We start from the raw sequence: 127,500 nt of genomic DNA on the forward strand, positions 1-127,500 counted from the left end.
CCCCCACGAGTTCTGGGGGCAGTCGTGGAGACAGTTTGGAAGAGTTCCCGTACCCCTGGGCAGTCGTGGAGAGAGTTGGAGGAGTTTCCCGTACCCTGAGATTTGGAGGAGTTTCCCATGCCCTGGCCAGTTGTTCTTATGCAGTGGAGGTCTCAACTCCGAATCAGTCTGGCGGAAGAATATATTAATCTTTAACACGTAGGCTTTCGCGACCAATATTATTCATAATCAACGTTTTGGGTGTTAGATCGCGTTATTTATAAATGTGTCGTAACCCTCCACCACCCGACACGGCCAATCAGTAAAAAAGTGTCACGTTGACAAAGACAAATAGTTCACTGGTTTAGCCCACCGGTGTGTTAAAGCGTGAAACCACAACATTTACAATTTTTTTTTTTAAATGTTGTGGTTTCACGCTTCAACACACCGGTGGGCTAAAGTAGTGAACTATTTGTCTTTTGTCAACGTGACACTTTTTTACTGATTGGCCGTGTCGAGTGGTGGAGGGTTACGACACATTTATAAATAACGCGATCTAAACTCAAACACGTTGATTATGAATATATTAATCTTGCTACTCTGGGTCTTCTCGGCTACTGTGATGCCTCTATGCTTGCGAAACGTGGAGCCTTTTAAATGAACGCCTGCTCCGGTTTGAAACATTCAGGCGGGCCTGCCTACGATCCATCCCTCGGTTTATGTGTGAGGAGCTCACGAATCTTTGAGAGATCTGGAAACACAGTCCCCATCGTCAGTGGACTCCTCTGGCAGGCGAGGCTGCGTCGGTTGAGTCACGTGGCTCGCATGCCAGAGGTCGCAAACGGGTTTTGATTCCTTACCCGTACCCGTACCCGGCCGCACCAGGGTCGCAAACGGGTACCCGTACCCGGCCGGGTACGGGTAGCCGGGTATCGGGTAGGGTACGGGTATCGGGTACCCGGTTGCGACCTCTGGCGCTAGCCCAAGAAGCTTCTAAACTCGCTAAACGACCAGTTAAGGCCCAGTGAGCTGTACAGATGTTTTTTTTCAGACGACAATTTGTGCTGCCTTCGGCTCTCTTATTCGCTAGCTCCTGCAGAGGGCTTCTGAGCCACTTGGTGTCTCGCATCTTCGTCCTCACCGATGTCCTCCTATCCCCCCCCCCTCCCTCACTCAATGTGTGCAGATACTACGGACTCTCATAATCAACGTTTTTGGGCTTAGATCGCGTTATTTATAAATGTGTCGTAACCCTCCAACACCCGACACGACCAATCAGTAAAAAAGTGTCACGTTGACAAAAGACAAAATAGTTCACTGCTTTAGCCCACCGGTGTGTTGAAGCGTGAAACCACAACATTTACAAGTTTTTGAGTAGTACGACGTTTCGCTGGCAATTGCATCCAGCATCATCGGGCAATTCGCCAAAAACGTTGATTATGAATAATATTGGTCGCGAAAGCCTACGTGTTAAACTGACTACTGACTCTGTTGTATGTAGGGTGTGTAGCAGTGCCGGATTATATTATCCTAGAAGCTAAAGTAGCCACATATGCTACGGGCCCCGCACTTTCAAGGGCCCCGCGCTAAATGCTTTCAAGCTATCAATTCCGGTTCAGTGATTTTGCACTCGCTCTATGACTATAGTACTATACCGCCTTCGACTTTTATGAACGACTGGGTGTTTAAGGTTAGCGATTTGTCGTTATTATCCGGCTGTATAGCAAATGAAAAAAACAATTACTTTACTGTGCAAGTAAAAGAAGTGTGTTTTGATCGCAACACAAGCGGTCGTCATCAGGCAAAGGAGTTACCCTCTAAAGGCAAACTGTTTATAAGGGTTTGGAGATGGGCGTAGCCCAAGTGCACCAACAACAGCAGAAGCATGGGCGGTGCACGAGTACCATTGCAGCAACAATGCCAATGCAGCAACAATGCCAATGCAGCAACAATGCCAATGCAGCAGCAATGCCTATGCAGCAACAATGCCAATGCAGCAGCAATGCCAATGCAGCAACAATGCCAATGCAGCAGCAATGCCAATGCAGCAACAATGCCTATGCAGCAACAACGCCAATGCAGCAACAATGCCAATGCAGCAACAATGCCAATGCAGCAGCAATTCCAATGCAGCAGCAATGCCAATGCAGCAGCAATGCCAATGCAGCAACAATGCCAATGCAGCAGCAATGCCAATGCAGCAACAATGCCAATGCAGCAGCAATGCCAATGCAGCAGCAATGCCAATGCAGCAACAATGCCAATGCAGCAGCAATGCCAATGCAGCAACAATGCCAATGCAGCAGCAATGCCAATGCAGCAGCAATGCCAATGCAGCAACAATGCCTATGCAGCAACAACGCCAATGCAGCAACAATGCCAATGCAGCAACAATGCCAATGCAGCAGCAATGCCAATGCAGCAGCAATGCCAATGCAGCAACAATGCCAATGCAGCAGCAATGCCAATGCAGCAACAATGCCAATGCAGCAACAATGCCAATGCAGCAGCAATGCCAATGCAGCAACAATGCCAATGCAGCAGCAATGCCAATGCAGCAACAATGCCTATGCAGCAACAACGCCAATGCAGCAACAATGCCAATGCAGCAACAATGCCAATGCAGCAGCAATGCCAATGCAGCAACAATGCCAATGCAGCAACAATGCCAATGCAGCAACAATGACAATGCAGCAACAATGCCAATGCAGCAACAATGCCTATGCAGCAGCAATGCCAATGCAGCAGCAATGCCAATGCAGCAACAATGCCAAACGCTGGGGATGCGGGGGAGGGAAATTAACTCGGAAAAATAGACGAGTACCCGGCAGATATGATAGACAACAACCATAAAGCAGTTATGGTTTTACCTGGTTAATAACATCCTGTGAGACATCTCCTTTACCAGTGGCAAAATAGAGTCATAGGTTTTAACCCTTTCAACTGGTACAAAAACTGACACCTTTATACAAGGCATCATGTTTGCAATAACCGCAACACAAGCAGTCAAAATGCAAACAAAAAGAAACAACTCTGATCATGATAATGATATGCACTGTCCTTGAAGTTGTACGCCTTTTGGCGTCATCTGGTCCAACACCAATGGAGACTAGGCTCTAAGAAAAGCTGTCTCGGGTGTGGACCAATCAACTTCAAGGACAGTGCATATCATTATCATTATCAGAGTTGTTTCTTTTTGTTTACATTTTGACTGCTTGTGTTGTGGTTATTGCAAACATGATGCCTTGTATAAAGGTGTCAGTTTTTGTACCAGTTGAAAGGGTAAACACATATTACTATAATAACATCCTCCCAATTATTGCTCAATTTCTATCCATCTTCTCGGTTGAAGTTATATGACTCTGTTGCGTCAACTGTTCACCGCCACATGCGGAGTTTGGGGGGGAGGTCCACTTTCTAAAACTTTCTGAAAGGCTCCCTTATGATTGAGTTGACGGACAAACGAAACGCCGCGCTTTTATAATAGAAGCCACCTGGCCACGAACGGTTCCAGCTCAGCGAAATGCATCGCAGGCAAATACTCTTAAAAACGCACGTTGATTCGAAACGGAGACCCGTGACTCAGCCCATCAGCCCTCCCTGCGGACGGACTCGTCCCCGCCATAGGAACGTGTAGCACGCGTATTGTATGAAGGTAAGAGCACGCGGCTGCCCGCTCGAGACGCCGGATATTGGACCGCGTCGGAACGCCGAGGGGACCCGACCCGAATCTCGGACTTTGGATGGTAGTCCGGGACCCCAAATGCGGTAGAGTCCCACCCCCTCACCCCCTCACGACCCCCACCCCCTCACGACCCCCACCCCCTCACGACCCCCACCCCCTCACGACCCCCACCCCCTCACGACCCCCACCCCCTCACGACCCCCACCCCCTCACGACCCCCACCCCCCACAATCCCGTCACCGAGGTTGAGCCCCCGTGACTCAGCGACCCACCACTCACCCGTGTTGTGACACGCTCACCCACGTGACACGCTCACACGTGTGTGTGTGACACATCACCCGTGTTGTGACACACTCACACATGTGACAGCTCACCCGCGTGTGTGTGACACACTCACCCACGTGACACGCTCACCCACGTGTGTGTGATACGCTCACCCACGTGACACGCTCACCCACGTGTGTGACACGCTCACCCACGTGTGTGTGACACGCTCACCTGTGTGAATGTTCACCTGTGTGTGAGAGAGCTCACACGAGTGACAGTTCACACAGGAGTGAGTGCTCACGAGCGAGCGAGCGAGCGAGAGAGAGAGCGCTGACACGCGTGAGCCACACCTCACCTGTAGCCATGTCTGCTCCGAGTGAAGTGCCACCAGTCGGCAGCCTCGCTAAATAAAGACCCCCCCAGCCGGCCACCTCCCCCCCCCACCTCCCCCCCTACTCCTGATCCCCTCCTGATTGTCACGGGGAATCGATCCCAGGAGAATCGATTCCATTGCTGGAGATGAATATGACGAGTGCCAAACTCCGACGGTCAACCGCAACCTTGGAATCAGAATCACCGGCCATGTGGTTGGTGTGTGTGAGGGGGGGGGGTTTGATTGTCTGCATGCAAGCCACCCACGTTTACAGAGCACATCAAATTTGATTAATTCTGAGGTCAAATGACTGAATGTTCTAATTTTGAGTGCAAATAAAAGTGTGGGCGTGCGCGCATTAAAAAAACTTGTTTTTTACCCGTTTTATTTTTCAATTAAACATTCGTCTGCTGATGAGAAACTGAAATGTCGAAACCGGTTTCTGCCTGTAAACATCTGGCAGGTCACCAGCATCGGTCCCATGCAAGCCCGGCACTGCTGATGAGACACTGAAATGTCAAAACCAATGCTGTTGATACGATACACTCCCAGAATGCAGTGCATCTGATAGGATGTGGCACAGCGGTTTCAAAGACAATGCAGTATTTGTGATTAATGCCGACATGATTCATTGCAAAAGGTTTCAGTTTGGTGTTTTGAACAAACGTGACACTACCACAGCAGCCTGGGGGATAACATTCTCGCACTCACAGAGGGAGAGAGAAAAGCGCCCAAGTTCCCAAAGTTGCTTAACCAGTTGCGTAAGAACTGCACATCGTTCGTCGTGTCGCAAGAGCCACTCATCACGCCTGTCAGTGCACCCAGTAACCCCCAGCCCACCCATCCACCCACCAATCCACCCACCCACCAATCCATCCACCCACCAAACGATCCATTCACCCACCAATCCACCCACCCACCAAACGATCCACCCACCCACCAATCCATCCACCCATCAATCCATCCACCCACCAAACGATCCATTCACCCACCAATCCATCCACCCACCAATCCATCTACCCACCAAACGACCCATCCACCCACCAATCCATCCACCCATCAATCCATCCACCCACCAAACGATCCATTCACCCACCAATCCATCCACCCACCAATCCATCTACCCACCAAACGACCCATCCACCCACCAATCCATCCACCCACCAAACCATCCACCCACCCACCAATCCATCCACCCATCAATCCATCCACCCACCAAACGATCCATTCACCCACCAATCCATCCACCCACCAATCCATCTACCCACCAATCCATCTACCCACCAAACGACCCATCCACCCACCAATCCATCCACCCACCAACCCATCCACCCACCCACCAATCCATTCACCCACCAATCCATCCACCCACCAAACGATCCATTCACCCACCAATCCACCCACCCACCAAACGATCCACCCACCCACCGATCCATTCACCCAACCGCCAATGCATCCACCCACCAACCCATCCACCCACCAACCCATCCACCCACACATCCATCCACCCACCCACCGATCCACCCACCCATCCATCCACCCACCCACCAATCCATCCACCCAACAGCCAATGCATCCACCCACCCACCAATCCATCCACCCACCCACCCACCAATCCACCCACCTACCTACCGATCCATTCACCCAACCGCCAATGCATCCACTCACCCACCAATCCATCCACCCACCAATCCACCCACTCACCAATCCATCCACCCACCGATCCATTCACCCAACAGCCAATGCATCCACCCACACACCCATCCAACAATCTATCAGCAGACGATCATTGCTATTCGCACCAAACTTTCACCCCACCACCCTCCCGGACTGCTGATGTGACTGCAGAGAGTGGAAGCCGGTCCCGGAGTTAGTGTTTGTACCGCGTTGAGCTCAAACGTGCGAGTGAGTGACGGCTCACAGGAGCTGCCGATAGCGATGCACTGGGCAGGAGGGAAGGGGCGATGTGTAAAATGGAAATGTATTTCCCGAAAAAGAACAAACTGTTATTGTTGAAAGGAGAGTGCAGGGGTGGGTATGGGAGAGAGGCGGGTGAGTCTGGGTTGGTTCACGCGTTTATTGAGATCATTATGATGACGTCCGGTGGTAATAACCAAAGCAAATCAAGGTGAACGCCGAGCCTGTGTGTGGGGTAGGGTTAGGGGTATGGTGGGGTAGTGTGGGGTAGGGGTAGGGTGGGGTAGGGGTAGGGTGGGGTAGAATGGGGTAGTGTGGGGTAGGGGTAGGGTGGGGTAGGGTGGGGTAGGGTGGGGTAGAATGGGGTAGTGTGGAGTAGGGTTAGGGGTATGGTGGGGTAGTGTGGGGTAGGGGTAGGGTTAGGGGTATGGTGGGGTAGTGTGGGGTAGGGGTAGGGTGGGGTAGGGGTAGGGTGGGGTAGGGTGGGGTAGGGTGGGGTAGAATGGGGTAGTGTGGAGTAGGGTTAGGGGTATGGTGGGGTAGTGTGGGGTAGGGGTAGGGTTAGGGGTATGGTGGGGTAGTGTGGGGTAGGGGTAGGGTGGGGTAGGGGTAGGGTGGGGTAGAATGGGGTAGTGTGGGGTAGGGGTAGGGTGGGGTAGGGTGGGGTAGGGTGGGGTAGAATGGGGTAGTGTGGAGTAGGGTTAGGGGTATGGTGGGGTAGTGTGGGGTAGGGGTAGGGTTAGGGGTATGGTGGGGTAGTGTGGGGTAGGGGTAGGGTGGGGTAGGGGTAGGGTGGGGTAGAATGGGGTAGTGTGGGGTAGGGGTAGGGTGGGGTAGGGTGGGGTAGGGTGGGGTAGAATGGGGTAGTGTGGAGTAGGGTTAGGGGTATGGTGGGGTAGTGTGGGGTAGGGGTAGGGTTAGGGGTATGGTGGGGTAGTGTGGGGTAGGGGTAGGGTGGGGTAGGGGTAGGGTGGGGTAGAATGGGGTAGTGTGGGGTAGGGGTAGGGTGGGGTAGGGTGGGGTAGGGTGGGGTAGAATGGGGTAGTGTGGAGTAGGGTTAGGGGTATGGTGGGGTAGTGTGGGGTAGGGGTAGGGTTAGGGGTATGGTGGGGTAGTGTGGGGTAGGGGTAGGGTGGGGTAGGGGTAGGGTGGGGTAGAATGGGGTAGTGTGGGGTAGGGGTAGGGTGGGGTAGGGTGGGGTAGGGTGGGGTAGAATGGGGTAGTGTGGAGTAGGGTTAGGGGTATGGTGGGGTAGTGTGGGGTAGGGGTAGGGTTAGGGGTATGGTGGGGTAGTGTGGGGTAGGGGTAGGGTGGGGTAGGGGTAGGGTGGGGTAGAATGGGGTAGTGTGGGGTAGGGGTAGGGTGGGGTAGGGTGGGGTAGGGTGGGGTAGAATGGGGTAGTGTGGAGTAGGGTTAGGGGTATGGTGGGGTAGTGTGGGGTAGGGGTAGGGTTAGGGGTATGGTGGGGTAGTGTGGGGTAGGGGTAGGGTGGGGTAGGGGTAGGGTGGGGTAGAATGGGGTAGTGTGGGGTAGGGGTAGGGTGGGGTAGGGTGGGGTAGGGTGGGGTAGAATGGGGTAGTGTGGAGTAGGGTTAGGGGTATGGTGGGGTAGTGTGGGGTAGGGGTAGGGTTAGGGGTATGGTGGGGTAGTGTGGGGTAGGGGTAGGGTGGGGGAGGGGTAGGGTGGGGTAGAATGGGGTAGTGTGGGGTAGGGGTAGGGTGGGGTAGGGTGGGGTAGGGTGGGGTAGAATGGGGTAGTGTGGAGTAGGGTTAGGGGTATGGTGGGGTAGTGTGGGGTAAGGTGGGGTAGGGGTAGGGTGGGGTAGGCTGGGGTAGTGTGGGGTAGGGGTAGGGTGGGGTAGGGTGGGGTAGTGTGGGGTAGGGTTAGGGGTATGGTGGGGTAGTGTGGGGTAGGGGTAAGGTGGGGTAGAGGTAGGGTGGGGTAGAATGGGGGTAGTGTGGGGTAGGGGTAGGTGTGGGGTAGGGTTAGGGGGTAGGGTGGGGTAGGGTGGGGTAGTAGGGGTAGGGTTAGGGGTATGGTGGGGTAGTGTGGGGTAGGGGTAGGGGTAAGGTGGGGTAGGGGTAGGGTGGGTAGAATGGGAGTGTGGGGTAGGGGTAGTGTGGGGTAGGGTTAGGGGTAGGGTGGGGTAGGGTGGGTAGTATGGGGTAGGGTTAGGGTATGGAGGGTACGTGTGGGGTAGGGGAAGTGGGGTAAGAGAGGTAGGGTGGGGTAGAATGGGGTAGTGTGGACGTGGGTTAGGGTATGGGGAGTGTGGGTAGGGGTAGGGGTAAGGTGGGGTAGAGGTAGGGTGGGGTAGAATGGGTAGTGTGGGGTAGGGTAAGGTGGGGTAGGGTAGTGTGGGGTAGGGGTTAGTGGTTACTGTATTGTTAACTTTACCTGATATTTTAGGGATGGTGGGGTAGGGGTATGGTGGGTAGGGGTTCTGGATTGGACTTTACAGGAACGGGTAGTGTGGGGTAGGGGTAGTGGTAGGGGTAGGGGTGTAGGGTGGGTGTATGTTACTCATTGTGACTATATTGTAGCTACGTGTGGACTGTTAGGGACTTGAGGGGTACGCAATGGGGTAGAGTTAGGTGGAGTTGATATGCAGTAGGGTAGAGAGAGAAGAGGGGCAGGGTGCGGAGAAGTATGGGTAGGGGTGGGGTGGTGTGGGTCAGGGTTGTGTAGAATGATGGTTAATAGGAGCCAGTTGGGGTAGTGTGTGTCAGCGGTCGGATTTGGGTTTCGTGATTAGTGTTAGGGATAGTAAGGGTAACGTTTAGTGAAGAGTTAGTGTAGGTAGGGGTAGGTTAAGGGTTAGTGTGGGTCAGGGTGAGTGATAGGGTTATATGTAGGGTTAGTGTGGGTCAGGGATAGTGGTAGAGTCAGTGAGGGTTAGGGTTACGAGAGGGTTAGGGGTAGTGAGGGTTAGTGGTAGAGTTAGTGAGGGTTAGGGGCAGTGAGGGTGAGGGGTAGAGATTAGTGAGGGTGAAGAGGGTTAGTGAGGGTGAGGGTGAGAGTTAGTGAGTGGTAGAGTTAGTGAGGGTTAGAGATAGAGGTAGAGTTAGTGAGGGTAGAGTTAGTGAGGGTTAGAGTTAGTGGTAGCGTTAGAGGGTTAGGGGTAGTGAGGGTTAATGGTAGAGTTAGTGAGAATTAGAGAGGGTTAGTGAGGGTTAGAGTTAGTGAGGGTTAGTGAGGATTAGTGTGGGTGAGAGTTAGTGAGGGTTAGGGGTATGGGGTAGAGTTAGTGAGGATTAGTGAGGGGTAGTGAGGGTGAGAGATTGTGAGGGTTAGGCACACCCTGTGACGTTTGCTCCTCGTTCGACACAACAGTACAATCACGTCACCCGCAAATCACTCGCAGGGCAATCATCTCTCCAACTCCCTCACCGGCCAACACCCACCCAGCGGGCAGGGGGAAGGGTGTGAGAGGGGGTGGTTGTGGCCTTGCCATGCCTCTGAAACTTTCCCTTCCACAGGAATCAACAACAAAGTCCTGGACAGGGAGGGTTGTGGCCTTGCCATGCCTCTGAAAGTTCCCTTACACAGAAGGCGACAACAAAGACCTGGACAGGGGTGGGTGGTTGTGGCCTTGCCATGGGCTGGGATATGAAACGTTCCCTTCCACAGGAATCAACAACAAAGACCTGGACAGGGGTGGGTGGATGTGGCCTTGCCTCGCCTCTGAAACGTTCCCTTCCACAGAAGTCGACAACGCAGACCCGGACAAGGCTGGGTGGATGTGGCCTTGCCTCGGCCTCTGAAACGTTCCCTTCCACAGGAGGCGACAACGCAGACCCGCACAGAGCGTGCACGATAGCAACGTGCCGTGTCCGTCCCACTGCCGCATGGCGGTCGCCTGCTGGCTCTCACCGCCCCCACCACCGCCACCACCGCCACCACCGCCACCGCCACCGCTTCACGTGTCCACCTTCCCGTACGTCCCCTCGGGTGGCCGGTAGAAGCGCGGGAAGGTGGCCAGCTGCAGCGTGTGGAACGCGTAGCGTCGACAGCCCACGTTCTTGGCAGCGTTCTCCAGCCGGCAGCCCTCACTGGACAAAGACAAAGGTGCAACCCCGTTCCCCCCACCCCCCATCCCCAGCATAGCCATCAACAGAGTGTCGTTAGCGAGCGGCACCTGCGAAGGCCGGCACGGTACGGCGCACTCACCACCGGTGAGATGTTAACTATCTCGCCTGGTCTACAGGAGGTCGTGGGTTCGATCTAAACCCCGACGATGCCTGCTGTATATTTGGAGTTTGCGTGTCTCTCTCTCTCCCCGTGGTGAGATGTTAACTACCTCGCCTGGTCTACAGGAGGTCGTGGGTTCGATCCCGACCCTGACGACGCCTGCTGTATATTTGGAGTTTGCGTGTCTCTCTCTCTCCGTGGTGAGATGTTAACTACCTCGCGTGGTCTACAGGAGGTCGTGGGTTCGATCCCGACCCTGACGCCTGCTGCTGTATATTTGGAGTCTGCGTGTCTCTCTCTCTCTCTCTCTCCGCGTGGTCGCGTGGATTTGTCTCCGCATCCTCCAGTTTTGCCCTCCACATTTAAAATCGACGTCGCGCGTTTGAGAATTATTTGGCTGCTACGAACATCCACGCTGACGATACTTGTGGCCAGGTCACTTCTGGAAAGAGCTAAATATCTCAGTGGGCTTCACCTTGTAAACTAGCAACAGAGTTTAAGAGTTGTTATAGCCACAACAAGTCACCCTCCCCCACCCGCACTGCCCACCTGCGCATGCAGTTGAGGGCCGCAGAGAAGGTGGAGGCCGGGAGCCCGTGGCGGTCCCTGAGCAGAGCGCACTGCTCCAGCGTCACCGACATGGCCGTGCGGTCCTTGGCGCTCTTGCAGCTCGTCACGCGTACGCCACGCAGCCGCTGGCACACCTGTACGCGCACACGCAGGTGCACACACACACACGCGTGCACACACACACGCGCACACGCAGGTACACACGCACGTGCACACGCAGGTACACACGCAGGTGCACACACACACGCGCACACGCGTGCACACACACACGCGCACACGCAGGTACACACGCAGGTGCACACGCAGGTACACACACACGCGCACACGCAGGTACACACGCAGGTGCACACGCAGGTGCACACGCAGGTGCACACGCAGGTGCACACGCGGACGCACGTACACACAAGGACGCATGTACACATGCACGCACGTACGGACACATACACATGCACACACACGTACACACACGTGCACACGCACGTGGACACGCACGTACACACGCACGTACACACGCACACTCACACACGCCACACGCACGTACACATGCACGCACGTACGGACACATACACATGCACACACGCAGGTGCACACGCACGCACACGCAGGTGCACACGCACGCACACGCAGGTGCACACGCAGGTGCACACGCAGGTGCACACGCAGGTGCACACGCACGTACACACGCACGTGCACACGCACGTGCACACGCACGTGCACACGCACGTGCACACGCACGTGCACACGCACGTACACACGCACGTGCGTGTGCACGTGCACACGCACGTGCACACGCACGTGCACATGCACGTGCACACGCACATACACACGCACGTGCACATGCACGTGCACACGCACGTGCACACGCACATACACACGCACGTACACACGCACGTGCGTGTGCACGTGCACACGCACGTGCGTGTGCACGTGCACACGCACATACACACGCACGTGCACACGCACATGCACACGCAGGTGCACACGCACGTGCACACGCAGGTGCACACACACACGTGCACACGCACATACACACGCACGTACACACGCACGTGCACACGCACGTACACACGCACGTGCACACGCACGTGCACACGCACGTGCACACGCACGTGCACACGCACGTACACACGCACGTGCACACGCACGTACACACGCACGTTCACACGCACGTACACACGCACGTGCACACGCACGTACACACGCACGTTCACACGCACGTGCACACGCACGTTCACACGCACGTACACACGCACGTGCACACGCACGTACACACGCACGTTCACACGCACGTGCACACGCACGTGCACACGCACGTACACACGCACGTACACACGCACGTACACACGCACGTGCACACGCAGGTGCACACGCACGTACACACGCACGTACACACGCACGTGCACACGCAGGTGCACACGCACGTACACATACGCATGCACATGCAGGTACACGCAAGTACAAAAAACAAAGACAAAGATGTCCCGTATAGCCTCAACAGACTGTTGGGGCAAGTGCTGTAAAGCGAGCATCTATGAAGACCTGAACGGCACACGAGGGGGTGGGTGGCTAGCACCACGCCCGACCGCCTTTGTCTCCCCAGTGGTGATGTTTACACACCGCACCAGGTACTCGTTTGAGGCCGAGTCGACCAAGGGGAGGCCCAGCGCCGGTTCAGATAATCGTCACCGGTGTTGGCCGTGAGCGGGAATCGAACCTGGGTAGCCGGGTTCGTAGCGCAGCGTAGCGCTAACCGCACGCACGCATGCGCACCTCCGATATAAGCTTGATTGGTGGCGAGGTGAGTGCATGGCGAGGGCAGGCGAGGGGCAAGTAAAGTGCGTCAAAACTTCTCTCGCGCCGTGCGTGGGCCAACCGTGCTCATCGGACGTGCGTCATCGAGGGCGGGCGCGGGGCAGCGAGCGCCGGTGAGGGGTGGTGAGGGGTGAGGTGAGGGGTGGTGAGGGGTGAGGTGAGGGGTGGCAAGGTGAGGGGGGGGGGGAGTCCAGGGGGCGGCCCTCACCTGTGCGGCCACCTGCAGGACGTGCACGTTCTTGTTGCGCCGAGAGGCGGCCGACTTGGCGAGCTCCTCCAGCAGCTCCGGGAGGGGGCGCCAGCAGCCAGGGGGGGGGAGCGTCGCCCCGCGGCTCCGCTGCAAAGACAAAGGTCCCCCCACCCCGGCCCCCGACCCCCCCACACGTAGCCTTGACGGACCGGTTGGGGCGCGTGCGACGTGGGTGGCGTGGTGAGGTCGTGGGTTCGATCCCGACCCTGACGACGCCTGCTGCTGTATATTTGGAGTTTGCGTCTCTCTCTCTCTCCGTGGTGAGATGTTAACTACCTCGCCTGGTCTACAGGAGGTCGTGCCGACTTTTGCCGCGCCCAGGGAGGCCCGCGACCGGGACGGGTAATCGTCACCGGTGTTGGCCGCGAGCGGGAATAGAATTCGGGTCGACGGGTTCGTAGAGAACGGCGCGGTAGCCGCTGCGTTACCACTCCCCAGGTGCAGACACACACGAAGAAAAAAAAACAAAGATCCCCCGTGTAGCCTGAACAGACTGTTGGGGCAAGTGCTGTTAGCGAGCACCTATGAAGGCCGGCACGGCAAACAAGGGGGTGGGTGGACAGCGCCGCGCCCGGCCGCCTTTGTCTCCCCAGTGGCGATGTTTACTACACACCGCACCGGGTACTCATTTAAGGCTGAGTCAACCAAGGGGAGGCCCAGGACCGGTTCATATAATCGTCACTGGTGTTGGCCGTGAGCGGGAATCGAACCCACGTCACCGGGTTCGTAGCGCAGCGTAGCGCTAACCGCTAAACCACCGCTCCCCACACACACAGACAAAGATACCCCATATGGCCTGAACAGACTGTTGGGGCAAGTGCTGTTAGCAAGCACCTATGATGGCCGGCTCTGCGCACAAGGACGGTGGGTGGCCAGCACCACGCCCGGCCGTACACGCACACACGCACACACGCGCACACGCACACACGCACACACGCGCACAGGTACACACACACACACGCGCACAGGTACACACACACACACGCGCACAGGTACACACACACACACGCGCACAGGTACACACGCTCACACATGCACAGGTACACGCGCACACACGCGCACAGGTACACACGCACACACATGCACAGGTACACACACACACACGCGCACAGGTACACACACACACACACACATGCACAGGTACACACACACACACACGCGCACAGGTACACACGCTCACACATGCACAGGTACACACACACACACGCGCACAGGTACACACACACACATGCACAGGTACATACACACACACGCGCACAGGTACACACGCACACACATGCACAGGTACACACACACACACGCGCACAAGTACACACGCTCACACATGCACAGGTACACACGCACACACGCGCACAGGTACACACGCACACACGCGCACAGGTACACACGCACACACATGCACAGGTACATACACACACACGTGCAGGTACGGGGAGCTACTCACGGGAGGGCAGGTAGGCGCACGCAAGCTTGTGGTAGGCACGCAGACGCTCACAGCTCTCAACACACAGCTGCTCTTGCAGAGACGTGTCCCCATGAAACCTACACGCGGAGACACGGAGACGCGCACGGACACCACGTGCAAAGACATGGAGACACTGAGACACAGAGCCACCACACACACAGAGACACTCACACACAGAGACACACACAGAGACACCGCACACACAGAGACACACACACAGAGACACTCACACAGAGACACACACACAGAGACACTCACACACAGAGACACACACACAGAGACACACAGAGACACACACACACAGGTGGTGGGTGGGCGAGCGACGTGGTGGGTGGGGGGCGAGGTGGTTGGTGGGGGTCGAGGTGGTGGGTGGTGGAGCGAGCGAGCGAGGTGGTGGAGCGAGGTGGTGGAGCGAGCGAGCGAGGTGGTGGAGCGAGGTGGTGGAGCGAGGTGGTGGAGCGAGCGAGCGAGGTGGTGGAGCGAGGTGGTGGAGCGAGCGAGCGAGGTGGTGGAGCGAGGTGGTGGAGCGAGCGAGCGACTCGCCTTTCGACAAGTGTCTGCTGCTCGTTGATGCCGATGCTGAAGAGTGCGCTGCTGACGGGGACTAAGGCCCCGTCTCTCAGGGGCTCGGGCAGCGTGCGGAACATCGCCGCGGGCAGAGGGACGCTCACCACGCAGCCCTCCCTGCGCGCACCGCACGCGCCGCGTGATGAGAGTATTGCCGCGTGTGTGCTGCGCGTGTACTGCGTGTGTGCTGCGTGTACTGCGTGTGTGCTGCGTGTGTGTGCTGTGTGTGTGTGCTGTGTGCGTGTGCTGTGTGTGCCGCGTGTGTACCGCGTGTGTACGGTATGTGTGCTGCATGTGTACTGTGTGTGTACTGCATGTGTACTGCGTGTGTACCGCGCGTGTACCACGTGTTCGTGCGTGCATGTACTGTGTGCGTGGGCAGCGATGGCACAGGGGGTTAGCGCCACGCTGCGCTGCGAACCCGGCGACCCGAGTTCGATTCCCACTCACAGCCGTCAACACCCGTGACGATTATCTGAACCGGTGCTGGGCCTCACCTAGGTCGACTCAGCCTCAATTGAGTAGCTGGTGCGGCGTGTTAATATCGCCACTGGGGAGACAAAGGCGGCCGGGCGTGGTGATGGCCACCCACCCCCTCGTGCGCCGTTCCGGCCTTCATCGGTGCTGCTCGCTAACAGCACTTGCCCCTACAGTCTGTTGAGGCTACGCGGGGGATCTTTATCTTTGTACTGCGTGCGCGTGCGAGTTACCCGTCCTCTGTCAGAGACGGCAGCAGGCTGTCCCCCTCGGAGCCGGGAGGCGACAGGGTGAGACGCAGGGAGACGCGGTGAGACAGGTCCATCACGGACACTGCCATGTCCTCCAGCATCGCCTGCTCATCCCCTACGCACGGCGAGAGACAGACAGACAGAGAGAGACAGAGTGGGAGGCAGCGAGAGGAAGGCGGGTGGGGCACATTCGACCACTATTGAGTCGTCACATAGCCAACTAACACGGTATCAGCAAGGCTCGATTAGTGCGACTCGCTACTCTACGGGACGTCTGGCAAAAGCGTTAGCGAGCTGCAGCGTGCACAACATTCTCGGGCACCTGGTGTGACGGGGGTACCGCAAGATAACACTACCTCGCCTGGTATGCAGGAGGTCGTGGGTTCGATCCAGACCCTGACGCCTGCTGCTGCATATTTGGAGTTTGCGTGTCTCTCTCTCCCCATGGTAAGATGTTAACTACCTCGCCTGGTATGCAGGAGGTCGTGGGTTCGATCCAGACCCTGACGCCTGCTGCTGCATATTTGGAGTTTGCGTGTCTCTCTCTCCCCATGGTAAGATGTTAACTACCTCGCCTGGTATGCAGGAGGTCGTGGGTTCGATCCAGACCCTGACGCCTGCTGCTGTATATTTGGAGTTTGCGTGTCTCTCTCTCTCTGTGTGGTGAGATGTTAACTACCTCGCCTGGTCTACAGGAGGTCGTGGGTTCGATCCCGACCCTGACGTTTGCTGCTGTATATTTGGAGTTTGCGTGTCTCTCTCTCCCCGTGGTGAGATGTTAACTACCTCGCCTGGTATACAGGAGGTCGTGGGTTCGATCCCGACCCTGACGCCTGCTGCTGTGTATTTTGAGTTTGCGTGTCTCTCTCTCCCCGTGGTGAGATGTTAACTACCTCGCCTGGTATACAGGAGGTCGTGGGTTCGATCCCGACCCTGATGCCTGCGGTATATGTGGAGTTTGCGTGTCTCTCTCCGTGGTGAGATGTTAACTACCTCGCCTGGTCTACAGGAGATCGTGGGTTCGATCCCGACCCTGATGCCTGTGGTATATTTGGAGTTTGCGTGTCTCTCCCTCTCTCTCCGTGGTGGTGTGGATTTTTCTCCGGGTCCTCCAGTTTTTCCCCTCTACGTTCAGAGTCAACGTCACCGCTTTCATAGTATTTGGCTGCTGCTGCTACAAATGTCCACGTGACACGTTGCCGAGCCGTCATTCGTGATCGCCAGTTCGCTCCTGAAAACAAGAGCTCCCGTACCACAGTATCTTGGTGGGGCCTTGCACAGAGTTTGAGGATAGGTGGGTACTCACCGTAGGTGCTCAGGAGGCTCTCGAAGCACACGAGGAGGCCAGCGTGCTGCAGCTGCTGCAGGAACGCCGCGTCGCCGAGACCCGCACGCAGTCGCAGCACGCAACCCACCACCAGCGCCGACAGCTGGGGAGGGAGACAAAGACGGAGGTGTGGGGGGGGGGGGAGTCATGAAGCCAGCGATCAGGGAGAGACGAGGGTTGGGGTCGCGAAGCCAGTGATGAGGATGATGATACAAAGGTGGCAGGTGAGAGGGGGGTGGGTGATCACGTAGCCACGACCACCCGCATACCGGGCAAGGTAGTTAACATCTCACCACGGGGAGAGAGAGAGATACGCAAACTCCAAATATACAGCAGCAGGCGTCAGGGTCGGGATCGAACCCACGGCCTCCTGTAGACCAGGCGAGGTAGTTAACATCTCACCACGGGGGGAGAGAGAGACACGCAAACTCCAAATATACAGCAGCAGACATCATCAGGGTCGGGATCGAGCCCACAACCTCCTGTAGACCAGGCGAGGTAGTTAACATCTCCTAGCCACCGTGGTGCTCATGAGGCGGGGAGACAAAGGTGGCTGTGAGCGGGGTGGTGGGTGTCAGTGAGCGGTGGGGTGGTGGGTGGCGGTGAGCGGGGTGGGGGGTGGTGGGTGGCGGTGAGCGGGGGGGGTGGTGGGTGGCGGTGAGCGGGGGGGTGGTGGGTGGCGGTGAGCGGGGGGGTGGTGGGTGGCGGTGAGCGGGGTGGGGGGTGGTGGGTGGCGGTGAGCGGGGGGGGTGGTGGGTGGCGGTGAGCGGGGTGGGGGGTGGTGGGTGGCGGTGAGCGGGGTGGGGGGTGGTGGGTGGCGGTGAGCGGGGTGGGGGGTGGTGGGTGGCGGTGAGCGGGGTGGGGGGGTGGTGGGTGGCGGTGAGCGGGGTGGGGGGTGGTGGGTGGCGGTGAGCGGGGTGGGGGGGTGGTGGGTGGCGGTGAGCGGGGTGGGGGGGTGGTGGGTGGCGGTGAGCGGGGGGGTGGTGGGGTGGCGGTGAGCGGGGTGGGGGGGTGGTGGGTGGCGGTGAGCGGGGTGGGGGGTGGTGGGTGGCGGTGAGCGGGGTGGGGGGTGGTGGGTGGCGGTGAGCGGGGTGGGGGGGTGGTGGGTGGCGGTGAGCGGGGGGGTGGTGGGTGGCGGTGAGCGGGGTGGGGGGTGGTGGGTGGCGGTGAGCGGGGTGGGGGGTGGTGGGTGGCGGTGAGCGGGGTGGGGGGTGGTGGGTGGCGGTGAGCGGGGTGGGGGGTGGTGGGTGGCGGTGAGCGGGGGGGGTGGTGGGTGGCGGTGAGCGGGGTGGGGGGTGGTGGGTGGCGGTGAGCGGGGTGGGGGGGTGGTGGGTGGCGGTGAGCGGGGTGGGGGGTGGTGGGTGGCGGTGAGCGGGGTGGGGGGTGGTGGGTGGCGGTGAGCGGGGTGGGGGGTGGTGGGTGGTGGTGAGCGGGGGGGGTGGTGGGTGGCGGTGAGCGGGGTGGGGGGGTGGTGGGTGGCGGTGAGCGGGGGTGGGGGGTGGTGGGTGGCGGTGAGCGGGGGGGGTGGTGGGTGGCAATGAGCGGGGGGGGTGTCGGTGGCGGTGGCTCACGGTGTGGGAATCGACGACGTCTCGCCGTTGGCTCAGCGATGAGCCCCAGCAGGCTTCGCTCTCCAGGGCGATCGCCAGCAGGGCCCGGCAAGCGCCATCGCACGCGGCGCACACGCGGGGCGCCAGCAGCGACACGCGTGCACGCAGGTCTGCAAAGACAAAGGTCCCCCGCGTAGCCTGTGACAGACTGTTGGGGCAAGTGCTGTTAGCGAGCACCTATGAAGGCCGGCGCAGTCACACGAGGGGGTGGGTGGCCAGCACCACGCCCGGCCGCCTTTGTCTCCCCGGTGGCGATGTTTACACACTGCACCAGCTACTCATTTAAGGCCGAGTCAACCTAAGGGGAGGCCCAGGACCGGTTCAGATAATCGTCACCGCAGCGTGGCGCTAACCGCTGCACCACCGCTCCCCGTACGCAGGTCTGCACACGCAGACACACAAGACAAAGACCCCCCATGTAGCCCACACAGGCTGTACAGGCCAAGTGCTGGTAGCAGCGCCCGATCAAGGCCGGCACGGCACACGAGAGGGCGACGTGGCCCGCACCGCCACGCCCAGCCACCTGTGTCTCTCTCAAATGCTGATGTTGACGTGCTAGAAGCGCAGCGTGCCCCACTGCTGCACCACAGCGTGCTCACTGCTGCACCACAGCGTGCTCACTGCTGCACCACAGCGTGCCCCACTGCTGCACCACTGCGTGCTCACTGCTGCACCACTGCGTGCTCACTGCTGCACCACAGCGTGCTCCCTGCTGCACCACAGCGTGCTCACTGCTGCACCACAGCGTGCCCCACTGCTGCACCACTGCGTGCTCACTGCTGCACCACTGCGTGCTCACTGCTGCAACACAGCGTGCTCACTGCTGCACCACAGCGTGCCCCACTGCTGCACAACAGCGTGCCCACTGCTGCACCACAGCGTGCCCCACTGCTGCACCACAGCGTGCCCACTGCTGCAACACAGCGTGCCCCACTGCTGCACCACAGCGTGCTCACTGCTGCACCACAGCGTGCTCACTGCTGCACCACAGCGTGCCCCACTGCTGCACCACAGCGTGCCCACTGCTGCACCACAGCGTGCTCACTGCTGCACCACGGCGTGCCCACTGCTGCACCACAGCGTGCCCCACTGCTGCACCACGGCGTGCCCCACTGCTGCACAACAGCCTGCTCACTGCTGCACCACAGCGTGCACACTGCTGCACAACAGCGTGCCCACTGCTGCACCACAGCGTGCCCCACTGCTGCACCACAACGTGCTCACTGCTGCACCACAGCATGCTCACTGCTGCACCACAGCGTGCCCCACTGCTGCACCACAGCGTGCCCACTGCTGCACTACAGCGTGCTCACTGCTGCACCACAGCGTGCCCCACTGCTGCACCACAACGTGCTCACTGCTGCACCACAGCATGCTCACTGCTGCACCACAGCGTGCCCCACTGCTGCACCACAGCGTGCCCACTGCTGCACAACAGCGTGCCCACTGCTGCACCACAGCGTGCCCACTGCTGCACAACAGCGTGCCCCACTGCTGCACCACAGCGTGCCCACTGCTGCAACACGGCGTGCCCCACTGCTGCACCACGGCGTGCCCCACTGCTGCACCACATCGTGCCCCACTGCTGCACCACAGCGTGCCCCACTGCTGCACCACAGCGTGCCCACTGCTGCACCACAGCGTGCCCACTGCTGCACCACAGCGTGCCCCACTGCTGCACCACAGCGTGCCCACTGCTGCACCACATCGTGCCCCACTGCTGCACCACGGCGTGCTCACTGCTGCACCACAGCGTGCCCCACTGCTGCACCACAGCGTGCCCACTGCTGCACCACAGCGTGCCCACTGCTGCACCACAGCGTGCTCACTGCTGCACCACGGCGTGCCCACTGCTGCACCACAGCGTGCCCCACTGCTGCACAACAGCGTGCTCACTGCTGCACCACAGCGTGCCCACTGCTGCACCACAACGTGCTCACTGCTGCACCACAGCGTTCTCACTGCTGCACCACAGCGTGCCCCACTGCTGCACCACAGCGTGCCCACTGCTGCACAACAGCGTGCCCACTGCTGCACAACAGCATGCCCCACTGCTGCACCACAGCGTGCTCACTGCTGCACCACAGCGTGCCCACTGCTGCACCACAACGTGCTCACTGCTGCACCACAGCGTGCTCACTGCTGCACCACAGCGTGCCCCACTGCTGCACCACAGCGTGCCCACTGCTGCACAACAGCGTGCCCACTGCTGCACAACAGCATGCCCCACTGCTGCACCACAGCGTGCCCACTGCTGCACAACAGCGTGCCCACTGCTGCACAACAGCATGCCCCACTGCTGCACCACAGCGTGCTCACTGCTGCACCACAGCGTGCCCACTGCTGCACCACAACGTGCTCACTGCTGCACCACAGCGTGCTCACTGCTGCACCACAGCGTGCCCCACTGCTGCACCACAGCGTGCCCACTGCTGCACAACAGCGTGCCCACTGCTGCACAACAGCATGCCCCACTGCTGCACCACAGCGTGCTCACTGCTGCACCACAGCGTGCCCACTGCTGCACAACAGCGTGCCCCACTGCTGCACCACAGCGTGCCCCACTGCTGCACCACAGCGTGCCCACTGCTGCACCACATCGTGCCCCACTGCTGCACCACGGCGTGCTCACTGCTGCACCACAGCGTGCCCCACTGCTGCACCACAGCGTGCCCACTGCTGCACCACAGCGTGCCCACTGCTGCACCACAGCGTGCTCACTGCTGCACCACGGCGTGCCCACTGCTGCACCACAGCGTGCCCCACTGCTGCACAACAGCGTGCTCACTGCTGCACCACAGCGTGCCCACTGCTGCACCACAACGTGCTCACTGCTGCACCACAGCGTGCTCACTGCTGCACCACAGCGTGCCCCACTGCTGCACCACAGCGTGCCCACTGCTGCACAACAGCGTGCCCACTGCTGCACAACAGCATGCCCCACTGCTGCACCACAGCGTGCTCACTGCTGCACCACAGCGTGCCCACTGCTGCACAACAGCGTGCCCCACTGCTGCACCACAGCGTGCCCCACTGCTGCACCACAGCGTGCTCACTGCTGCACAACAGCGTGCCCACTGCTGCACCACAGCGTGCTCACTGCTGCACCACAGCGTGCTCACTGCTGCACCACAGCGTGCCCCACTGCTGCACCACAGCGTGCTCATTGCTGCACCACAGCGTGCTCACTGCTGCACCACAGCGTGCTCACTGCTGCACCACAGCGTGCCCCACTGCTGCACCACGGCGTGCCCCACTGCTGCACCACGGCGTGCCCCACTGCTGCACCACAGCGTGCCCACTGCTGCACCACAGCGTGCTCACTGCTGCACCACAGCGTGCTCACTGCTGCACCACAGCGTGCCCACTGCTGCACCACAGCGTGCTCACTGCTGCACCACAGCGTGCTCACTGCTGCACCACAGCGTGCCCCACTGCTGCACCACAGCGTGCCCCACTGCTGCACCACAGCGTGCCCCACTGCTGCACCACAACGTGCCCCACTGCTGCACCACAGCGTGCCCCACTGCTGCACCACAGCGTGCCCCACTGCTGCACCACACACACCGTCCTTACCGTGTTCAGGTCCTGAACTCAGCAACAGCAATTCCAGCTCCTCCTCCACTCTGCTCAGCAACAGCCTCTAAGTACAAACACACACAGAGTGAGTACACACACACAGAGTGAGTACACACACAGAGTGAGTGCACACACAGAGTGTGAACACACACACAGAGTGAGTGCACACACAGAGTGTGAACACACACACAGAGTGAGTGCACACACAGAGTGTGAACACACACACAGAGTGAGTGCACACACAGAGTGTGAACACACACACAGAGTGAGTGCACACACAGAGTGAGTACACACACACAGAGTGAGTGCACACACAGAGTGAGTACACACAGAGTGAGTGCACACACAGAGTGTGAACACACACACAGAGTGAGTGCACACACAGAGTGAGTACACACACAGAGTGAGTGCACACACAGAGTGAGTGCACACACAGAGTGAGTACACACACAGAGTGAGTACACACACAGAGTGCACACACAGAGTGTGTGCACACACAGAGTGAGTGCACACACAGAGTGAGTACACACGCAGAGTGAGTGCACACACAGAGTGAGTACACACACAGAGTGAGTACACACACAGAGTGAGTGCACACACAGAGTGTGTGCACACACAGAGTGAGTACACACACAGAGTGTGAACACACAGAGTGAGTGCACACACAGAGTGAGTACACACACAGAGTACACACACAGAGTGAGTACACACACAGAGTGAGTGCACACACAGAGTGAGTGCACACACAGAGTGAGTGCACACACAGAGTGAGTACACACACAGAGTGAGTGCACACAGAGTACACACACAGAGTGAGTGCACACACAGAGTGAGTACACACACAGAGTGAGTGCACACACAGAGTGAGTGCACACACAGAGTGAGTGCACACACAGAGTGAGTACACACACAGAGTGAGTACACACACAGAGTGAGTACACACACAGAGTGAGTACACACACAGAGTGAGTGCACACACAGAGTGAGTGCACACACAGAGTGAGTGCACACACAGAGTGAGTGCACACACAGAGTGAGTGCACACACAGAGTGAGTACACACAGAGTGAGTACACACAGAGTGAGTACACACACAGAGTGAGTACACACACAGAGTGAGTACACACAGAGTGAGTACACACACAGAGTGAGTGCACACACAGAGTGAGTGCACACACAGAGTGAGTACACACACAGAGTGAGTGCACACACAGAGTGAGTACACACACAGAGTGAGTACACACAGAGTACACACACAGAGTGAGTGCACACACAGAGTGAGTGCACACACAGAGTGAGTGCACACACAGAGTGAGTACACACACAGAGTGAGTACACACAGAGTACACACACAGAGTGAGTGCACACACAGAGTGAGTACACACACAGAGTGAGTGCACACACAGAGTGAGTACACACACAGAGTGAGTACACACAGAGTACACACACAGAGTGAGTACACACACAGAGTGAGTGCACACACAGAGTGAGTGCACACACAGAGTGAGTGCACACACAGAGTGCACACACACAGTGAGTGCACACAGAGTGAGTGCACACACAGAGTGCACACACAGAGTGAGTGCACACACAGAGTGAGTACACACACAGAGTGAGTGCACACACAGAGTGAGTGCACACACAGAGTGCACACACAGAGTGAGTGCACACACAGAGTGAGTGCACACACAGAGTGAGTGCACACACAGAGTGAGCACACACACAGAGTGAGTGCACACACAGAGTGAGTGCACACACAGAGTGAGTGCACACACAGAGTGAGTACACACGCAGAGTGAGTACACACACAGAGTGAGTACACACACAGAGTGAGTACACACAGAGTGCACACACAGAGTGAGTGCACACAGAGTGAGTACACACAGAGTGAGTACACACAGAGTGCACACACAGAGTGAGTGCACACACAGAGTGAGTGCACACACAGAGTGCACACACAGAGTGAGTACACACACAGAGTGAGTGCACACACACAGTGAGTGCACACACAGAGTGAGTGCACACAGAGTGAGTGCACACAGAGTGAGTGCACACACACAGTGAGTGCACACACAGAGTGAGTACACACAGAGTGAGTGCACACACAGAGTGAGTGCACACACACAGTGAGTGCACACACAGAGTGAGTACACACAGAGTGAGTGCACACACAGTGAGTGCACACAGAGTGAGTACACACAGAGTGAGTGCACACACACAGTGAGTGCACACACAGAGTGAGTGCACACAGAGTGAGTACACACAGAGTGAGTGCACACACACAGTGAGTGCACACAGAGTGAGTGCACACAGAGTGAGTGCACACACAGAGTGAGTACACACACAGAGTGAGTGCACACACAGAGTGAGTACACACAGAGTGAGTACACACAGAGTGAGTACACACACAGAGTGAGTGCACACGCAGAGTGAGTACACACACAGAGTGAGTACACACACAGAGTGAGTGCACACACAGAGTGAGTACACACACAGAGTACACACACAGAGTGAGTGCACACACAGAGTGAGTGCACACACAGAGTGAGTGCACACACAGAGTGAGTGCACACAGAGTGAGTGCACACACAGAGTGAGTGCACACACACAGTGAGTGCACACAGAGTGAGTGCACACAGAGTGAGTACACACACAGAGTGAGTGCACACAGAGTGAGTGCACACACAGAGTGAGTGCACACACACAGTGAGTGCACACACAGAGTGAGTGCACACACAGAGTACACACACAGAGTGAGTACACACACAGAGTGAGTGCACACAGAGTGAGTGCACACACAGAGTGAGTGCACACACAGAGTGAGTGCACACACAGAGTGAGTGCACACACACAGTGAGTGCACACACAGAGTGAGTGCACACACAGAGTGAGTGCACACACAGAGTGAGTGCACACACAGAGTACACACACAGAGTGAGCACACACACAGAGTGAGTGCACACACAGAGTGAGTGCACACACAGAGTGAGTACACACACAGAGTGAGTGCACACAGAGTGAGCACACACACAGAGTGAGTGCACACACAGAGTGAGTACACACACAGAGTGAGTGCACACACAGAGTGAGTGCACACACAGAGTACACACACAGAGTGAGCACACACACAGAGTGAGTGCACACAGAGTGAGTGCACACAGAGTGAGTGCACACACAGAGTGAGTGCACACAGAGTGAGTGCACACACAGAGTGAGTGCACACAGAGTGAGTGCACACAGAGTGAGTGCACACAGAGTGAGTGCACACAGAGTGAGTGCACACACAGAGTGAGTGCACACAGAGTGAGTGCACACACAGAGTGAGTGCACACACAGAGTGAGTGCACACAGAGTGAGTGCACACAGAGTGAGTGCACACACAGAGTGAGTGCACACAGAGTGAGTGCACACACAGAGTGAGTGCACACACAGAGTGAGTACACACACAGAGTGAGTACACACAGAGTGAGTGCACACAGAGTGAGTGCACACACAGAGTGAGTGCACACAGAGTGAGTGCACACACAGAGTGAGTGCACACAGAGTGAGTGCACACAGAGTGAGTGCACACACAGAGTGAGTGCACACAGAGTGAGTGCACACACAGAGTGAGTGCACACAGAGTGAGTACACACACAGAGTGAGTGCACACACAGAGTGAGTGCACACACAGAGTGAGTGCACACAGAGTGAGTGCACACACAGAGTGAGTACACACACAGAGTGAGTACACACAGAGTGAGTGCACACACAGAGTGAGTGCACACAGAGTGAGTGCACACACAGAGTGAGTGCACACAGAGTGAGTGCACACAGAGTGAGTGCACACACAGAGTGAGTACACACAGAGTGAGTACACACAGAGTGAGTACACACACAGAGTGAGTGCACACACAGAGTGAGTACACACACAGAGTGAGTGCACACACACAGTGAGTGCACACAGAGTGAGTGCACACAGAGTGAGTACACACACAGAGTGAGTGCACACACAGAGTGAGTACACACAGAGTGAGTACACACAGAGTGAGTGCACACAGAGTGAGTGCACACAGAGTGAGTGCACACACACAGTGAGTGCACACAGAGTGAGTGCACACAGAGTGAGTGCACACACAGAGTGAGTACACACAGAGTGAGTACACACAGAGTGAGTACACACACAGAGTGAGTGCACACACAGAGTGAGTACACACACAGAGTGAGTGCACACACAGAGTGAGTGCACACAGAGTGAGTGCACACAGAGTGAGTGCACACACAGAGTGAGTACACACACAGAGTGAGTGCACACACAGAGTGAGTGCACACACAGAGTGAGTACACACAGAGAGTGAGTACACACAGAGTGAGCACACACAGAGTGCACACACAGAGTGAGTGCACACACAGAGTGAGTGCACTCACAGAGTGAGTACACACACAGAGTGAGTACACACACAGAGTGAGTACACACACAGAGTGAGTACACACACAGAGTACACACACAGAGTGAGTGCACACACAGAGTGAGTGCACACACAGAGTGAGTACACACAGAGTGAGTACACACAGAGTGAGCACACACAGAGTGCACACACACAGTGAGTGCACACACAGAGTGAGTGCACACACAGAGTGCACTCACAGAGTGAGTGCACACACAGAGTGCACACACAGAGTGAGTGTACACACAGAGTGAGTGCACACACAGAGTGCACACACACAGTGAGTGCACACACAGAGTGAGTGCACTCACAGAGTGAGTGCACACACAGAGTGCACACACACAGTGAGTGCACACACAGAGTGCACACACAGAGTGAGTGTACACACAGAGTGAGTGCACACACAGAGTGCACACACACAGTGAGTGCACACACAGAGTGAGTGCACTCACAGAGTGAGTGCACACACAGAGTGCACTCACAGAGTGAGTGCACACACAGAGTGCACACACAGAGTGAGTGCACACACAGAGTGAGTGCACACACAGAGTGAGTGCACACACAGAGTGAGTGCACACACAGAGTGAGTACACACAGAGTGAGTACACACACAGAGTGCACACACAGAGTGAGTACACACACAGAGTGAGTGCACACACAGAGTGCACTCACAGAGTGAGTGCACACACAGAGTGCACACACAGAGTGAGTGCACACACAGAGTGAGTGCACACACAGAGTGCACTCACAGAGTGAGTACACACACAGAGTGAGTGCACACACAGAGTGCACTCACAGAGTGAGTGCACACACAGAGTGAGTGCACACAGAGTGAGTGCACACACAGAGTGAGTGCACACACAGAGTGCACTCACAGAGTGAGTGCACACACAGAGTGCACACACAGAGTGAGTGCACACACAGAGTGAGTACACACACAGAGTGCACACACAGAGTGAGTGCACACACAGAGTGAGTGCACACACACAGTGAGTGCACACACAGAGTGAGTGCACTCACAGAGTGAGTGCACACACAGAGTGCACACACAGAGTGAGTGCACACACAGAGTGAGTGCACACACAGAGTGAGTACACACACACAGAGTGCACACACAGAGTGAGTGCACACACAGAGTGAGTGCACACACAGAGTGAGTGCACTCACAGAGTGAGTGCACACACAGAGTGCACACACAGAGTGAGTGTACACACAGAGTGAGTACACACACAGAGTGCACACGCAGAGTGAGTGCACACACAGAGTGAGTGCACACACAGAGTGAGTACACACACAGAGTGAGTGCACACACAGAGTGAGTACACACACAGAGTGAGTACACACACAGAGTGAGTACACACACAGAGTGAGTGCACACACAGAGTGAGTACACACACAGAGTGAGTGCACACACAGAGTGAGTGTACACACAGAGTGAGTACACACACAGAGTGCACACACAGAGTGAGTACACACACAGAGTGAGTACACACACAGAGTGCACACGCAGAGTGAGTGCACACACAGAGTGAGTGCACACACAGAGTGAGTACACACACAGAGTGAGTACACACACAGAGTGAGTACACACACAGAGTGAGTACACACACAGAGTGAGTACACACACAGAGTGAGTACACACACAGAGTGAGTGCACACACAGAGTGAGTGCACACACAGAGTGAGTACACACACAGAGTGAGTACACACACAGAGTGAGTGCACACACAGAGTGAGTACACACACAGAGTGAGTGCACACACAGAGTGAGTGCACACACAGAGTGAGTACACACACAGAGTGAGTACACACACAGAGTGAGTGCACACACAGAGTGAGATCACACACAGAGTGAGTACACACAGAGTGAGTGCACACACAGAGTGAGTACACACACAGAGTGAGTACACACACAGAGTGAGTGCACACACAGAGTGAGTACACACACAGAGTGAGTGCACACACAGAGTGAGTGCACACACAGAGTGAGTACACACACAGAGTGAGTGCGCACACAGAGTGAGTGCGCACACAGAGTGAGTACACACACAGAGTGCACACACAGAGTGAGTGCACACACAGAGTGAGTGCACACACAGAGTGAGTGCGCACACAGAGTGAGTACACACACAGAGTGAGTGCACACACAGAGTGAGTGCACACACAGAGTGAGTACACACACAGAGTGAGTGCGCACACAGAGTGAGTGCGCACACAGAGTGAGTACACACACAGAGTGAGTGCACACACAGAGTGAGTGCACACACAGAGTGAGTACACACACAGAGTGAGTACACACACAGAGTGAGTACACACACAGAGTGAGTGCACACACAGAGTGAGTACACACACAGAGTGAGTACACACACAGAGTGAGTGCACACAGAGTGAGTGCACACAGAGTGAGTACACACAGAGTGAGTGCACACACAGAGTGAGTGCACACACAGAGTGAGTACACACAGAGTGAGTACACACAGAGTGAGTACACACAGAGTGAGTGCACACACAGAGTGAGTACACACAGAGTGAGTACACACAGAGTGAGTACACACAGAGTGAGTGCACACACAGAGTGAGTGCACACAGAGTGAGTACACACAGAGTGAGTGCACACACAGAGTGAGTACACACACAGAGTGAGTGCACACAGAGTGAGTGCACACAGAGTGAGTACACACAGAGTGAGTGCACACACAGAGTGAGTGCACACACAGAGTGAGTACACACAGAGTGAGTACACACAGAGTGAGTACACACAGAGTGAGTGCACACAGAGTGAGTGCACACAGAGTGAGTACACACAGAGTGAGTGCACACACAGAGTGAGTGCACACACAGAGTGAGTACACACAGAGTGAGTACACACAGAGTGAGTACACACAGAGTGAGTACACACAGAGTGAGTACACACAGAGTGAGTGCACACACAGAGTGAGTGCACACACAGAGTGAGTACACACACAGAGTGAGTACACACAGAGTGAGTACTCACACAGAGTGAGTGCACACACAGAGTGAGTGCACACACAGAGTGAGTACACACAGAGTGAGTACACACAGAGTGAGTGCACACACAGAGTGAGTACACACACAGAGTGAGTACACACTCACTCCTCACTCACTCAGGAATGGAACTCGCGTCGCCGGCTTCGCGGCGCGGCGCAGCGCTAACCGCTGCACCACCGCTCCCCACACACACACCAACTCTGATAACAACGCTCGCTCACACACACCCACTCACCCATTCACGGCGTGACGCCACCCGCAGCGTGGAGCTTGTGGATGAGCCGGCGGCGGCGGCGGCGGCGGCGGCGGTTGTGGCAGAGAGTCTGGTCTCCTGGCTCTCGCTCCGCGCCAGCCGCAACACGGCATCACACACCGCTTCCCGCTCACACAGCGACACCAGCTGCTGCGTCTGTGGGGTGCGGGAGGAAGGGGGGTGTGACGGGGTGGGGGGTGAGAGTGTGAGTGGGTGAGCGCGAGTGGGTGAGTGTGAGTGGGTGAGTGAGAGTGGGTGAGTGGGTGAGTGAGAGTGGGTGAGTGGGTGAGTGAGAGTGGGTGAGTGCGAGTGGGTGAGTGGGTGAGTGAGAGTGTGAGTGAGTGGGTGAGTGAGAGTGAGAGTGGGTGAGTGGGTGAGTGAGAGTGGGTGAGTGCGAGTGGGTGAGTGGGTGAGTGGGTGAGTGAGAGTGTGAGTGAGTGGGTGAGTGAGAGTGTGAGTGGGTGAGTGGGTGAGTGAGAGTGGGTTAGTGAGAGTGGGTGAGTGAGCGTGGGTGAGTGCGAGTGGGTGAGTGAGAGTGTGAGTGAGAGTGCGAGTGGGTGAGTGAGAGTGTGAGTGAGAGTGCGAGTGGGTGAGTGAGAGTGTGAGTGAGAGTGAGTGGGTGAGTGTGAGTGGGGTGAGTGAGAGTGTGAGTGAGAGTGGGTGAGCAATTGGGTGAGTGTGAGTGTGTGAGTGTGAGTGCGAGTGGGCGAGTGCAAGTGGGTGAGTGAGAGTGGGCGAGCACGAGTGTGAGTGGGTGAGTGTGAGTGGGTGAGTGAGAGTGGGTGAGTGAGTGTGAGTGTGAGAGTGTGAGTGGGTGAGTGAGAGTGGGCGAGCACGAGTGTGAGTGGGTGAGTGTGAGTGGGTGAGTGAGAGTGGGTGAGTGAGTGTGAGTGTGAGAGTGTGAGTGGGTGAGTGAGAGTGGGCGAGCACGAGTGTGAGTGGGTGAGTGTGAGTGGGTGAGTGAGAGTGGGTGAGTGAGTGTGAGAGTGTGAGTGGGTGAGTGAGAGTGGGCGAGCACGAGTGTGAGTGGGTGAGTGTGAGTGGGTGAGTGAGAGTGGGTGAGTGAGTGTGAGTGTGAGAGTGCAAGCGGGTGAGTGCGAGTGGGCGAGCGTGAGTGCGAGCCTCACTGCGAGCGGCCGCGGCGCCTAGCGGCCATGGGTGACCGGGTGAGCGCGAGTGGGTGAGCGCGAGTGGGTGAGCGCGAGTGGGTGAGCGCGAGTGGGGTGAGCGCGAGCGGGTGAGCGCGAGTGGGTGAGCGCGAGTGGGTGAGCGCGAGTGGGTGAGCGCGAGTGGGTGAGCGTAAGTGGGTGAGCGTGAGTGGGTGAGCGCGAGTGGGTGAGCGTAAGTGGGTGAGCGTGAGTGGGTGAGCGCGAGTGGGTGAGCGCGAGTGGGTGAGCGCGAGTGGGTGAGCGCGAGTGGGTGAACGCGAGTGGGTGAGCGCGAGTGGGTGAGCGCGAGCGGGTGAGCGCGAGCGGGTGAGCGCGAGCGGTGTGAGCGCGAGCGGGGTGAGCGCGAGCGGGTGAGCGCGAGTGGGTGAGCGCGAGTGGGTGAGCGTGAGTGCGAGTGGGTGAGCGTGAGTGGGTGAGCGTGAGTGCGAGTGGGTGAGCGCGAGTGGGTGAGCGCGAGTGGGGTGAGCGCGAGTGGGTGAGCGCGAGTGGGTGAGCGCGAGTGGGTGAGCGCGAGTGGGTGAGCGCGAGTGTGGCGGGCGTCGCGTCCCTCACCGTGTCAACCAGGTGAGCGAGGTGAGTGGAGAGCTCTTCGGTGGTGAGCGGCGAGGCGGCGAGGGATGCGTGGTGCGAGTCAAAACGGAGCTTCAGCTTCCAGAGACGCTGTAGCAGAGACCTCATCTCGTCCTGCTCACCCAACACACTGGGAGGGGGCGGGGGGGACAGGGTGAGAGACAGCTTTGATCACGACCTACAAGACCATCACTCAAAACTGCTCTAGAGGATTCATCTTCTTGGTTCTTTCGGTAAAGTCGCGTAGAAGGAAAATAATAAAAATAAAACATTATTAAATAATTCTCACGACGTTTCGGCCACAACGCAAGCAGCCGTCTTCAGGTGAAGAACAGGTCTGTTAAGGAGACAGAGTCTGAATGACAGACCTGTTCTTCACCTGAAGACGGCTGCTTGCGTTGTGTGGCCGAAACGTCGTGAGAATTATTCTATTATGTTTTATTTTTATTATTTTATTATTTTCCTTCTACGTGACTTTACCGAAAGCACCAAGAAGATGAATCCCTGCAGTCACGAAAGAAGCTTTAAATCGAAATTTTATGATGTTTTATTTTTATTATTTTATTATTTTCCTTCTACGTGACTTTACCGAAAGAACCAAGAAGATGAATCCCTGCGGTCACGAAAGCTTTAAATTGCTCTAGAGGAGTCGTACAACCCTAGCTGCCATTGCTATTCAGTGGCCTGAAATGAAATCTATCGCTACGGATGACCAATGCGAGAAATTATCATGTATTTTGATTATTGTGTACTGCTGCTGCTACTACTATTGCTACTCCTGCTATCATGGATTTGACTCATGCAGCTAGCGAAGGATGCTAGGTCTAGTAATATATGTAATGTATGTCGCTATTGTTAACTTTCAATCACATTTCTTATGATCACTGTTACAATTATTTTAGTAATTTCTAGAAAGGTTTAGTTTAGGGCAGGTTTTTTTTTATGTAGTATAGAGTTAGAATTACATTTTTTTATCTAAATTGCATTATGATTGTTATTGTAATCTAACAAAAAAAATGGGATATTTTTTTGCACGGTTTCGTACGCAGTATAAACAAATGGTGTTTTTTCTGGAAGATTTAATTGTTTTTGTAGGGGATGGTTCAATTTGCGGACAGTAAATGTATCTTGTCATTTTACTGTTTGTTGCGGTTGCACCCGAATCAAGAGCCGAACGGCTCACAGGGTTATTCCAAACGAATGAAACTGAAAACTGAAACGGGGGGCAAACGAGATGGAGAGAGAGAAGAGAGAGGAGGGGGGGGGGGCAGTGAGACAAGGGGAGGGGTAGAATGATGGAGAGGAAGAAAGGGAGAGAATAGAGAGATAGGGGAGGGAAGAAGAGTGAGAGAGGGTAGGTGAGTCGTGAGTCGAGGTGAGTGGAGGTGAGTGATGAAGAGAGAGGGGGGGGGTCTGTGAACCTCCTCACCCGAGGCGGGCCCCCCGTGCCATCAGACTCCGCAGCCCCCCGCCCTTGAAGCCGAGCACGTGGGCAGCGGGAGCTCCCACAGTCACCACGTCGTACGTGCAGTCTGGGGGGCACCGCACACGGACGCCTTTGTCTCCCGCGTCATCGTACTGGCGGCGTGCGACTGGGCGTGTCGTCACCGTGTCTCTATGTGTGTGTGTGTCGTCACGTGTCTCTGTGTGCGCGTGTCGTCACCGTGTCTCTGCGTGTGCGTGTCGTCCCCGTGTCTCTGTGTGTGCGTGTCGTCACGTGTCTCTGAGTGTGTGTGTCGTCACCGTGTCTCTGTGTGTGTGTGTGTCGTCACGTGTCTCTGCGTGTGCGTGTCGTCCCCGTGTCTCTGTGTGTGCGTGTCGTCACGTGTCTCTGCGTGTGCGTGTCGTCACGTGTCTCTGCGTGTGCGTGTCGTCAGCGTACCGCGCCGCGTGTCGTCACGTGTCTCTGCGTGTGTGTGTCGTCACCGTGTCTCTGCGTGTGCGTGTCGTCAGCGTACCGCGCCGCGTGTGTGCGTCCTGCACACGCAGCCGCTGCACGTGCAGGTTGATGGGCACGAAGGAGAGCGCTCGCTCCCTCCGCAGACGGCTCGCCTTGAAGTTCGGCCCTGCACAAAGGCAAAGATCCCCCACATAGCCTCAGCAGACCTTTGGGGCAAGGTGGTGCTAGCACGCACCTACGCGCCTGGTGAGCGTGGCGGTGAGGAGTGTGGCGAGTCACGGTGGTGAGCGTGGCGGTGAGGAGTGTGGTGAGCCACGGTGGTGAGCGTGGCGGTGAGGAGTGTGGTGGTGGTGAGGAGTGTGGCGAGTCACGGTGGTGAGCGTGGCGGTGAGGAGTGTGGTGAGTCACGGTGGTGAGCGTTGAGGTGAGGAGTGTGGTGAGTCACGGTGGTGAGCGTTGAGGTGAGGAGTGTGGTGAGTCACCGTGGTGAGCGTGGCGGTGAGGAGTGTGGTGAGCCACGGTGGTGAGCGTGGCGGTGAGGAGTGTGGTGGTGGTGAGGAGTGTGGCGAGTCACGTTGGTGAGCGTTGAGGTGAGGAGTGTGGTGAGCCACGGTGGTGAGCGTGGCGGTGAGGAGTGTGGTGAGTCACGGTGGTGAGCGTTGAGGTGAGGAGTGTGGTGAGTCACCGTGGTGAGCGTGGCGGTGAGGAGTGTGGTGAGCCACGGTGGTGAGCGTGGCGGTGAGGAGTGTGGTGGTGGTGAGGAGTGTGGCGAGTCACGGTGGTGAGCGTGGCGGTGAGGAGTGTGGTGAGTCACGGTGGTGAGCGTTGAGGTGAGGAGCGTGGCGAGCCACGGTGGTGAGCGTGGCGGTGAGGAGTGTGGTGAGTCACGGTGGTGAGCGTGGCGGTGAGGAGTGTGGTGGTGGTGAGGAGTGTGGCGAGTCACGGTGGTGAGCGTGGCGGTGAGGAGTGTGGTGAGTCACCGTGGTGAACGTGGCGGTGAGGAGTGTGGTGGTGGTGAGGAGTGTGGTGAGTCACCGTGGTGAGCGTGGCGGTGAGGAGTGTGGCGGTGGTGAGCGTGGTGGTGAGGAGTGTGGTGAGTCACCGTGGTGAGCGTGGCGGTGAGGAGTGTGGTGGTGGTGAGGAGTGTGGTGAGTCACCGTGGTGAGCGTGGCGGTGAGGAGTGTGGCGGTGGTGAGCGTGGTGGTGAGGAGTGTGGTGAGTCACCGTGGTGAGCGTGGCGGTGAGGAGTGTGGTGGTGGTGAGGAGTGTGGTGAGTCACCGTGGTGAGCGTGGCGGTGAGGAGTGTGGCGGTGGTGAGCGTGGTGGTGAGGAGTGTGGTGAGTCACCGTGGTGAGCGTGCAGGCTGGTGAGGGCCTCTGTGTAGGCCTCCACTTGTTCTGTGCCCAGGGCCAGGAGGCGCTGGCGCCGCTCTTCCACCCGGGCGGGAAGTAGGGGGTCCACACTTTGCAGTAGAGAGAGCCTGGCAGGTCAAGGGGACGACAAACACACAGGGGTACAAAGACAAAGATCCCCCGTGTAGCCTTTAACGGGCTGTTGAGGCAAGTGCTGTTAGCGGGCAGCACCGAAAAGCAGGCGCAGCACACGAGGGGGTGGGTGGCCAGCACCACGCCCGGCCGCCTTTGTCTCCGCGGTGGCGATGTTTACTACGCACCGCTACACCAGGTACTAATTTGAGGCTGAGTCGACCTAGGGGAGGCCCGGGACCGGCTCAGATAATCGTCGCCGGTGTTGACCGTGAGCGGGAATCGAACTCGGCTCGCCGGGATTGTAGCGCGGCAATAACCGCTACACTACGGGATACACACACGGGGTACACACAAGTCCGTGTGCGTGTGTCTCTGTGTCTCTCCATGCCTCTACCCGTGTCTCTGCGTGCGCGTCTCTGCGTCGCTCCGTGTGTCGTGACGTTCTTACCCCGTGCCGCTACAGGACATCCGTGAAAAAGAGCTTGCGACCTCGTCGGATTCCTCCGGTGACCATAAATATTCTCATTCTGTCTCCGCGTCCCTCTGCGCGTGTCCCTCCGCGCGTGTCTCTCCGTGTCTCTGCCCACATCCCTCCGCGCGTGTCTCTCCGCGTCTCTGCGCATGTCTCTGCCCGTGTCCCTCCGCGCGTGTCTCTCCGCGTCTCTGCGCATGTCTCTGCCCGTGTCCCTCCGCGCGTGTCTCTCCGTGTCTCTCCGCGTCTTTGCGCGTGTCTCTGCCCGTGTCTCTGCCCGCGTCCCTCCGCGCGTGTCTCTCCGCGTCTCTGCGTGTCTCTCCGCGTCTCTGCGCGTGTCTCTGCCCGTGTCCCTCCGCGCGTGTCTCTCCGTGTCTCTGCCCGCGTGTCTCCGCGCGTGTCTCTGCGTGCGCGTGCGATGCGAGGGAGCGCACCACGCCGACAGCTGTCGGAGTCTCATCTGCAGCAGCTGGCGCGGAACGTGGAAGGAGAGACGCGACTCGGCCATGCGCTCCTGCACCGCGAGCAGCGGCCGCAGCGGCGCCTCCACGTGGCCAGGCACGCGGTACGTGCGCACGCACTCGTTGCAGAACACTGCCGACGAGACAGAGGCACAGTTCCCATTCCCCGCGTCGCCTGTTCGCGCGGGCGGCCGCGCCTGCCAGGGCCGCACGCGCCTCCGTAAAGCGCGGACGGCTACGTACGGTGCGGAAGAAGGTTACGTACGTATGGACACGTGCGCGGACAGACACGTGTACGCGCACACACGCTCGCTGCTTCGCTCACCCACTCGCTCACTCGTTCACGCGCTCACTCGCCCACTCGCTCATTCCTTCACCCACTCGTGCACTCACTCACTCGCCCACTCGCTCATTCCTTCACCCACTCGTGCACTCACTCACTCGCCCACTCGCTCATTCCTTCACCCACTCGTTCACGCACTCACTCGCCCACTCGCTCATTCCTTCACCCACTCGTGCACTCACTCACTCGCCCACTCGCTCATTCCTTCACCCACTCGTGCACTCACTCACTCGCCCACTCGCTCATTCCTTCACCCACTCGTTCACGCACTCACTCGCCCACTCGCTCATTCCTTCACCCACTCGTGCACTCACTCACTCGCCCACTCGCTCATTCCTTCACCCACTCGTGCACTCACTCACTCGCCCACTCGCTCATTCCTTCACCCACTCGTTCACGCACTCACTCGCCCACTCGCTCATTCCTTCACCCACTCGTGCACTCACTCACTCGCCCACTCGCTCATTCCTTCACCCACTCGTGCACTCACTCACTCGCCCACTCGCTCATTCCTTCACCCACTCGTGCACTCATTCACTCGCCCACTCGCTCATTCCTTCACCCACTCGTGCACTCACTCACTCGCCCACTCGCTCATTCCTTCACCCACTCGTGCACTCACTCACTCGCCCACTCGCTCATTCCTTCACCCACTCGTGCACTCACTCACTCACCCACTCGCTCATTCCTTCAGCCACTCGTTCACGCACTCACTCGCCCACTCGCTCATTCCTTCACCCACTCGTTCACGCACTCACTCGCCCACTCGCTCATTCCTTCAGCCACTCGTTCACGCACTCACTCGCCCACTCGCTCATTCCTTCACCCACTCGTTCACGCACTCACTCGCCCACTCGCTCATTCCTTCACCCACTCGTGCACGCACTCACTCGCCCACTCGCTCATTCCTTCACCCACTCGTGCACTCACTCACTCGCCCACTCGCTCATTCCTTCACCCACTCGTGCACTCACTCACTCGCCCACTCGCTCATTCCTTCACCCACTCGTGCACTCACTCACTCACCCACTCGCTCATTCCTTCAGCCACTCGTTCACGCACTCACTCGCCCACTCGCTCATTCCTTCACCCACTCGTGCACTCACTCACCAACACACCGACTTACGCAAAAAGTTAAAGCTGAAGGCCCCCCCACCCCCTGGCGATGTTAGTGATGGCGTTAGTCACGATTAAATTAGTGATGGTGATGACGATGTTAGTAATGATGTTTGCAATCGTGATGAGGGTGGTGATGTTAGTGATGATGATGTTGGTAATGATGTTAGCAATGATGATGTTCATGATGATGATGATGTTCGCGATGATGTTAGCCATGATGTTAGCGATGATGGCGATGATGGCGATGATGGTGACGGTGGTGATGATGATGATGACGATGTTAGTAACGATGTTTGCAATCGTGATGATGGTGGTGATGTTAGTGATGATGATGTTGGTAATGATGTTGGCAATGATGATGTTCATGATGATGATGATGTTAGCCATGATGTTCGCCATAATGTTAGTGATGATGACGATGATGGCGATGATGGCGATGATGGCGACGGTGGTGACGATGGTGACGATGGTGGTGACGATGGTGGTGGTGATGGTGACGGTGGTGACGATGGTGGTGATGATGGTGACGATGGTGGTGGTGGTGGTGACGGTGGTGACAATGGTGGTGGTGATGGTGACGGTGGTGACGATGGTGGTGATGATGGTGACGATGGTGGTGATGATGGTGACGATGGTGGTGGTGGTGATGGTGGTGACGATGGTGGTGACGATGGTGGTGTTGATGGTGATGGTGGTGATGATGGTGACGGTCGTGGTGGTGATGCCATCGCTCACTGGTCCTGAGGAACTCGTCATGGAGGAGGCTGTGGTAGCGCTTTGCCCGCCACTCGGGAATCCCACGGGGGCCCTGGACAGCGTTGGAGTGGGGGGGGGGGGCAGCGGGGGGGGGGGGGGGGGGCGTGGGCAGGGGGGGGGGCAGTGGAGGGGGGGGGCAGCGAAGGGGAGGGGCAGGGGGGTAAGTGGTAATGAATTTGTATTACTGCAGTGTGGATAGGGTATGGGTTGTGGGTAGTGGTAGGGGTGTGGGTTACGGGGGTAGAGAGAGGGGGGGGGGGTAGGGGTGTGGGCTATGAGGAGTAGAGAGGGGGGGGTAGGGGTGTGGGCTATGAGGAGTAGAGAGAGGGGGGGGGTAGGGGTGTGGGCTATGAGGAGTAGAGAGGGGGGGGGGTAGGGGTGTGGGCTATGAGTAGAGAGGGGGGGGGGGTAGGGGTGTGGGCTATGAGGAGTAGAGAGGGGGGGGTGGGGTGTGGGCTATGAGGAGTAGAGAGGGGGGGGGTAGGGGTGTGGGCTATGAGTAGAGAGGGGGGGGGGGGTAGGGGTGTGGGCTATGAGGAGTAGAGAGGGGGGGGTGGGGTGTGGGCTATGAGGAGTAGAGAGGGGGGGGTAGGGGTGTGGGCTATGAGGAGTAGAGAGGGGGGGGGGGTGGGGTGTGGGCTATGAGGAGTAGAGAGGGGGGGGGTAGGGGTGTGGGCTATGAGTAGAGAGGGGGGGGGTAGGGGTGTGGGCTATGAGGAGTAGAGAGGGGGGGGGTAGGGGTGTGGGCTATGAGTAGAGAGGGGAAGGGTAGGGGTGTGGGCTATGAGGAGTAGAGAGGGGGGGGGGTAGGGGTGTGGGCTATGAGTAGAGAGGGGAAGGGTAGGGGTGTGGGCTATGAGGAGTAGAGAGAGGGGGGGTAGGGGTGTGGGCTATGAGGAGTAGAGAGGGGGGGGTGGGGTGTGGGCTATGAGGAGTAGAGAGGGGGGGGGTAGGGGTGTGGGCTATGAGGAGTAGAGAGGGGGGGGGTGGGGTGTGGGCTATGAGGAGTAGAGAGGGGGGGGGTAGGGGTGTGGGCTATGAGTAGAGAGGGGGGGGGGGTAGGGGTGTGGGCTATGAGGAGTAGAGAGAGGGGGGGGTAGGGGTGTGGGCTATGAGGAGTAGAGAGGGGGGGGTGGGGTGTGGGCTATGAGGAGTAGAGAGGGGGGGGGGTAGGGGTGTGGGCTATGAGGAGTAGAGAGGGGGGGGGTGGGGTGTGGGCTATGAGGAGTAGAGAGGGGGGGGTGGGGTGTGGGCTATGAGGAGTAGAGAGGGGGGGGGGTAGGGGTGTGGGCTATGAGTAGAGAGGGGGGGGGGGGTAGGGGTGTGGGCTATGAGGAGTAGAGAGGGGGGGGTGGGGTGTGGGCTATGAGGAGTAGAGAGGGGGGGGGTAGGGGTGTGGGCTATGAGTAGAGAGGGGGGGGGGGTAGGGGTGTGGGCTATGAGGAGTAGAGAGGGGGGGGTGGGGTGTGGGCTATGAGGAGTAGAGAGGGGGGGGTAGGGGTGTGGGCTATGAGGAGTAGAGAGGGGGGGGGGGTGGGGTGTGGGCTATGAGGAGTAGAGAGGGGGGGGGGTAGGGGTGTGGGCTATGAGTAGAGAGGGGGGGGGTAGGGGTGTGGGCTATGAGGAGTAGAGAGGGGGGGGGTAGGGGTGTGGGCTATGAGTAGAGAGGGGAAGGGTAGGGGTGTGGGCTATGAGGAGTAGAGAGGGGGGGGGTAGGGGTGTGGGCTATGAGTAGAGAGGGGAAGGGTAGGGGTGTGGGCTATGAGGAGTAGAGAGAGGGGGGGTAGGGGTGTGGGCTATGAGGAGTAGAGAGGGGGGGGTGGGGTGTGGGCTATGAGGAGTAGAGAGGGGGGGGGTAGGGGTGTGGGCTATGAGGAGTAGAGAGGGGGGGGGGTGGGGTGTGGGCTATGAGGAGTAGAGAGGGGGGGGGGTAGGGGTGTGGGCTATGAGTAGAGAGGGGGGGGGGTAGGGGTGTGGGCTATGAGGAGTAGAGAGAGGGGGGGTAGGGGTGTGGGCTATGAGGAGTAGAGAGGGGGGGGTGGGGTGTGGGCTATGAGGAGTAGAGAGGGGGGGGGTAGGGGTGTGGGCTATGAGGAGTAGAGAGGGGGGGGGGTGGGGTGTGGGCTATGAGGAGTAGAGAGGGGGGGGTGGGGTGTGGGCTATGAGGAGTAGAGAGGGGGGGGGTAGGGGTGTGGGCTATGAGGAGTAGAGAGGGGGGGGTAGGGGTGTGGGCTATGAGGAGTAGAGAGGGGGGGGGTGGGGTGTGGGCTATGAGGAGTAGAGAGGGGGGGGGGTAGGGGTGTGGGCTATGAGTAGAGAGGGGGGGGGGGTAGGGGTGTGGGCTATGAGGAGTAGAGAGGGGGGGGGGTAGGGGTGTGGGCTATGAGGAGTAGAGAGAAAGGGGGGGGTAGGGGTGTGGGCTATGAGTAGAGAGGGGGGGGGGTAGGGGTGTGGGCTATGAGGAGTAGAGAGAGGGGGGGGGGTAGGGGTGTGGGCTATGAGGAGTAGAGAGGGGGGGGGGGTAGGGGTGTGGGCTATGAGGAGTAGAGGGGGGGTGGGGGGTAGGGGTGTGGGCTATGAAAAGTAGAGAGGGGGGGGGGGGTAGGGGTGTGGGCTATGAGGAGTAGAGAGGGGGGGGGGTAGGGGTGTGGGCTATGAGGAGTAGAGAGAGGGGGGGGGGTAGGGGTGTGGGCTATGAGGAGTAGAGAGGGGGGGGGTAGGGGTGTGGGCTATGAGGAGTAGAGGGGGGGTGGGGGGGTAGGGGTGTGGGCTATGAGGAGTAGAGAGGGTGGGGTAGGGGTGTGGGCTATGAGGAGTAGAGAGGGGGGGGTAGGGGTGTGGGCTATGAGGAGTAGAGAGAGGGGGGGTAGGGGTGTGGGCTATGAGGAGTAGAGGGGAGGTGGGGGGGTAGGGGTGTGGGCTATGAGGAGTAGAGAGAGGGGGGGTAGGGGTGTGGGCTATGAGGAGTAGAGAGAGGGGGGGTAGGGGTGTGGGCTATGAGGAGTAGAGAGAGGGGGGGGTAGGGGTGTGGGCTATGAGGAGTAGAGAGAGGGGGGGGGTAGGGGTGTGGGCTATGAGGAGTAGAGAGGGGGGGGGTAGGGGTGTGGGCTATGAGTAGAGAGGGGGGGGGTAGGGGTGTGGGCTATGAGGAGTAGAGGGGAGGTGGGGGGGGGTAGGGGTGTGGGCTATGAGGAGTAGAGAGGGGGGGGGTAGGGGTGTGGGCTATGAGGAGTAGAGAGAGGGGGGGGTATGGGCTATGAGGAAGGTCGTGATCCCATATCTCGTCCCCCCTCACCAGCAGTGGTGAGGAAGCCACCGTCTCCTCACCACTGTCGCTCGCCCAGACTTGCAGCCTCACCTCACCAGCGCTCACTCCCTGCTCCGATCTGCAGAGACAGAGACCCATAGACTCACACAGAGACCCACAGACTCACATTGAGACCCATAGACTTACACAGAGACCCATAGACTTACAGAGACCCACAGACTCACATTGAGACCCATAGACTCACACAGAGACCCACAGACTCACATTGAGACCCATAGACTTACACAGAGACCCATAGACTTACAGAGACCCACAGACTCACACAGAGACCCATAGACTCACACAGAGACCCATAGACTCACACAGAGACCCATAGACTCACACAGAGAGCCATAGACTCACACAGAGACCCATAGACTTACAGAGACCCACAGACTCACATTGAGAGCCATAGACTCACACAGAGACCCATAGACTCACACAGAGACCCATCGACTCACATTGAGACCCATAGACTCACACAGAGAGCCATAGACTCACACAGAGACCCGTAAACTCACAGTGACCCAGAGACTCACACAGAGAGTCATAGACTCACACAGAGACCCATAGACTCACACAGAGACCCATAGACTCACACAGAGAGCCATAGACTCACACAGAAACCCACAGACTCACATTGAGACCTATAGACTCACACAGAGAGCCATAGACTCACACAGAGACCCATAGAGTCACACAGAGACCCACAGACTCACACAGAGACCCATAGACTCACACAGAGAGCCATAGACTCACACAGAGATCCATAGACTCACACAGAGAGCCATAGACTCACACACAGACACAGACTCACACACAGACACATAGACTCACACAGAGACCCACAGACTCACACAGAGACCCATAGACTCACACAGAGAGCCATAGACTCACACAGAGACCCATAGACTCACACAGAGAGCCATAGACTCACACACAGACACAGACTCACACACAGACACATAAACTCACACAGAGAGCCATAGACTCACACACAGACACAGACTCACACACAGACACATAGACTCACACAGAGAGCCATAGACTCACACACAGACACAGACTCACACACAGACACATAGACTCACACAGAGACCCACAGACTCACACAGAGACCCATAGACTCACACAGAGAACCATAGACTCACACAGAGACCCATAGACTCACACAGAGAGCCATAGACTCACACACAGACACAGACTCACACACAGACACATAAACTCACACAGAGAGCCATAGACTCACACACAGACACAGACTCACACACAGACACATAGACTCACACAGAGAGCCATAGACTCACACACAGACACAGACTCACACACAGACACATAGACTCACACACAGACACATAGACTCACACACAGACACATAGACTCACACAGAGAGCCATAGACTCACACACAGACACATAGACTCACACAGAGAGCCATAGACTCACACACAGACACATAGACTCACACAGAGAGCCATAGACTCACACACAGACACATAGACTCACACACAGACACACAGACTCACACACAGAGACCCATAGACTCACACAGAGAGCCATAGACTCACACACAGACACAGACTCACACACAGACACATAGACTCACACACAGACACATAGACTCACACAGAGAGCCATAGACTTACACAGAGACCCACAGACTCACATTGAGACCCATAGACTCACATTGAGACCCATAGACTCACACAGAGACCCATAGACTCACATTGAGACCCATAGACTCACACAGAGACCCATAGACTCACATTGAGACCCATAGACTCACACAGAGAGCCATAGACTCACACACAGACACATAGACTCACACAGAGACCCATAGACTCACATTGAGACCCATAGACTCACACAGAGAGCCATAGACTCACACACAGACACATAGACTCACACAGAGAGCCATAGACTCACACACAGACACATAGACTCACACACAGACACATAGACTCACACAGAGAGCCATAGACTCACACACAGACACATAGACTCACACACAGACACATAGACTCACACACAGACACATAGACTCACACACAGACACATAGACTCACACACAGACACATAGACTCACACAGAGAGCCATAGTCTCACACACAGACACATAGACTCACACACAGACACATAGACTCACACAGAGAGCCATAGACTTGCAGACACGGAGCTGTGGCTATGAGATGATGGTCTCACCCTGGTCACCAATGACTAAACAACAAACACGACTGCAACAGTGAAGAGGTCAGATCGGGGTCAGGATCAAGCCATGGTCAGGTCACGAGCGGCCAGGTCAAAGGGTCAAAGGGTCAGGGTCAGGTGGGTGGTGTTGAGCTCACTTCAAGGGGAGGCTTAGTTTGCCTCCGCCACGCAGAAGCTCTTCCACCGAACATTCCACCTTTCCCAGAACCTTCACCTGGGCACGACAAAGACAAATGTCCCCCGTGTAGCTTCAACAGACTGTTGGGGCAAGTGCTGTTTATTATTATTTTGTTTTTTCCAGGTAAGGCGCACTGAGCTATGGGGTCGTCCATAAATGACGTCACGCACCTGGGGGGGGAGGGGGGTGGTCAGACATTTGTGACGATGTGTGACGAGGGGGGGGGGGGGTACGGCTACCCGTTTGCGACCCTGGTGCGGCCGGGTACGGGTAAGGAATCAAAACCCGTTTGCGACCTCTGATCTACAGTAAGTGATATCCAACTCGTTTTCGAGTTGGGTGTCCAAGTGCGGTGCCAGGGTGCGGTGCCAGGGTGCGGTGCCAGGGGCGGTGCTCCCTCACTCCGTCGGGGCCACTCCGATCGCGGGAGTCGCACACCGAGACGCAGATCCTCAGCGGGCGCGGAGCGGGGAAGAACGCGGCGCTCACCAGGAACTCGGGCGCACACGTCGCCTGCACCCGCCACACCGTGCCGTGAACACTCACCGTACACACCCACACCATGTACACTCACAATACACACCCACACCATACACACACACACTCACCATACACACACACACTCACCATACACACACACCCACACCATGTATACTCACAATACACACCCACACCATGTATACTCACCATACACACCGCACCGTGTACACTCACCATACACACCCACACCATACACACACACACTCACCATACACACACACACTCACCATGTACACTCACAATACACACCCACACCATACACACACACACTCACCATGTACACTCACCATACACACCCACACCATACACACACACACTCACCATACACACACACCCACACCATGTACACTCACCATACACACCCACACCATACACACACACCCACACCATGTATACTCACAATACACACCCACACCATACACACACACCCACACCATGTATACTCACCATACACACCCACACCATACACACACACCCACACCATGTACACTCACCATACACACCCACACCATACACACACACCCACACCATGTATACTCACAATACACACCCACACCATACACACACACCCACACCATGTATACTCACCATACACACCCACACCATACACACACACCCACACCATGTACACTCACCATACACACCCACACCATACACACACACCCACACCATGTACACTCACCATACACACCCACACCATACACACACACCCACACCATGTATACTCACAATACACACCCACACCATGTATACTCACAATACACACCCACACCATACACACACACACTCACCATACACACACACCCACACCATGTATACTCACAATACACACCCACACCATACACACACACACTCACCATACACACACACCCACACCATGTATACTCACAATACACACCCACACCATGTATACTCACCATACACACCGCACCGTGTACACTCACCATACACACCCACACCATGTATACTCACCATGCACACCCATACCGTACACACTCACCATACACACCCATACCATGTATACTCACCATACACACACACACACTCACCATACACACACACCCACACCATGTATACTCACCATACACACTGCACCATACACACCGCAGCGTGGACACTCACCGTACACACCCACACCATGTACACTCACCATACACACCCATACCGTACACACTCACCATACACACCCACACCATGTATACTCACCATTCACACCGCGCCGTGAACACTCACCGTACACACCCACACCATGTACACTCACCATACACACCCACACCATACACAACGCACCGTGTACACTCACCATACACACCCATACCATGTATACTCACCATACACACCCATACCATGTATAGTCACCATTCACACTCACACTAAACACACCGCTCCGTGTACACACACCACACCACCCCAAACATACCACACCGCACTCACCACACCGCCACACCACACCGTGCGTACTCACCATACACGCCCACACCGGACACACATACCATGTACAGCAAGTAGATCGAGTGTGGTGCATGGTGCTGGGTGTACAGTGTGCGGTGCGGGATATGCAAAGTGCAGTGGAGTGCCAGGCAAGGTGCGGTGAATGGTGCGGTGTGCGGTGCGTCAGTGCGTGGGGTGGTGCTGCTTGGTGTGGTGTGGTGTGTAGTGCGGCGTGGTGTATGTAGTGTGGTGTGTGCGGTGCGGTGTGTGGTGTAGTGTGGCGTAGTGTGGTGTGTGTGGTGCGGTGTGTGGTGCGGTGTGTGGTGCGGTGTAGTGCGGTGTGTGGTGCGGCGTGGGGTAGTGTGGTGTAGTGCGGCGTGGTGTAGTGTAGTGTGGTGTGTGTGGTGCGGTGTGTGGTGTGGTGTAGTGCGGTGTGTGGTGCGGCGTGGGGTAGTGTGGTGTAGTGTGGCGTAGTGTAGTGTGGTGTGTGTGGTGCGGTGTGTGGTGCGGTGTAGTGCGGTGTGTGGTGCGGCGTGGGGTAGTGTGGTGTAGTGTGGCGTGGTGTAGTGTAGTGCGGTGCGGTGTGTGTGGTGCGGTGTGTGGTGCGGTGTAGTGCGGTGTGTGGTGCGGCGTGGGGTAGTGTGGTGTAGTGTGGCGTGGGGTAGTGTGGTGTAGTGCGGTGTGTAGTGTGGCGTGTGGTGTAGTGTGGTGTGGTGTAGTGCGGTGTGTAGTGTGGGGTAGTGCGGTGTGGTGTAGTGTGGTGTGGTGTAGTGCGGTGTGTAGTGCGGTGTGTAGTGTGGTGTGGTGTAGTGCGGTGCGGTGTGCGGTGCCTCGATGGTCTCGGTGTGCGAGTGCAGCGTCCACGTCGGGGCGAGTGCTCGCCGGGAGTAGACGTAGACGTAGACGCGGGCAAACGGGCTCGGGGGGCTGTCGCCTGGGCCGCACGGCAACCCCCGGCAAGCTGAGCACACGGTGAGTACACACACACAGTGAATACACGGTGAGTACACACACACGGTGAGTACACACACACGGTGAGTACACACACACAGTGAATACACGGTGAGTACACACACACGGTGAGTACACACACACAGTGAGTACACACACACGGTGAGTACACACACACACGGTGAGTACACACACACAGTGAGTACACACACACGGTGAGTACACACACACGGTGAGTACACACACACAGTGAATACACGGTGAGTACACACACACAGTACACACACACGGTGAGTAGGCGGTGAGTACACACACACAGTGAGTACACACACACGGTGAGTACACACACGGTGAGTGGACACTACACTACACACACACGGTGAGTACACACACACGGTGAGTACACGGTGAGTACACACACACGGTGAGTACACGGTGAGTACACACACATGGTGAGTGGACACACACACACGGTGAGTACACACACGGTGAGTGGACACTACACTACACACACACGGTGAGTACACACACACGGTGAGTACACGGTGAGTACACACACACGGTGAGTACACACACACAGTGAGTACACACACACGGTGAGTACACACACGGTGAGTGGACACTACACTACACACACACGGTGAGTACACACACACGGTGAGTACACGGTGAGTACACACACACGGTGAGTACACGGTGAGTACACACACACGGTTAGTGGACACACTACACACACACACGGTGAGTACACACACACGGTGAGTACACACACACGGTGAGTACACACACGGTGAGTACACACACTACACACACTACACACACACATGGTGAGTGGACACACTACACACACTACACACACAGTGAGTACACACACACACACGGTGAGTACACGGTCAGTACACACACGGTGAGTGGACACACTACACACACACACGGTGAGTACACACACGGTGAGTGGACACACTACATACACGGTGAGTACACACTACACACACACACGGTGAGTACACACACGGTGAGTGGACACACTACACACACACACACGGTGAGTGGACACACTACACACACTACACACACAGTGAGTACACACACACACGGTGAGTACACACTACAGTACACACTACACTACACACTACACACACGCCCGCCCGTCGCTAGTCCGTGCCAACTCACCGATGCTCAACTCCAGCGCCGGGTTGCCGCCCTCCCGGGGGCCGGGGGGGTGCGGGGTGCCGGGGGTGCCGGGAGCCCGTGGGTCGAGGCCGCGTAGGCCGGAGATGGCCGCGCGGAGCGCCGCCACGCGAACCGCCAGGGCCTCGGCGCCGGCGCGGCCCAGCGCGCGGCTCCACGCGTCGCGCTCCGAGCGACCGGAGGCCTCCAGGTACAGAGACACCCCGGGGCCTGGGAAACCTGTGGGGGGCAGCGGGGGGCAGCGGGGGGCAGAGGGGTGTGGGGGTGAGTGGGGGGAGACAGTCGAGATTACGCTCAGCCACTCACCTACCCCGCTCACTACCCACTCACCTACCCACTCACTCTCACGCTCAGCCACTCACCTACCCCGCTCACTGTCACGCTCAGCCAACCACCCACTCTCTCACTACCCACTCACCTACCCTGCTCACTCTCACACTCAGCCACTCACCTACCCCGCTCACTATCCACCCACCTACCCACTCACTCTCACGCTCAGCCACTCACCTACCCCGCTCACTACCCACTCACCTACCCACTCACTCTCACGCTCAACCACTCACCTACCCCGCTCACTACCCACTCACCTACCCACTCACTCTCACGCTCAACCACTCACCTACCCCGCTCACTACCCACTCACCTACCCACTCACTCTCACGCTCAACCACTCACCTACCCCGCTCACTACCCACTCACCTACCCACTCACTCTCACGCTCAACCACTCACCTTCCCCGCTCACTACCCACTCACCTACCCACTCACTCTCACGCTTAGCCACTCACCTACCCCGCTCACTACCAACCCACCTACCCACTCACTCTCACGCTCAGCCACTCACCTACCCCGCTCACTACCCACTCACCTACCCGCTTACTCTCACGCTAAGCCACCCACCCACTCTTCTTGGTTCTTTCGGTAAAGTCACGTAGAAAGGAAGTAATAAAATAATAAAAATAAAACATAATAAAAACCAAGAAGATGAATCCCTGAAGTCACGAAAGCTTTAAATCGAAACACCCACCCACTCTCTCACTACCCACTCACCTACTCACTCATGCACTCACTCAGCCACTCACCAACTCACCCACCCACTCACCAGACTGCAAGTCACCTCACTCCTCTCTCTGTGTTTCCCCCTCGCACTGCTCCACTCTGGAATCCCCTCCTCCACCATCATCACCATCACCACCACCATCATCACCATCATCACCATCACCACCACCATCATCACCATCACCACCATCATCACCATCATCACCATCACCACCACCATCATCGCCACCATCACCATCATCACCATCATCACCATCACCACCACCATCATCACCACCATCATCATCACCATCATCACCATCACCACCACCATCATCACCATCATCACCATCATCACCATCACCACCATCACCACCATCATCACCATCACCACCATCATCACCATCATCACCATCATCACCATCATCATCACCATCATCACCATCACCACCACCATCATCACCATCATCACCATCATCACCATCACCACCATCATCACCATCATCACCATCACCACCATCATCACCATCACCACCATCATCACCATCACCACCACCATCATCGCCACCATCACCATCATCACCATCATCACCATCACCACCACCATCATCACCACCATCATCATCACCATCATCACCATCACCACCACCATCATCACCATCATCACCATCATCACCATCACCACCATCATCACCATCATCACCATCACCACCATCATCACCATCACCACCACCATCACCACCACCATCACCACCACCATCACCATCATCATCACCATCACCACCACCATCACCATCATCATCACCATCATCACCATCATCACCATCATCACCATCACCACCACCATCATCACCACCATCATCACCACCATCATCACCATCATCATCACCATCATCACCACCATCGCCACCATCACCACCATCATCACCATCACCACCATCATCACCATCATCACCATCATCACCACCATCATCACCACCATCATCACCACCATCACCATCATCATCACCATCATCACCACCATCGCCACCATCACCACCATCATCATCACCATCATCACCATCATCACCACCATCATCACCACCATCACCATCATCATCACCATCATCACCACCATCGCCACCATCACCACCATCATCACCATCACCACCATCATCATCACCATCATCACCATCATCACCATCACCACCACCATCATCACCACCATCATCATCACCATCATCACCATCACCACCACCATCATCATCACCATCACCATCATCATCACCATCATCACCATCACCACCACCATCATCACCACCATCATCATCACCATCACCATCACCACCACCATCATCACCACCATCATCACCATCATCACCATCATCACCATCACCACCACCACCATCACCACCATCATCACCACCATCACCACCATCATCATCACCATCACCATCACCACCACCATCATCATCACCATCATCACCATCACCACCACCATCATCACCACCATCATCACCATCACCACCATCATCACCATCACCACCACCATCATCACCACCATCGCCACCATCACCACCATCATCACCATCACCACCATCATCATCACCATCATCACCATCATCACCACCATCATCACCACCATCACCACCATCATCATCACCATCACCACCACCATCATCACCACCATCATCATCACCATCATCACCATCACCACCACCATCATCATCACCATCATCACCATCATCACCATCATCACCATCATCACCATCACCACCACCATCATCACCACCATCATCATCATCATCACCATCATCACCATCACCACCACCATCATCACCACCATCATCACCATCATCACCATCACCACCACCATCATCACCACCATCATCATCATCACCATCATCACCATCACCACCACCATCATCACCACCATCATCACCATCATCACCATCATCACCATCATCATCTCTCTACCCCCCCCCCCCCCGCCCAAGTTCTTACCCCAACAACAATAACCTCGCTCAACTCTAGACCCACATTCACAACTCTCACCCATTGCAACTTTGATGTTAGTGCTGGTTGCTGCTGGCCACTTGGCATCTTGTAAATCGTGGGCTCTCAGAAACTGCGTTTAAGAAACGATCCCCCGCCGAGACGCAGGAAACGTCGTCGCCACCGCGTCTCTTTCAAGAGCGACCCCGGGTCGTACGCACACACGTGGCAACAGCGATCCTGGATGTGGTGTGCCGGGCCCGGCGTGCTCACTCACTGATGGTGAGGCCGCAGTTCGTTCCATCGTTGTCCGTACAAATGACGCACCTCTCCAACACCACCACCTCATCCGCGTCTGACTCCTTCGCACACACAACACGCAACACGCACGCTGAGTGGCGGCGGCGGTGGCGGCCACGCTGCTGCATGTGGCTGCCTGTTTGTGATCCGGCGCTGTCGAGGCGGCCGCAGCAGCAGCAGCAGCAACAGCAACAGCAGCAGCCGCAGCAGCAGCAACAGCAGCAGCAGCCGAAGCAGCAGCAGCAACAGCAGCAGCAGCCGCAGCAGCAACAGCAGCAGCAGCAGCCGAAGCAGCATCAGCAGCAGCAGCAACAGCAGCAGCAGCCGAAGCAGCCGCAGCAGCAGCAGCAGCAACAGCAGCCGAAGCAGCAGCAGCAACAGCAGCCGAAGCAGCAGCAGCAGCCGCAGCAGCAACAGCAGCAGCGAGGGTTGGTGGATCACTCACAGACGTTGTGTGACATCCCCCCCCTTCCCCCGTGGGTGCAACCCAAACGACCCTGAAAATGGGGCGATGCCCCCGATGACCAAATGAACTCGCGACCCAATTAGCGCACCACTCATTGACCCCCCCCCCCGCCCCCACCGGCGTGGAGGTCACCTTGTCACGTGACTTGAGCAGGAACAGAAGGTTCCCTCTGAGACGCCCCCAGCGCTCCGAGAGAACTGCACGTGCACATACACACACACAGCAGCAGCAGCAGCAACAACAACAACAACAACAGCCGCCATTCGCCACCAAGTGACGGTGATGTCACGATGGAGGGGGATGGGAGCGGGGGGGTGGAGAACAAGGGGGTAAACAGCATGGACACCTGCATGAAGACGAGTCCAGATCCATACCTGGCCGTCGGTGAAGGAGGCTTCCTGGGGGGACGTTCCCAACGAAGAGGTTCCCCTCCCGCTGGAAGCCGCGAGGCTGCCTTGCCAGCCAGGACAGCTCCTTTCCGTTGTAGCGCATCCTCCTCAAGGATGAGGGGGAGGAGAAAGGGGAGGAGGAACAGAGGTCGCAACCGGGTACCCGATACCCGTACCCTACCCGATATTATTTGGTTCTTTCGGCAAAGTCACGTATAAAGATAAAATAATAAATTAAATTAAATACTAGCATACGACGTTTCGATTGCAACACAAGCAATCATCATCGGGTATAAATTAAATAGAAACACAAATCTAGTATACTTAGAAATGTAATGTAATACAACAGAGAGTCGGATAACAGAAGTATACTAGATTTGTGTTTCTATTTAATTTATACCTGATGATGATTGCTTGTGTTGCAATCGAAACGTCGTATGCTAGTATTTAATTTAATTTATTATTTTATCTTTATACGTGACTTTACCGAAAGAACCAAAGAATAATTCCTGCAGTCACGAAAGCGCCAAATTAAGTTTGGATCCCTACCCGATACCCGGCTACCCGTACCCGGCTACCCGTACCCGGCCGGGTACGGGTACCCGTTTGCGACCCTGGTGCGGCCGGGTACGGGTACGAGGGGTAAGGAATCAAAACCCGTTTGCGACCTCTGAGGAGGAATCAGCACCCCCGGCGCAGGCGACAGCACCGGCTGGTGGCAGGGCTCGGCAAACAGAGTAACAAGAGGTGGTGGCGGCATCATTTTTCCGAAATCGGTGGAAAAAACTAAAACTCCCAAAGTTCCAGGAGCCGCAATGCACTGCGGTGGTGGATACCAGGCGGCGGTCTTCGACAAATAACGTCACAGATCAATCCCCCCCCTGACCCTCCGTAAGCTAGTGTCGCAGCAGCAGCAAAAACATAGGTATCACAATCATTTAGTATCACGAATCATAATCGGATTCGGTTTTTTGTTTGGGTCAGATCACCTGAGCGCGAGAAAAGCGTTTAACTCGCAGACTTTCGCGACAGATGTTGTCCGTAAGAGGGGTGTTTTTTTTGGGGTCAGATCAAATCACGTAAATATATAAATGCGTCGTTAAACCCGCCACCACCCGACACAGCCAATTAGTAAGGTTTGTCACGTAAACAAAAAAATGCCAATACGTTACTAGTTCAGCACTAACCGGTTGGGTGTTGGAGTACAAATTGGCCGATGAAGAAAAGTCTCCACGTGGTGAACAAATGTGGTCACTGTATCCATGGAACCTTTTTGCCAGTATCCACAAATGTTCTTGCTGCTGCTGCTGCTGCTACTACCCAGAGGGCGACGTTGCTGCTGCTACTACCCAGGGTGCTGTGCTGCTGCTACTACCCAGGGTGCTGTGCTGCTACTACCCAGAGGGCGATGTTGCTGCTACTACCCAGAGGGCGATGTTGCTGCTGCTACTACCCAGGGGGCGATGTTGCTGCTGCTACTACTCAGAGGGCGATGTTGCTCCTACTACTACCCAGGGGGCGATGTTGCTGCTACTACCCAGAGGGCGATGTTGTTATTGCTGCTGCTGCTACTGCTGGGGGACGATGCTGCTGCTGCTACTACCCAGAGGGCGATGTTGCTGCTGCTGCTCGAGGACGATGTTGTTGCTGTTGCTGTCCGGGGGGTGATGTTGCTGCTACTGCCGGGGGGGCGATGTTGCTGATCCCAGCTGAGTGATTGGCAGATAGTTTGGTTGCAGCACTGCGTTTGTATAAAGAAACACTTCCCATGCCAGCCGATGTCAGTTCCGTAATTTCGCGGAAACTAAGCGCGTGGAGTGAGAAGTGGCCGACGGCCTCAGAGCTCAGACACCCCCCCCCCCCCCGAGTCAAACGCTGCTGAGAACCTCGGTTCGAGCCCTGACTCTGGGTGTCTCTCTCTCTCTTAGGGGTTCACAATGGCCGTGTCAGAGACGTTGAGCTGTCACAGCTGAGATCCTGGATTCCAAACCCATAGACTCACATGGAGTCCCATAGACTCACACATAGACCCATAGACTCACATGGAGACCCATATACTCACATGGAGACCCATAAATTCACACGGAGACCCATAGACTCACATGGAGACCCATAGATTCACACGAAGACCCACAGACTCACACATAGACCCATAGACTCACACATAGACCCATAGACTCACATGGAGACCCATAGATTCACACGGAGACCCACAGACTCACACATAGACCCATAGACTCACACACAGACTCATAGACTCACATGGAGACCCATATACTCACACGGAGACCCACCGACTCACACATAGACCCATAGACTCACATGGAGACCCACAGACTCACACAAAGACTCGCAGACTTACACAGAAACCCACAGACTCAGAGGTTTTGATTTACCGGATTCACAAGTGTGGTGGAGTTGATGGACTCCAGTGACCTGTTCACACACAGAGAGACCACATTAGCCTCGGTTTAGATACAGACACGTAAACAAATGAAGACAAAGATCCCCCAAGTGGCCTACACAGGCTGCTGTGGAAAGTGGCTAGTACCGATCCGCCCGGCTGCCTTTGTCTCCCTAGTGGCGATGTTTACTGCACACCGCACCGGGTACTCATTTGAGGCTGAGTCGACCTAGGGGAGGCCCAGGACCGGTTCAGATAATCGTCACCGGTGTTGGTGGCCGTGAGCGGGAATCGAACTCGGGTCGCCGGGTTCGTAGCGCAGCGTAGCGCTAATCACTGCGCCACCGCTCCACACCTGTACACACACTCACACCTGTACACACACTCACACCTGTACACACACACTCACACCTGTACACACACTCACACCTGTACACACACACACACCCTTGTACACACACACTCACACTTGTACACTCACACCTGTACACACACTCACACCTGTACACACACACACCTTGTACACACACACACTCTCTTGTACACACACACACTCTCTTGTACACACACACTCTCTCTTGTACACACACACACCTTGTACACACACACACCTTGTACACACACACACCTTGTACACACACACACACTCTCTTGTACACACACTCTCTCTCGTACACACTCACACCTGTACACACACTCACACCTGTACACTCACACCTGTACACACACTCACACCTGTACACACACTCACACCTGTACACACACACACACCCTTGTACACACACACTCACACTTGTACACTCACACCTGTACACTCACACCTGTACACACACTCACACCTGTACACACACTCACACATGTACACACACACACCCACACTTGTACACTCACACTTGTACACTCACACCTGTACACTCACACCTGTACACACACACACCTGTACACACACTCACACCTGTACACACATTCACACCTGTACACACACTTGTACACACACTCACACATGTACACACACTCACACCTGTACCCACATATTCACTTCCACACACACTCTCTCTTGTACACACACACACACCTTGTACACACACACACACCTTGCACACACACACTTTCTCTTGTACACACACACACACCTTGTACACACACACACTCTCTCTCGTACACACACACACTCACTCTTGTACACACACCTTGTACACACACACCTTGCACACACACACTCTCTCTTGTACACACACACCTTGCACACACACACACTCTCTTGTACACACACACACACACCTTGTACACACACACCTTGCACACACACACACACTCTCTCTTGCACACATACTCTCTCTTGTACACACACACAATCTCTCTTGTACACACACACACCTTGCACACACACACACTCTCTTGTACACACATACACTCTCTCTTGTACACACACACACTTTGTACACACACACACACACACCTTGTACACACACACTTTCTCTTGTACACGCACACACACCTTGCACACACACACTCTCTTGTACACACACTCACACTCGTACACACACTCACACTTGTACACACATACAGAGACTCACACTTGTACACACATACAGAGACTCACCACCCTCGTACACACACTCACCCTTGTACACACATACACACACTCACACTTGTACACACACTCACACTTGTACACATATACAGAGACTCACACTTGTACACACATACAGAGACTCACACTTGTACACACACTCATATTTGTACACACATACAGAGACTCACACTTGTACACACATACAGAGACTCACCACCCTCGTACACACACTCACCCTTGTACACACATACACACACTCACACTTGTACACACACTCACACTTGTACACATATACAGAGACTCACACTTGTACACACACTCACACTTGTACACACATAGAGACTCACACTCGTACACACACTCACACTTGTACGCACATACAGAGACTCACCACCCTCGTACACACACTCACCCTTGTACACACACTCACCCTTGTACACACATACACACACTCACACTTGTACACACATACACACTTGTACACACATACACACACTCACACTTGTACACACATACAGAGACGCACACTCGTACACACACTCACACTTGTACACATATACAGAGACTCACACTTGTACACACACTCACACTTGTACACACATAGAGACTCACCACACTCGTACACACACTCACACTTGTACACACATACAGAGACTCACACTCGTACACACACTAACACTCGTACACACAATAACACTCGTACACACAATAACACTCGTACACACACTCACACTCGTACACACAATAACACTCGTACACACACTCACACTCGTACACACAATAACACTCGTACACACACTCACACTCGTACACACACTCACACTCGTACACACAATAACACTCGTACACACACTAACACTCGTACACACAATAACACTCGTACACACACTAACACTCGTACACACACTAACACTCGTACACACACTCACACTCGTACACACACTCACACTCGTACACACACTCACACTCGTACACACAATAACACTCGTACACACACTAACACTCGTACACACAATAACACTCGTACACACAATAACACTCGTACACACAATAACACTCGTACACACACTAACACTCGTACACACACTAACACTCGTACACACACTAACACTCGTACACACACTCACACTCGTACACACACTAACACTCGTACACACACTAACACTCGTACACACACTCACACTCGTACACACACTCACACTCGTACACACACTCACACTCGTACACACACTAACACTCGTACACACACTAACACTCGTACACACACTAACACTCGTACACACAATAACACTCGTACACACACTCACACTCGTACACACACTCACACTCGTACACACACTCACACTCGTACACACAATAACACTCGTACACACACTAACACTCGTACACACACTAACACTCGTACACACACTCACACTCGTACACACACTCACACTCGTACACACACTAACACTCGTACACACACTAACACTCGTACACACAATAACACTCGTACACACACTCACACTCGTACACACAATAACACTCGTACACACACTAACACTCGTACACACAATAACACTCGTACACACACTCACACTCGTACACACACTAACACTCGTACACACAATAACACTCGTACACACACTCACACTCGTACACACAATAACACTCGTACACACACTCACACTCGTACACACACTCACACTCGTACACACAATGACACTCGTACACACACTCACACTCGTACACACACTCACACTCGTACACACACTCACACTCGTACACACAATGACACTCGTACACACACTCACACTCGTACACACACTCACACTCGTACACACACTCACACTCGTACACACACTCACACTCGTACACACACTAACACTCGTACACACAATAACACTCGTACACACACTCACACTCGTACACACACTCACACTCGTACACACACTAACACTCGTACACACACTCACACTCGTACACACACTCACACTCGTACACACACTAACACTCGTACACACACTCACACTCGTACACACACTCACACTCGTACACACACTCACACTCGTACACACACTCACACTCGTACACACACTCACACTCGTACACACACTCACACTCGTACACACACTCACACTCGTACACACACTCACACTCGTACACACACTCACACTCGTACACACACTCACACTCGTACACACACTCACACTCGTACACACAATAACACTCGTACACACACTCACACTCGTACACACACTCACACTCGTACACACAATGACACTCGTACACACACTCACACTCGTACACACACTCACACTCGTACACACACTCACACTCGTACACACAATGACACTCGTACACACACTCACACTCGTACACACACTCACACTCGTACACACACTCACACTCGTACACACACTAACACTCGTACACACACTCACACTCGTACACACACTCACACTCGTACACACACTCACACTCGTACACACACTAACACTCGTACACACAATAACACTCGTACACACACTCACACTCGTACACACACTCACACTCGTACACACACTCACACTCGTACACACACTCACACTCGTACACACACTCACACTCGTACACACACTCACACTCGTACACACACTCACACTCGTACACACACTCACACTCGTACACACACTCACACTCGTACACACACTCACACTCGTACACACACTCACACTCGTACACACACTCACACTCGTACACACACTCACACTCGTACACACACTCACACTCGTACACACACTCACACTCGTACACACACTAACACTCGTACACACACTCACACTCGTAAAACTCGCCACTCTCGTACACACACTAACACTCGTACACACACTAACACTCGTACACACACTCACACTCGTACACACACTAACACTCGTACACACACTAACACTCGTACACACACTCACACTCGTACACACACTAACACTCGTACACACACTCACACTCGTACACACACTCACACTCGTACACACACTCACACTCGTACACACACTCACACTCGTACACACACTCACACTCGTACACACACTCACACTCGTACACACACTCACACTCGTACACACACTCACACTCGTACACACACTCACACTCGTACACACACTCACACTCGTACACACACTCACACTCGTACACACACTAGCACTCGTACACACACTCACACTCGTACACACACTCACACTCGTACACACACTCACCCTCGTACACACACTCACACTCGTACACACACTCACACTCGTACACACACTAACACTCGTACACACACTCACCCTCGTACACACACTAGCACTCGTACACACACTAACACTCGTACACACACTCACACTCGTACACACACTCACCCTCGTACACACACTCACACTCGTACACACACTCACACTCGTACACACACTAACACTCGTACACACAATGACACTCGTACACACAATAACACTCGTACACACACTCACACTCGTACACACACTCACCCTCGTACACACACTCACACTCGTACACACACTCACACTCGTACACACACTAACACTCGTACACACACTCACCCTCGTACACACACTAACACTCGTACACACACTAACACTCGTACACACAATAACACTCGTACACACAATAACACTCGTACACACACTCACACTCGTACACACACTCACACTCGTACACACACTAACACTCGTACACACACTCACACTCGTACACACAATAACACTCGTACACACACTCACACTCGTACACACACTCACCCTCGTACACACAATAACACTCGTACACACAATAACACTCGTACACACAATAACACTCGTACACACACTAACACTCGTACACACACTCACACTCGTACACACACTCACACTCGTACACACAATAACACTCGTACACACAATAACACTCGTACACACACTCACACTCGTACACACACTCACACTCGTACACACAATAACACTCGTACACACACTAACACTCGTACACACAATAACACTCGTACACACACTAACACTCGTACACACACTAACACTCGTACACACACTCACACTCGTACACACACTAACACTCGTACACACACTCACACTCGTACACACAATAACACTCGTACACACACTAACACTCGTACACACACTAACACTCGTACACACACTCACACTCGTACACACACTCACACTCGTACACACACTCACACTCGTACACACACTCACACTCGTACACACAATAACACTCGTACACACACTAACACTCGTACACACACTCACACTCGTACACACACTAACACTCGTACACACACTAACACTCGTACACACACTAACACTCGTACACACACTAACACTCGTACACACAATAACACTCGTACACACACTAACACTCGTACACACAATGACACTCGTACACACAATAACACTCGTACACACACTCACACTCGTACACACACTCACACTCGTACACACAATAACACTCGTACACACACTCACACTCGTACACACACTCACACTCGTACACACACTAACACTCGTACACACACTCACACTCGTACACACACTAACACTCGTACACACAATAACACTCGTACACACACTCACACTCGTACACACACTCACACTCGTACACACACTAACACTCGTACACACAATAACACTCGTACACACAATAACACTCGTACACACACTAACACTCGTACACACAATAACACTCGTACACACACTCACACTCGTACACACACTCACACTCGTACACACACTCACACTCGTACACACACTCACACTCGTACACACACTAACACTCGTACACACACTCACACTCGTACACACACTAACACTCGTACACACAATAACACTCGTACACACACTAACACTCGTACACACACTAACACTCGTACACACAATAACACTCGTACACACAATAACACTCGTACACACACTAACACTCGTACACACACTAACACTCGTACACACAATAACACTCGTACACACACTAACACTCGTACACACAATAACACTCGTACACACAATAACACTCGTACACACAATGACACTCGTACACACAATGACACTCGTACACACAATAACACTCGTACACACAATAACACTCGTACACACAATGACACTCGTACACACAATGACACTCGTACACACACTAACACTCGTACACACAATAACACTCGTACACACACTCACACTCGTACACACAATAACACTCGTACACACAATAACACTCGTACACACACTTACACTCGTACACACAATAACACTCGTACACACACTTACACTCGTACACACAATAACACTCGTACACACACTCACACTCGTACACACACTAACACTCGTACACACAATAACACTCGTACACACAATAACACTCGTACACACAATAACACTCGTACACACACTCACACTCGTACACACAATAACACTCGTACACACACTCACACTCGTACACACAATAACACTCGTACACACAATAACACTCGTACACACAATAACACTCGTACACACACTAACACTCGTACACACAATAACACTCGTACACACACTCACACTCGTACACACAATAACACTCGTACACACAATAACACTCGTACACACACTAACACTCGTACACACACTCACACTCGTACACACACTCACACTCGTACACACACTCACACTCGTACACACACTAACACTCGTACACACAATAACACTCGTACACACACTAACACTCGTACACACACTCACACTCGTACACACACTCACACTCGTACACACACTAACACTCGTACACACAATAACACTCGTACACACAATAACACTCGTACACACAATAACACTCGTACACACACTCACACTCGTACACACACTCACACTCGTACACACAATAACACTCGTACACACAATGACACTCGTACACACAATAACACTCGTACACACAATAACACTCGTACACACACTCACACTCGTACACACAATAACACTCGTACACACAATAACACTCGTACACACAATAACACTCGTACACACACTAACACTCGTACACACACTCACACTCGTACACACAATAACACTCGTACACACACTCACACTCGTACACACAATAACACTCGTACACACACTAACACTCGTACACACACTCACACTCGTACACACACTAACACTCGTACACACACTAACACTCGTACACACAATAACACTCGTACACACACTCACACTCGTACACACAATAACACTCGTACACACACTAACACTCGTACACACAATAACACTCGTACACACACTAACACTCGTACACACAATAACACTCGTACACACACTAACACTCGTACACACACTAACACTCGTACACACAATAACACTCGTACACACAATAACACTCGTACACACACTAACACTCGTACACACACTCACACTCGTACACACACTAACACTCGTACACACACTAACACTCGTACACACACTAACACTCGTACACACAATAACACTCGTACACACACTAACACTCGTACACACACTAACACTCGTACACACAATAACACTCGTACACACACTAACACTCGTACACACACTCACACTCGTACACACACTAACACTCGTACACACAATAACACTCGTACACACAATAACACTCGTACACACAATAACACTCGTACACACAATAACACTCGTACACACAATAACACTCGTACACACACTCACACTCGTACACACAATGACACTCGTACACACAATAACACTCGTACACACAATAACACTCGTACACACAATAACACTCGTACACACAATAACACTCGTACACACACTAACACTCGTACACACAATGACACTCGTACACACACTAACACTCGTACACACACTCACACTCGTACACACACTCACACTCGTACACACAATAACACTCGTACACACACTCACACTCGTACACACAATGACACTCGTACACACACTAACACTCGTACACACACTCACACTCGTACACACACTAACACTCGTACACACAATAACACTCGTACACACACTCACACTCGTACACACACTCACACTCGTACACACACTAACACTCGTACACACAATAACACTCGTACACACACTCACACTCGTACACACACTCACACTCGTACACACACTCACACTCGTACACACACTCACACTCGTACACACACTAACACTCGTACACACAATAACACTCGTACACACACTCACACTCGTACACACACTCACACTCGTACACACACTAACACTCGTACACACAATAACACTCGTACACACACTAACACTCGTACACACAATAACACTCGTACACACACTAACACTCGTACACACAATAACACTCGTACACACAATAACACTCGTACACACAATAACACTCGTACACACACTAACACTCGTACACACAATGACACTCGTACACACAATAACACTCGTACACACACTCACACTCGTACACACACTCACACTCGTACACACAATAACACTCGTACACACAATAACACTCGTACACACACTAACACTCGTACACACAATAACACTCGTACACACACTAACACTCGTACACACAATAACACTCGTACACACAATAACACTCGTACACACAATAACACTCGTACACACACTAACACTCGTACACACAATGACACTCGTACACACAATAACACTCGTACACACACTCACACTCGTACACACACTCACACTCGTACACACAATAACACTCGTACACACAATAACACTCGTACACACAATAACACTCGTACACACACTCACACTCGTACACACACTCACACTCGTACACACAATAACACTCGTACACACAATGACACTCGTACACACAATAACACTCGTACACACACTCACACTCGTACACACACTCACACTCGTACACACAATAACACTCGTACACACACTCACACTCGTACACACACTCACACTCGTACACACTCACACTCGTAAAACTCGCCACTCTCGTACTCTCCCCGCCGCTTCGAGCTGGGCCCTCAGTTCCGTATCCAAACTCTCCCCTCACCCCTCCCCTCACCTCGCTCACCCCTCCCCCCTCACCCCTCCCCTTACCCCCCTCACCCCCTCACCCCTCCCCTTACCCCCTCACCCTTCCCCTCACCCCTCCCCTTACCCCCTCACCCCTCCCCTTACCCCCCTCACCCCTCCCCTTACCCCCTCACCCCCTCACCCCTCCCCTTACCCCCTCACCCTTCCCCTCACCCCTCCCCTTACCCCCTCACCCCTCCCCTTACCCCCTCACCCCTCCCCTTACCCCCTCACCCCCTCACCCCTCCCCTTACCCCCCTCACCCTTCCCCTCACCCCTCCCCTTACCCCCTCACCCCTCCCCTTACCCCCTCACCCCTCCCCCCCTCACCCCTCCCCTTACCCCGCTCACCCCTCCCCTCACTTCCCCTCTCACTGCCTCCGCCCCAAAGCTCACCCTCTCACCCCCTCCCTCACACTCCCCGCCCCCCCCCCCTCTTACTCACCCCCTCACACTCACCCCTCACGCTCACCCTCTCACCCCTCCCTCACACTCCCCGCCCCCCCCCCCTCTTACTCACCCCCTCACACTCACCCCTCACGCTCACCCTCTCACCCCTCCCTCACACTCCCCGCCCCCCCCCCTCTTACTCACCCCCTCACACTCACCCCTCACGCTCACCCCTCTCACCCCTCCCTCACACTCCCCGCCCCCCCCCCTCTTACTCACCCCCTCACACTCACCCCTCACGCTCACCCTCTCACCCCTCCCTCACACTCCCCGCCCCCCCCTCTCTTACTCACCCCCTCACACTCACCCCTCACGCTCACCCCTCTCACCCCTCCCTCACACTCCCCGCCCCCCCCCCCCTCTTACTCACCCCCTCACACTCACCCCTCACGCTCACCCTCTCACCCCTCCCTCACACTCCCCGCCCCCCCCTCTTACTCACCCCCTCACACTCACCCCTCACGCTCACCCTCTCACCCCTTCCTCACACTCCCCGCCCCCCCCCCTCTTACTCACCCCCTCACACTCACCCCTCACGCTCACCCTCTCACCCCTCCCTCACACTCCCCGCCCCCCCCCCTCTTACTCACCCCCTCACACTCACCCCTCACGCTCACCCTCTCACCCCTCCCTCACACTCCCCGCCCCCCCCCTCTTACTCACCCCCTCACACTCACCCCTCACGCTCACCCTCTCACCCCTCCCTCACACTCCCCGCCCCCCCCCCCCCCTCTTACTCACCCCCCTCACACTCACCCCTCACGCTCACCCTCTCACCCCTCCCTCACACTCCCCGCCCCCCCCCCCTCTTACTCACCCCCTCACACTCACCCCTCACGCTCACCCCTCTCACCCTTCCCTCACACTCCCCGCCCCCCCCCCCCTCTTACTCACCCCCTCACACTCACCCCTCACGCTCACCCTCTCACCCCTCCCTCACACTCCCCGCCCCCCCCCTCTTACTCACCCCCTCACACTCACCCCTCACGCTCACCCTCTCACCCCTCCCTCACACTCCCCGCCCCCCCCCCCTCTTACTCACCCCCTCACACTCACCCCTCACGCTCACCCTCTCACCCCTCCCTCACACTCCCCGCCCCCCCCCCCTCTTACTCACCCCCTCACACTCACCCCTCACGCTCACCCTCTCACACTCACCCCCTCACTCTCACTCACCCCCCTCACACTCACCTTCTCACACTCACCCTCTCACTCACCCCCTCCCTCACTGCTCACTCACCCCCTCACACTCACCCCTCATACTCCCACCCCCCTCACTCACCCCCTTCCTCACACTCACCCCCTCTCACTCACCCCTTCACACTCACCCGCTTCCTCACCCCCCTCGCTCACCCTCTCACACTCACCCCCTCACACTCACCCCCGCACACTCACCCCCTCACACTCACCCCCCCCCCCTCACACTCACCCCTCTCACTCACCCCCTCTCACTCACCCCCTCTCCCCCTCTCACTCACCCCTCTCACTCACCCCTCACACTCACCCACTTACTAGGGTGGGGAAGGGCTGGGTGGGGGGTGGGAGGGGTGGGGCTGGGTGGGGAGGGGCTGGTCACCCCGTGGTGCCCTTATAAAACTCAACGTTTAACCTACTCACGCCGGCTTGTGCCCGCCCTCACAGTCGGCCATATTTGCGGAATACACCACGCCGCCGTTGACCCTGCAGGCCATTGACCGAGCTACCCAACGTTCCTACCAGCTCCCTCCACAGGACAATGTGTTTTCTGGGACACTATTTTTTCCCAGGGGTGTACTTAAACTCCGCGACTGGGGTACCAATCAATCCCAAATCGGTGCCACTCCGCGATGTCGAAATGCAGCGAGGACGATTGTGCCGAAACCCTGAACGCTCGTACGCACCGTAGCGGTGCATCGTAGTGTACAGCTCGTCGAGATGAGTCGATTGCCGCGTCGCCGACCATCAACAGACTATAAATGACTGCATCACGGATATTACGCGAGAGCCGGGGTACTATGGTACCCCAGGGAACCGCCATAAGTTTCATATAGCGCCTTAATACAAATGCGTTGTACAGCAATCATAACATCGTACCTGAGATGATAGCAGTTGAATTAAAAAGAGTGCGGATATGAATTTGAAGGTGGTTGTGTAGCTACGGTGATAGTAGAAGAAGCGTGAGTGGTTAAGGAGGGGTTGGGGAAGTGATAGAGGTTGGGGTTAGGCCTGGTTGCGGCTGGGGCAGGGGTAGTGATATTGGTTGAGGTGATGGCGATAGGGGTTGGGGTGGTGTTGCGGTAATGATACGTCTTGCGGTAGGCCTTGTCGTAGCTGGGAGGCTGGGGCAGGGAGTAGCGGTAGCTGGATTGGCTGGGGTAGAAAAGATGGCGGTTGTCTTAAGGGGGGCAACTGAAGCAGGTTAGTGAAGATGTTAGTTTTATGTCTCGAGTCAACCCGTAACTGCTGCGTCTGCCCCGTGACCTCCTGCTCCCCCTCCTGCCAGCAGCAACGAGAGCCTCCACGTGACGGGTAGCCTCAGGTCTCTCCCTCTTCCATCCTGCCGAGCGTCCACCCACATGATCTTCCCAATCAATATGCTCTCCAATAAGCTAGTGTAGTGTATACCCAGTTACTTCATGTGAATAGCTCAGCTTCTTGGAAAGTATATTGAGTACGTTGATTAAATTGATGTGGTTTATATTTATTCTAGATTTGAAGCTTTCGTGACTGCAATGATTCATACTCTTTAGTTCTTTCGGTAAAGTCACGTAGGTAAAAAATGAAATAAATAAAAAAATTTCATTTTTATTTCATTTTTTACCTACGTGACTTCACCGAAAGAACTAAGAGTATAGTTTATATTTAGTTTTTTCACATCGGTTTATTGTATGGTAGTAGGGTAGAAGCAGTTCTTTAGCATCAATATGCTAAATTCCTCTGTTGATGTGTAAATTCCTTTGTCAAGGCGCTCTCCTCCTCCCACCCAGCTTAAAAATACGCTGCCAAGCTTAGCAGTGTTCATTGAGACGCTGTCTTTCCGACAGCTCTGTTTTTTCACCTGAGGACGGCTGCTTGTGTTGTGGCCGAAACGTCGTGAGAATGTTATTATATAATGTTTTATTTTTATTATTTTATTATTTCCCTTCTACGTGACTTTACCAAAAGAACCAAGCATATGAATCCCTGCAGTCACGAAAGCTTTAAATCGAAATTTGATGGTCACGAAATTGTGTTCTATGGGTAAATGCATCACCATGAGCGTGTGTTTATCAAATTGGCATGCACCTTGACCTTTCCCCTGCGTTAACGAACCCGGGCAAGTTGTGAATCGCAGCTGTGCCGTCTGAGCGGGTGACCGAGCAGCGCTATCATTGGCAGCAGGAGCAGCAGCGTCAATAACCACGCGGTAGCCAAAGTCAGTATCACCAATGCATTTATAAACATATTGCAAAAGCAACAACACACAATAACGATGTTAAGCACAATACCGTTCGTTAAGATCTATGTTATATGTATACGTAATTATTATTATTAAAAAGTAATTATAAGAAGTATAAATAACCCGGGCGCACAATTAAGCTTATTATTATACAGTACTTATCACAGTATTACATACAAATTTACAATATTCCATATTTATGAGTATAACAATGTTTATCTATTTTTTATTGAACATCATCACAGTTTATAACACTGGCCTCATGTGCAATTACGAACCGTTCGAATTATGAACGAGTCTCAGGAACGTATCCCGTTCGTATGTCAAGGACTGCCCCCGTACTATAGTATAAATATTAATAATTACAAAGAGTACAAAATGTATAAATGACCCGGGTACAAAATTAGTCCCTCTCCGCGGTTCTCCCACAGCAGCAAAGGCGCCGGAGAGCACGTCCAATGCGGCGCAGCCACCCCCTCCTGCAGGGACGTGTGCGGCAATGGGACTCTGTGACCTCCTCCCGCTTCTCGCCGTCGTTTTCCTCCTTCCGCCTCTCCTCGTCGCTCTCCCCCTCCTCCGTCTTCACCGTAGCTGGGGCGTCGTCATCTCCCAGCGAGGCAATCCCATGGCTCCCCTCCGCCTCGATGGACACGGCCCAATCCGCGGTATCCTGAGACCGATCTGCTCCGATTTGGCTCTCTCCCATCCCCTCGATATGAGCATCCGATCCCTCGGCATCCAGAGATGGATCGTTGTCCGTGCTGATTTTGATTGAGGCAATGTACTGGCTCTGATTGCTTTCGCTCTCTTCGACTGCCTCTGTGGAAACATCCACTTCCTTGGCGTGCAGAGGCTGACCGCTCTTGGTGGAGGTTTTGAGTGAGGCAAGGGAATGACATTCACTAACTTCCATTTCCTCAACGGAATCGCCCTCGTCCACTTCCATTTCCTCAACGGAATCGCCCTCGCAAACTTTCATTGTATCAATCGAATCGCCCTCGCAAACTTCCATTTCCTCAACGGAATCGCCCTCATCCACTTCCATGTCCTCAACGGAATCGCCCTCGCACACTTTCATTGTATCAATGGAATCGCCCTCGCAAACTTCCATTTCCTCAACGGAATCGCCCTCATCCACTTCCATTTCCTCAACGGAATCGCCCTCGCAAACTTTCATTGTATCAATAGAATCGCTGTCGCACACTTTCATTGTATCAATCGAATCGCCCTTGCAAACTTCAATTGTATCAACGGAATCGCCCTCGCAAACTTTCATTGTATCAATAGAATCGCCCTCGCAAACTTTCATTGTATCAACAGAATCGCCCTCGCACGCTCCCATTGTATCAACGGAATCGCCCTCGGAAACTTTCATTGTATCAATCGAATCACCCTCGCAAACTTTCATTGTATCAATAGAATCGCCCTCGCAAACTTCAATTGTATCAATGGAATCGCCCTCGCAAACTTTCATTGTATCAATGGAATTGCCCTCGCAAACTTTCATTGTATCAATAGAATCGCCCTCGCAAACTTTCATTGTATAAATCGAATCGCCCTCGCAAACTTCAATTGTATCAATGGCATCGTCCTCGCAAACTTTCTTTGTATCAATGGAATCGCCCTCGCAAACTTTCATTGTATCAATGGAATCTCCCTCGCAAACTTTCATTGTATCAATGGATACACCCTCGCAAACTTTCATTGTATCAATAGAATTGCCCTCGCAAACTTCAATTGTATCAATAGAATCGCTGTCGCAAACTTTCATTGTATCAATGGAATCGCCCTCGCAAACTTTCATTGTATCAATAGAATCACTGTCGCACACTTTCATTGTATCAATCGAATCGCCCTCGCAAACTTTCATTGTATCAATAGAATCACCCTCGCAAACTTCAATTGTATCAATGGAATTGCCCTCGCAAACTTCCTTTGTATCAATGGAATCACCGTCGCACACTTTCATTGTATCAATAGAATTGCCCTCGCAAACTTTCATTGTATCAATAGAATCGCCCTCGCAAACTTTCATTGTATCAATCGAATCGCTCTCGCAAACTTCCTTTGTATCAACAGAATCGCCCTCGCACACTTCAATTGTATCAATGGAATCACCCTCGCAAACTTCCATTTCCTCAATAGAATCGACCTTGTCCACTTCCATTTCCTCAATAAAATCGTCCACTTCCATTTCCTCAATAAAATCGTCTACTTCCATCTCCTCAACGTAATCGTCTACTTCCATTTCCTCAACAGAATCGCCCTCGCAAACGTCCATTTCCTCGACGGAATCGCCGTCCCTCATGTCCATTGCCTTTGCGCTCTCAACGTTGCCGCTGCTGCTCGTGGTGCAATTAATTGAATAGAAACCACTGCGGCTCGTGAGGACAGCCAACGTGGAAGATGAAAGGTGACCAGAGTCAGGAGGCGCAACGGTGGTGCTGCCACTCGTCATCAGAAGCGCAGGGGGGATGATGATGGAGGTCGGACATGGGGGGGTCACGGCCAGGCGAGCGTAATCCGTGGGGTGGCACGCGGGTTGAGGAGATGAAGCCCAGAAGGGCAATGGCTGGACTGCTGGAGCCGGGTGGGGGGGGTCGGCGTTGAACACTGGTGCCACGTGATGCTTGGGTGCCGGCCCTGGGGTGGTGTTCATCCACGAGTGCTTGAGAGCACTCGCCGGCGTGCAGCGCATGTCTGGGTTCCAGCTGCGGGCGGACAGAGAGACGAGTAGCCGTGAGGACATTCGGCATGAGGGGCGATTTCATCTTTGGCCTCGTTCGCACGCAAAAAGTGCGGTGCAGCTCTCCAATGGCATATCCGAGGTTTGATGCAAAAGACAATGATTTCATGTAATTGTAATAAAGGTCGTTAAAGCGACTTCTGGAATTCGGTCTTTATTCATCTTTCATTACAACACTCCTTCACGCTGCTGACAGGCAGCGTGAGAGGGATAGAAAGAGAGAGACACGTGCAGCCACGTGGCAGCCTGGACCCCCGCTCTCGCGTGGCCTCTCCCCTTCGTTCGTTCCAGTTCTGACCACGTGTTGTTCGTCTCCACCCCTATTTAATACCCGGGTCACGTGGTACGTTTCCACCAATCCTGGTTAGCCTCTATGGAATCTTCCAGACTCCACCGTAGGCTCCCGGGACCACGCCCCTGACTCGTCTCCCCATTGGCTGTGGCTAAAGCCAGCAGAACCAATCCTCTACTTACAGCTGTCACCTTTCCATTACGTCAGGGCCACGCCCCCAGGCTTCCCCCCATTGGCTATGGACCAGGACCGGCAGAGCCAATCATTGTGACGAGTTGTAATCCGTCAACGACCCGGATATATCCTCACATTACATAATGAAGGGATATGAGTTAGAACTAATATTAACTGCAATGAAGATATAGAAGGCACAGAGAGGTCCTCCTGCAATTGTCCGTAGATCTGTGGGTCACGTTTTATCTGCCCAATGCATGGTGCCCCTTACGTTTATAATAGCTCATGCTGTGTGAGGCAAGTGATGGGACCATGGCAAAGACGTGTACTGCTGGAACGGCACATAATGAAACGTGACTTGGATTTCATAATTGTTTTTTTACCCTTCTATCTGGCAACAAAACTGACACTTTTTTTTACAAGGAGTCATGTTTGCATAGACCACAATGCATGCAGCCATAATGCAAACAAAAAACACAACTTTGATAATGATATGCACTGTCCTTGAAGTTGATTGGTCCACACCCTGACTTGGATTTGTTAAAGAAGTTGGCGGAAAACCCAGCGGATGCGACACTTACCAAAGAATGGAGTTGATAAAGTCCAAGAACCCCAAGTCCCTGGACCCCAAAAACTGGTTGAGTGAGCAACGGTGAGTCTTGTGCTGGCGACATGCCCAGTTGAGCCTCCCATATACGTCTGTACCAGGGACAACCGAAAACGATGTGAGTGATTCAGATTATTATTATCGCTTAAAGCTGAAGCGTGTGTTGGAAATTGAATGTATTTCACTTCGCCGTACAGCCGGCTGAGGGATGTCACACCGCGACATCACAACTTGAAGAATCGCCGCGTGCAGTTTGCTCACCAAAATACTCGTCACAATTTGGTGAAGCGGTGAGCATCTCGCGCGGAGGTTTGCCCAGAATCTGAAAGAAGATGGAACGTTTGTTGTTATGCTACTGGAGGAGTTAAGAGGATACTTATTCATGTCTTGGCTTGATGAGTACATCATATTGATTAATTCATTAATTATTTAGCAATAAATTGAAGACTAATCGAGTCGAGCTGTCTATAATGTCACGTGAGCTCAAAGTGGATTCCTGCTCAAATGAACATTGAGGAAGTGCTTATCTCCCGTTTGTAGCAGCCCTCACACAGCAGTAGAAAATCAATCCACATTCCTGTGACAGGGACAGGTCCAGCCATATGCCAACCACTGTTCACTTCCCAACATAGTGGTACCTAACACGTAGCAGGCTTTCGCCACCAATATTCATTATAAAGTATTTTGGGGATTAGATCGCGTTATTTATATATGTGTCGCAACCCTCCACCGCCCGACACGGCCAATCAGTAAAAATTGTGTCACGTTGACAAAAGACAAATATGATCATTGGTTTTTTACCCTTCTATCTGGCAACAAAACTGACACCTTTTTTTTACAAGGAGCCATGTTTGCATAGACCACAATACCTGCAGTCATAATGCAAACAAAAAACATAACTCTGATAATGTCCTTGAAGTTGATTGGTCCACACCCGAGACAGCTTTCCTTAGAGCCCAGTCTCACATGGGTTGGACCAGATGACGCCAAAAGGCTCCTTGTAAAAAAGGTGTCAGTTTTGTTGCCAGAGAGAAGCGTAAAAAAACAATTATCATATTTTTTACTGGCAAATGAGGTTCCAATGATGTAAAAAACAAATAGTTCACTACTTTAGCCCACCGGTATGTTGAAGAGTGAATCCACAACATTTACAATTTTTGAGTACGACGTTTCGCTGGTAATTACATCCAGCATCATCGCGCAATTTGGCAAAAACAAAACCTATCTAATCAACCTCAGAGGGATGATTAGCCGATTCAACCCTCAACCAGGATTTTAACTAATCTCACGTTTACAGCCCTGAGACAGTGGTAAAAAAATATCTACATTGCTGCGGCAGGGGTGGGTCCATCCATACGACAACCACTGTTGACTTCCCCCACATAGTACTCATTTTATCAACCCCAGAGGGATGATGGGCATGGTAACTCTCAACCTTCCATTGCCGGCCGGTCGCTCTACCGCTGAGCCACCAACGCGAGCTCCAGCTGCAACAACCCGTCAAAGGCACGGTGCCAATATCCACACACACGGCAGCTACATTGAGCGACTCGACTCGTAGGGTGACGTCACGTTACCTCCGTGATGCCCACGATCTCGTGCAAGTCGCTGCAGCATGGCAGCAGCTGTTGCCCAGTGGACAGCTCGGCGAAGATGCAGCCGGCAGACCACATGTCGAGCGGCGTGCCAACCCGTAGGTTCAGCAGAATCTCGGGGGCCCGGTACCCTTGGGTAGAAAAGAGGTAATCGACTGCGGAGGAATGAGAAGAAAGAATTGTAATCTATTACTTACTGTTAGTAGCTCAGCTTATTGGAGAGTATATTTAGTATACTGATGATACTATGTAGTTTATACTTTAGTTTTTTACGTGGTTGTTTAGTTACTGCAGCTACATACTATTAACACTTCTTCCCTTTATTAATGCTACCCCTATCCCCTCCCTTTGATGCTGCTAATCCTGCATAATGCACGGCATAATATGACTTTCAAACCCCCCGCCCACCTCCTACGCATTTCACAAGTAGTACTAATCACATACCTGCATTTCCCATAAATATGCTAAATTCCTATTGATATGCAAATTATTTTGTCAAGGCGCCCTTCCCCCCTTCCAACCCAGCTTAAATATACGCTCCAAGCATGGTGGTGTTTCATTCAGACGCTGTCTCCCCGACAGACCTGGTCTTTACCTGAGGACGGCTGCTTGCGTTGTGGCCGAAACGTCGTGAGAATTATTTTATTATGTTTTATTTTTATTATTTTATTACTTCCCTTCTACGTGACTTTACCGAAAGAACCAAGAGGAGAAGAAAGGAGTCAATCATTCACCCTTTCACAGCTGTACATCCACCCCCTGCAGGCAGCCACTTTTTAACTGTATTAATTCTGCAAACTGGGATCAGGTTAAATATTTTCAAAATGCTACGGAGCCATGAATCCTGGTTCCTCAAAGTGCACTGTTTGTCTTCATCCAGATGTTGTCGCCGCCACAAAATGGCAGCAAGCCACGTGAGGGCATTGCCGGGTCAAGGTAGACGAGACCCCCGCTACTGCTAAATGGCTAACATTTATTTTTAACCCGACACATATTTCAGATAACAGGTTCTGTCGGAAGATATAAAAGAACGTTAGTACACTTTGTATCAAGATACGTGAAGTGTATATTACCTGACTCATTCTCGAAGAAACTCAATCCGAAGTCAGCCAGCTTGATTGTCCCCATCTCGTGGTCTTTGATGAGGATGTTCGGCTAAAATAAAACATGAAAACAGTTGCACATTACATTCTGTATTTAACCAGATGAGAGCCCATTGAGATGATCACTGTCTGTGTGGAACTAAGGCTGAAAGTGTCCACACATTAGCTCTGTCCATGTGGCTGTAAGTGGGTGGGGAAGTAAAGATGATCCAACACGAACAGAATTTTAACATAAGGTTATCCGTGACAAAACAAGTTAGATAACAGTAAGACATTTCGCTTGAATATTGTAATGCTGTAAAACTTTACGGATAATAGGAAAAATAGTGGGGCGGGTATAAGAATTTGTCGTGTGTTGTACAGCTCCCAGGGATAATAGGAGCCACATAAATTAGGGTTGTGGATAAGAGAAGCTCCACTGTGGTAGGTGGCTGTGACCAGAACTAAACTGGCTACCACGTGGCACTGGGGGCTAGAGGTTCAAGTTCAAGTTCATTTATTAGGTATAGCCCTGTGAGCCATTCAGCTCTTGAATCGGGTGCAACCGCAACAAACAAAAAACAAAAACATGAACAAAAAACATCTTAAAGTGAATATGTGACTAAGTGCAAACAGAAAATCCAAGAAAAGACAGCAAAATATTGCAGAAAAAACACCGTACACCAACGCTGTGTGCAAAAATCCCAGTGGGATGCAAGTCAAACAACAACAACCACAAGACAGCTTAGATTAAGGCCATCAGTCTAACTCTGTACTACAACAAACAAACATGGCTAAACCAATACACTTTTCGAAATCACCAAAATAAAGCCATGAAAGCAATGAAAAAGCAATCATAGGAACTGTGACAGAATTTTCACAATAAATGGCATAAACAACATGTACTACCAAAACCCTGCAGCCATAGCTGGCTGCATGAGTCACTCCACCTTTAAGATCAGCACACTAAATCAAAACACAGGTCATGCTTTGTAGACTGCTTTAAAAATTAAGGCACAGCCCTGCAATTGCTTGGTCAGGCAATTGCTGGCAGAAGAGCCTCGACTGAATGTGGCTCTGGAGAGCCCCTCTAGAGGTTGTTTGGCCTACGCTGCCATGCTGACTTGAAAAAGTGAGAATACCCACATTTTACTCCACACATTCAACAGTGATGGACGCATTCGTATTGCACGGTGCACATAGGAGGGAGGGGAATGAGGGGGGAGAAATTAGAAAACTTCCAACTGCCGCGCCATGAGAAATCGAATCGAACCAATGACCTCTTAATTCTAGATTTTAAGTTTTCGTGACTGCAAGGACGCATACTCTTTGTTTTTTTCGGTAAAGTCCCGTAGGGTAAAAGAGAAAACAAATAAATTAAATCACGACGTTTCGGACACAACACAAGCTTCCGTCTTCAGGTGGAACCGTCACAGCAAAATTACTGTATCAAGTGAAGAGAACTCTAAAAGATACGACCTTATATACTGTACTGGTTAAGGGGAAGGGGGAGGAGCCAGGATGGCCAGGATGGCTCCTCCCCTTAACAGTAATTCTGCTGTGACGGTTCCACCTGAAGACAGAAGCTTGTGTTGTCTCCGAAACGTCGTGATTTAATTTAGTTGTTTTCTCTTTTAACCTACGTGACTATAATGAAAAAACCAAAGAGCAATGACCTCTTCTTTACAACCTCGGTGCTCTGACCATTCCACCGCGGCAGCGTCCCTCACTCGGATCTGCCGAGCACAATTCTCAACACTCACCGCCTTGATGTCTGCATGCACCACGCCTTTCTTCTTTAGAAACTTCAGAGCTTTCATCACGGACCGGGCGTAGCGCTGGACATTGACCAGAGGCAAGGCTCCATTCTGAAACACCTCCCAAAGGCTCCCCTTGCTAAAAGCAGGACACACAGCACAGAGTGCGATGTAGTCACAAACACAGCCTCGCTTGAAAAGTCGCTGACACATCGCCTACACGCACGACGAGGAGTGAAACGCCATGAGGGGGAGGAAAGGAATTGGAGCTTTAGTGATGCCATGCGCACTCGGTGATGGTTTAAATGGCTTAACGATACAGGGTGATTACCACAACGTGCTGCACAGCAGGAAGATTGGCCCTTTCACGGCTGTCAGTTTTTTTTTTTACATCTACGTAACCCTGCAGGCAGCCATATTTGAAAGTTAACTTTGCGAACTTGGTCAGGTTAGTTTTTGGTGACAATATTCAGAACATTACTGAAGTCCGTGACCCTGGTCCCAGTGTGCTTTATTGTCTTTACAAGTTGTTGCCACGAGAGGGCAGCAGCCATGACGAGTGTGTGATCCCGCATACAAAACCTACATTCCGTCGCGCGAAATATCGAGACTCTACCACAGGAGGGCGTTGCCGGGTCCTCAGAATAGACAGGACCGGCTGTGAGAGGATCAACGAGACTGGACTGTCACCACGTGCTTAGCAACCCATAGATGAATGCCAACTCTGAGATCACAACAAAACAATGCCACGTGGCTTTGTCGACGATAGAGAATGAGGCTCGAGCAGGTGTCAAGCTTGTATTCGTACACAGCCTGTCAACGCGACAATGTCGGAGGACTCGGTGTTATCCTTACCTCATGTACTCAAGGACCAAGAATTGTTGATCTTCGATCACAAAATGTTCCTCGAACCGGATGATGCTGCTGTTCCTCAACTGCTTCAGGAAGACGGCCTCGCGGTACTTGTTCTGCGTTGTCATACTGCGCAAAGACATAAACACGAATTAAAAAAAAAACGTCGTCTACGGTGTCATCAGTTAAATCAAATGTGTGTCATCCTGGAGGCACGCGTGTTGGTGTTGCGGCGTCAAGCGAGAATTTCTGAATGCAGGTCCTCGCACGGATCGCCACTCGTTCTCACCTAATAGTGTTGTTGGACACCTTCAGTGCAATCTCCTGCTTTTCCTTGAAGTCGAAACACCTGAACACTTGGCCATAGGATCCCTGACCTAACATGTTCAAGACCTCGTAGCGATTCTTGATGATCGCGGGCACCATCTGGTCACGGGAGAGGGGTGCAGAAGAGCATGCGATCAGCGAGTGCAGGTAGCGGTCTGGATGGTTGTTATTTGACCCTCGTTCGTCTGAGTGGTATAGAGAGACTGCAAGGTCCCTATGAAAGCAACGTGGAATTTATGTAACTTTTTTCAATGTCACATGGAGGTTTGTGAGCATTTGCGTGGAGCAAAGAAACACTGATGACATCAATTAACCAGCGCTCAACTTCGTGCTCTCCCCACCTCAACTGACCTACCAAAAAATCATGGCAGATGGTCAGGAATGATGGCGGAGCAGCGACAAATTAAGAGAACGCTTCCGAAAAGGTCGTCTACTGGGGGAGATGGAGCGTTGCATCAGATGGCGTGCGGACGTGAGGTGGATTTTATTGCATTTCTGGAATGTGAGAGATGGTGGATTACGGCTGATCATGGTGATGTTTTTATTACAACAAGGTAAAGGTGCAGCCCTGCAATTTGTTGCTCACGCCACGGCTGATGTAAAGACCTAGACCAGAGTGAGGTCTGAAGAGCGTCTCCTCTGTAATTTCGCTTTGGTTCTCTCATTTTTATCTATTCTGGCCTCTCCCTTCATCTCTGTCTCTTGTCTATCTCCTGTCTGTCATCTCCCGATGTATCTATCTGCATCTCTTTTCATCTCAATAGATCTCTAAATGCATCTCTTTTCATCTCAATAGATCTCTAAATCGTGTCTGTTTGTTATTGAATCACCCTACGTCTCTATTTCCATCTCCTTTCTGTCGTACCACTGTTTATCTTTCTCTTGTCTGTATCTCTTATCTTCTCATGTCTCTAATTGCATCTCTTTTCATCTCACTAGATCTCTGTCGCGTGTCTAAATCTCATCTGATCTCTGCACGCCTCTGCATCTCACCAGATCTCTATCTCGTTTGTATCTCATAGCTCATTTCCGTCTTGTTTTCATCGCCCGTCTCATATCCCTTCATCCGTTTCTCATCTACATCTCCTCTCATCTCCCTGAGTCTCTTTTTTTCCTTATCCCCTTCCCACTACGTATCTTTCTTTTGTCGATCTCTCACCATCTCACCTATTGCTTTTATTTGATTTCATCTCGTGTTATTCCACCGTCTTGCAACATCTCTAATGTATCATATACTCATGTATATTCACATCTCTTAGACCTATTTTACTTGATCTATATCTCTCATTGCTTTATATCTCTTATTGCAATGTTCCTACCTCGACCAATATCTCCCATGTACATCTCCCATTCCTCTCTTGCTTGTATCTCTAATCTATATGACTGTATCTCAAAATCTAATCTTCTTGCTTGCTCCATCTCAAACCATTATCACCATCATCACCAGAACTCAAGAGTTAGTTTAGCACGAAGCTGCTACAGCAGACTATCTGCTAAATCGCCCTGAACTCGACAGTTCAGACGATTTGGCCGTAGTAAATGTTCACTTCTCGGCAACGCACTCATAGTGAACACCAAAACCCCACTCACTTATTATGTCTATGCAGCGGTTGTGCACACGCGATACACATGCGTGTGACATACACACGAACATGCGATAGGCATTAACGTGAGCCGCTACTTACACTAATCTTAACATTTTCTTGGTTCTTTTGGTAAAGTCACGTAGAAGGGAAATAATAAAATAATAAAAATAAAACATAATAAAATAAATATTGAATGTTTTATTTTTATTATTTTATTATTAATAAAAATAAAGCGTAATAAAATAATTATTTTAATATGTTGTATTTTTCTTATTTTCTTATTTTTAAAAATTAACCATAATAAATTAATTATTTTATTATGTTTCATTTTTTCTTTTATTATTTCCCTTCTACGTGACTTTACCGAAAGAACCAAGAAGATGAATCCCTGCAGTCACGAAAGCTTTAAATCGAAATTTAATCTTAACATTGTTTTCCCTTAGCAAGAGAAAACTCGCCATCCACGAAAATATTTTGTTGAATTTCATTTTTAATTACATTTTATTCTATGCAGCAGACGTAAACGTAAAAAAATAATTAAGTGTATCACCTTTGCGGCCAAGACGCTCAAGAATCGTCGAGCTCCAACGCGCGCGTGCTCCCTCCGTCGTCCAATTCGTGTGTCGTCGCTGTGACGTCACGATGACGCGTCAGTACGCTCGCAAAAGCTCCGCCCCCACCCGGCGCGTCGTCACGGTGACGTCACGATGACGCATCAGCACGCTCGCGATAGCTCCGCCCACACCCGAAAGCCCCGCCCCCTTTTTTCTCCCGCCCTCTGAGCGCGTGGCTCATGGCGGACACAGCCAGCAGCAGGAGGCATTTGAGGCCTGCTCCATCCTCATCCATCCTCCTCATCCTCCTACCTCCTCATCCTCTTACCTCCTCATCCTACCTCCTCATCCTCTTACCTCCTCATCCTCCTACCTCATCCTCCTAACTCCTCATCCTCCTACCTCCTCATCCTCCTACCTCCTCATCCTCCTACCTCCTCATCCTCCTACCTCCTCATCCTCCTACCTCCTCATCCTCCTACCTCCTCATCCTCCTACCTCCTCATCCTCCTACCTCCTCATCCTCCTACCTCCTCATCCTCCTACCTCCTCATCCTCCTACCTCACTCATCCCTTCACCTCCCTCAAAGCCTCCTCTCTCCTCACCGTCCCTCCCTCATCCCTCCCTCCTCATCCTCCCTGCTACACAACCCTATCTCCTCATCCTCCCCTCCGAGCTTCCTCATCAACCCTCATCCTCCTCATATCTCCTCCTCAACCCTCGTCGCCTCTCGCCTCGTCCTGCAGCCGCTACAGCAGCAGCAGAAGCCGCCGGGTGAGTGGTGTTGGGGCCTAGGAGGGTGAGGATGAGGTTGGCATCGCCATCACTAACGTCACCTCAACCATTATCACCATCACTAACATTACCTCAACAATCATCACCATCATCACCTCAACAATCATCACTAACATCACCTCAACAATCATCACCATCACTAACATCACCTCAACCATCATCACCATCACTAACATTACCTCAACCATCATCACCATCACTAACATCACCTCAACAATCATCATCACTAACGTCACCTCAACCATCATCACCATTATCACAACAATCATCACCATCACTAACATTACCTCAACCATCATCACTAACATCACCTCAACCATCATCACCATCACTAACATTACCTCAACTATCATCACCATCACTAACATCACCTCAACCATCATCACCATCACTAACATCACCTCAACCATCATCACCATCACTAACATCACCTCAACCATCATCACCATCACTAACATCACCTCAACAATCATCATCACTAACGTCACCTCAACCATCATCACCATTATCACCTCAACAATCATCACCATCACTAACATTACCTCAACCATCATCACTAACATCACCTCAACCATCATCACCATCACTAACATTACCTCAACTATCATCACCATCACTAACATTACCTCAACAATCATCACCATCACTAACATCACCTCAACCATCATCACCATCACTAACATCACCTCAACCATCATCACCATCACTAACATCACCTCAACCATCATCACCATCACTAACGTCACCTCAACAATCCTCACCATCATTAACATCACCTCAACAATCATCACCATCACTAACGTCACCTCAACATCACCATCCTCGCCATCACTAACATCACCACAACAATCACCAACACTAACATCACCTCAACCATCATCACTAACATCACCTCAACCGTCATCACCATCACTAACATTACCTCAACCATCATCACCATCACTAACATCACCTCAACACCATCCTCACCATCACTAATATCACCTCTACAATCATCACCATCACTAACATCACCTCAAAAATCATCACCATCATCACCACAACAATCATCACCACTAACATCACCTCAACAATCATCACCATCACTAACATCACCACCACCATCATCTTCATCACCATTACCACCATCACCACCATCAACACCATCAACACCAACGTTATCTCTCTCCACCAATAATATTAACCTCCACCGCCGTCATCACCACCATCACCACCATCCTCACTAACGTCACCACCATCATCATCAGCTACACGATGGTTATCCGTGTCATCATCATCATCCCGGCCTGGTAATTCTCGTCAGAATTGTCCTTGTTTTTACCATCATCACCATCATCATCATCATCTTCACCACCACCACAATCATCGTCACCACCACCTTCATCATCATCATCACCACCACCACTATCATCATCACCACCATCACCACCGCCACCACCATCATCACCACCATCATCACCACCATCATCATCACCACCACCATCATCATCACCATCATCATCACCACCATCATCATCGCCATCACAGAACCATTCCAACTCGGCCCAGACACCAACACCAATCGCCGTGTGATGAACGTTGATCTATTATTAATTGCTGTGTACTCTTCCACAGTGCTCAAAACACATTGTTATCACCGCCCGACAGCAAGCACTACTGTGATTACATGCAGTGCACGATACAGCATCGCCACGACGGCACTATCACAGTCGACGGGACACGCTAGCACCATGACAGTAATGTAGTGATGTGTGCGTACTATACTCTAGACAGTCTCACTATTGCAGTACTGTATTGTGGTACCATAATATCATATCTGTCAACCCCTTATCAGTGCCCTACCTTATCACAGACCAATTCAGACCGGATTGGTCACCCCGTACCCCTCGTGAATCTCAACGTTCATTCCTGCAAAGTCCCCATCACAAGGGAGAAACACAAACAAATAGTATATTCTTGATTCTCTCGGTAAAGTCACGTAGAAGGGAAAAAATAAAACAAAAATTCTCACGACGTTTCGATTGCAACACAAGCAATCAAACAAATAAACTAAAAAAAATATTTATTTTTGTGCCCGTATTGAAACGGCCGTACGCCGTATGGACCTGAAAACTCAATTTCCCTGCACAAGAATAACAGGGTAACCCGTATGGGTTGACGGCTATGCAATTGGCGTTGTATCGCAGAGTTAGCAATTGGGGGAGGAGGGGGGGGTTGGTGGTGATGGGGGGGGAGACTCGGGGTGGAACCTGAGCTCTCGCTTCTCCCCTTCAGGAGTAATAAACCCCCCAACTCTGAGGTCTTCCTCTTCACGTCCGCCGTGTCATTGCAGGGCTACGTTGGCGTGACACCTCGTGTTGTGAAAGACCCAACGCAGAAGGTCACTGGGGTTTTATCTTCCACAAAGCTGCTCATTGTCCACTCTAAATCGCAGCCATTGCACAAACCATGGCAGCAGATGGGGAAACCTGATGGACAAATGGAAAATGGAAAAACTCTCAAGACCGTACACCGTGTCACGACCCAATGCCCCGATCCACAACTGCGAAAGAGACATCACAGCGACGATACACTCCGCTGCTCCTGGTAACGCGGTTGTCTGCCTTGGCCACCCGAATGTGAAATTATAGTTGTTGATCTACATCAGCCGTACGACAAGAAGATCGGTGCGACATGTAGGAGGACGCGTAGGAGGACAGGTCACACGGGAGGTCACGCGGTGGGACGCGCAGGAGGACACGCGTGTCACAGGGACACTCACTACACGCGTCGCTCCACTGCCGCCACCTGTCCTCCACGCCTGGCGCCATTGTCTTCCCCCAGTGCCAATGTTTACACCCTGAAACGCGGAGCTCGATTAAGGCTGAGTCAACCTGGGGGCAACCCTTGACAGTTCTTTTCTCACGAGATGCTCTGAACTCTTGTTCGACAGCCCCGGTGTGTAGCTACAAGGTAAGGGCCGTGTTTCCGAGTCACGTCTTCAGGTAGCCAACGTGCGCTCCATGCCGTCGGTGGAACTCGGAGCACAGAGACAGCTGGCGGGGCACGGGGGAGTGCTGGCAGCCACCGGGGGTGGGTGGCCTCCCAAGTGGTCCGGTCCGTCCGTTCACAAGACTGGCAAGTGGCATCGCCGCAGTAGCGTGTGCGCTGTTGCACGCTTGGCCACGTGCGGTGCATACTGCTTGTGCACCGTGTGTGTGTACTGCACGTGTACTGCGTGTGTGTACTGTGCATGCGTACTGTGCGTATGTGTACTGTGTGTGCGTGCGTACTGCGCGTGTTACTATCCACGCCGACGCTCGCGTGCCGTGTGTTTTGTCCGTTGATTCTCAACCCCAGGGACGGTGAAGGTGGCGACGCCGTTCCCTTAAGCTTCGTTGTCGCGCTCCTCTCCCTGCTGGGATGAGCGACGCTGAGCTCCGTGCCAAGAGCGGCGGCCCTACACCGATGTCGAACTCGGGTCGCGAGAAGCGCATAAATAATAATGATAATGTCAGCTGTGTAAACGCGACGACACTGTTGGGTGGTGGAGGGGTCGAAGACAAGAATGTTTTTTTATTAATCAACATGAACCACAACAACAATAAACGTTAAGTACCATGAACATTCCCCAAATGTCAAAGCACTCGATTTCTTAACACCGATGCACCCTGGCGTTAACGATCAATCACCAGCACCACCCACTCAATGCCCACTCCCCCCCCCTGCTCACAGGGGCATTTGCATAGCCACACCCACTTTTTACATCGTCACACCCACCCAGCTACTAGCCCCGTGCAGCTCTCCATTTGCCATGTCTTAACATCAGCCCCGCCCTCTGCTCCGGTAGCACTGACCATGTAAAGAGTTGAGGACGAACCCACAAGATATTACACCCAGCGCTAAACTCCACATTCTCACAAAAGCAACAGGCGGTGGAAAGAGGGCATGCGGGTGGATACGGGACACTGTCATTATGAACCCTTGAGCAGGCATCACCATCATTGTGACCAACACCACCCTCAACCGTTGTCACCATCGCCACGGTGAGCGGGTCAGCAGGCATGCACCAGTGGGGCTCCCAGCGGGCCCTCTTCCTCTGCGACCCCGTGCCCCTCGTCCTCGGGCCCGAGCGCGCTGACCACGCGGTGCCAGAAGAGCTTGCAGGCACCCTCCGACCCCGCGGGGGCCACCGAGCGGCCCCGCCGGCCCCGCCGGGCGAACGAGTCTCCCCGGGCGCCGGGCCAGGTGATGTAGGTTCGCGAGCGGATGGTGCGGCGCATGCGGAGGTAGGCGGACAGCTCGTTGTGAGGGATGCGCTCGAGGAAGAGGAGCACGAGGACGTCCTGGTTCTCCTCGAAGAGACGGAACGCCGCCACCTGCACGAGAGGCAGCGTCAGCGTCACTCCAGTGGGAAACAGCGACAATCGTCACCCCAGCTACCACTGGGGACCCGCTAGGCTAGACCTATGGCAATCATCTCCACCGCGCCCACTGGCAGTAGACTAATGCCCGCTCGTATGCCGGGTGCTGAGTCGCACTGCACCGCACAGGGACAGCTGCCACCGGGGGTGCCCCTAGGCTAGATCAAAACGGTCATCGCCCTCTACTGGCAGTAGTCAAATGCCCACTCCCATGCCAGGTGCTGAGCAGAGGTCGCAAACGGGTTTTGATTCCTTACCCGTACCCGGCCGCATCAGGGTCGCAAACGGGTACCAGTACCCTACTCGATACCCGGCTACCCGTACCCGGCCGGGTATCGGGTAGGGTACAGGTACGGGTACCCGATTGAGACCTCCGGGATGAAGCCATGTTGCAGGCGCGGGTGGGTTGATTCTAGGAACTTGAATTGTGAGAAGAGAAGACGTTGGGAAATGAGTGACAAACGGTTACTCACCAGTGACTCACGTCCCACCCGTACCCGGCCGCACAAGGGTCACAAACGGGTACCCGAACCCGGCCGGGTACGGGTAGCCGGGTATCGGGTAGGGTACGGGTATCGGGTACCCGGTTGCGACCTGTGGTGCTGCACTTGAGGCGTTTCCTTCAAATGTGGGGGCTCTATGAGACGCAGCGGAAGTGGCGTCGTCGGAGTCCCTGCTGCAGAATCGAGCCACATTGAGGTATCGGTGCTCATCTCCCGCTTGCAGCCCTGCAGAACGGGTGGTGGAAATTCAACATTCCTATGGTAGAGCCCATGGATGGGTGTGTGGTGATGTTTAGTGGGTGGGTGGTGGTGGTCGTGTTGAGTGGATTGGGTGTTGGTGATGGTGGTGACGGGTGGTGGTGGTGAGTGGGCATTCGGGCGGGTGGGTGGTTAGCGGGTGGGTGGCGGTGTTGGGTGGAAGTTGGCGATGAGTGTGCGCGTGGTGGTGGGCGGTGGTTGCCGTCCATGGAGTCCCGCTACCGGCGACGTCGCCATTTCGCGCGCACCTGCAGCTCCTTGGAGCACCACTCGCTGCGCAGGTAGCTCCGCGTCACGATGCACAGCGTGCGCCGGCTCGCGTAGATTCCATCCATTATGTTCTCCACGATGTCCTTGCCCGGCACGAAGTCGCGGTGGTGCAGACAGAGGCGCATGCCGGCGCCCTCGAGCTGCGGTAGCAGCTGGCGCATGACCCACTCCTCATCGTCGCTGTTGTAGGACACGAACGCGTCGTAGCGTATCGGGCCGCCGGGCGGCCGCGTGCGCCTCTTGTGCTCCCCAAACCACGCGGCGAGCAGGTGGTACCCGTAGAGCAGGTGCCAGCGCCAGAACCTGAAGACGGTGGCGGCGAGCATGACGAGTGCGACGGCGCACGAGCAGCAGGCGAAGAGCAGCGGCCCGGAGCGGTTGCGGCACTGGCTCGCGTCAAAACGCACGAAGAGCTCGCCGCGCCGGGACAACGGGAACCCGCAGTGGACGCGCCACAGCCCCGGCGCTTGCACGTGGCTCGAGTTGAGCAGGAAGTCGCGCAGCCACTCATTGTCACAGCCGCAGGAGAGGGGATTGCCCACGACATCGAGCAGCTGCAGGCGCGGCAGCGCCCCGAGGTCGGCGGCGGACACCTCGCCGATGCGGTTGTTGCTCACGCGCAGCACCCGCAGGAGGCTCAGGTTGAGCCTGGACAGGAAGGTGACGTCGTCCAGGCGGACGCCGCGCAAGTGCAGCTCGTCGAGGAGCGGCACTGGCCGCAGCAGCGCCGGCTCCACGCCGCACAGCGGGTTGGAGCCCAAGTCCAGGTAGCGCAGGTTGGGCGTCGGCAGGAACGTGCCGGCATCCAGCGCCGACAGGTAGAGCTGCCCGGCGTGGAGCTCCTGCAGGGTGGCCAGGCCCTGCAGGAAGTTGGATGGGAAGTTGACCATGCCGTCTTTGCGCTGGCTGTTGAGGAAGAGGTGGGTGAGGCTGCGGAGGGGCGTGAACGGCGGGCTGCGGACAGCGCCCGCGGACGCGTAGTGCAGGTAGTTGTTGTTGAACTCCAGGTTCGTGAGGTTGACGAGGCCCTCGAACGCCCGCGGCCCCAGGGGCCGTAGGCCCAGCTTGTTGCCGCCCAGGTCGAGGCGGACCAAGGCGGCGAGGCCGTCGAACGCGCCGTCCTCCGCCTCCGCGATCTGGTTGTCGGCGACGTTGAGCAACAGGAGCGAGGTGAGGTTGGCGAAGTTTCCCGCCGGCAGCTTGGACAGGTAATTGCTGCGCAGGTCGAGGGCCTCCAAGAGGCCCAGGTCCTTGGGGAAGATGCCGGCCACGCTCATGAGCCGATTGGCGGACATGAGCAGGCGCCGGAGGCGACGGGGACCACGCAGGAAGCCCGAGGACACCTCGGTGATTTGGTTCTTGGAAAGGTTCAGTGTATTCAGTTCCAGCAGCCACTGGAGGTCACCGGCTTGGAGCATGGAGATCGAATTGGAGCCGAGGTCCAAGGTGGTGACGCCGCTGCCGCCGCTCCTGACACTGACGTCGGCGTTCGCGGCATCGCAGCTACCGACGTCGCCAACGGCGTTGTCACTGCCGCCGCCGATGAGGACGCTGGCTGCGGTGAGGCCGAGAGCGGACGGCGGCGGGGCGAACGCAGAGGCAGGGAACGTGGAGAGGCTGTTGGCGCCCAGGTAGACCTCGCGCAGCGCCGGTAGCCCACCTAGCGCCCAGCGCTCGACCTCCTCCATGCCATTGCTCTGGAGGTCCACCAGGCACAGCCTTGAGCAGCCCTGCGAGATGGTGACAGTCGATCAGAGGCTTGGGATTATTATGATGGTGGCGGGGGGTGGTGGTGAGGGTGGTGGCGGAGTTGATGGCAGTGGAGATGATGGTGGTGGTGGAGATGGTGGTGGAGATGATGGTGGGGGTATGAAGGGTGGTGGAGATGATGATGGTGGTGATGGTGGTGGAGATGATGGTGGGGGTGAGGTAGGTGGTGGTGGTTGAGATGATGGTGGGGGCGAGGGTGGTGCAAGCCGTTCCGGCAACACGTGCCCGGCGCGCCGGAGGAGGGCCTGCTGGGAGGGGGCTGCTGGGTGGGGTCCTGCTGGGGGGGGGACCCGCTGCTGTAGGCCTACTGGTCCACTCCCGGTGGTGGTGGTGGTGGTGGTGATGGTGGCGATGCGACCGAACAAACATCGGGGGAGCCACCGAGTGGACGGCTCACCCCCCCACATTGAGACGCCGCCGCCGCGAGCTGTGGTAAGAAGAAGAGGAAGAAGAAAGCCATTTTTACCTTGAAGGTGCCGTTGCCCAGCCTCGTGAGCCCGTTGCCTCTGAGCGAGAGCAAGCGCAGGCCCGGGAACGCGGTGCACAGCTTCGCCACCACCGCTGCCGTCAGCCACGTGCCCATCGCGTTCCCGTCCAACTCCACGGCGTGCAGGTCGACGCCGCTAAGGCTCTGCATGAAGCCCACGGCCATGCCCTCGATGGCCGCTGCCGTTCCATGGCCGAGGCCCAGCAAGCGGAGGCCGCCGAGGCGCTGCGGGTCGGTCAGCGGCACAAGGACGACGCGGGGCCGCGCCAGGCAGCGGTGGAGCAGCAGCGCGCTGAGGTTGCGCGCCGACGCGTCCGTGAAGTTCACGAGCGCCAGCGGGTTGCCCGACACGTCCAGGAGTCTCAGCGACGGGGGCAGCGGCGACGGGGGCAGCGGCGATGGCCGCGCGCCGCCACCGACAATCAGCGAGGGCAGAAGGTTGTCGGCGAGGAGGAGGTCGCGCAGGATCGGGCAGCAGGAGGCGAAGGGCAGCGTGGCCGCGTCGAGGGAGGTCAGCGAGTTGCCGCTGAGGTTGACCGACACGAGCGAGGGGAGGTCGGAGAAGGCGGTCGCCGAGATGGAAGTGATGCGGTTGTAGTCCAGGCGCAGGTACTGGTGTAGCGGGAGTGGGGGGAGAGAGGAACCATTGGGATGATGATTATGATTGCGTAGTCTCAAGACACTTCTTTCAGGAGGGGTCCTGCCAGGTTTTTTTTGCAGTGGGGGGGTGGGGGGGTGACGTTGCCGTTGCTGCTGATATGCGGTGATCACCGTGCCACGGTGCCTAGGAGATGTTAACTACCTCGCCAGGTCTACAGGAGGTCCTCGGTTCGATCCCGACCCTGACGCCTGCTGTATATTTGGAGTTTGCGTCTCTCTCCGTGGTGAGATGTTAACTACCTCGCCTGGTCTACAGGAGGTCGTTGGTTCGACCCCGACTCTGACCCCCACTGTATATTTGGCGCTGTATATTTGGAGTTTGCGTGTCTCTCCCCGTGATCGCGTGGATTTGTATCGGGGTCCTCCGGGTTTTCCCTCCACATTTAGACTCAACATCATGCTCTAAGATGTATTTTGGCTTGCCATAAACATCTACGTGGTGAAAATCCACTTCGTTGAGCTGTCATTTGTGATAGCCAGCTCGCTTCTGACAAAGAGCTACATAGCTCACCATGCCGTACCTGCTAAAGTAAAATGTTTTAGTTTATTTTACAGTTTGAAGGGGTTTCATCAGTATTAGCGATATGATTTTGGCCGATACCAGTTCCACAGTGGGGTTGGGTTTAGCTATGGGAGGATACTGGAGCACCCAGAGGAAACTCATGGGGGAGAACATACAAACTCCACACTCGCTCACGAAGACAAAGATCCCCCGTATAGCCTGGGCAGATTGCTGGGGTCAAGTGCTGTTAGCGAACAGCACCTATGAAGGCCGATACAGCACACGAGGGGGTTGTGTTGCCAGCACCACGACCGGGCCGCCTTTGTCTCACCGGTGGCGATGTTTACACCGCACCAGGTACTCATTTGAGGCCGAGTCGACCTAGGGGAGGCCCAGGACCGGTTCGGATAATCGTCACCAGTGTTGACCGTGAGCGGGAATCGAACTCGGGTCGCTTGGTTCGTAGTGCAGTGTAGCGCTAATTGCTACCATATACATATATTTAGTACATCCCATTTTCACTCGTATCTCTTCTACCATAGGGGCCGTCCATAAATGACGTCACGCACCTAGGGGGGGGGGGGTCAGACATTTGTGACGATGTGTGACGAGGGGGGGGGGGGTTTGAGAAATGTGACGTCACATCAAAATGCGCAACTTTAAATAAATATAGAATTGTTATAACAACACTAATTGTTTATAACAACACTCCTACAACATCAGAGTGCAGCGCCACATTAAATACGCACTACAATGACAATAGTTTAAAGCGATTTGAAGCATGTTTTTAAAACAATTGGGGGGGGGGGGGGGGCAGAGCTTTGTGACGTCATATTTGAGGGGGGGGGGGTCTGACTGTGACGAGGGGGGATGGGGGTCAAAAATCGTCCAAAATCGCGTGACGTCATTTATGGACGGCCCCATAGCTACCCTAACCATGAACTTCACTCTTTGATGACCGCACTCACGGTGAGGGCTCTGACACTGTTCAACCACCAACAACTGCAGGTCCCAGCAACAACAAGGCAAAGATCCCCCGAATAGCCTTCAACAAACTATGGGGGCAAGTGCTGCTGGGACAGCCCCAGGTGTTACGGGTAGACTGCTGTGCCAGGCTAAGTGCAGGAGGAGGTCACGGGACAGACCCAGGTGTTTTGTGTTGACTGGCAGATGCACATCTTGCGCTCCCCACTCTACCACTATCACCATCATCACCACCTCTACCACCATCAACATCACAATCATCACCATCATCATCATCACCACCATCACCACCTCTACCACTATCAACATAACAATCATCACCACCTCTACCACTATCAACATCATAATCATTACCAACATCACCACCTCTACCACCATCACAATCATCAACACCACCATCACAATCATCACCACCATCAACCACCTCTACCACTATCAACATCACAATCATCACCACCATCACCACCTCTACCACCATCAACATCACAATCATCACCACCATCAACCACCTCTACCACCATCAACATCACAATCATCACCATCACCACCTCCAACATCATAATCATCACCAACATCACTACCTACACCATCATAATCATCACCACCATCACCACCTCTACCACCATCACAATCATCAACCACCTCTATCACCATTATAATCATCACCACCATCACAATCATCACCACCATCACTACTTCTACCACCATCACAATCATCACCATCATCATCACATCCCCTCCCGCCCTCCACCCCCCCAGTGAAACCCCCCCGACCCCCCACACCCCTCCCCCCCCCAGTGACCCCCCCACACCCCTCCCCCCCCCCCAGTGACCCCCCACACCCCTCCCCCCCCCCAGTGACCCCCACACCCCTTCCCCCCACACCCCTCCCCCCCCCAGTGACCCCCCCACACCGCCTCCCCTCCACACCCCTGCCCCCCTAGTGACCCCCCCACACCCCCTCCCCCCCCAGTGACCCCCTCCCCCCCACACACCTCCCTCCACACCTCCCCCCCACACCCCCCCTCCCCCCCTCACCTGCAGCGCCACGAGTCCCTGTCCCAGCAAGCCGTGTGGCAGGGCCCCCCCCAGTCGGTTGTGCGCCAGGTTGAGGTCGCTCAGGAGGCCGAGGCCGGCGAAGGCGTCGCGCTCGACGCGTCGGACCTCGTTGCGAGTGGCGTTGAGCACGCGCAGGCTCGGCAGCTGCGCCAGGTCGGCGCGCGTCACCTGCCACAGGCGGTTGCCCGAAACGTCGAGCTCGCTGGCGTCCCTGGGCAGGCCGGCGGGGATGGAGCTGAGGTTGTGGTTGTAGCAGAACACCTTCAAGACGCCGCTGCTGTTGTGGATGTCGCAGTCGCGGTAGCTGTAGGGCGATGCGGGGCACGGCAGCAGTAGCAGCTGCAGCAGTAAGCAGGGCAGCAGCAGTAAGCAGGGCAGCAGCTGCAGCAGTAAGCAGGGCAGCAGCAGCTGCAGTAAGCAGGGCAGCAGATGCGGGGAAAGCGCACGAGACCCCATTGTGGTTATGGGGGGGGGGGGTTGAGTTTTAGGGTGAGAAGGTCGAGTTTAGGGGTAGGGTTCGGGGTCAGAGAGTTTCGGGTTGGGATTTGGGTTAGAGGTTAGGGTTGGGATGAGGGGTTGGGATGAGGGATTGGGTTTAGGGTATGGGGTTGGGGTTAGGGGTTGGGTTTGGGGTTAGGTTTTAGGGTTGGGGTTAGGGTTTGGGGTTCGGGTTTACAACGAGGGTTTAGGGTTAGGCTGCTGATGCTGCTGATGCTGCTGCTGCTGATGCTGCTGCTGATGCTGCTGCTGATGCTGATGCTGCTGATGCTGCTGATGCTGTTGCTGCTGATGCTGCTGCTGATGCTGCTGCTGCTGATGTTGCTGCTGCTGATGCTGCTGCTGCTGCTGATGCTGCTGCTGCTGCTGATGCTGCTGCTGCTGATGCTGCTGCTGCTGATGCTGCTGATGCTTCTGATGCTGCTGCTGATGCTTCTGATGCTGCTGATGCTTCCTGTTTGTGTGTTGATGCTGCTGTTGCTGCTGATGCTTCCTTCTTCTGATGATGCTTCCTGTTTGTGTGTTGATGCTGCTGCTGATGCTGATTTAATATGGGCTTCTAGTGTACGAACGTTGAACTTCTTTCGCACCTTACCTAGCCAACCGCGCATAATCGGAGGTGCGGGTGAAGGACAACACACGTCAAGGCAACAACAACAACAAGCGGTTCTAAAGACGTGAACTTGTCAATCTAGGTGATGGTGATGATGATTGAAAGGGACATCGCTCCCACTGCATGTCCGAATATCGGAAGGAAGAGCGCCTTCCAGACGGCCGCTAGCGAGTGCGCTTCTCCGCTGCTGCTGCTTCTGTGGTGCTTCTCTGATGCCTACGGTGTCTCTGCTGCTGCTTCTGTGGTGCTTCTCTGATGCCTACGGTGTCTCTGCTGCTGCTTCTGTGGTGCTTCCCTGACGCCTGCGGTGTCTCTGTTGCTCCGCTGCTGCTGCTTCTGTGGTGCTTTGCTGCTGCTGCTTCTGTGGTGCTTCTGTGGTGTTTCCCTGCTGCTGCTGCTGCTTCTGTGGCGCTTCCCTGATGCATGCGGTGTCTCTTGCTCCCCTGCTGCTGCTTCTGTGGTGCTTCCCTGACGCCTGCGGTGTCTCTGCTTCTGTGGTGCTTCTGTGGTGCTTCCCTGACGCCTGCGGTGTCTCTGCTTCTGTGGTGCTTCTGTGGTGCTTCCCTGCTGCTGCTTCTGTGGTGCTTCCCTGACGCCTGCGGTGTCTCTGCTTCTGTGGTGCTTCCCTGCTGCTGCTTCTGTGGTGCTTCTGTGATGCCTGCGGTGTCTCTGCTGCTCTCCTGCTGCTGCTGCTGCTTCACTGCCTCTCTCTCTGAGTTTTCTCTTCCTCCGGCGTCGCCTTCTCTTCTCTACCCCCCCCCACACCGCGCGTCTCGTCCTCGCCCCGGCTGCGTGAGGCCGCGCCTCGCCGCACAAAGAGGGGCGACGCTTCGGGGAAGTCGTCGCGTGGGTGCAGAGCAGGTGAGCGAGTGAGTGTGTGTGTGAGAGTGTCATTGTGGGAGTGTGTGTGTGTCATTGTGAGAGTGTGTGTGTGTGAGAGAGTGTGTGAGTGAGAGTGTGTGTGAGTGTCATTGTGAGAGAGTGTGTGTGTGAGAGTGTCATTGTGAGAGTGTGTGAGTGAGTGTGTGTGAGAGTATGAGAGTAGTGTGTGAGTAAGAGTGTCATTGTGAGAGTGTGTGTGAGTGTCATTGTGAGAGTGGTTTTGTGTGTGTGACCGTGAGAGTCTGTGGCCACCCACGCCCTCGTGTGCCGTGCCGGCCTTCATAGGTGCTCGCTAACAGCACTTGCCCCTACAATCTGTTAAGGCTATACGGGGGATCTTTGTCTGTGTGGGGAGCGGTGGTGTAGCGGTTAGCGCTACGCTGCGCTACGAACCTGGCGTCCCGGGTTCGATTCCCGCTCACGGCCAACACCAGTGACGATTATCTGAACCGGTTATGGATCTCCCCTAGGTCGACTCAGCCTCAAATGAGTACACGGTGCGGTGTGTAAACATCGTCACTAGGGAGACAAAGGCGGTCGGGCGTGGTGTTGGTCACCCACCCCCTCGTGTGCCGTGCCGGCCTTCATAGGTGCTCGCTCACAGCGCTTGCCCCAAAAGTTTGTTAAGGCTACACGGGGGATCTTTGTCATTGTGTGAGTTTGGGGAACGGTGGCGCAGCGGTTAGCGCATCGCGTGACAAACCTTTCCACCCGGATTCGATTCCCGCTCACGGCCAGTACCAGTCACGATTATCTGAACCGGTCCTGGGCCCGCCCTAGGTCGACTCAGCCTCAAAATGAGTACCTGGTGCGGTGTGTGGTTAACGTCGTTACTAGGGAGACAAAGGCGGTCGAGCGTGGTGCTGGCCACCGGCATTTTGATAGGTGCTACTCGCTAACAGCACTTTCCCCAAAGTCTGTTGAGGCTATACGGGAGGGGGGGGAGATCTTTGTCTTTGTGAGAGCATGGGAGGTGCACGGAGTGACATTATGACTGGAATGTGTGTACAGTACATTGACTTGCGGTTTATAATGGATGGATGTGATTATGTGTGTGTTCTATGTGAGTGTGTATGTTTGTGTGATTGTGTGTGTGATGGGGCAGTTCGGAAAAAACACATTCCTGCGGAGGGAGCTGGTAGGAACGTTGGGTTGCTCGGTCAATGGCCAGGGTCAACGGCGGCGTGGTGTATTCCGCAAATATGCCCGACTGTGAGGGCGGGCACAAGCCGGCGTGAGTAGGTTAAACGTTGAGTTTTATAAGGGCACCACGGGGTGACCAGCCCCTCCCCACCCAGCCCCACCCCTCCCACCCCCCACCTAGCCCCACCCTCCCCACCCAGTCCCTCCCCACCCAGCCCCTCCCTCCCCACCCAGCCCCTCTCCACCCTCCCCTCTCCACCCAGCCCACCCCTCCCATTTTTCAATGCACGACGGACGGACGGACACAATAATCCCCTGTGGCCTGGTGGAACCAGGACCAGGAGGTTCTTACCAGTAAAACCTCCTACCTACTCGTTAGTGCGGGACGGCAACGCTGTGGTGAGCAGTGCCGTGGGGGGAATGGCAAATTGAGATTGTCCATTCCCCTCATGGCATTTGTAGCCACCACAACGGCCAAATGGGGTCTCTGGACAGGTGCGAGGGGCTGGTAACCCCTCCACCTTCAAATAAATTACCACGATACCACGGAATGATAATGAATGAATGGCCACGTGGAAAGTTCGAACCCTCACTGCCAGAGGAGAGGCTGCCACTCTTTTGTCGGGAGCTGGACCGGTACCGCCTGGATCTCTGCGGTATTCAGGAGATCCGGTGGACCGGCTCTGGTTCCTGCCACCATGAGGGGTGGACAGTCCTCTACTCGGGGGCAGGAGACCACTAAACAAAAGGGAGTGGTTCGTGGTGGTGACGTGTAGGAAGCTGTAAGCCCCAGGCTACTTTTGGCTTGCCTTCCCATCAACCAGAGGCGAGGAGTGGTGGTCGTGGTTACTTATGTCCCCACTGAAGACGAACATTCGTGGAGGTGGAGAGATGCAGGCAAGGCCGATGAGTCAGATGCCTTCTATGACCTGTCACAGGTGCTGGCTAAAGTGGCCCCACTGGATAGAGTCATCTTGTTGGGTGACTTCAATGCTCGAGTTGGTCATGATGCTGGCACCTGGTCTGGAGTGATTGGAAGGCATGGATTCCTGCGGTCACGAAAGCTTCAAATCAAGAGCGTTATTAATGTAGTGGATTATTAACTTTATATAGAATATATCTATTATTTGGCTGCTGCTGCCGCTGCTATGCGTTTCCACACAGCGACAAAGACACATCGAGCTGTCATTCGTGATGGCCTGGGGGCGTCGCTTCCGAACAACGTGATATCTCAGTGCGCCGTTACCTGCTCAAATACAAGTCTTACCCCACGCTGTGTACAAGAGGGGGGGGGGGGGCATAGAAATGCAGGACAAGGAACGCAAAGGCAGATGTCGACAGAATTCACCCCCCACCTTGCCCACCTCACCAGACCGGAATATCCAGAGCCGCCAGCTCTTGGGGAGGAAGAGAGGAGAGGGGAAGGGAGAGAAGGGGGTAGAGAGAGAGGGAGGGTGAAGAGAGAGGGGGTAGAGAGAGGGGGTAGAGAGAGAGGGGGTAGAGAGAGAAGGGGTAGAGATAGAGGGGGTAGAGAGAGGGGGGGGGTGAAGAGAGAGGGGGTAGAGAGAGAGGGGGTAGAGAGAGAGGGGGTAGAGAGAGAGGGTATAGAGAGAGAGGGGGTAGAGAGAGAGGGGGTAGAGAGAGAGAAGGGGGGTAAGAAGGAGAGCAGAGCGTGAACTCTTTTGTGAAATCTTTCATTTAAAAAAGGGGGGGGGGCACATAAAGCAAAGCATTGATAACAAAAACACGAAATGATGAACGAAACAAAGTGTCGACTACACCGAGCATCTTGTTTCCTCTGATCGTAAACAAAAGAGAGGGGAAGGGAGAGAGTGGTGGTGGTGGTGGTGGAGAGAGCTGGGAGAGTATGGAGGAAGTAAAGCGACCATTATTAATCACAATGAAGGATTTTTTTTTTGGGTGCTTAGATCGCGTAGGTATATCAATGTTGCGCCGTAACCCTCCACCACCCGACACAGCCCGTAAGGTTCGCCACGTCAACAACCCGCCGATTGATCTTCTTGGTTATTTCGGTAAAGTCACGTAGAAGGGAAGTAATAAAATAATAAAAATAAAACACAATAAAATAATTATCACGACGTTTCGGCCACAACGCAAGCAGCCGTCCTCAGGTGAAAACCAGGTCCGTCTTTTTTCATTCAGACTCTGTCGCCTCGACGGACCTGGTTTTCACCTGAGGACGGCTGCTTGCGTTGTGGCCGAAACGTCGTGAGAATTATTTTATTGTGCTTTATTTTTATTATTTTATTACTTCCCTTCTACGTGACTTTACCGAAAGAACCAAGAAGATGAATCCCTGCAGTCACGAAAGCTTTAAATCGAAATTTAACCCGCCGATTGGTTTACTATTTCAGCCCACCGGTGTGTTGGAGAGTGATTTCAACGAAACTATGTTGATACTCTTAGTTTTTTCGGTAAAGTCACGTAGGTAAAAAAATTACATTAAAATTAATAAAAAATAAAAAAATAAAAATCACGACGTTTCAGAGGCAACACAAGTCTCCGTCATCAGGTGGGACCGTCACAGCCAGATTTGCTGCATCAAGTGAGGCAGAGATTCCAAGATGCAAGTTCTTAAATACAAGTTAAGGGGGAGGAGAGGGGGGATACTAAGAGTATGAATCCTTGCAGTCACGAAAGCTTCAAATCTAGAAACTATGTTTGTTGATTTGTTTGAGGAAGTAAAAGGCCCAGTGAGATGTGTGGCTCTCTCTTTTTATCGACGTAACGATCACAAACGACAGCTCAAACGAGTCGGCTTGTCGTGGAAATGTACAGCAGCAGCCAAACACCCTCAAGGCGTGGTGACGCTGATTCCAAATGTAGAGGGCAAAATACATCGGAAGACCCGCAGAAAAATACACGCGACCACGGGGAGAGAGAGACACGCAAACTCCAAATATACAGCAGGCATCGTCAGGGTCGGGATCGAACCCACGACCTCCTGTAGACCAGGCGACGTAGTTAACATCTCCTAGCCACCGTGATGATGATGATGAGAGAGAGAGACACGCAAACTCCAAATATACAGCAACAGGCATCGTCAGGGTCGGGATCGAGCCCACGACCTCCTGTATACCAAGCGAGGTAGTTAACATATCATAGCCACTGTGATGATGATGAGAGAGAGACACGCAAACTCCAAATATACAGCAGGCATCGTCAGGATCGGGATCGAACCCACGACCTCCTGGAGACCAGGCGACGTAGTTAACATCTAGCCACCGTGATGATGATGATGATGAGAAAGAGAGAGACACGCAAACTCCAAATATACAGCAACAGGCATCGTCAGGGTCGGGATCGAGCCCACGACCTCCTGTAGACCAGGCGAGGTAGTTAACATCTCGCCGCCGTATACACCAGATAAAACATCCCCTGTATAGCCTTTAACAGACTGTTGGGGCAAGTGGTTGTGAACGTCACACGAGCGGGAGGTGTGGTCGATTTTGTTTCCCCAGTGACGATGTTCACACACCTCACAGGGTACTCATTTGAGGCTGAGTTGACCTAGGGGAGGCCCAGGACCGGTTCAAATAATCGTCACCGGTGGTGGTCGTGAGCGGAAATCGAACTCGGGTCTCGCCGGGTTCGTAGCGAAGCGTAGCGCTAACCACTGCGCCACCGCTCCCCGACACAGCCACACAAAGACACACATAGACACACACAGACACACACAGCCACACAGATACACACATAGACACACACAGACACGCATAGATGCACGCAGACACATACAGACACACGCAGACACACACATACACACACAGCCACACAGACACACATAGCCACACACAGACACACAGCTACGCACAGGCACACACAGCCACACATAGACACCCGCAGACACACGCAGACACACACAGACACACATACACACACACAGACACACACAGCCACACACAAACTTCACGCTTGTTTCCTATCGAGACCGGTTTTGGAAATAGGAATAAAAACGAACCCTTTAACCATCGCGAAGTAATCATGTATCATCTCGGAAACGATAAACACATTTATGTAAACAATAAGAAAACAATTAGGCAACGTTACTGACGCATTGCACTGTGTGATGCAGGGCCACGTGGTATCTTTAGTGACGTTCATCATTGTGACGACATCGCTTCCACGTGGGATCGCCATGACAACGGCAATGATGATGATGAAGTAAAAACCGATGCCTCCTGCTCGTTCGTATTCGTTACTCGGCAATTGAGTCTACGCGCCACGCCCCGTGGCTCCGTTCAACCCCGGTGATGAAGATCACATTGTCTTCTTATTATTCTTTCGTATGGATTAATAGATAGCAGCACGTTAAAGGCGTGTCATGTTTAGCTGTTTTCATCCACTCAATTGCCCGTTCGGACGCTGTAGTGGATCTCGTCCCGGCAGGGGCAGAGTCAGCGCGGGATCAAGCTAATGCGGGGCCTGTAGCATGATGTAAAAAAAAAAACGTAAATATTGAGACGCAAATTTTTCACTTGCATAGTAAAGTAATTGTATTTTTTCATTTGCTATACGGCCGGGTAATACGACAAATCGCTAACCTTAAACACCTGGTCGTTCGTAAAAGTTGAAGGCAGTATAGTACTATAGTAATAGTGCCGGATGAAGCTAGTGTGGGGGGGGGGGGGTCGTCATCATCGTCGTAATCATCGTCGTAATCGACGTCGCAATCGACGTCATCGACGTCGTCATCGACGACGTCAACACAGCAGCGTTGATTTACCACTCGGCTACTCCTCACCCAATCACCAGGCTCAACAACAACTACGATGTCACATGACCCAGCCGTTGCTCGCGTCTACGGCGACACCTGACCCCGCCCCCCGCCGCCATTGTCTCTGCTGTACCGGAGGGACGTTACAGCCACGGAGGAAAGCTTTCTGGAACCGTTTGGTCACAAAAAATAAAAGATGTTTCATGCTGATTGCGTCGTTGACGAGGTTTCGTTTTGTTTGCTTGCTTAGAGGTCGGGGGACAACCCCCATCGCAGCCGAACTGCCTCACAAAGACAAATATCCGCCATGTAGCCTTTAAACACGCTGTTGTGGCAAGTGCTGCTAGCGAACACCTTTTAAGGCAACATGGTAAGACACTAAAATACACGGTCACATATACCCGTACACAGATATACAACAACCGCCATTCGCCACTAAGTGGCGGTGACGTCACCACGGCGCTTGTGCCAGGCCATGTGCACCTTGAGGCCACGTGAAGTGTCGAACGTCCCGCTGGCAGGAGGTCACGGGGCAGACCCAGCAGGTGCCACGGGTCGACTGACTGAGATGACTGAGATGACTGGCTGATGCACCACCTGTGCCCCCTACTGTGCCAACTTACTATGTTTTATCCACCCGGCGCTCTGCTCGTTGTTGTGAGTGTCGCTCCTCTCTCTTCCGTTGTTGCTGGAGGGCGACTGCCTCCAACTGCCCAGTAGCGTCCTTCACGAGCCTCCTCCATAGAGGCCGATCTTGACACCGCTGGTACCAGTCATCGGCAAGTCCACTCAGCTCCACATCCTCCTGTACCACATCACTCCATCTCTTTTCTAGACATGCCGCACCCATTTAGTTCCTTCAATCCGGCTGAACAAAAGCTGTTTGGGCATGCGGTGGCTGGGCATGCGAGCTACATGACCCAGCCAACGCAGCCTTGCCTGCCGGAGGAGCTCACCAATGGGACTTTGTCCAGATCTTTCAAGGATTGGTGAGCTCAAACAATCCAGCCTGGTTAAACCAAGGATGGATCATAGCCAGGCCAGCCTGAATATTTCTAACCAGCGAAGATGTTCCATTAGGGGGCATCAACGTTTTGCAAGCACAGAGAAGGGAGGGCATGACCGTGGCCGAGAAGACAAGGTAGCTTCCACAGAGCGTGATGCAACTGATGAAAAGATGATGCCGCTCGACTGATTCGGAGTGAGACCTCTGCTGTCAAACCGTGGCCGGTCATGATCACACTGCCCAGGTATGGGAAACTCTCCATTCTCTTGACAAATACCCCATCACCAATTGGGAGTTGTGGGGGTGGAGTGTCTGATGGTACAACATACCCAGGCAGGAGCTTAGTTTTGGTTGGGCTTATGGTAAGGCCCCACCTTTTGGTGGCAAGCTCCAGGTTCAGCAGCAGCATATCCAACTCCTTCTCTGAGTGAGCAGCAATTATCAAATCATCAGCATACGTAACGTGGTTGACCAATAGGGAGCCATCCCTTGACTGCACCCGGGCATCGACCAGCCTCCCATTGTATCTGTACGAGCCATCGAATTCTTCATGAACTAGGTGATCGAAGTATAAGCTAAATAATGTGGGAGCCAGAGGATATTCCTGTCGCACCCCAAGGTGAACAGGGAATGGCTCCGACTCCTGGCCTCGTAGATTTACCCAGGCCCGCTCACCATCATGAAGGTCCTTAATGATTGTGAGCAAAGAGTCAGAGACTCCAAAAGCACGAAAAACAACCCAGAGCCCAGGCCTACTGATGGTATCATAGGCCTTGACCAGGTCAATAAAGCAGATATGTAGGTCTTGTTAGAATCCCCTACACCTCTGTTGTTGCAGACAGACAGAAAGTATGGCATCTGTGCAGGACCACCATTTCCTGAAACCACATTGGGGCTCCGCAAGCCTCACTTCAACATGCCTGGTAAGGCGATGTTGAATAATCCTTGCCAGGACCTTTCCCGGCACATTGAGGAGGGAGATGCCCCTACAGTCGTGACAGTCTGTGCGGTCCCCTTCTTAAAGAGGAGGACCACCAGGGCATCCTTCCAATCCTGCCAAACCCGTCCAGTGGTCCAGACTGTTATTATGATGTCATGGAGGGCAGTCTGTGCACAAACGCCACCCTCCCTCAGCATTTCGCTTGGAAGATCAACTCTGCCCAGTACTTTTCCTGGTCTCAGACTCTGGATCGCCTTCTGTACTTCCTCAACAGATGGCACTTCAGCCAGCCACTCACAGGGGGTGACAACTTCTTGCAATATTTGAGGCACCACAACCTCAGCAGGGTCATCCACACTTTGCCCCATGATGTTTTCCAGGCTAAGGGATATCCCACCCCAAGAACTCAGAAATGCTCAGAAAATCTGTAAACCTGTTCCTAGGGGTCGGAGATTGAATCACCTTTATTTCCCCTAATGATTGTAATAGGTGTGGCACTGCAATTTACTTTTTTGATGGAGTTAAAGAGTGATTTGTGATCACGGGCCACTGAGGCAGACTCCATCTCCTCAGCAACCCACAACCACCACCCATCCTTGCAGTGCTTCACGGCTCTCCGAAACTCTGAGCGAAGGCTGCGGCAAGCCCCCTCATTCTCTGATGTCGGATGCTGTTGACGATGAGAGAGGAACTATCGCTTTTTCTCATCCAGCTTGAACACCTCCTCTATCAGCCAGGGTCCCTGGGGATGTTTGGACCATGTACCCAAAGCAGCCATTTCAGCTGCATGAGCAACAGTCCTAAACCTCGCTCATTTCCTGGCCTCTGGATGATGGGAAGGCGAGCCCACAGTAGCCATGAGCTTACAGCCTCCCACACCTCATCGTCACGTTCAGAAGAAGTGCTACTCTCTGTTAATTGGCAGTCTCCTGCTCCGAGTAGAGGACTGTCCATCCTTTATGGTGTCAGGAGCAAAAGCCGGTCCATCGGACCTCATGAATACCACAGAGATCCAGGCGGTACCGCTCCAGCTCCCAACAGAGGAGTGGAAGCCTCTCCTCCGCAGTGAGCGTTCGAACATTCCACGTGGCCACCCGCAGTGGTTTTTTGCTGTTTCGGGAGGAACTCCGAGGCCAATCGAAATTGGCCCTCCCCCCATGTCACAGCTCACCACAGCGTTACCGTCCGGCACCAACTAGGAGGGAAGGGGTGTTATAAAAAAACAAAGACAAAGATCCCCCGTGTAGCCTTAACGGACTCTTGGGACAAGTGCTGTTAGCGAGCACCTATGAAGGCCGGCACGACACACGAGGGGGTGGGTGGCCAGCACCACGCCCGGCCGCCTTTGTCTCCCCAGTGGCGATGTTTACACACCGCACTAGGTATTCATTTGAGGCCGAGTCGACCTAGGGGAGGCCCAGGACCGGTTCAGATAATCGTCACCGGTGTTGGTGGCCGTGAGCGGGAATCGAACTCGGGTCGCCGGGTTCGTAGCGCGCTAACCGCTCCACACACATAAACACTCAAATACACTGATACGTATACAATGAGCAATGTCCCCTTCACACAATCAATATATCCTCATGAATGTCATGGAAGTGCATTGTTTGCTTGTTAATTTTTTTTAATGAAACGTACAATGACTAAAATGTAAATTCTCTTGCTCAAGGACAACGTGGCCATCTTGCTCAGGGATGGAGCCTTCTTGCTCAAGGATAACGTGGCCATCTTGCTCAGGGATGGAGCCTTCTTGCTCAAGGACAACGTGGCCATCTTGCTCAGGGATGGTGCCATTTTGCTCAAGAACTACGTAACCATCTTGCTCAGGGATTGGAGTGGCCATCTTGCTCAGGAATCGGGTCATCTTGCTCAGGGATGGAGTGGCCATCTTGCTCAGGGACGATTCTTCGTTTTTAATCGGGACCGCCCCCCTCCGCCCTACCCAATATGGCTGCGGGCAGCACCGATGACGTCACTACGGAAGTCGACATGTACTCGAGAACCATGGAGCCGTGACCGGCGATCTCCGCGTCTCCGCCGCCTCCTTCCCGCGCCCCCTCGCCGCCGCCTCCTCCCTCCTCACGGCGGCGGGGACACCCCGAGGGACACCCCAGAGACGCCGAGTCCCTGCGCCCCTCACGGGCCGCTCGGCCGAGGAGGCCGCGCCCGACTCCCTGCTCGCCTGGACGCCTCTACCGCGGAGGAGGCGAGGGGCTCGGTAGGGTCTTGGTGGGGTGGGGGGTGCGAGACCGGGCCCCGTTCTGATTTTGAAACCCCAACAGCCGTTCGTCGTGTGGATGTACTCGGCCCCCGCCACATCAATGTGGAGTTTCCACCACCAGGCTCTGCAGGGCTGCAGACGGGAGTTTGAGAACCGACGCTTCAACAATGCTCGCGTGAGCATCAACTCTTAAGCTTCAAATCAAGATTAAACTCTTAAGAGTTACAAAAATATACAAATTTGGTGAATTGTGCCGTGACTTTTGTCGTTAAATCCCAGGTCTGTACGCAACTGGGGTCTCGATGGGCACGGGGGGTCTTTCCTGCTTGGTGCATCTCACTGCGTGGGGGTTAAACGGGGTCTTTGGTGCAAGGGGTGGTATCAATGAAAGGGTTGTCTCGCAGGGGTCTGTGAACGGGGTCTATCGTCAATTGGTGTCTGACTTGGGACTCGTTGGGGTTTAAGGGATTCTGTCAATGAGGGGTCTAATCATTGGGGGTCTCAATGAGGCCTCTCAATCGACCGGGGTCTCTGTGGGGGGGGGGGGGGGGGGGTCTGACTCGAGGCGTTTTTGGGATCTGGTCGATGGGGGTCTAAATTGGGTCTTTGGTAATTGAATTGGGTCTCTGGATCTTTGGTAAATGAATGGGGTCTCTGCGTCTTTGGTAAATGAATGGGGTCTCTGCGTCTTTGGTAAATGAATGGGGTCTCTGCGTCTTTGGTAAATGAATGGGGTCTCTGGATCTTTGGTAAATGAATTGGGTCTCTGGATCTTTGGTAAATGAATGGGGTCTCTGGATCTTTGGTAAATGAATGGGGTCTCTGGATCTTTGGTAAATGAATGGGGTCTCTGGATCTTTGGTAAATGAATGGGGTCTCTGGATCTTTGGTAAATGAATGGGGTCTCTGGATCTTTGGTAAATGAATGGGGTCTCTGCGTCTTTGGTAAATGAATGGGGTCTCTGGATCTTTGGTAAATGAATGGGGTCTCTGCGTCTTTGGTAAATGAATGGGGTCTCTGCGTCTTTGGTAAATGAATGGGGTCTCTGGATCTTTGGTAAATGAATGGGGTCTCTGGATCTTTGGTAAATGAATTGGGTCTCTGCGTCTTTGGTAAATGAATGGGGTCTGTGGGTCTTTGGTAAATGAATGGGGTCTCTGGATCTTTGGTAAATGAATGGGGTCTCTGGATCTTTGGTAAATGAATGGGGTCTGTGGGTCTTTGGTAAATGAATTGGGTCTCTGCGTCTTTGGTAAATGAATGGGGTCTCTGGATCTTTGGTAAATGAATGGGGTCTCTGGATCTTTGGTAAATGAATTGGGTCTCTGCGTCTTTGTTAAATGAATGGGGTCTCTGGATCTTTGGTAAATGAATTGGGTCTCTGCGTCTTTGGTAAATGAATGGGGTCTGTGGGTCTTTGGTAAATGAATGGGGTCTCTGGATCTTTGGTAAATGAATTGGGTCTCTGCGTCTTTGGTAAATGAATGGGGTCTGTGGGTCTTTGGTAAATGAATTGGGTCTCTGCATCTTTGGTAAATGAATGGGGTCTCTGGATCTTTGGTAAATGAATGGGGTCTCTGGATCTTTGGTAAATGAATTGGGTCTCTGCGTCTTTGGTAAATGAATGGGGTCTGTGGGTCTTTGGTAAATGAATGGGGTCTCTGGATCTTTGGTAAATGAATGGGGTCTCTGGATCTTTGGTAAATGAATGGGGTCTGTGGGTCTTTGGTAAATGAATTGGGTCTCTGCGTCTTTGGTAAATGAATGGGGTCTCTGGATCTTTGGTAAATGAATGGGGTCTCTGGATCTTTGGTAAATGAATTGGGTCTCTGCGTCTTTGGTAAATGAATGGGGTCTCTGGATCTTTGGTAAATGAATTGGGTCTCTGGATCTTTGGTAAATGAATGGGGTCTGTGGGTCTTTGGTAAATGAATGGGGTCTCTGGATCTTTGGTAAATGAATTGGGTCTCTGCGTCTTTGGTAAATGAATGGGGTCTGTGGGTCTTTGGTAAATGAATTGGGTCTCTGCGTCTTTGGTAAATGAATGGGGTCTGTGGGTCTTTGGTAAATGAATTGGGTCTCTGGATCTTTGGTAAATGAATGGGGTCTCTGGATCTTTGGTAAATGAATTGGGTCTGTGGGTCTTTGGTAAATGAATTGGGTCTCTGCGTCTTTGGTAAATGAATGGGGTCTGTGGGTCTTTGGTAAATGAATGGGGTCTGTGGGTCTTTGGTAAATGAATTGGGTCTCTGCGTCTTTGGTAAATGAATGGGGTCTCTGGATCTTTGGTAAATGAATGGGGTCTGTGGGTCTTTGGTAAATGAATGGGGTCTGTGGGTCTTTGGTAAATGAATTGGGTCTCTGCGTCTTTGGTAAATGAATGGGGTCTGTGGGTCTTTGGTAAATGAATTGGGTCTCTGGATCTTTGGTAAATGAATGGGGTCTGTGGGTCTTTGGTAAATGAATTGGGTCTCTGTGTCTTTGGTAAATGAATTGGGTCTCTGCGTCTTTGGTAAATGAATTGGGTCTCTGGATCTTTGGTAAATGAATGGGGTCTGTGGGTCTTTGGTAAATGAATTGGGTCTCTGCGTCTTTGGTAAATGAATGGGGTCTGTGGGTCTTTGGTAAATGAATTGGGTCTCTGCGTCTTTGGTAAATGAATTGGGTCTCTGAATTTTTGGTAAATGAATGGGGTCTGTGGGTCTTTGGTAAATGAATGGGGTCTCTGGATCTTTGGTAAATGAATTGGGTCTCTGGATCTTTGGTAAATGAATGGGGTCTGTGGGTCTTTGGTAAATGAATTGGGTCTCTGCGTCTTTGGTAAATGAATGGGGTCTCTGGATCTTTGGTAAATGAATTGGGTCTCTGGATCTTTGGTAAATGAATGGGGTCTGTGGGTCTTTGGTAAATGAATTGGGTCTCTGCGTCTTTGGTAAATGAATTGGGTCTCTGGATCTTTGGTAAATGAATGGGGTCTGTGGGTCTTTGGTAAATGAATGGGGTCTCTGGATCTTTGGTAAATGAATGGGGTCTCTGGATCTTTGGTAAATGAATGGGGTCTGTGGGTCTTTGGTAAATGAATTGGGTCTCTGCGTCTTTGGTAAATGAATGGGGTCTCTGGATCTTTGGTAAATGAATTGGGTCTCTGGATCTTTGGTAAATGAATGGGGTCTGTGGGTCTTTGGTAAATGAATTGGGTCTCTGCGTCTTTGGTAAATGAATTGGGTCTCTGGATCTTTGGTAAATGAATTGGGTCTCTGCGTCTTTGGTAAATAAATGGGGTCTCTGGGTTATCCCAGAATTTGACCTCAGAACGGTGTCTCAGGGATCAGTCAATGGGGTCTGTGAGTGGGCTATTAATGGGGGGGGGGCTTTTGACTGGGGTCTCTGTGGTATCTTTGACGTGGTTGGGGTGCCCAACTGGGTATGTGGGAGGTGCCTGAATAGGGCCCTGTAAGGATTTTGGGATCCTCTTAGGGTGCCGCGGTGATGAGATGTCAACTGCCTCGCCTGGTATCCAGGCTGTCGTGGGTTCCATCCCTGCCCTGACACCTGCTGTATATTTGGAGTTGGCATGTTCTCCCCGTGGTCGCGTGGAGTTTTCCTCCGGGTCCTCCACTGTGACCTACCACATTTCAGGATAAATGTCCCGCACGGCGTTTGGCCACTCGGTTGAGCCACCATTTTTGGTGGCCAGGTCGCTTCTGAAAACGAGCTACACTGGGCCCTTGGCGAATGAATGGGATATCACTGGGGTCTCTGGGTCCTGTGGTGGGGTTTCTGGGGTCTCTTGGGCAAGGTTTCCCCTCCTGTGCCCCCCCCCCCCTCTCAACACTAAGCCCCCATGACGCTGGGGATATAATCGCTGGCGTGGCTAAGCGGTTTACCCGTAGCCCGCACCTCTCCAGTTGGACTCCTCACCCAGTGTTTGACACCCAGTCTAGTGAGTCTACAGAGACCCAGTCTCTTGTGACACCCAGTCTAGTGAGTCTACAGAGACCCAGTCTCTTGTGACACCCAGTCTAGTGAGTCTACAGAGACCCAGTCTCTTGTGACACCCAGTCTAGTGAGTCTACAGAGACCCAGTCTCTTGTGACACCCAGTCTAGTGAGTCTACAGAGACTCAGTCTCTTGTGACACCCAGTCTAGTGAGTCTACAGAGACCCAGTCTCTTGTGACACCCAGTCTAGTGAGTCTACAGAGACCCAGTCTCTTGTGACACCCAGTCTAGTGAGTCTACAGAGACCCAGTCTCTTGTGACACCCAGTCTAGTGAGTCTACAGAGACTCAGTCTCTTGTGACACCCAGTCTAGTGAGTCTACAGAGACCCAGTCTCTTGTGACACCCAGTCTAGTGAGTCTACAGAGACTCAGTCTCTTGTGACACCCAGTCTAGTGAGTCTACAGAGACCCAGTCTCTTGTGACACCCAGTCTAGTGAGTCTACAGAGACCCAGTCTCTTGTGACACCCAGTCTAGTGAGTCTACAGAGACCCAGTCTCTTGTGACACCCAGTCTAGTGAGTCTACAGAGACTCAGTCTCTTGTGACACCCAGTCTAGTGAGTCTACAGAGACCCAGTCTCTTGTGACACCCAGTCTAGTGAGTCTACAGAGACCCAGTCTCTTGTGACACCCAGTCTAGTGAGTCTACAGAGACCCAGTCTCTTGTGACACCCAGTCTAGTGAGTCTACAGAGACCCAGTCTCTTGTGACACCCAGTCTAGTGAGTCTACAGAGACCCAGTCTCTTGTGACACCCAGTCTAGTGAGTCTACAGAGACCCAGTCTCTTGTGACACCCAGTCTAGAAGAGTCTACAGAGACCCAGTCTCTTGTGACACCCAGTCTAGTGAGTCTACAGAGACCCAGTCTCTTGTGACACCCAGTCTAGTGAGTCTACAGAGACCCAGTCTCTTGTGACACCCAGTCTAGTGAGTCTACAGAGACCCAGTCTCCTTCTGCACCCAAGACTACTCCGTCTCATCGCGAGTGGAGCAGGCGATGATGAGGCATGGTGAGGAGGAGATGAAGGAGGAGGTGACCCCTCTAGGTGTCTGCTCTATTTAAGACCGGAAACAACAGGAGAGCTTCACCATTCTTGCCCGATGAAGCTGATTGTAATTATCAGCGAAACGTCGTACTACTCAAATTTTCAAATGCTGTTGATTCTCTCTTCAGCACACCGGTGGGCTAAAGAAGTCAATTAATTTGTCCTTTGAAAACGTGACGCAATTTTTTACTGTTTGGCCGTGTCGGGTGGTGGAGGGTTACGACACATTTATAAATAACGCGATCTGACCCAAAAACCTATATTGTATGTGTCTACATATGTCTGTCTTATTTTCATAGAACAAAAACAAAAAAAATATATATTTTTTTTTTACCTACGTGACTTTACCGAATGGCTCACAGGGTAAATCCTAATAAATAAAACTGAATCTGAAATTGTCTGTGTGTACACGCGTGTAATGACGTCCGTCTTTCGTCTCCCCGTCTGCCCAGCGCTGCCCCGAGCCCCCACGATGCTGCCCCTGCCCCTGGCGGCTGGCGGTGGTGAGCGGGAGCCGTGGCTGGTGAGGCTGCCCATGGCTCACCTGGTTCATGCCTCCGTCAGCCTCCCTCTGGTGGCGTTCTTCTTCTGCGTCGCCTGGTCCCTCCTGTACCACTTCGACGCCTCCACGGCCACTCACTGTGGGGTGAGCGGCGGGGGGGAAGGGGGGTGAGCTGGGGGGGGTGAGCGAGATGAGTTAACACACAGCGAGTGGATCAGGTTGTGAGTGGGTTGGGTGGGTAAGTGAGTGAGGGGGGTAAGCTATTGGGTGAGTGGGTGGATGGCTCAGTGAGTTGGTGGGTGGCTGGGTGAGTTGGTGGGTGGGTCAGTGAGTTGGTGGGTGACTGGGTGAGTGGGTGTGTGGCAGGGTGAGTGGGTGGGTGGGTGGGTGGTTTGCTGGGTGGGTGGGTAGTTTGCTGGGTGGGTGGTTTGGTGGGTGGGTGGTTTGGTGGGTGGGTGGTTTGGTGGGTGGGTGGTTTGGTGGGTGGGTGGGTGGGTGGGTGAGTGGGTGGGTGGGTGGGTGAGTGGGTGGGTGGGTGGGTGGTTGGGTGGGTAGGTGAGTGATGACTAGGTGGTTTGGTGGATGAGATGTCTGGGTGACTGACACGGGAGGAGGAATCGGCGAGTGAAGTTCACCCCCACCTGAAGAAGGACGCTTGTGTTGCGCCCGAAACGTCGTGATTTAATTTATTTACATTTTTTACCTACGTGACTTTACCGAAAAAAACAAAGGGTATGAATCCTTGCAGTCACGAAAACTTCAAATCTAAAAGTAGCCATGGTAACAGCGATGGAAGAGCAGGTCGGTTGGTGAGTGTTTTGGTGAGCGGTTTGGTGATGGGGTTCGTGAGTGGCTGAGTGAGTGAGTTGGTGAGCAAGCGAGCTCTTGAGTAGATTCGAAGCCGGGGCTGCCAGCTCACCAGCCACTACTGCCGGTGAGCGGCGGTGAGCGACGGTGAGCGACGGTGAGCGGCGGTGAGCGGCGGTGAGCGGCGGTGAGTGGCGGTGAGCGGCGGTGAGTGGCGGTGAGTGTGCTCACCACCCCTATGCCCCAACCCACCCGCCCGCCCGCCCGCCCAGGTGTGGAACCTGCTGCCGTCGATCAGCGCCGCGATCGGCGGTTTCACGCCGCAGCGCTACGTGTGGCGCACGCTGCTCGGGCTGCACGCGCCGCCACGCCTCCTGCTGGCGCTCGCCTACTTGCGCCGCTACCGCAGCCACCCCCCCGGCACCGCGGCCCCCCTCCTCCTGCTCCACCGCGGCGGCGGCGGCGACGGTGGAGGTCGCCGCGTAGCGGCCCTCCGGCTGCCGCGCCTGGCGTTCCTCGCCAACCTGGCGGAGCTCGGCGGCCTCCTGGGCCTCACGAACGTCTCGTCGAATGAGAACCACGGTGGGGGTGGGGGGCAGAGGGGGGGTGGGGGGGGGGTGCAATGGGGAGCGGTGGCGCAGCGGTCGGCGCACGAGCACGATCGCCGCTCGCGGCCAACCTCGGCCGACGACTTTCTGGTCCGGTCCGTGGCCTCCCCTTGGGGCCTCCTGGCGCGGCGGCGTTTGAAACCGCGTCGGCGGCGGGGGAGGCAAAGGCAGCCGGGGCGTGCGTGGTCTCGGCCACGCGACGGCCTTCGTGATCATTGAAGTTTGTAAAGGGGGGGGGGGGGGCGCATCTTCTCCGTAGATCCCGCCAACGCTCGACCACCGTGTATGGAAAGCCGGGAAATGAACCGAACCTGGCACAGGGTAAACGGCCAGGACTGGGCAGTTTTAAGAGTTAAAAACAAAAACAGACTTAAAGATCTTCTTGGTTCTTTCGGTAAAGTCACGTTGAAGGGTAATAATAAAATCATAAAATAATAAAGCATAATGAAATAATTCTTGTGAGAATTATTTTATAATTCTTGTGAGAATTAATTTATTATGTTTTAATATTTTATTAATTTTTTTATTTCCCTTCTACGTGACTTTACCGAAAGAACCAAGAAGATGAATCCCTGCAGTCACGAAAGAAGCTTTAAATCGAAATTTTATTATGTTTTATTTTTATTATTTTATTACTTCCCTTCTACGTGACTTTACCGAAAGAACCAAGAAGATGAATCCCTGCAGTCACGAAAGAAGCTTTAAATCGAAGTTCAGACTTAAAGATATCTAACGTCTCCGATGGCCTTCTTGGCCTAGGCGCTGCCGCTCGCTGATAGCACTTGCCCCGACAGTGCGTGAAGGCTACAGTTGGGGGAGGGAACCTTTGTGTGTTTGTGTCTGTGGGTGGCGCAGCTCTGCACAAGCTGGCCTTCGTCACGTTCATCCTGGGAGCTGCTTGCTACATGCTGCTCACGTGCCGTCTGTGGAGTTACGCAGCTAGCGACGAGGTGAGGGGCAGCGCTGCTACCTCGTCATCGTCATCATCACCATCGTCATCATCGGGAGTTGTCGGCAGAAGCAGCGGCGTGATCGCCGTCGTCATCGGCGGAAGCAACACGCTCGGTTATCGGCAACTTGGTCATCACCAAATTGTTATCGTCCTCGCCATCACCACCATCAGCAGCAGTAGCAGCAGCAGCAATACTGTCCACTTATCATTGCCATGAGCTTCATTGTCACCAGCATCATCGTCATCGTCATCACCACCATCTTCATCACTACCATCATATCACTACCGCCATCGTCATTTTCACTGCCACAGTGACTGTTACAACCACCGCCATCATTGTCGCTACCATCATCATTATGACTGCCATAGTGACTGTCACAACCATCATCATCATCACTACAATAATGACTGCCATCACCATCAACACCACCATCATCATCAGCAGCTTATCATCATCACTACCACCATCATCATCACCACCACTATCATCATCATCATCACCACCACCATCATCATCATCACCACCACCACCATCATCATCATCATCACCACCACCACCATCATCATCATCATCACCACCACCACCACCATCATCATCATCACTACCACCACTATCATCATCATCACCACTATCATCATCATCATCACCACTATCATCATCATCAGTACAATGCAGCGGCCCTCTGTGGTCCGTGACCCCGTGCCGCCATAACCCCGTGACCCCAGGAGCGCCGGTCGTACCTGTGGAAGCGGAGGCTGGCGGCGATCAACTTGCTGTCCTGCCTTCTCGCGGTGTGCGCCTACAGGCGTCACAACCGCTACTGCGAGCCCGGCGGTGAGCGGGGGTGGGGTGAGGGGGGCAAAGTGAGTGGAAGGGTGAGTGAAATGGTCGATGAGTGGATGAATTTAATGGGTTGGTGGGTAATTGAGTGAGTTGTTGAGTGGGTAGGTGAGTGTAGTGGGTGGGTCATGTCGGCCACATGCCCAGCCACCGCATGCCCAAGCAGCTTCTGTTTGGCCGCATAGAGGGGGTTAAATGGGCACGACACGGGCTGGAGAAGAGAAGAAAGTTGATGCGGTACGGGAGGATGTTGAGTTGAGTGGACTTGCCGATGACTGGTACCAGCGGTGTCAAGATCGGATTCTGTGGAGGAGGCTCGTGAAGGACGCTACTGGGCAGTTGGAGGCAGTCGCCCTCCAACAACAACGGAGGGCGGAGGAGCGATGCTCACAACAACGAGCGGAGCGCCGGGTGGCTAAAGCGCAGCAAGTTGGCACAGTAGGGGGCACAGGTGGTGCATCTGCCAGTCATCTCGGTCATCTCGGTCAGTGGACCCGTGGCACCTGCTGGGTCTGCCCCGTGACCTCCTGCCAGCGGGCATTCGACATTTCACGTGGCCTCAAGGTGCACATAGCCTGGCACAATCGTCGTGGTGACGTCACCGCCACTTAGTGGTGAATGGCGGTTGTTGTTGTTGTTGTGCGTGTGTGCGTGCGTGCGTGTGCAGTGTACACGCTGTTTGCGCTCTGCGAGTACGCCGTGGTGTTCTCGAACATCGCGTTCCACTGGACAGCCGTCTGGGATTTCAGCTCCTTGCAGCTTCTCGTCGGCCCCTCACCACCTGACAAGCGCTTCTGAGAGTGGGGGGCCACCCCCCTACAGTGGGGGGCGGGGGAGGGGGGGGCTACTGCAACATGGACCCCTACACGGAGACCCTGACCCCTACAGGGAGACCCTGACCCCTAGACAGAGACCCTGACCCCAACAGAGACCCTGACCCCAGCACGGAGACCCTGACCCCTATACAGAGACCCTGACCCCAACAGAGACCCTGACCCCTAGACGGAGACCCTGACCCCAACAGAGACCCTGACCCCTAGACGGAGACCCTGACCCCAACAGAGACCCTGACCCCTAGACGGAGACCCTGACCCCAACAGAGACCCTGACCCCTATACAGAGACCCCATCACTACCGCCATAATCACCACTGCCATAATCGCCACCATCGCCACCATCACCACCACCATCATCACCACCACCAGACCAAAGCAAGCGCGCCTGTTGTGACGGGGCAAGTCGGAGCTGAGAGGCTGACTCGGTGCCGTGATGGCGCCATCGGGGACTGTCTCTCTGCGTGGCCCCATCCCTGAGTCTTAAGACCCCGTGTCTCTGAGTCCCCGTGTCTCTGTGTTGGCCCATCCCTGAGACTGAACAACCTGAGTCTCTGTGGGTCCCCGTGTCTCTCTGCATGGTCCCATCCATGAGACTGAAGACCCCGTGTCTCTGTGTGTCCCTGTGTCTCTCTGTGCCTGGTCCCAGCCATGAGTCTCAAGACCCCGTGTCTCCGAGTCCCCGTGTCTCTCTGCGTCTAGCCCCATCCCTGAGTCTCAAGACCCCGTGTCTCCGAGTCCCCGTGTCTCAATGCATGGTCCCATCCCTGAGACTCAAGACCCCGTGTCTCTCTGCGCCTGGTCCCAGTCACACTCAGGAGGACTCCCGTTAGCCAAGCCTGAGCCAAGCCGCTCGCTCCGCGAGTCTTTGGAAGCGGCTGAGAGTGACCCGTGCCTGAGAGAGCCTTGATCCTGGCCGTGTTGGTGGCTACGCTACGCCGCTGCTGCTGCTGCTGCCTGCAGTGAGCCAGCGCTGTGGAGGAGGCAGCCGTAGCAACGGGGGTAGGTGGATCACTCGCAGATGTTGCGTGGAACTCCCTTCGCTGTGGGTGGGGGAGGAGTCGTACTCCCTGGCTCTGCCAGCAGGCGGCGTGTGTGGACTGTACCGCTCTGGGAGGGAATTGGGATTTGGGGAAAATATTTTAATTGCGATGTTTCTGACATTGCGATTTGATTTGCGATTAAATTTTTTAAGTCAAGCTTCAGTTCAATATTCACTGAGCAATAGATTTAAAACGTGATGAAGCATTACCACATGATACCATCAAAATATGAACTGCTCTATACTAATTCAAGGATGAAAACTTAAAAGATATGAATTGCTTCCAACATCTATTTATTTTAAAAAAATTAATAGAAATAGAACAATCAAACATAGAACACTTGTTAAATAAATAAAGTTTTAATAACGAAAATTAAACAATTCAAATAATAAAGTAATAGGATTTTAAAAATCGCAGCCTTTGTGAATTGCTAATCGCATTGTTTTAAATTGCAATTAATCGATTAATCGTTCAGCCCTAGATGGGTTCTGCCTCCCTGGCACTCGTGGGGTTTCCTCCCACGTCTATAAACGCTCACAACTTGGCCAATAACGCCTTTATATATAGAGAGGGCTGCAGAACTTGGACAATTGTTGTCTAGCGCCTCGTCACCACCGCGTGGCTGCTGCTGCCTCGTTCGTCTGTGTTGCCTCTTGGTGCCTCTCGTCCTCTGAGTCATCCTCTCTCTCTGAGTCGTCCTCTCTCTGAGTCGGCCTCTCTCTGAGTCGTCCTTTATATCTCTGAGTCGTTCTCTAAGTCCTCTCCCTCTGAGTCATTCTCTATCTTAGTCCTCTCTCTGAGTCGTGCTCTCTCTGAGTCTTCAACAACAACATCATCATCAATAATGTAATCCACTATTGTGATCATCTATATATAAAATGGAAATTTGTGATTGTTTCAAGTTTCATTTATTAGGTAAAGCCCTGTGAGCCATTCGGCTCTTGAATCGGGTGCAACCGCAACAAACAAAAAAACAAAAACATGAACAAAAAACATCTTAAAGTGACTATGTGCAAACAGAAAATCCAAGAAAAAATGTGTGTCTGTTCAAAATGTTTGTCGTACTTCCCGACATGCAACAAACTTGAAATTTGCCATGTGGGTACTTTCCAGACTGTACACCATGCAAACATTATACAAATACACTTTGATATTTTTTTCGTGGGTGGGCGCAATAATGCAGATATTTGTTGCACGGCAAGTGAGCTGTGACGTCACGTCTGTCACGTGACCCTCGCATGCGTCGTGCTTAGCGCGCTGCGCTACGAACCCGGCGACCCGAGTTCGATTCCCGCTCACGGCCACCACCGGTGACGATTATTTTAACCGGGTCCTGGGCCTCCCCTAGGTCGACTCAGCCTCAAACGAGTAACTGGTGTGGTGTGTGAACATCGCCACTGGGGAGACAAAGACGGCCGGGCGTGGTGAATCCAAGTCACGGGCGAAGCCGGGTGGTCAAGCTAGTGGACAATAAAAGTCAACGTCGACATCGTCAACGTAGTCGGCTACGTCATCAACACCACGTGGTTGTGACGCGACACCCACCATCGCCCCCGCATGGCACGCCATCGAATGGACGCATTTGGTAAAATCGCCCCCTGCAGAGTTACCGCGACCCCGGTGAGCTCTCTCGCAAGCTAAGCAGGCGCTAAGCCTGGTTAACACGACTTGGACTCGAGTCGCCATGACCTCCGGATTATAAGACGCAGGTGGCAACACCCTCCCTCCCTCAAGTGTCCGGGGAATCCGCTGCCGTCTGGAAGTCGCGCGGATGAATCTCGACTCCTCGTGGTTCTTCGATCTCGGCTCGTCTTTCTGGAGTCGTGGGAGCTCTTCTCTCTCGGAGGCGTCGACTGGGAGGTCGTGGGAGCTGCTCCACAGGCGAAACGTGCGCTCCGCATTTCACAAAACGGGTTTTGGAAAATGTCAAATGACCCCCCCCCCCCCCACAAAGTTTGGGAGGGGTGGGGGTGTTTTACATCCCCGGAGCGACTTCGTATAAGAGATCTTGAGTGAGTGGGTGGGCGAGTCGGTGAGCGGGTGGGTGGGTGAGCGAGTGGGTGGGTGAGCGTGTGGGTGGGTGGGTGAGCAAGCGAGTGGGTGAGTGGATGGGCAAGCGGGTGAGCGTGTCTGTGGGTGAGCCAGTGGGTGGGTGAGGGTGTGGGTGAGTAAGTGAGCATGTGGGTGGGTGGGTGAGCGAGTGGATGAGCATGTGGGTAGGTGGGTGAGCGAGTGGATGAGCGGGTGGGTGAGCGGGTGGGTGAGAGTGTGGGTGGGCGGGTGGGTGAGCGAGTGGGTGGGTGAGTGAGCGTGTCGGTGAGCGAGTGGGTGGGTAGGTGGGTGAGCGAGTGGGTGGGTGAGTGAGCGTGTCGGTGAGCGAGTGGGTGGGTAGGTGAGTGAGCGTGTGGGTGGGTGGGTGAGCGAGTGGGTGGGTGGGTGAGTGGATGGATGGGTGAGTGGATGGGCGAGTGGGTGAGCGTGTGGGTGGGTGAGCGAGTGGGTGAGCGAGTCGGCCACCTCGTGCCCCGGGCTGGCACGGCACCCCTTGCCCCGACTGTCGAGTCCGTTTCTATTTTTGTTTACCCCACATGGCGTCTTTCTGGCACACTGACGCTCACAGTGCCGCATTGCATGAATACGCAACGCTACATTTAAACATTCTCAACAATGACCACGTATGTACTGTACATTTTAATTATTTAGGGTGTGTGTAGATCTTCTTGGTTCTTTCGGTAAAGTCACGTAGAAGGGAAATAATAAAATAATAAAAATAAAACATCATATTATATTAGTCACGTGGCTTTGTCTCCGGGTCCTCCGGTTTTCCCCTCCACATTTAGAATCCACGTCACGCGTTTAGAATGTTTGGCTGCCGCTATCCACTTCCATGCGATGACGACGATGATGATGACGATGATGATGACGATGATGATGACGATGATGATGACGATGATGATGACGACGATGATGACGACGACGATGACGACGACGATGATGATGAAGATGATGACGATGATGATGACGATGATGACGATGATGATGACGATGGTGATGATGATGATGACGATGATTGATGACGATGATTGACGATGACGATGATGATGACGATGATGAAGACGATGATGACGATGATCATGACGATGATCATGACGATGATGATGACGATGATGACGATGATGACGACGATGATGACGATGAGCCGCTTCGTCGAGCTATCATTCGTGACACCCAGGTCGCTATGAACAAGCGCCTCTACATAGCTCAGTGGGGCCTGACCCTACACTGCAAAGACAAAGATCCCCCGTATAGCCTTAACGGACTGTTCGGGCAAGTGCTGCTAACGATCAGCATCTATGAAGGCCGACACGTGTGCACGTGTGTGTGTGTGTGTGTGCTTGGATTGCTCACCTCTCCCGGCACCTGGAAGACTTTGCTATTTTCCCCAGGATGTTTTGTTGCGTGTAGTCACTTGAAGATGTTTCTTGTTCATGTTTTTGTTTTGTTGCGGTTACACCCGAGTCAAGATCCTCATGGCTCACAGGGTTATACCGAATACATGAAACTGAAAACCTTGATTAGCAAGGTTGACGATGTACGGTATACGACCGCTTTGGAATATGTCGAATTTGGTATACGTCGTGTTTTGACGAGAGAAAAAAATGTCTTGGGATACGACGTCTTGCTTGGAATACGACGCCTTGCTTGGGATACGACGTCTTGCTTGGGATACGACGTCTCGCTTGGGATACGACGTCTCGCTTGGAATACGACGCCTTGCTAGAACTTGTATGGGTCGGGATGAGTCACCGCGTACCCACGTAGACCCCGTTCACGACTCCTCCCCTTCCTCGCCACCATCCTCGTAGGCTATCAACTCCTCTCAGCAAGGTAAAGTGACGCTAAATTTTATTTTTATTTACATTTATTTTTATTTAATTATGCATTTATTTTTATGTATGTATGCATTTTAGTAATAAGTAGTGTCTAAATTATTTTATACAACCCCATTAATGTATAATATGCCACATAAAATATCATTTCTTAGACTCTGGAACGGATTATTTCCTTTCCTTTTATTTCTTATGGGAAAAATTTGTTTGGTGTCTACGTCATTTTCGGTATAAGTTCTACCCCTTTTGGAACGAATTAACGGCGTATACCGAGGTACCACTGTACTTGCTTGGTGAAATGCAAAAAAAATAAAGAGTTTGGAATTCCTGGGCTTTTGTGATCTCCCCCCCTCCCCTCCCCTCCAGCCCCTCCCCTCCCGCCCGGGGCGCCCTCTGAGCTCCGTCGATCGGAGGTCGCCTCGCCCAGCCGGTTCCCGTAGCCGTGACTCAGCCCCGAGTCCCTCAGGGCATGAGCAGCTCCGTAACGAGATGTTGACTACCTCGCCTGGTCTACAGGAGGTCGTGGGTTCGATCCCGACCCTGACGCCTGCTGCTGTATATTTGGAGTTTGCGTGTGTCTCTCTCTCCGTGGTCACGTGCATTTCTCTCCGGATCCTCCGTTTTTTTTCCTCCACATTTAGACTCAACCTCACGCGTTTGAATAGTTTGTCTGCTGCTATAAATGTCCACGTGACGACGACGATGACGACGATGACGACTTCGTTGACTTATCATCGGTGGTAGCCCAGGCTCGCTTCTGAAAACAGAGCTGCGTAGTCTTACCTGGTTAAAAAAAAACCAAATAGCTGATGACACTATGGGAACCTCATTTGCCAGTAAAAATATGATAATTGGTTTTTACCCTTCTATCTGGCAACAAAACTGACACCTTTTTTTACAAGGAGTCATGTTTGCATAGACCGCAATACCTGCAGTCGTAATACAAACAAAAGACATAACTCTGATAATGTGCACTGTCCTTGAAGTTGATTGGTCCACACCCGAGACAGCTTTCCTTAGAGCCTCGTCTCACATGGGTTGGACCAGATGACGCCATGTGAGACTAGGCTCTAAGGAAAGCTGTCTCGGGTGTGGACCAATCAACTTCAAGGACAGTGCATACATTATCAGAGTTGTGTCTTTTGTTTGTATTATGACTGCAGGTATTGCGGTCTATGCAAACGTGACTCCTTGTAAAAAGGTGTCAGTTTTGTTGCCAGATAGAAGGGTAAAGAACCAATTATCAAATAGCTGATGAGTTGATGAGTTAATGATGACGTCACCCTGCTGCTGCTGCTCTATATAAGAACGGGAGACAGAGCAGAGCCCCTCACCATTCTGGCGAATTGCCCGATGATGCTGGATGCAATTACCAGCGAAACGTCGTGCTACTCAAAAATTGTAAATGTTGTGGTTTCACGCTTCAACACACCGGTGTGGGGCTAAAGCAGTGAACTATTTTGTCTTTTGTCAACGTGACACTTTTTTAAATCCTTTATATTAAGTTCGATTGCTTGCTTACGACCGTGCAAATCTTTCGGTCGTTTTTTAACCCACTTCCCGTGATCCAATCGAGCTGACATTTTGCACACAGACTCGTTGTGCGTAACAATGCATTTTCGTGAAAAATAAAATTCCAAAATTTTACACTGTTTAGGGAATTTTTTAAAAATATTTAATTACCAATTGTTTAATGCTGCCAGACAATCATCTGACCCATAGGTGGCAGCCATCTCAAGCCAGAGGACGAGAGGACTCTAGCCGCCCCGTTGCCACGCATATAAAGGATTTATAGTGAAAAACTTTGTTTTTACGGGTTTACTTGTTTACTGATTGGCCGTGTCGGGTGGTGGAGGGTTACGACACATTTATAAATAACGCGATCTAACCCCCCCCCCCCCCCCAAAAACGTTGATTATCAACAAATAGCTGTGAATCTATAGGGGGACCACACCCGTCCGATGACTTATTAGGTTGATGAACGAGAGGAGGGAAGATCTTGTTACGGAGCATTCGTGATGAGATCCGCGCGACACGCAGGCGACATTCTCAGTGTCCATGGCGACCGTTTGGGACAAATCGTCAACCACCTATTTCGGCCCCATCACCACACCCATCCAGCTACCTGTGCTGTGTGTGTGTGTGCTGTGTGTGCTGTGTGTGTGTGCTGTGTGTGGTGTGTGCTGTGTGTGTGTGCTGTGTGTGTGTGTGCTGTGTGTGTGTGTGCTGTGTGTGTGTGGTATTTGTTACACGAAAGGGGAGCGGTGGCGCAGCGGTTAGCGCCGCGCTGCGCTACGAACCCGGCGACCCGAGTTCGATTCTCGCTCTTAGGCAACACCGCCAGTGACGATTATCTGAACCGGTCCTGGGCCTCTCCCCTAGGTCGACTCGGCCTCAAATGAGTACCTGGTGCGGTGTGTAGTAAACATCGCCACTGGGGAGACAAAGGCGGCCGGGCGTGGTCCTGGCTAACCTCCCCCTCGTGTACCGTTCCGGCCTTCATAGGCGCTCGCTAACAGCACTTGCCCCTACAGTCTGCTAAGGCTACACGGGTGATCTTTGTCTCTGTTACACCGACTCAGACGTGGTCACGTGTGCGGGGCCTTCGGGGGGGGAGCGGTGGCGCAGCGGTTAGCGCACTGCCTTACTAAAAAGAGAACCGCCGATCCGAGTTCCCGACTCGCGCTCACGGTCAACATCGGTGGGCGGAATGTCTGAACCGGTTCTGGGTCAAATCGGCATTTCAATGAGCGTCTGCTTGCGATGTGTGTGCGCGTGTGACATTTAAACATCAGCACCGGGGAGACAAAGGCGGCCGGGACGTGGTGCTCACCGCACCACCCCGCCTTCATCGCTGCTACTCGCGAACAGCACTTGCCCCAGAAGTCGACGTGGGCTACACGGGGGATCTTTGTCTTTGTCTCGTGCGTCCCGAGCGGTGGCGCAGCGGTTGGCGCGCTGCGCGTGAGTGAGGAGCCCCGGGGGCAGGATGGGGACAGACGTCACGAGGCGGACACTCGGAGACACGCAGCATACACCCTGTCTCCCTGTGTTTCTCAGTGTCTCCCTGTGTCTCCCCGTGTCTCTCAGTGTCTCCCTCTGTCTCCTTGTGTCTCCCTGTATCTCCCCGCGTCTCCCTGTGTCTCCCTCTGTCTCCCTGTGTCTCCCTGTCTCCCTGTGTCTCCCTCTGTCTCCCTGTGTCTCCCTGTCTCCCTGTATCTCCCCGCGTCTCCCTGTGTCTCCCTCTGTCTCCCTGTGTCTCCCTGTCTCCCTGTGTCTCCCTCTGTCTCCCCGCGTCTCTGTGTCTCCCTGTGTCTCCCTGTGTCTCCCCGCGTCTCTCTGTGTCTCTCAGTGTCTCCCTGTGTCTCTGTCTCCCTCTCCCCGTGTCTTTCTGTCTCCCTGCGTCTCTTGTGCACGACGTGTGAAACTCCATAACTTCTCTCCATTGTCTCCTCCTTCCCCTCTCCCCACTGTCTCCCTCTCCCCTCCCTCTCCCCTCTCATCCCTCTCCCTCAATCACCTCTCTCCCTCCCTCTCTCTTCCTCTCTCCTCCTCTTTTCCTTTTAACGATCAGAGGCAACAAGAAGATGGTCGGTGTAGTCGGCACTTTGCTTCGTTCATAATTTCGTAAAAAAATGTGAAAATTGTAAAAAATTATCTTTTTTAATATTCTTATTTTGTTTTTAAATAAAAAAAAATTCCCCTCCCCTCCTTCTCCCCTCTCTTTTTTTATTTTTATTTTTAACGATCAGAGGCAACAAGAAGATGGTCGGTGTAGTCGGCACTTTGCTTCGTTCATCATTTCGGCTTTTTCTTATCCTCCTTCCCCCCTCTCTCTTTTTGTCCATCAGGTCGATATTTTTAATCGACGAATTCAATTAAATGGTCAATTGTTTCCAGGCCTAAAACGAGGCCTCCCGTTTCCACGGCGACGAGTAGACCCATTTATGTTTAATTTTAGATTTCAAGTTTTCGTGACTGCAAGGATCCACACTCTTTGGTTCTTTCGGTAAAGTCACGTAGGTGAAAATAAAAAGAATAATACAATTTAAAATGAAAATAACTAAAATGTAGTTATTTTCATTTGTATTTTAAATGTTATTATTGTTTTTATTTTCACCTACGTGACTTTACCGAAATAATCAAAGAGCGTCGTAGATTTCTGTGTAGCCAAAGTGAGCAGAGATGCCCCGTGCTTGTGTGAACAAAGCAGATCACTTCTGCTATGTTTGTGGTGAAGTGACTTTTGCATCACACAAGCGCAGCACAACCACTGTGGTTAAGGAAGCCTATCACCTTTATTTTGGCTGCAAAATTGGAGATCAGGACAAGATGTGGGCCCCACACATATGCTGCAACACTTGTGGTTGATAACGAAAAGGAAATCGATGCCTTTTGCAGAGCCAATGATTTGGAGAGAGCCAACAGATCGCATCAGCGATTGCTACTTCTTCATGGCGCCTCCAGTTGGCAAAGGTGCGTCTAAGAAGACAAAAGTGGACTGTGCTTCATCCAAACATTCTATCAGCCATACGCCCAGTAGCCCACGCAGAAGGACTGTCGCTTCCTGATGCACCAGAATCATTCTCACTCGAGTCTAGGAAGAGGAGGAAACTTCTGGTCCTGAACCATCAAGGTCACATGACCCAGATGTTCTCCCATCCTCCTCCTCTGAACAACTCTTCATAACACAAGCTGAACTGAGAGACCTTGTCAGGGATTTGGAACTACCCAAGATTAAGGCAGAGCTGATGGGCTCCAGACAGCAGCAGTGAAATCTCCTGGCAGGTGATGTGAGGGTTTCCGTGTTCCGTGACCGTCAACAAGATCTTGTCCCATTCTTCTTCATGGCAGGTGATCTTGTAGCCTGCAGCAACGTCGATGGTGTGATGGGCAGCCCTCAACATCGTTCATGATCCAGATGAGTTGAGACTGTTCATTGATTCATCGAAGATGAGTCTTCAAGCTGTTTTGCTGCATAATGTTAATGTCTTGCCATCAATGCCAGTTGGTCAGGCAGTCCATATGAAGGAAACCTATGACAACAGGAAACAACTTTTGAGGTTCATAAACTATGACCAACATCAGTGGCAGCTTTGTGGCGATTTGAAGGTTGTTGCTCTCTTGCTTGGTCTGCAGACTGGATACACAAAGTGCCGCTGTTCTCTCTGCGAATGGGATAGTCGTGCGAGAGATTCCCACAACATCAAGATAGATTCTAGATTTGAAGCTTTCGTGACTGCAATGATTCATACTCTTAGTTCTTTCGGTAAAGTCACGTAGGTAAATTATTTTATTTGTATTATTTTTATTAAATTTTTTACCTACGTGACTTTATTTTTATTAATTTTAATTTCATTTTTTACCTACGTGACTTTACCGAAAGAACTAATAGTATCAAGATAGATTGGCCATTCCGACAGTCATTGTTACCACCCTTACACGTCAAGCTGGGTCTGATGAAGAACTTTGTTAAAGCCACGGGCAAAACACAAGCAGCTTTCAAGTTCCTCCGTGGAAAATTTCCCAGGTTAAGTGAAGCTCAGATAAAGGAAGGTGTCTTCGTTGGTGCTCAGATTCGTGAACTTCTTCGAGATGATGCATTTGACAGTGCGCTCTGCGTGGCAAGGAAAAGACGGCATGGAAAGCCTTCCAGTTAGCGGAAACAAATGTTCTCGGAAACAACAAGGCAGACAACGACAGGGAGTGGTGGAAAGCCCCCTTCAAGGCATACAAAAGCCTTGGTTGCAACATGTCACTAAAGATATTTTTTGCACTCTTATCTAGATTTTTTTCCCACCGAACTGCAGAGCAGTGAGCGACCGAGCATGGTGAGCGATGTCACCAGGAGATTGCGACAATGGAGAAACGCTCTCAGGGCAAATGGAGCCCAGCAATGCTTGCAGACTATTGTTGGACAGTGACAAGAGATTATCGGGCATAATATGACTTTGAGACCCCCCCCCACCTCCTACGCATTCCACAAGTAGTGTCTAATCCCATATCTGCATTTTCCATAAATATGCTAAATTCCTGTTGATATGCAAATGCCTTTGTCAAGGCGCCCTTCCCCCTCCAACCCAGCTTAAATATACGCTGCCAAGCCTGGTGGTGGTCATTCAGACGCTGTCTTTCCGACAGACCTGTTCTTCACCTGAGGACGGCTGCTTGCGTTGTGGCCGAAACGTCGTGAGAATTGTATTTTATTATGTTTTATTTTTATTATTTTATTATTTCCCTTCTACGTGACTTTACGGAAAGAACCAAGAAGAAGAGATTATCCATTTAATGAATACAAGAGACAAGCCAAGAAGCGCCGAGTAGACACTGAATAAGGGCTAAGCCATGTACTTATATATCCATCATAGTTTTTTGCCTTTTGTTTCATAATACATTTTATTTATATAACCCTTTTGCTGATTTTTAAAGTGTTACATGAACAGGACAGGTAACGTGTTATCATGTAAAGCAACCATAACATGACTATCGACACAATATACATAGACGTAAAATGTAAAAACTTAAATATCTTGGGAACAGTCCTCTGGTCTAACACCGTTTGAGACTAGGCTCTAAAGAAAGCTGTCTCTGGTGTGGACCAATCAGCTTCAAAGACAATGCATATGCTATCAGAGTATAGTTTTTGTTTGCATTCTGACCACAAGTATTGTGGTTAATGCAGACGTGATTCCTCGTAAAAAGGTTTCAGTTTTGGTGTTTTAACAACTTAACACAGCTGTTTTGTTGCCAGAAAAAGGGTGAAAACCTATTCTCAGAGTAGTTGTTGTTGTTGCGACATGGGGCAGCAGCAGCAGCGGCAGCGGCACTGCCAACTCTAAAGAATTATCACCGAAGGCCGAAAGAAACAGCAGCGGCCTCGGGCCTACAGCAGAGGTCGCAACCGGGTACCCGATATCCGTACCTTACCCGATACCCGGCTACCCGTACCCGGCCGGGTACGGGTACCCGTTTGCGACCCTGGTGCGGCCGGGTACGGGTAGGCCGTGAGTTACTGGTGAGTCACCGTTTGTCACTCATTTCCCAACGTCTCGTCTCTTCTCACAATTCAAGTCCCTAGAATCAACCCACCCGCGCCTGCAACGTGGCTTCATCCCAGAGGTCGCAATGAGGTACCCGATACCCGTACCCTACCCGTACCCGGCCGGGTACGGGTAGGGTACGGGTACGGCCGGGTACGGGTACCCGTTTGCGACCCTGGTGCGGCCGGGTACGGGTAAGGAATTGAAGATGAATCAAAACCCGTTGGCGACCTCTGGCCTCCAAGCACCTTGGTCAGGCCGCCCTGAGACCTGGAGTCCAACCCATGAGCAACTTTGGTCCCAAATCCGAGCGCTGTCGAGCTCACAAAACTTAAATGACGTCACGCGATTTTGGACGATTTTTGACCCCCCACCCACCCCCTCCTTCGTCACACGACGTCACAAAAAGTCAGACCCTCCCCTCAAATATGACGTCACAAAATTCTGCCTTTCCCCCCCCCAAAAATAAAACATGCTTCAAATCGCTTTAAACTATCGTCATCGTAGTGCGCATTTAATGTGGCGCTGCACTCTGATGTTGTAGGAGAAAACATTTATTAAAAAGTCTATTTAATTAAGTAGAACGTGTCGTCTATATTTATTTTGATGTGACGTCACATTTCTCCAACCCATCGTCACAAATGTCTGACCCCCACCCCGCCCCTTAGGTGCGTGACGTCATTTACGGACGGCCCCTCAGGCCCTGACGTAGCTGGGCGATGTGGTCACGTGGTTAATTACACCCCCCCACCCCCCACCCCCCTCATTATGACGCAGAGGTCTGGCGGGGTGGGGCAGGTGGAGACACGCCGGGAGGCACGCGGACAACAATCATCGACCACGCAAAGACAAAGGTCCCCCGTGTAGCCTGAACAGGGTCTGCTTGGGGGCAAGGGCTGTTAGCGAGCGGCGCCTTTGAAGCGAGTGCGTGGACCGGCAACCACGCCCGGCCGCCTTTGTCTCCCCAGTGCTCAGGTGTACACACAAATACATACAAAAGATCCCCCCCTCCGTATAGGCACGATAGACTGTGCGGGCAAGTGCTGTTAGCGAGCGGCGCCTACGAAGGCCCAGTGGCCATGTTTACTAGACACACCGCACCAGGCACTCACTTGAAGCTGAGTCGACCTAGGGGAGGCCCAGGACCGTCACTTGGTGTTAGCCGTGAGCGGGGATCGAACTCGGGTGGCTTGTGCCAGGCTAGGTGCACCACCTCGAGACGCTGGCCGCTGGCTGGTCACGGGACAGACCCGGCAGGTGCCATGGGGTCGACTGACCGAGGCACGGCCGCCTTTGTCTCTCCAGTACTGAGGTGTACACACACACAAATACATACAAAGATCCCCCGTATAGACATTAGAGACTGTTGGGGCAAGTGCTGTAAGCGAGCACGGCACATGAGGGGGGTGGGTGACCAGCATCACGCCCGGCCGCCTTTGTCTCCCCAGTGGTGATGTTTACTACACACCGCACCGCGTACTCGTTTGAGGCTGAGTCGACCTAGGGGAGGCCCAGGACCGGTTCAGATAATCGTCACTCGGGTCGTAGCGCAGCGTAGCGCTGACCGCTGCAACACTCAGTGGCGGTGACGTCACCACGGCGCTTGTGCCAGGCTACGTGCACGCTGCACTCTGCACACTCTCACACTCTCACACACTCACACACACACACTCAAAGTCTCACACACACACTCTCTTACACTCACAGTCTCACACACACACACACTCTCACACTCTCACAGTCACACACACACACACACTCTCTCACACTCTCACACAACACTCACAGTCTCACAGTCTCACACACACACACACTCTCACACTCTCACAGTCTCTCACACACTCACACACACACCCTCTCTCACACTCTCGCAGTCACACACACACACTCTCTCACACTCTCACACACACTCACAGTCTCACAGTCTCACACACAACAACAACAACCGCCATTCGCCACTAAGTGGCGGTGACGTCACCACGACGCTTGTGCCAGGCCATGTGCACCTTGAGGCCACGTGAAGTGTCGAACGCCCGCTGGCAGGAGGTCACGGGGCAGACCCAGGTGCCACGGGTCGACTGACCGAGATGACCGAGATGACTGGCTGATGCACCACCTGTGCCCCCTACTGTGCCAACTTGCTGTGCTTTAGCCACCCGGCGCTCCGCTCGTTGTTGTGAGCGTCGCTCCTCCGCCCTCCGTTGTTGTTGGAGGGCGACTGCCTCCAACTGCCCAGTAGCGTCCTTCACGAGCCTCCTCCACTGAGGCCGATCTTGACACCGCTGGTACCAGTCATCGGCAAGTCCACTCAGCTCCACGTCCTCCTGTACCACATCACTCCATCTCTTCTCTAGCCCGTGCCGCGCCCGTTTAGCCCCCTCGATCCGGCCGAACAAAAGCTGTTTAGGCATGCGGTGGCTGGGCATGAGGGCTACATGACCCAGCCAACGCAGCCTTGCCTGCCGGAGGAGCTCACTGATGGGACTTTGCCCAGATCTTTCAAGGACTTGTGA

General features: G+C 53.6%; 4 protein-coding genes across 8 annotated transcripts; 1 reads left to right on the forward strand and 3 right to left on the reverse strand.

Moving 5' to 3' along the window:
* Window positions 1-9,459: 9,459 nt before the first annotated feature.
* Window positions 9,460-64,223, reverse strand: LOC144739956 (inositol polyphosphate-4-phosphatase type I A-like). The gene is given in 27 exon segments (XM_078622842.1): window positions 9,460-10,273; window positions 10,962-11,116; window positions 13,003-13,098; window positions 13,100-13,131; window positions 14,489-14,586; window positions 15,053-15,193; window positions 15,787-15,919; window positions 17,111-17,234; window positions 18,703-18,851; window positions 22,318-22,384; window positions 29,991-30,164; window positions 31,730-31,877; window positions 33,177-33,279; window positions 33,706-33,813; window positions 34,994-35,127; window positions 36,041-36,200; window positions 38,265-38,337; window positions 41,581-41,671; window positions 43,937-44,013; window positions 44,380-44,490; window positions 46,779-46,909; window positions 48,073-48,309; window positions 51,379-51,463; window positions 52,000-52,064; window positions 52,242-52,363; window positions 54,653-54,692; window positions 64,166-64,223. Coding segments are annotated over 25 exon segments (2,943 nt in total). The 5' UTR covers window positions 52,360-52,363; window positions 54,653-54,692; window positions 64,166-64,223; the 3' UTR covers window positions 9,460-10,140.
* A 9,172-nt stretch (window positions 64,224-73,395) lies between these two features.
* LOC144739958 (dual specificity tyrosine-phosphorylation-regulated kinase 2-like) lies at window positions 73,396-77,650 on the reverse strand. Its single transcript, XM_078622843.1, has 6 exons — window positions 77,514-77,650; window positions 77,228-77,353; window positions 76,379-76,511; window positions 74,607-74,688; window positions 73,516-73,664; window positions 73,396-73,425 (listed from the first exon to the last, which is right to left on the reverse strand). Exons 1-6 carry the CDS (start codon window positions 77,648-77,650, stop codon window positions 73,396-73,398), a joined length of 657 nt encoding a protein of 218 aa, XP_078478969.1.
* A 6,361-nt stretch (window positions 77,651-84,011) lies between these two features.
* On the reverse strand, window positions 84,012-93,625 carry LOC144739954 (uncharacterized). Of its 2 annotated transcripts, XM_078622836.1 has the most exons (5): window positions 91,363-93,625; window positions 88,158-88,790; window positions 85,900-87,651; window positions 85,364-85,618; window positions 84,759-84,845 (listed from the first exon to the last, which is right to left on the reverse strand). In XM_078622836.1, the coding sequence occupies exons 1-4, from the start codon at window positions 91,837-91,839 to the stop codon at window positions 85,403-85,405; spliced, it is 3,078 nt and encodes a 1,025-aa protein (XP_078478962.1). In that variant the 5' UTR covers window positions 91,840-93,625; the 3' UTR covers window positions 84,759-84,845; window positions 85,364-85,402. The 2 variants fall into 2 exon arrangements, with proteins under 2 accessions (XP_078478961.1, XP_078478962.1); XM_078622835.1 differs by lacking the exon at window positions 85,364-85,618 and having other exon boundaries at window positions 84,012-84,845; window positions 91,363-93,622.
* LOC144739955 (acyltransferase PGAP2-like) lies at window positions 92,671-114,947 on the forward strand. Of its 4 annotated transcripts, none has more exons than XM_078622839.1 (6): window positions 92,671-93,355; window positions 108,925-109,118; window positions 110,054-110,363; window positions 111,245-111,339; window positions 112,068-112,176; window positions 112,850-114,947. In XM_078622839.1, the coding sequence occupies exons 2-6, from the start codon at window positions 108,945-108,947 to the stop codon at window positions 112,978-112,980; spliced, it is 819 nt and encodes a 272-aa protein (XP_078478965.1). In that variant the 5' UTR covers window positions 92,671-93,355; window positions 108,925-108,944; the 3' UTR covers window positions 112,981-114,947. The 4 variants fall into 4 exon arrangements, with proteins under 4 accessions (XP_078478965.1, XP_078478964.1, XP_078478967.1 ...); XM_078622838.1 differs by lacking the exon at window positions 92,671-93,355 and adding an exon at window positions 103,126-103,421; XM_078622841.1 differs by lacking the exon at window positions 92,671-93,355 and adding an exon at window positions 103,454-103,599.
* Window positions 114,948-127,500: the final 12,553 nt, after the last annotated feature.

Source organism: Lampetra planeri, unplaced genomic scaffold (genome assembly GCF_965212315.1).
Source record: "Lampetra planeri unplaced genomic scaffold, kcLamPlan1.2.h2 scaffold_181, whole genome shotgun sequence".
Taxonomy (NCBI): domain Eukaryota; kingdom Metazoa; phylum Chordata; class Hyperoartia; order Petromyzontiformes; family Petromyzontidae; genus Lampetra; species Lampetra planeri.

What these genes read in the sequence shown, in the direction of transcription:
- LOC144739954 (XM_078622835.1), bottom strand. Translation starts at nt 91,839, where the DNA reads ATGGGGTCTCGTGCGCTTTCCCCGCATCTGCTGCCCTGCTTACTGCAG. An exon ending in AGGGACTCGTGGCGCTGCAG is followed by an intron (nt 88,791 to 91,362) that starts GTGAGGGGGGGA and finishes CCGCTACACCAG; the next exon opens with TACCTGCGCCTGGACTACAA. An exon ending in GGTGCTCCAAGGAGCTGCAG is followed by an intron (nt 84,846 to 85,899) that starts GTGCGCGCGAAA and finishes CCTCTCGTGCAG; the next exon opens with GTGGCGGCGTTCCGTCTCTT.
- LOC144739958 (XM_078622843.1), bottom strand. Translation starts at nt 77,650, where the DNA reads ATGGTGCCCGCGATCATCAAGAATCGCTACGAGGTCTTGAACATGTTA. An exon ending in TGCATGCAGACATCAAGGCG is followed by an intron (nt 74,689 to 76,378) that starts GTGAGTGTTGAG and finishes GTTTTATTTTAG; the next exon opens with CCGAACATCCTCATCAAAGA. An exon ending in TTTCTTCGAGAATGAGTCAG is followed by an intron (nt 73,665 to 74,606) that starts GTAATATACACT and finishes TTTCTACCCAAG; the next exon opens with GGTACCGGGCCCCCGAGATT.
- LOC144739955 (XM_078622839.1), top strand. Translation starts at nt 108,945, where the DNA reads ATGCTGCCCCTGCCCCTGGCGGCTGGCGGTGGTGAGCGGGAGCCGTGG. An exon ending in CCACGGCCACTCACTGTGGG is followed by an intron (nt 109,119 to 110,053) that starts GTGAGCGGCGGG and finishes CCGCCCGCCCAG; the next exon opens with GTGTGGAACCTGCTGCCGTC. An exon ending in CCGCTACTGCGAGCCCGGCG is followed by an intron (nt 112,177 to 112,849) that starts GTGAGCGGGGGT and finishes GTGCGTGTGCAG; the next exon opens with TGTACACGCTGTTTGCGCTC.